The sequence below is a fragment of the Anomaloglossus baeobatrachus genome, chromosome 2 (assembly GCF_048569485.1).
Source record: "Anomaloglossus baeobatrachus isolate aAnoBae1 chromosome 2, aAnoBae1.hap1, whole genome shotgun sequence".
In the NCBI taxonomy this organism is placed as follows: Eukaryota; Metazoa; Chordata; class Amphibia; order Anura; family Aromobatidae; genus Anomaloglossus; species Anomaloglossus baeobatrachus.
This window is the reverse complement of record NC_134354.1, coordinates 697,311,428-697,455,606: the sequence shown is the minus strand read 5'-3', so window position 1 is coordinate 697,455,606 and position 144,179 is coordinate 697,311,428. Positions and strand designations below refer to the sequence as shown.

General features: G+C 46.6%; 1 protein-coding gene across 1 annotated transcript; it reads left to right on the top strand.

The window, feature by feature from the left end:
• The first annotated feature begins 72,259 nt into the window (after positions 1-72,259).
• RACGAP1 (Rac GTPase activating protein 1) lies at positions 72,260-141,141 on the top strand. The gene is made up of 17 exons (XM_075334551.1): positions 72,260-72,428; positions 94,143-94,231; positions 96,968-97,170; positions 97,265-97,404; positions 98,015-98,084; positions 100,512-100,565; positions 100,644-100,721; positions 101,978-102,092; positions 102,181-102,299; positions 102,373-102,537; positions 115,095-115,190; positions 121,569-121,767; positions 121,907-122,012; positions 122,395-122,527; positions 123,882-124,011; positions 127,347-127,455; positions 139,845-141,141. The coding sequence occupies exons 2-17, from the start codon at positions 94,147-94,149 to the stop codon at positions 139,918-139,920; spliced, it is 1,878 nt and encodes a 625-aa protein (XP_075190666.1). The 5' UTR covers positions 72,260-72,428; positions 94,143-94,146; the 3' UTR covers positions 139,921-141,141.
• Positions 141,142-144,179: the final 3,038 nt, after the last annotated feature.

The following is a 144,179-nucleotide window of genomic DNA, read 5'->3' as shown; positions in this document are numbered from 1 at the left end:
CATCCACCATAGTGATGGGATATTGATTAAAATCATACTTTTAGGTGAGAAATCTGAGGCTTCATTGCAAAGCAATCTTTGGCCAAACTTCCCAAAAACACGTAATTAGTGCAGTGGCTTGAGCATCGGGACGTGACTTTGTGGGTCAGTTCCTTTGTAAGGCTAGGGCCCCACTTTGCGTTTTTACCTGCGTTTCCGCAGCGTTTTGAGAAGCACCTTTTTAATGCCAAATGGCCTGCGTTTTGCGTTTCCATGATATTCAATGGATAAATGTGATTTTCAGACCCCACTTTGCGTTTTAAAACGCTGCGTTTAATTTGCATATTTTGTGGCAAAAACCATGCGTTCAAAGAAGCACCTTGTCAGTTGTTTTTGCCATTTTGGGTGCGTTTGGCTAACATTGAAGTCTATGAGAAATGGTCAAAAAGTTTGGCTTGTATAGAAATATATGTTTTATTAGCATTTTGAATGCTTTTTACATGCGTTTTTAGCACTAAAAATGCAGCAAATGGAGTTTGCATTTGTTAGCAAAAATGTCATCATTTACATCACATCCGTTTCTAAATAAAAAAAGGAGGCATGTTGAATCATTCTTTTTGCCCTTGACTGCTTGAAGAACCATTTTTCCTGTGTCTGGAATTTATTTTGACACCAATGGCTTGGTATCAGCGGCTGAATAAATAAATAAATGTTCCGAAATTGATTTCCCTGGTAAGTTATTTTTGTTATATAATAAATGTTTTTTTAATGTATTTTCTTTTTTGGTTTTAAATTTATATTTATTATTTTAAATAATTTTTCCAAACAAATTTTAATAGATTTTATTAATATTAATGCCCCAAAAGGTTGAATCTATGCCATTCCTGTGGGATCCTACATGTCCTGACTATATGTTGAAGCTGAAAAGATCCGACTGTTTGGTAATCATTTGTCGGGAATTATTCCCCCAGTGGCATGAGGTTGATCAGGCAATGCAAAACAAAATTGGTATGGTTTGTTTTTTTTTTTTTTTTAAATTTAAAAAAAATTCTAATGAAATAATTATTAATTTAATTTGTTTGATTTTTTCAATCAACATATAAATGTTTATATTTTCCAAATGTAGAACAAGATGTCAGGAAAAGATAGCGTTCAGTTAAAGACCGTTTTAATAAAATTAGGTTAGGGGAAATGAAGAGTGGATCTTCGCCCAAGAAAATTAATTTCATGTATTATGAAGATCTACGTTTTCTATGTACAAGTCGGCAGTTACGTCCGTAAGTTAGTTTTGGGTTTTTGTTTTTTTTTGGGGGGGGGGTTCTGATTTTTTTTATATTGTAAAATATATTATATTTACAAAAAAATGTACATTTAAAAACATAAATTAATAATATTTTTTCTCATTTAAAATTGATAGCACCTCTGGTAATATACAACCAAGGGATGAAACACCTGAAGAAGATCAAGCTGGTGAAACCCAAGCAACTCAGGATGTTGAAGGGGAGATTGAATCCAGCATTCAACAGTCGATTGATCTTGATGATTTTTCTGCTAATACAAATATAGCTGAATCCAGTGTTTCTATTGTACAAAATATGCCTGAAAAAAATCCAACTTACACAAAACCATGAAATAAAAAAAAACATTGAAAAAAAAAATCTGGAGGATGATCCTATATCAACAAAAACTATGGAAATATTAAAATGTGCTACTGAGGATGACGAATTTGACACATTTTGCATGAGTATAGCATGTCGCCTTAGAAAAATCAAAGATTTTTAAAAAAAAACCATATGCATGACATCCATATGTGGCATGATCAGCTGTTTTGAAGAAGAGGGACCATATCCTTCTGGTGGGGAAATGGTTTCTCTCCTTGAAAAAACATTCATGGATTTAAAAAAAATCCTATAGAAATTATTGATCCACTGCCCCAACCAATAAATATTTCCAGGACAAATCCCTATCCACAATATCAAACACAATATACGCCACCATATCACCAAAAATTTTATGTTAATCAAAACAAACAAGAATTTACTCTGCAACAACAACCAAATGTTTCCAATAACCCAAATATAATTCAAAAATTAAAAGAACAAAAACAAGGATATTTCACTCAGCAATTGTAATTAATTTCTTATAAACATATAAGTATTTTTTGTTTTCCATCTATGGTTATTTTCTAAACAATTAATGAAGAAATTATTTGTTTATTTAATTTTTCCATTTAAAAATCTGTTTTGCGTTGAATTTATAAAAATATAATGTTCAAAATAACAAATAAAATTATCTTACAAACATCACATAATTGTCATGGTTTTTTAAAATAAAGTTTAACCTAAATGCTGTGTTATCACATGGATGTTATCATGTCTACAGGACATGATATCAGTACTGAATGTTTTTTTTTAATAAAAGACAGACATCTTGATTTGACAATAGTTAATCTTTATTTAGAATTGTCTTTATTTACAAAACGCAAGACACTATTTGCAGATCAAAACGCATGTGAAAAGCGCAGAAAACGCATGACAAACGCAATATAAACGCATGCGTTTTCAGCGCTAAAATTCACAAAAAGGCAATTTTGGTCAAATCGATTAAACAAAAACATGCGTTCAAAACTACAAGGAGGTGAACGCAAAGTGGGGCCCTAGCCTAATAATTCCTCCCCTGCCTTACCTCCTTTCCTTTACGTAAATTTTGTGCTGCTGCCACCATTACCGCTATTAGCGGGGCCTGTGCATTGCTATTGTGACTTTGTCCTTCAATAAAATGGTGCCGAAATCAGTGCATTCATGTACCGTAATCTCCGGCGCTATGTTATTGAACACTATATGGAGATGAATATGAGTGGCGATGGCGCATGAGCAGATTTAATTTTTTTTTTTTCATCAGAGCATGCACCGCCACCGCTCATAGCCATCTCCAGAGTGTCCGCAGTAAACTGGCACCAGAGACCGCAGCACACGCATGCACTGATTTAGGTGCCATTTTATTGAAAACAACATCACAATAGCAATGCGCCTCTAGAAAATCCCTTTAGAAAACATATCCTATTGGCTTAAATCAATACATATTACTGACCTGTCTTCATTAATAAAACCTAATCTGGTGATAAATGTGTTAGGGTGACAGCTTTTTTACCTGATGTTTTTCATTATTTCCTCCCCTTCTTGTAAGAGCCATAACTTTTATATTTTTTTTGTCAATACAGCCACATGAGGGCTTCTTTTTTTTGTGAGATGGGTTGTACTTTTGAATGACACTGTATATTCTGTCCCATATTGTTGAAGTGTGTTGAAATTTCAAAAAAATGTGCAATTCCACAATTGTTATTTGTTTGTTTTTTGTTCCATATATGGTAAAAATCGCCAGGCATTAGGATTTTCCAAGTCAATACGAGTTTGCAGATACCAAATATAAACAGTTTTACTTTTATCTAAGTGGTTAAAAAAATCAGACGTTTATTAAAAAAAAAAAAAAAAATTGTCACCATTTTCCAAGACCTGTAGCGTTCTCATTTTTCAGGATGTGGGGCTCCGTGACAGCTCATTTTTTGTGCTCAAGGCTGACATTTTTGATTACGGTATTTTTTGGAATATAAGACGCACTTTCTCTCCCAAAGATTTGGGAGGAAACTGAGGGGTGCATCTTAAAATCTGAAAGTAGTTTACCGGGAGGTGGTGAAGAGGGGTCAAAGAAGGCAGGGGTAATGCTATGCGGTGTGGTCACGCTGGTTTGTGTGGCACTGTTCGATACATCAGGCGGCACGGTGTGGCTCTGATCTGGGCAGGGCTGATGACGTGGCGCTGTCCTGTGCAGGGCTGGTGACGTGGCACTGTTCTGTGTGGGGCTGCGCTGTTATGTGCGGGGCTGCTCTGCTCTGTGCGGGGCTGCTCTGCTCTGTGCGGGGCTGCTCTGCTCAGTTCTGCTCAGCGCGCGGCTGCTCTGTGCGGCAGGTGGTCATTCTGAAGATGTCGGCAGTCAGGGTTTAATGGTGCCTAGAGTCTGCGCATGCGCAGATGGAGCTCTTAGCTCTCAAACTCCGGCCACCATTATTTGAAGCCTAACCGCCAACCACTGACATCTTCAGAATGGCCGGTAACTCACCGCCACCCAAGCAGGGTAGGGCTTAGCCGCATCACCAGGCCTCGCACAACACAGCCGCGTCACCAGGCTCTGCACAGCAGAGCCGTATCACCAGGCCCCGCACAGCAAAACTGCGTCACCAGGCCCCTCATAGCAGAGCCTCTCCACCAGCCCCGCACAGAGCAGCACTCTCAGTACGTATCTGGGCCCCCTTTGTACCAGTAGAAGCATTACAGTATTCTGTACCGCCCCCGTAGCAGCGGCCGAGCCGCTCGGATCCGGAACCGCGCTGGCTCAAGGGGTCTCCGAACCCGGGGGTTCGCGCGGACACTCAAATTAAAAGGAGTGGGGGAGTATGTACAAAGGGTTTGGAAAGTTTGTGACGCCACCCACGGTACGTGGTAATGTGAGAGACCACCGCTGCTGTTGGGGAGCCAGATGACGATGTTGAAGCAGCAGGATGTTTAACCCCTCCATGGGTTGGGGGTTTGGTGTCCCGGGGCCCGTTGGGTAGTTGGCGTTTGGGGTACCATTGGGGTTCGGAGAAGGGGTTTCAGTGTACTCACTCAGTCCAGAAATAACCACACCGACAACTTGTAAACCAGAGTTCTGAGCACCACTGCAGCTGAGAGGGAGCACGCTTGGGTCCGTGCCCTTGGTGTTGCGGTTAGTCTGTGGCCCTTTTCTTGGCACCTGTGTTTCTCTTTGGACCCTCAAGTCTGAAACTTTTCGGGTCCCGCTCACCTGTATGGCTACTTGAGTGAGCTTGCTCTCAGGGTTCACGCGTAGGATTTCTGTGGACTGTATTGGGAAAGTCCTATCCCATTGGTGCGCTAGTACCCCGATTTTGTAGCGGGTTGGGGATGACACTTGAAGTCTTCACCCCCGTCGGGTAAATTATCAGGACGCGTGAAGCTACTTCCCGGCCTAGGATCCACGTACCCCATCGTGCCCAGGCCCCTGCCCGGTGATAGCTCAAGGCCGCAGGCTGCCCTCCTCGGCAGTCCGTGCCCCTTGACACAATCCCCTGCGACCGGGGTTCCAGCTCCTACCGGGCCCAGACCAACGTCTGCCACCCAGGACTCAGGAGCCCTGCTCCTCCTGTGACCTCTCCTCACGAGAGTCATTTCACTTCCACCTCCTTCCACTACCACTTTGCTTCTCCTCTCCCTTTCTCACTCTCCCCTACCTACCCCCCCATGTGGGCATCCCTATTCCCTTCAGGCCCCCCAATGGTGTGTCTGGTGGGTAAAGTGTAAAGTGTTCCTAGGATTTCGATTGGCTCAGCTCTTAGCAACACCAAAGGACCAGGACCCGTAACCAAGGAGGAGTGGATACTGTGCTGAAGGGCAGATTGCACAATACCTTGTGACGACCTGATAAGCCAGGGCGTCACAATTCCATTACTGCCCCTGCCTCCTGTGACCCCCGCTCCACTGCTGCCCCCTCTCCCTAATAAAACACCACCAGATTATAATATGGTCCTCATATTCTTTTTCTCTACCTTTTATTTCTCCAAATTTGGGGTGTGTCTTATAATCCGGTGCGTCTTATAAAACGAAAAATACGGTATATCATTTTTGGATAGATGCAATGTTTTGACCTGTTACTGCATTTTGTTACAATGCTGCGGTGACCAAAAAAATTAAATTTTTCCATCTGGAATTTTTTTTCTTGCCACATCATTTACTGATCAGATTAACTGATTTTATATTTTTTTAATGGACTGGGCATTTCTGAAAGCAGCGATACCAAATATGTGTATTTTCCTTTATTTTTTTCTTGTTTTATGTTCAGAAAGGCATAAAGGGGGTAATTTGAACTTAGTTGTTTTTTTGGGGGTGGGGGGTTCATATTTTTACAAACTTTTTTGGCATTTTTTATTGATTTTTATTAGTTCCCTTACGGGACATGAAAGCTGCACTGTCCAATTGCTTCTGCAGATCAGAGCGATGCTGCAGCAGAAATGCTGATCTTCTGTCAATGGCAGCTCTCTGCCGGCGTTCACAGGAAGCATGTCATAACAGTGGCAAGGGTTATCAGTTGACCCCACGTTGTCATGACAAACCGATGGCGGCGGGGAGTGACTCGATCCCTGCCAGTGAGCATCAGATTTCGCTGCAGAGTTTGACAGCGCACTCTAACGGGTTAACAGGCACCCACTCGCGCCTGTTAGCTGCACTTGTCGGCTGATGAGATAAGCCGACGTGCAGGGAATAATGCGGGTTGGCACATGAGCCCACATAAAAGGGCCATACATGACCAATGATATACAGTCATATGAAAAAGTTTGGGCACCCCTATTAATGTTAATCTTTTTTCTTTATAACAATTTGGGTTTTTGCAACAGCTATTTCAGTTTCATATATCTAATAACTGATGGACTGAGTAATATTTCTGGATTGAAATGAGGTTTATTGTACTAACAGAAAATGTGCAAGCCGCATTTAAACAAAATTTGACCGGTGAAAAAGTATGGGCACCTCAACAAAAAAAGGGACATTAATATTTTGTAGATCCTCCTTTTGCAAAAATAACAGCCTCTAGTCACTTCCTGTAGCTTTTAATGAGTTCCTGGATCCTGGATGAAGGTATATTTGACCTTTCCTGTTTACAAAACAATTCCAGTTCAGTTAAGTTTGATGGTCGCCGAGCATGGACAGCACGCTTCAAATCATCCCACAGATTTTCAATGATATTCAGGTCTGGGGATTGGGATGGCCATTCCAGAACATTGTAATTGTTCCTCTGCATGAATACCTGAGTAGATTTGGAGCAGTGTTTTGGATCATTGTCTTGCTAAATTATCCATCCCCTGCGTAACTTCAACTTCGTCACTGATTCTTGCACATTATTGTCAAGAATCTGCTGATACTGAGTTGAATCCATACGACCCTCAACTTTAACAAGATTCCCAGTGCCAGCATTGGCCACACAACCCCAAAGCATGATGGAACCTCTACCAAATTTTACTGTGGGTAGCAAGTGCTTTTCTTGGAATGCCGTCTTTTTTTTTTTTTGCCTCCATGCATAACGCCTTTTTGTATGACCAAACAACTCAATCTTTTTTTCATCAGTCCACAGGACCTTGTTCCAAAAAGTAACTGGCTTGTCCAAATATGCTTTTGCATACCTCAGGCGACTCTGTTTGTGGCGTGCTTGCAGAAACGGCTTCTTTCGCATCACTCTCCCATACAGCTTCTCCTTGTGCAACGTGCGCTGCATTGTTGACCGATGCACATTGACACCATCTGCAGCAAGATGAAGCTGCAGGTCTTTGGAGGTGGTCTGTGGATTGTCCTTGACTGTTCTCACCATTCTTCTTCTCTGCCTTTCTGATATTTTTCTTGGCCTGCCACTTCTGGCCTTAACAAGAACTGTACCTGTGTTCTTCCATTTCCTTACTATGTTCCTCACAGTGGAAACTGACAGTTTAAATCTCTGAGACAACTTTTTGTATCCTATCCCTGAACAACTATGTTGAATAATCTTTGTTTTCAGATCATTTGAGAGTTGTTTTGAGGAGCCCATGATGCCACTCTTCATAGGAGATTCAAATAGGAGAACAACTTGCAAGTGGCCACCTTAAATACCTTTTCTCATGATTGGATACACCTGCCTATGAAGTTCAACGCTCAATGAGGTTACAAAACCAATTTAGTGCTTTAGTAAGTCAGTAAAAAGTAGTTAGGAGTGTTCAAATCAAGAAATTGATAAGGGTGCCGATACTTTTGCACTGGTCAAATTTTGTTGAAATGCGGATTTCACATTTTCTGTTAGTACAATAAACCTCATTTCAATCCAAAAATATAACTGAGTCCATCAGTTATTAGATATATGAAACTGAAATAGCTGTTGCAAAAACCCAAATTGTTATAAAGAAAAAAGGTTAACATTAATAGGGGTGCCCAAACTTTTTCATATGACTGTATATATGTACGTTATTGGTCATTAGGGGTCAAAGGTACCTCATCACGGAGAACATGGAGGAATCGCACGCAAACACAGGGAGAGCATACCATATAAAATCTCCTTGTAGAGTTACAAGTGTTAACCACTGAGCCGATGGGTGACCTTTCATTTTAGTTTAGAATTTCTTCATTTAACCCTGGTTGCGTTCTGTACCCAGGAGTCCAGTGGGTGGATCTACTCTGTGACTGACAGCTATCCTGTATCTACACTCATACTGGGAAGGCTCTCAATCATTTCGTAAACCCTCCCACTGGACCCCTAACAAAACTAATCAAGGTTTAAGTTTGGAAAGTCATTTTTATACTTAGACATTGCCCATAAATATGCCCATCAGTCTGCTCAGCTCCTCCTGCCCTATAACATAAGTGTTAATTGCAGATAATCCAATACGGTATCTTTCTCTCAGTACAACATGGCTGCTCTTGATCTTCCACTTCATTTTCTATTGCTGTTGTGAATTAATTAACAGATAGGAAGAATGTTTTCAAACACCAGGTAATTAGTTCAGCATAAGTAACTGCAAAATGAACAGATTTAGGATTAAAGATTTTTCCACAAGGTTTAGAGGCAATAATGACACATCAGAAAATGAACAACTGTGTCAACCAAATTTTTATGTTAGATGTATTTTTTTAAATATTTTGTAATTTTTTTTACTTGTTCACAATCTTTTTTACCTGTTCTTGCAATCGCGCCTGTGATAATAATGAGACCTATGAAAAGTTTGCCAACACACCAGGGCAATGGAAAGAGCCGAGTACCTCTCCAGAATTGGCGTATCTGATGGATGCACCACTTCTGGGGTGCCTGCGTGCTGCTATTGTTAGGCTGGGAATGACCAAATAACCATAGCCCTTGCCATCCTAATAATATCAGTCCCCAATTGTCGGCTATCCCTTGGCTGGTTTTGGAAACTGTACTAAAAAAATAGAAATCTTGCATTTTTCACAGTGACCAGCACTTATGTTATTCTAGAATCATACTTTCAGAAAATTCACATGTACATTAACAGCAACAGACTGAGCCAGGCCCAACATTTTCTATTAAAGCATCTAATGAGACTGTGGAAAAGTCATTGTGAAGGGAGGGAGAGAAGGGAAGGTGTGACATCACCTACTGTGATTGGTGGACCCTGTGTTATCATCTGTATATTGAGTTGTTACCTTTTATTTTAATACTGCCTGTGGTGATAATGAGACTTCTGAAAAGACTTCTGTAAAGAACAGGAAGTTTGAGCCTAAATCACTTTTTAAAGATACAGTTAGGTCCAGAAATATTTCCACAGCGACACAAATGTTGGCATTTTATCTATTTACCAAAACATATTCAATATACAGTTATGTAATTGATATACATTTTAAGAGCATATTCTCAGCTTTAATTTGAGGGTATTCATATCCTAATTGGGGTAAGGGTTTAGGAATTACAGCTCTTTAACATGTAGCTGCCTCTTTTTCAGGGGACCAAAAGTAATTGAACATTTATCTCAAAAAGCTCTTTAATGGGCTGTACAGGCTATTCCCTCATTAATCCATCATAAATTAAGCAGTTAAAAGGTCTGGAGCTGATTCCAGGTGTGGCATTTGCATTTTGAAGCTGTTGTTTTCATTGGGCTGAAAAGAAAAAGAAAAAAATCCATTAGAGAGATAGCAGTAATGTCAGGGGTGACCAAATCAACAGTTTGGTATATTCTGGAAAAATAATGAGCACACTGGAGAGCATGGGAACTCAAAGAGGCCTGGATGTCCAAGGAAGACAATAGTGGTGGATGATCACAGAATCCTTTCCTTAGTAAAGGGAAAACTCTTTTACAACATCCACCCAAGTGAAGACCACTCTTCATGAAGTATCTAAGTCTACCATAAAGAGAAGACTTTCTGAGTGCAAATATAAAGGGTTCATCACAAGGTGCAAACCATTAACCAACCTTAAAAAAAATACAGGACAGATTAGACTTTGTCAAAAAGCATCTAAAGAAGCCAGACCAGTTCTGGAAAAGCATTCTTTGGACAGATCAAGCTAAGCTCAGCCTGTACCAAAATGACGGGAAGAAGAAAGTATGGTAGGAGGCTTGGAATGGCTCATGATCTAAAGCACACCACATCAATTGTAAAACATGGTGGATGCAGTGTGATGGCCGGTCATGCATGGCTTCCAATGAGACTGGGTCACTAGTGTTTATTGATGATGTGACTGAAGGCAAAAGCAGTTGGATGAATTCTGAAGTGTACAGGGCGATACTTTCTGCTTAGATTCCACAAAATGCAGAAAGGTTGCACAGCGCTTCACAGTACAGATGGACAATGACCCAAAACATACTGAAAAAGCAACCCAGGAGTTTGCAAGGCAAAGAAGTGGAATATTTTGCAATGGCAGAGTCAATCACCAGATCTCAACCCCATCAAGCTGTATTTCACATGAATAACAATAAAAGAGGGGGAGCCAGCACTGCTTGAGAATGGCATGCAACAAATAAAAAGTATAAATTCACAAATTATTCCAACTGTACTATAATACAAAATGAGATTTTTAGCAAACGATTGGTCAATTTTTTGAGCCACCCCTGCCACGTCACGGCAAATCTCAATAGGGGGGTCCTACTCTATATTTTATATTTTCATTGTGCCATGCGGCCTCCTGATTACATTAAAAACAGAACCATATTGAAGCAACACATATAACTAACATTTCACAACCGCTTCCATTTTGTAAAGACAGGCAGCTGCGAATAAAGGCAGTCCAGGTCCCAGCATGTGCTGCAGACGCCACACACACCAGGACAATGTCAGAAATGGCCCTCACAATGCCTGATCAGCAGCCATGAATGAAGGCGGAGCAGGCCCAAGTAAATGGTGCTTAATTAACAATGCCTGTGGAAAAGGGTGAGGTGGCTGAACGTGAACAGCCACCAAAATTAATTTTGATAGAAACAGAAGGAATATGCAAACCAAAACCAAGTGTGCGCCGCATGGTGGGGGTCACCCACCGACCAATGCGTAACAATAAAAGAGGGAGAGCCAGCACTCCTTGAGAATGGCATGCAACAAATAAAAAGAGTGAAAAATGGAAAGGGGTCTGAATACTTTCCGGACCCACTGTATGAAGAGTTAAAAATGAACATTTTATTTATGGTAAGGTAAATTTGGCAAATTACTTTTGCGCCCGTGAAATGAGGAGACTTTGTAGAAAAATTGTTGTAATTCCTAATAACGTTTCATAGGATATTGTTCTTTAAACCCATTAATTTAAGCAGTCTATATTTCAATTGCATCTCAGTTGTTTCATTTTAATAAAAAATAGCGGCATACAGAACCCAAATCACGAAGATTTGGTCCCTATCCAAATATTTCTGGACCTGACTGTACATTCTCTTTAAGGTGTCGTGTAAGAGTGTCTATATTGTCCAGAAATCATCACGTGTGTATTGGATTGCTTTACGAGCTGCTGGATATCAAACTGTTATTATACAAATACTATGTATACTGCCATGAGTTTACTTCGCAGAAGCATTCTTATTATAAAGTACTGTGATAATGGCACATTTATTAGGTCACAATTTCAACCAGTCTGAATCAAACTTCTGATATCACAAAATTATTACAGCACCATATAGCGGTATTAACGTAGTGTGTGTGGCAATATTTGCTGCTTTACTTATGTGTATGGTTATTACTAACTGGTACTGCCGTTTGTACATTGTATACCCAACACAGAGTCATCAACTGAAGACACCGCACATGACACCAATTAATAATTGTTCATCCGGGTCATGTGTGGCAAGATAGATAGACTGATATGACTAATATTTCTATAAACTTCACGCTCAGGGACTTAAATAGGTACAGTATACCCATCCTCAAGATGCTATCCCAATACGTTGTAGGTGTAATAATAATAATCTTAGCAAATACCTCCAATTAGAAATGTAGTATAGTTCTCCTGATTCACTATGTAGCTTACTTCATCTTCAGGGCACTGCAGGACTTTAGGTATCCATGTGTCGTGCTGTACAAAGGCTAGTAAGATGTAGTACAGCATAATCACCACTAGGTGCCAGCAGCATAGTGAAGGAGAGACAAAAAACACTGTAATGAAAAGGAGGCTGAAGTACAGCAGAGTAACTTCAGCAGGCAGTAAACAGGCAAACCACCAGGGGGCAATAGAGTAGTCAAACAGTCAGGGTCTAGCCAGGAAAGTCGAGTCACTGCAGAGGGAGGATCAATATCAAAGTCAGAAAACAGAACCGAGTCGGAAGCCGGGAGATCAGGTATGCAGAGGGAAACACAAACAACAGACAGCAGCGGGAAGTCAGGGGCTGGGACAGGCAGAAGAACAGGGAAGGGTCAAATTCAGGACACAGTAGCAGGGAGGCAGAATAGATCAGGAACACTCACCAGAACCAGTATACACACTGCAAGGCAGAAATATCACTGGCGCTGAACCATAAGTAGAGAGGCAAGATATAGCATCCTGGGATCCAGAACAAGGCAAGGGAAGTTAACCCCTGACATGACCAGGCCAGAGCTGGGTGTAACCACAGCAGGGAAAAGCTGGCCTGGATCATGACACCATAGTTATGACAACGAGCAACTAACTAATTAACTAAATGTGACTCTTTAAAATATATATTAGTATACAGTATATGGGTTGGGTTTTTTTACAATTTTCATTAATTAATTAATTTAGCATGTAACTGAGATGGGTGGTTCAGCCACAAATGAAGTAGCTACTAGTTGTATAAATTGGTGTGCATTCAGTTTGGTGATTAAATGTGTTTTGAAAATGGCTAACTCTAGCCGAAACGTGCTACTTTACGCTTATAATGTGATTTATATAGAAAAAAGCCTATTAGTTTTCAAGAATTTGGCGTGCCGATCCTTTTGTTTTACATGATATTGAGGACACCTTCCCTGGACTCGTGCACCGGAATCAGAGTGCCACATGGAAACTTCCCTTTGTGTTGTAAATGTGACTATATGCGTGGTCGTAACCATGGATACCTAAGGTCCTGCAATGCCCTGCACATGAGGTAAGAAACATAGTGAATCAGAAGAACTATACTACATTTCTAATTGTAGGTATTTGCTAATATTACTATTACACCTACTACATATTAGGATAGGATCTTTGAGATGAAACCCTTTAATTATGATATTTTTTTCAAAAGGCTAAGTTAGTTTTCGCTTTATTATTCAATTACAGGTCAATTTCTCATCATTTTGTTCTAAAACTAATCATGAGCGTGACGGGCATCCTGGCTGTCTGTAAAACATATGTCACTTTTGTGCGCTTGGAAGTTTTTATTACATCGGTCAAAAATGTGTCTTGAGATCAAATTTATTAGCATTGGCCCGAAGCAGCCCAAGCTGTAAATACATCTCTAGTCATGGTCATACTTCCAGTCACAATACTATAGTTCCTGCACTACCAAAGGCTAAGTAATGATGATCTACATAATAAATCATTTCTATAAAATTGCTGACTCACACCAGCATTGATCAGGCCTGCCATCGAGCTCCTCACTTCCAGGCAAGGGAATTAAATCTTCCAGCATCTTACAGCTTCTCTAGTTCCTGCCAAAATATAGTTCTTCTGAAAAATAGCAAAGGTGCATGAGAGAGACATAAGGAACATAGAAATTCTAGGACAATGCATAATGTTCCATCATGTATCCTCTGTGGAAAATGTCACCTTATTTACTGCCAGACTCGTCAGTCTCATAGGCGCATGTGAACATGGCAGCTATCACCCGACATGCAGCCAAAGAAATAATCGCTGTCAGCAGCATCTTTCTCCTTTGTATACAGGTGATAAGCTTCCTTCAAAACACAAACTTTAAGGAGATAAATGAATATACACTGGAGATCAAAATTAGAGGACAATGTATGATCACTACTGATGAGCGAGTATGCTTGTCACTACTCGGTACTCGCACGAGTATCACTGTACTCGGGCTACTCGGCGGGTACTGAGTAATCTCGCGATACTCGTGCTGTACTCGTGGTCTTCATCCCTGCATGTTGGCGCTCTTTTGAGAGCCAGCCCTCATGCAGGGATTGGCTGGCAGACCACTGCAATGCCACAGCCCTGTTAGTTGTGGAATTGCAGTGATTGGCTGGCCCGCACAGCGTAACCGAGCCTTTATACCGGCCGGCGCGCTGTGCTCTGCTCACAGCCATCCAGACAGTCAGTGCAGGGAGAGTGTTGCTGCTTCAGGGAAAGGTTTGCGGCCCTTTATAGTTATTTCCGTAGCAGGGCTGCAAACAGTGTGACCAGAAGTCCTTCTCAAGACTATTGTAGCTGTATACAGGCAGGCAGAGTATAGCCAGGTCGGAGTACAGGAGAAGAGTCCTTCTCAGGACTATTGTTGCTGTATTCAGGCAGGGCAGGCAGGATATAGCCAGGTCGGAATACAGGCTAGTGACCAGAAGAGTCCTTCTCAGGACTATTGTAGCTGTATACAGGCAGGCAGGCAGGGTATATAGCCATTCCTAGTGGTGACCGTATACCAGCCTTCATCACCATATCTGGGGCTGGTGTACACAGTCGAAAACAGTCCTGATAGTGTCAGACTTCTCAGTAATTGTCGCTCCTAAAAACCTGTTAGGTTCTTAGTGCGTCCGTGCTTGCATTTAAAAACCGCACGTGTGTGCCTGTCGGTGGCAGCGTACAGGTGCACTTGTGTGCGTTTTGCACAAATTAGGATATAACACACAAGTCTAGTGAATACATGTCAGCACAGCATTGCAAAATGCGCAAGGGCGTTGGCAACGAAGAAGGAAGTGGACGTCATGGTGGTGCAGGCAGAGGCCGAGGTCGTGTGCAAGCTGTAATTTCGCCACAACAAAGGGCCACATCTACTCGCTCGCACGTCCTGTCCCAAATTCTTGGGGACCGCAGCAATACACCGCTCTTGAACCAAGACCAGTGTCAACAGGTTGTTAGTTGGATAGCGGATAATGCTTCCAGTCAGATTGGCACCACCACAAACACTCTGTCTTCCACACGGTCAAGTGTCAGTAGCCGTGATACTGCACCGCACATTTCAGAACCTGATCCTCCTTCCTCCTACCAGGCCGAGTACACGTCCACGGACATTACTGATCCCACACTTGGACACTCGGAAGAGCTGTTCACGTTTCCATTCGCACATTCTGGCCTCTCGCCAGCTCCTGTTGAAGTGGGTCATGACGAGATCGTATGTACAGATGCCCAAATATTTGAGCAGCCACGTTCTCACGAAGTTGGCAACGTGTCTCAACAAGAGGTGGACGATGATGAGACACAATTGTCAGGAAGTCAGGAGGAGGAGCAGGGTGCGGAAGAGGAAGACGACGTGGTGGATGATCCAGTAACTGACCCAAGCTGGCAGGAGAATATGCAGAGCGAGGACAGCAGTGCACAGGGGGAGGGAGGCGTAGCATCCCAACAGGCAGTAAGAAGCATGGTGGTGGCCCCAGGCAGAAGTCAGGCAACCGTTCCCCGGAACAATAACACGACACAAGGTGCCTGTACAAATGTTAGGTCTTCCCGAGTCTGGCAGGTTTTTAAGTTGGATCCAGATGATTCTAAAAAGGCCATTTGCAACACCTGCCATGCCAGCATCAGCAGGGGTACCAAAACTAGCAGCCTGACCACCACCAGCATGATCAGGCAAATGTCAGCCAAGCACCCGACTTTGTGTGATGTACAACTGAGTCGAGGAGCAGTGCTTGCTGATGTCACTGCTACGTCTTCGCTTGTTGTGCATGCGAGCCAATCCCCTGTCCATGCTGCCTGCGAACAAGCCTCCTCCGGCCCTGCACCTGCAGTTGCCCAAGCAGAAATAACACCATCATCAAGCACGTCCTTGTCCCAGCGCAGCGTTCAGTTATCCATTCAGCAAACCTTTGAACGCAGGCGCAAATACACTGCCAACGCCCCACATGCCACAGTTCTAAATGCTAACATTTCGCGACTGCTTGCGCTGGAAATGTTGCCTTTTAGGCTGGTGGAGACAGAAGCATTCCGCGACCTGATGGAGGCAGCTGTCCCACGTTACTCGGTTCCCAGCCGCATTGCATAACCACGTGTCACAAAACATCACACGTGCCCTGAACAACGCTGTTTCAGCCAAAGTCCACCTAACCACAGACACGTGGACAAGTGCTTGTGGGCAAGGCCGCTACATCTCGTTGACGGCACACTGGGTTAATATTGTGGAAGCTGGGACCCAGTCTGAGCGAGGGATGGAACACGTCCTTCCCACACCAAGGATTGCAGGCCCTACCTCAGTCAGGGTTTCACCCACACTCTACAGCTCCGGAATGTCATGCTCCTCAGCCTCCTCCTCCTCCTGCGCATCCTCATCCACTTTACCCTCCACACCAGTCCCAAGCTGGAAGCACTGCAGCACTACCTCGGCGAAGCGGCAACAGGCTGTGCTGAAGCTAATCTGCATAGGTGACAAACCCCACAATGCAGAAGAGGTGTGGACAGCTCTGAAACAGCAGGCAGATCACTGGCTCACACCTCTGAACCGAAAGCCAGGAAAGGTCGTGTTTGACAATGGCCGGAACCTGGTGGCGGCTTTGAGGCGAGGCCAGCTGACACATGTTCCATGCGTGGCCCATGTGCTCAACCTCGTGGTTCAGCGGTTTCTAAAGTCATACCCAGAGCTGTCTGATCTGCTGGTAAAAGTTCGCCGCCTGTCTGCACATTTTCGAAAGTCACCTACTGCTTCAGCCGGCCTTGCCGGCTTTCAGCGCCATTTGCATCTTCCGGCTCACAGACTGGTGTGTGATGTCCCCACACGTTGGAATTCAACTCTGCACATGATGGTCAGGATATGTGAGCAGAAGAGGGCAGTTGTTGAGTACCTGCATCACCTAAGCCGTCGGGAAATTGGTCAAACTCCACACATAACACCTGAGGAGTGGAGATGGATGTCCGACCTATGTACCATCCTCCAAAACTTTGAGGACTCCACCAAGATGGTGAGCGGCGATGGCGCCATTATTAGCGTCACCATACCGCTTCTCTGCCTTCTAAAACGGTCTCTGCTCAAAAACAAACATGATGCATTGCAGGCGGAGCGCGATGAGTTGGAGCAAGAAACTGTAGTACGTGTGGGTGATAACACATAGCCCAGCCTCGTCTCATCACAACATGCAGTGGAGGACTATGACGAGGAGGAGGATGAAGACATGGAGCAACTCTCCGGCCAAATTGAGGATATGACATGCACACCAGTCATATCCTCGGTTCAGCGTGGCTGGCCAGAGGACAGGGTAGATGAGGAGGAGGAGGAAGAGGAGGAGGACAGCATGTTCAGTCATCGTGTTGGTCAGGATACTGAAGTGATGGCTGTTAAGAGTCTGGCGCACATGGCTGAATTTATGGTAAGCTGCCTGTCTCGTGACCCTCGCGTTAAGAACATCTTGGCCGACAATCATTACTGGTTGATAACACTGTTAGACCCATGCTACAAGGAGAACTTTATGTCTCTTATTCCCGAGGCGGAGAGGTCAGCCAAAATGCAGCAGTTCCAGAAGGCCATAGTCACAGAAGTAGGCAAAGCATTCCCATCACAAAATGCTAGCGGCATAGGTGAAGAATCAGTTGACAACCAAGGCATACAGCCGAGACGGGCACAAGTCCAATCCGCCAGAGGTAGGGGAACAGTCTTTAAGATGTGGGACAGTTTTCTCAGCCCCTCACGTACCACAGCCCCTGAGGTGCGGGGTAGTGCCACAAGAAATGCTAAGTTTGCCCAGATGCTCAAGGAGTACCTTGCAGATCGAACAACTGTACTCCGACATTCCTCTGTGCCTTACAATTATTGGGTATCCAAGCTGGACACGTGGCATGAATTGGCTCTCTACGCCTTGGAAGTCCGGGCCTGCCCTGCCGCTAGCGTTTTGTCAGAGTGTGTTTTTAGTGCCGCAGGTGGAATCATTACAGATAAACACACCCGCCTGTCAACTGAAAATGCTGACAGGCTGACTCTGATCAAGATGAACAAGGGTTGGATTGGGCCAGACTTCACCACACCACCAGCAAATGAGAGCGGAATTTAAATTTTGTAACGGGAATTTGCCATGTACCTCAACTCACCCATGGGTACACACTTCTGGACTTTGGCTAATCGCTGGACTGCTCCTCCTTCTCCTCATGCGCCACCATGATGACCGTTACAATAGTTAGGCCGTTGTTTCAGGTATACCCCCAGTGGTAAATTTTTTCGCCCATTCTTTCAGAATGGGCATTACAACGACAGGAGACCCGCTCCTTTGCAATGGGAACAATGTTTTGAGGCCCTCATGCACATCTCTATCCAGGGACAATGTGGAGCCTCCCAATTTTTGGCTGCCCTGCTAAAGGGCTATACTACAATAGACCCACTTCGTTACAATGGGCACTTCAGGTTTACAGGCCCTCATGCACGTCTCTATCCAGGGACAATGTGGAGCTTCCCGATTTTTGGCTGCCCTGCCAAAGGGCTATACTACAATAGACCCACTTCCTTACAATGGGCACTTCAGGTTTACAGGCCATCATGCACGTCTGTATGCAGGGGCATTGGTGAACCTCACAATTTTGGACTGCCCTGCCAAAGGAAAATACTACAAAGACTCACTTCCTCAAAATGGGCACATTAGACTCAAGAGGCCTTCATGTACGTCTCTTCTCAGGGACATCGGAGTGCCACACAATGTTTTCACGTAAAATCTTTCATGTAATCTCAAAAAGTAACATACACCAGCTCTATCTCACTATTGGGTATGTGCCCTTAATATTTCCGCCATGAAAATTCATTTTGGTGTCATTTTGGAAGGTTTTCTGGTGAGTAAGTAAAAATGGCGTAAAACTCGGACAAAATTGTTCACAGCTGTGACTTTTGAGTGATAAATGCTTCAAGGGGTCTTCCCCATGCTGTTGCCATGTCATTTGAGCACTCTTCTGGGACTTGTGTGACATTTTTAGGGTTTCCACATGCTGCCGGGGGGTCATTTCATAAAAATACTCGGGTCTCCCATAGGATAACATTGGGCTCGGTGCTCGGGCCGAGTACACGAGTATCTTGGGATGCTCGGCCCGAGCCTCGAGCACCCGAGCTTTTTGGTACTCGCTCATCACTAATGATCACTTGCTTTTTTCCGATAAAATGTAATCTACATTGAAGGTTTTTTGTATGGGCTACACCATGCCAGTAGAACAGTGTTTTACAAAAGATCCAAAGTTTATCAACATAAATCCTATATTTTACCCAAAACGTGATGATCATAATTAGAGAACAACAATGATTGTAGCACTGAGAAAGATTATAGCTACATTTTCTGAAGGTAACAACAGTCACCAGTCAGTAGGAGGTGTACAGGCCATTGCTTTGAATGACTTCAACACATCTGTGGCCACAGGACATCACTAGTCTCTCACACTGCTCTGGTGAGATTTTTGGCCACTCTTCTTCCAGTCTCTTTCACAGATGTTTGACTGTTGTGAGCTTCTTGGCCATAACTTTGTCCCCAAGGATTTTCTAGAGGTTTTCTATTGGGTTTAGATCAGGACTCTGGGCTGTCGTTTTCATTGTTTCAATGTTTTCTGTTTCAAGGAACTGTTTTACCTGTTTTGCTGTGTGACAGGGGGTATTAACATGCAGGAAAATTGCTGTCTGATTGAGTGATGAATGCTAGTAAGGAACCACTTGCCAGTTCAGCATTGAACAGAATAAGTATATGTCTCATCATACAATGTCACGACGTTTAAAAGCATTTGGACTGAAAACCTCTCATTAGCATAAAAAAATCAAAAGGCTACCTTTGGTGAAGAGCAGGTTGTGTGGACAGAGGAAAAGCGGTCCACAGTTGATTTTAGTGATGAAAGCAAGTTTAATTTATTTGGGTCAGATGGGAAACATTATGTTCGTCAACAAACTTGGCAAAGACTGAACCCAAAGTGTGTTAAGAAGTCAGTGAAAGGTGGTGGAGGAAGTGTCATGATTTGGGGGAATGTTTTCTGCAACAGTAGTTGGGCCTCTCATACAGCTACATGGCAAAGTGAATGCAAATGTGTATCAGAACCTTCTTCAAGAACACGTGGTTCCTTACTTGCGTTCGTCACTCAATCAGCCAGCAATTTTTATGCAGGTAAAGCAGTTCATTAAAACAGAAAACATTGAAACAATGAAATGGCCAGCCCAGAGTCCTGATCTAAACCCAATAGAAAACCTCTGGAAAATCCTTGGTGACAAAGTTATGGCCAAGAAACCGAAAATGGGCAAAGAATTGTGGGAGAGATTGGAAGAAGAGTGGACCAAAATCACATGAGAGCAGTGTGAGAGACTAGTGATATCCTGTGGCCACAGATGTGCTGAAGTCATTCAAAGCAAAGGCCTGTACACATCCTACTGATTGGTGACTGTTGTTACCTTCAGAAAATTTAGTTATAATCTTTGTCTGTGCTACAGTCATTGCTGTTCTCTAATTATGATCATCACGTTTTGGGTAAAATAAAAGTTTTATGTTGATAAACTTTGGATGCTTTGTAAAACACTGCTCTGTGCCTGGCCCTTACAAAAAACCTTCAAATGTTCATCAATGTAGATTATATTATTTCTGGAAAAAAGCAAATGACCATACATTGTTCTCTAATTGTTATCTTCAGTGTAGTTTACATTGGCTCATGTAAAAAAGACCTATAAAAGAACACCTTCTTATATTGTTCTGGGCAGAAATCAATCCTGATTTCCCAATTAAAGAAGCACGGCAAAGAGCAGCTGGGTTAGGGGTCGGAGAGGGGAGAGTCATACAGAGAAAAGTGACTTCCTTTTTCTACAGGAAGGTTGAGTGTATTACTTATTGTTTTCTCTTATTGTTTTTCTTTTTGTTATCACTCCTTGGCTAGGTCCTTCCCGGAGGGATATCTGGCTATTTTCTCTGTTGAGACTCCCAACAGAGGCTCCACGGACCTTTTTGATTTGCATTCTTCCCAGGGGGCAATGCACCTAGGATTTCACTGTGTTAAGCGCCTTTGCTGGCTGCCGGCAGAGTTTTCTAAGGCTGGTCTCCCCGAGATCAGTGATTGTTTTGTTTTATTGTTTTCTTTGAAACAGTTGAACCTGCTGATTCCAGCTCTTTCTGTAGCTCTCCACAGGCCGTCCTGGGAAAACTCTTCGGACAACACTATGTAACAATTTTACATATATTTTTTGTTCCCAGCTATTTAAAAAGTGTTTTCCTAATTCTTTGTACCTACAATGAACAGAAAAAGGTTATTATTTCCCATAAAGTTTGCTTTTGTGGTCAGCACAATGATATTTTGAAATGCATCCATTTTAAAAATATTCGAGAAATATTCAGTGCTGAGTGTAGACTTTGAGCATCTTCTGGAATTGTGAGAACTTTCAAGAAGTTTCTAGAACTGTCCAGAAATAAAGTTATCCTAAACTATTTAATTTGCTGTTCTGAGTGGACTTGTGTACACAGCTACAATTAATTTAGAGGTTGCATACATCCGGCCAATGTATTTTTCTACGTCTGTGTCCTGTCCAATTTATAAAGACAAGAGCAAAAAAGTACTCCGTGAAAGCATCTGCTATGACATGTGAGGCCTACAAAGCATACTTTGCTGTGAATGTTGTGGATTGAGACAAACCTTGAGCATCTCATTTCAATTGTGAACACAGCAAGAAAATTCTTGCAGGTAGGGTATTGTTCCACTTCCGATTTTCATGTGCGAGTGTGATCTGTTAAAACATCGGATTGCTCTCACTCTAGTGCAAAACTATGGGGCAGGGTCCATCTGCGATTGATTTCTCATGCCGTAGCGGCGTGCGGAATGAATCGCAGCATGCTGCATTTGGCAGTGACTCTTGGCTCATGCACCCCCATACAAGTCTATGGGAGAGTGTGAAACATTGCACTGCATTCGCATGTAAACCGAGTGCAGTGCAATATATGCAGAGACAGACAGCAGAGGAGATGGGGAGAAAGTGCTCCCTCCCTCTTCTCCGCACCTGTGATGCGATCGCAAGATCACATCACAGTCGCATGACCCTCAGCTGATGCTCAGAGCAGAGGGTCATTAGCATATCGCTTCCAATACTCTCGCATTGGAAGCTGTACGCAAGTGGAAAAGTACCCGTAAGTAGAGGAATGCCGCTCGCTTAGTTGGCAGATTTATTTTTTTGCAAAATCTTCAGAACTATTAAACGAGTTGTAATTAAGACCTTTTTCACAAATTTCAATGTTCTAGCAAAACATACAATCCAATGTACACTGACAAGCAAAAGGGTAACAATGTTTTGAACTTTTGACTTTCCAGCTCTATATCTCACCATTCACTACAGCTTTCAGTGTCAGACTACCTTCATTTTATAGACAATCATCTTCGATATCTCACACATAAATTTGACTTGCAGCTATTTAGCATAGGATGAGTTACGGAGATTCTGGTCATGTCACCGTATTGTTACTGTTTTGCTCCTAAAAATCTAAATTATTTTTTTTTATTTTTTTGTTAAAATTTTGTAAATCCACCACTGTTCTCGATCAGATTAAAGCGTGTCTCAACAGAAATTTGATCCCTGTACTCTTCTACACGTTTTCAATGTTGGTGCATTCTGGTCGACTCGCTTGGGTATGTATACAGCTTTTTCAACTCTACCCATAAGTGTTCCATTGGGCTGAGGTCTGGGAACTGTTGGAGCCAATCCACCTCTACTTCATTGTCATTGAACCATTTCTTCACCAATATTGAGGTATGCTTCAGGTCATTGTCCTTGCAGGTCATTGTATGCTTTTCCAGCCAAAAAAATGGGGTTAATCATAAGTAAAACAGAGAAGTAAATACAGTGTCTTATCTTATCTTGGTTAATCGGAATCTGTCAGCAGGTCTTTGCTATTTAATCTGAGAGCAGCATAAAGGCCCCGTCACACTAAGCAACATCGCTAGCAACATCGCTGTTAACGAACAACTTTTGTGACGTAGCAGCGATGTTGCTGTGTGTGACATCCAGCAACAACCTGGCCCCTGCTGTGAGGTCGTTGGTTGTTGCTGAATGTCCTGGGCCATTTTTTAGTTGTTGCTGTCCCGCTGTGAAGCACAGATCGCTGTGTGTGACAGCAAGACAGCAACAACTAAATGTGCAGGCAGCAGGAGCCGGCTTCTGCGGAGGCTGGTAACTACAGTAAACATCGGGTAACCAAGAAGCCCTGTCCTTGGTTACCCGATATTTACCTTTGTTACCAGCCTCCGCCGCTCTCACTGTCAGTGCCGGCTCCTGCTCTGTGCACATGTAGCTGCAGGACACATCGGGTTAATTAACCCGATGTGTGCTGTAGCTAGGAGAGCAGGGAGCCAGTGCTAAGCAGTGTGCGCTGCTCCCTGCTCTGTGCACATGTAGCTGCAGCACACATCGGGTAATTAACCCCATGTGTGCTGTAGCTAGGAGAGCAGGGAGCCAGCGCTCAGTGTGCGCTGCTCCCTGCTCTCTGCACGTGTAGCTGCGTGAGCTGGTAACCAAGGTAAATATCGGGTTGGTTACCCGATATTTACCTTAGTTACCAAGCGCAGCATCTTCCACGCGGCGCTGGAGGCTGGTCACTGGTTGCTGGTGAGCTCACCAGCAACTCGTGTAGCGACGCTCCAGCGATCCTTGCCAGGTCAGGTTGCTGGTGGGATCGCTGGCGCGTCGCAGTGTGACATCTCACAAGCAACCTCCTAGCAACTTACCAGCGATCCCTATCGTTGTTGGGATCGCTGGTAAGTTGCTTAGTGTGACTGGACCTTTATGTAGCCACTGAGAAACCTGATTCCATAGATGTCAACAAACAAAAAAGAGTTCAGCACAACGATCCTTTAAGGTACCGTCACACTAAGCGACGCACCAGTGATCCCACCAGCAACCTGACCTGGCAGGGATCACTGGAGCGTCACAACACGGGTTGATGGTGAGCTGTCAAACAGGCAGATCTCACCAGCAACCAGTGACCAGCCACCAGCCAACAGCGACGCGTGGAAGCGATGCTGCGCCTGGTAACTAAGGTAAATATCGGGTAACCAACCCGATATTTAACTTGGTTACCAGCGCACACCGCTTAGCGCTGGCTCCCTGCACTCCTAGCCAGAGTACACATCGGGTTAATTACCCGATGTGTAGTCTGGCTATGTGTGCAGGGAGCAGGCACTGACAGCGTGAGAGCGGCGGACGCTGGTAACGAAGGTAAATATCGGGTAACCAAGGAAAGGGCTTCTTGGTTACCCAATATTTACCTTTGTTACCAGCGTCCGCAGAAGCCGGCTCCCTGCTCACTGCACATTCAGTTGTTGCTGTCTCGCTGTCACACACAGCGATCTGTGCTTCACAGCGGGAGAGCAATAACTAAAAAATGGTCCAGGACATTCAGCAGCAACCAGTGACCTCACAGCAGGGGCCAGGTTGTTGATGGATGTCACACACAGCAACATCGCTATCAACATCGCTGTTGCGTCACAAAAGTCGTGCCTCAGCAGCAATGTTGCTAAGTGAGACGTGGCCTTTACTTTCCCTTGGGTAATCAAGAAAAGCAGCCTGGGTGGAAATAAGATGGTGCCCACTCTAACAAACAGTCCATACTTGTAATGTCCTAAAAAAGGTAGGAAAAAGAGTGGGTCTTTTTAAAAAAACACGCTTTATTTCATATTATTAAAAGTGGCTCAGCGGTCGGGTGTAAGCTATACAAGAACGACGGCCGTTTTGTCCCTGGTGGCGCTTCCACAAGTCCTGGCTTCATATTTATACTGGCTGTGTGCTTCCTCCTGTGCCAGTTATAGCTTGTCTTAGCTATTATGGTGTGGTGTCTCGGACTTACTGGTGCTTGTAGTTCTTGTTTTGTACAGTTGTGGCATTTATCCCAGTTGTCATTTGTAGTTTCCTTCCGGCGTGTGTGCAGTGTGTCAGAGTTTGGTTTTCCTTTGTCTGTCTTCATCTCTGTTTAACATCCCGCTCCTGCCCTGTCCTTCCTTGGTTTAAGGGGGTGGGGGAGTCAGCCAGACTTTAGATAAAACTCACTTTCGGACCTGGACCTCCGATGGAAGTCACTAATTGGGAAGTTCGGGTCTTCGTCCACATGCAGCTAGCCATAAACAGATCACTTTCATTTTTTTTTGTTTTGTTTGGTGCACACTACATATGATCACACTGTTGTTACCCCCAGTTCAAGTCGATCAAACACTGCAAGCAGCTTGCACTCGGCTGAGCGCCCTCCTTTTCTGATTGAATGCTGTGTATAAACACTTTCTACCACAGGCTTATCAGAAAGTCAGTTTAAGAAGAGCTGATTTCTATTACAGCAAGGGCAGAAGGTATAAAAAGTAGACAGCTAAACCATCTGCGAGAAAAAGATTTTATCAGATGACTAATACACATACACAGACAAATAAATACCAGTAAGTGCTGTAAGCCACCTAGTATTACTTTTGTTGTTGTTTTTTAAGCAGTAGTTGATGAGTTCCCCGGTGAAGCCTTTAAGACCCGTCAGACGGACTTACCTTCCCTGCGACATTACTCTGGCCGGCAAACCGCCTCCCTTGTAAGGGGGCGGTTTGTGCGGCGTCACAGCGACGTCACACGGCAGCTGTCCAATAGCAGAGGAGGGGCGGAGATGAGCGGCCGGAACATGCCGCCCACCTCCTTCCTTCCTCATTGCCGGTGGACGCAGGTAAGGAGATGTTCGTCGTTTCTGCGGTGTCACACATAGTGATGTGTGCTGCCACAGGAACGATGAACAACATCGTACCTGCAGCAGCAACAATATTTGGGAAAGGAGCGACGTGTCAACGAGCAAGGATTTTTCACGTTTTTGCGCTCGTTGATCGTTGCTCCTTGGTGTCACACGCTGCGATGTCGCTAACGGCGCTGGATGTGCGTCACTAACGACGTGACCCCGACGTTATAAAGTTAGCAATGTCGCAGCGTGTAAAGCACCCTTTGTTCCCGTCTGAAAACTCGGCCCTCTTGTTTCTATTAGGAATGAGTCCAGACTACCACAAAATTAAAGCCGGTAAGCCAAATTATCTTCTACTGAGAACATCTTTTAGAGAAAAAAAATTTCAACAAATTTCAAGTACAAATCATTTAAAAGTAATCAGATAATGTGTGTCTGTCTCCAGCGCAGTAACATTAAGTTGTGTCCATTGCTTATTGTTATTGGCCTTTTGATGTATCTGTCTGTGCTCTGCGTTCCACTTCAAATCCGTCTGAGTCAGATCTCTGCAGACATAAGAGCCATTATTACGTGACACCGGATTATAAATGGTATTAATAAAAATCACAAACAGTAGTGGCCCAAAACTAGTAGAAGGCCTTAGGATGGAAGAAACTTACAAAATGTCAAATTACATCAAAAGTTAATTTCTTAAAATGAAATTTTCACAGGCAGAAATTACAGAGTTTCTCTAACACTACAACACAAATCTTCACTTTGAGATTGTGCTTTTAAGTTTTGTACTTGTCCTTCGCAGTTTAGTATTTTTTACTGTGTTGAACTTTAGTCAGAACAGCAAAATAGTCATTGGGTAAAACAACCAAAAAACAAAACTACTGCTGCATCCTCACCAGTTCTGTATCAATATTGGGAAATTCCAAATGAGAACACTTCTTTTGTTCAAAGACTGGAAGCTAAAGTCTACAAAATTAGAATACATGTAGATCAAAAAAACCTTTAAAATGGAAACAAATGCAGGTTCAAAATAAAGAAAATGGTGTCCATTTCATGATAAAATATTAATTTTATTTAAATTATTAAAAATTACATACATTGCATATTCGTAAATAATATAAGACAGGATCAAAAACCCAATACTACTTAGCAGCGGTTTTTCAGTTAATGAAAGTGCCTAGTGCAATGACCAATAATGTGTAAATATCCGTTGATTATACATAACATATAAATAATAAAGTGCCAAGTGCAACACTATATGTAGTTCTATATAATACTAGATAAAAGGTATAATTGATGTGATTTTATTGCTATAAAGTGCTTGTGAAGTGCAAGATTAGTTAGAGATTTAATATACCTTTAAATTGGTCAGAGGTGTCCTGCATGCTACTATGCCCTAACGCGCGTTTCAAGCGTTCTTTTCCTCAAGGGGTGCTTGAAATGGATATTTACACATTATTGGTCATTGCACTAGGCACTTTCTTTACCTGACAAACCGCTGCTAAGTAGTATTGGGTTTTTGATCCTGTCTTATATTATTTATGAATATGCAATACAGTCATATGAAAAAGTTTGGGCACCCCTATTAATGTTAACCTTTTTTCTTTATAACAATTTGGGTTTTTGCAACAGCTATTTCAGTTTCATATATCTAATAACTGATGGACTGAGTAATATTTCTGGACTGAAATGAGATTTATTGTACTAACAGAAAATGTGCAATCCGCATTTAAACAAAATTTGACCAGTGCAAAAGTATGGCCACCTCAACATAAAAGTGACATTAATATTTTCTAGATCCTCCTTTTGCAAAAATAACAGCCTCTAGTCGCTTCCTGTAGCTTTTAATGAGTTCCTGGATCCTGGATGAAGGTATATTTGACCATTCCTGTTTAGAAAACAATTCCAGTTCAGTTAAGTTTGATGGTCACCGAGCATGGACAGCACGCTTCAAATCATCCCACAGATTTTCAATGATATTCAGGTCTGGGGACTGGGATGGCCATTCCAGAACATTGTAATTGTTCCTCTGCATGAATGCTTGAGTAGATTTGGAGCAGTGTTTTGGATCATTGTCTTGCTGAAATATCCATCCCCTGCGTAACTTCAACTTCATCACTGATTATTGCACATTATTGTCAAGAATCTGCTGATACTGAGTGGAATCCATGCGACCCTCAACTTTAACAAGATTCCCGGTGCCGGCATTGGCCACACAGCCCCAAAGCATGATGGAACCTCCACCAAATTTTACTGTGAGTAGCAAGTGATTTTCTTGGAATGCCGTGTTTTTTTGCCTCCATGCATAACGCCTTTTTGTATGACGAAACAACTCAATCTTTGTTTCATCAGTCCACAGGACCTTCTTCCAAAATGTAACTGGCTTGTCCAAATGTGCTTTTGCATACCTCAGGTGACTCTGATTGGGGCGTGCTTGCAGAAACGGCTTCTTTCGCATCACTCTCCCATACAGCTTCTCCTTGTGCAACGTGCGCTGTATTGTTGACCGATGCACATTGACACCATCTGCAGCAAGATGAAGCTGCAGGTCTTTGGAGGTGGTCTATAGATTGTCCTTGACTGTTCTAACCATTCTTCTCTGCCTTTCTGATATTTTTCTTGGCCTGCCACTTCTGGGCTTAACAAGAACTGTACCTGTGTTCTTCCATTTCCTTACTACGTTCCTCGCAGTGGAAACTGACAGTTTAAATCTCTGAGACAACTTTTTGTATCCTTCCCCTGAACAACTATGTTGAATAATCTTTGTTTTCAGATCATTTGAGAGTTGTTTTGAGGAGCCCATGATGCAACTCTTCATAGGAGATTCAAATAGGAGAACAACTTGCAAGTGGCCAGCTTAAATACCTTTTCTCATGATTGGATACACCTGCCCATGATGTTCAAAGCTCAATGAGGTTACAAAACCAATTTATTGCTTTAGTAAGTCAGTAAAAAGTAGTTAGGAGTGTTCAAATCAAGAAATTGATAAGGGTGCCCATACTTTTGCACCAGTCAAATTTTGTTTAAATGCGGATTGCACATTTTCTGTTAGTACAATAAACCTCATTTCAATCCAGAAATATTACTCAGTCCATCAGTTATTAGATATATGAAACTGAAATAGCTGTTGCAAAAACCCAAATTGTTATAAAGAAAAAAGGTTAACATTAATAGGGGTGCCCAAACGTTTTCATATGACTGTATATGTCATTTTTAATAAGTTAAATAAAATTAATATTTTATCATGAAATGGACACCATTTCCTTTATTTTGAACCTGCACTGGTTTCCATTTTAAAAGTTTGTTTGATATTCATTACTTTCTATTGATGATCTTATACAGAATATTTTGATTACTTAAAATTAGAGTACAGTATAATAAAATACACTGGCGAGCAAAAGGGTAACAATGTTTTGAACTTTTGACTTACAGGCTCTAACTCAACATCCACTACAGCTTTGAGTGCGAGACTACCTTCATTTTATGGACAATCATCTTGGCTATATCGTAGATATTTTTTACTGGCAACAATATAGCATATGATTAGTTATGTAGATTCTTGTAAAGTCACTGCATTGTTACTATTTTGCTCCTAAAAATCTAAATTTTAATTTTTATTATTTTGTTAATATTTTGTAAATCCACCTCTGGCTTGGAACACTGCCTGAATCCCAACTCTCTTCAGGTCGGTGACCAGGTCCTCCCGTGTAGTTCTGGGCTGATTTCAGACCTTTCTCAGAATCATTCTTACCCCACTAGGTGACATCTTGCATGAAGCCCCAGACCGAGTAAGATTGACAGTCATCTTGTGTTTCTTCCATTTTGCTAATAATTGCACCAAGAGTTGTTGCCTTGTCACCAAACTATTGTCCTGTAGCCCATCCCAGCCTTGTGTAGGTCTACAATTTTGTACCTGGTGTCCTTAGAAAGCTCTTTAGTCTTGGCCACAGTGGAGAGGTTGGAGTGTTGTGGATAGGTGTCTTTTATTAAGATAACAAGTTCAAACAGGTGCAATAAATACAGGTAATGAGTGCAGAGTAGGAGGACTTCTTAAAACAAAAATAAGAAGTCTGTGAGAGCCAGAATTCTTGTTGGTTGGTAGGTGATCAAATACATTTTTCATGCAATAAAATGGCAATTAATTATTTAAAAATCATACAATGTGATTTTCTGGATTTTTTGGGGATACTGTCTGTCACAGCTAAAGTGTACCTGTACCTATGATAAAAAATATCAGACCTCACAAAATCTTGCAAAATCATCAGTGCATCAAATACTTAATTTCCCTACTGTATCATTAGTGCAAGCTGTGCAACCGCACAATGGCCAAAGAGGTTATGGGGCCCATTTCTACCCCCAAAGTCAGCGGAATTGTGCATTTTGAGGAGTTATTGGACTGAAAAGGGCTCATTTACAGTTTTTGCACAGGGGACCTTTTCCATCTGTATTCGTCAGTGGATTAGGCCTCATGTATCCACTGTCAAGTTCACTTTAGCAAATGTGGGCCAAAATTTTCTGAACAGTGTCTTTACAGTTTGTCTTCATAAGGGCTCGCTCACACCACTGTATAAATTGGACGAGTGCTATCTGATTTCTTATCGGACCAATGATATGTAATGTGGCAGTGCTGATCAACGTTGTTTTTCTCATACCAATTTGGCATGAGAGAAGAAAATCAGACAGGACTGGCCCTTGCTAGTCTATGGGTGTGTAATATATGGGTGTGGAGTCTATGGGTGTGGAGCGTGGAGAATTTTGGACTGTTTTTGGATTATATCTGAGTGCAGTCTGATTTCTGTGAACTCACAGAATGGAGAAGATAGTGAAATTTTATTTTCCATCTTCCCTCATAGATCTCGCATCTGAGAGAATCAGATCACATTAAGCTGATGTGAAGCCCCACAGGTGTTGTGTAGCATTACCTTCAGGGACTCCACGTGGGATGGTCTGGTCACAGGTAAGTTATCTTCTTTGGATTTTCATGACGCCACTCTCGGTATTGTGGTCAGGGGACCGCCGCTGCAGGTTAGGGGACGCCTGGGGCTGGTGTTGTGTGCAGCTGGGTGTCGTGGCCTCCCGAGAGTGAGGCAGGCCCCAGGGTCCGGTTGGAGTGTGTGTGGAACCACAAGTAGCAGAATGACTCAGGCACAGTCCAGACAGTCTTTCAGGGTTTTTACTCACAATTGATGGCAGGGTGAGTACCCGGGCATAGCTGGGATGAACCAGAGGAAACCAGGCACTCCATCAGGCTGATTTGTAAGGGTGACTACCGACTCTCCTTCCTAGCCCTGGCATTTTTTGGGTGACCCCGACTTGTAGCCCTGCTGGGGTCACCCAGGGAAGTTGCTGTTGCCTATTCTTCCCTCGTTTCAGCCCATTTGCTTGTAGCCTGGACCAGGTCACTCCGGCTGCTTGCCTCCTGTGAACTATGGGCCCTCTCTTTGCTACGTGGCTCCGGACTCTGGTGTGATGGTGACGGCATGAAGTACCCCCACCTGCAGATTGAGCAGGCCAAGTGAATGGGCCCCTGCTCTGGGAACCTGCAACCCGTGCTGGCCTGGTACCTCCTTGGCAGTCCCCGTACTCAGCCACCCCTCTGCTCTTTCTAGCCTTGGGTGGATTTCGGGCAGCACTACCAGGTGACCGATCTCCCCCGTCGGTAGCCACTGCACGTGCGTTGTCAGATTGTGCCAGGCTCCAGGGTCTGCTTCCTGCATCTGCTCTCCCTGAGCTTCACTCACTAACTGGCTGGTTCACTACTCCCTCCCCACTGTGCCTGCCTACGCAACTTAGCAACCAGGCTCTCTACCACACCCCTTGAATGGACATGGAGGCCACGGCCCTTCCTGGATTCCCCAGGGGTCCCTATCAAAGGTAGATGTGGGAAACCTGATTACTATGCGCCTGTGTAATGACACCTTCGTCAGCCTTCTGGATTACCTGTGTTGTACTGCCCCCAGCATGGGTGCAGTACTCAGTGGTGCCTGACCAGGTCAGGTGCGCCACACTGACACTAGATTCAAACTCTATGTAAGGCCCCCTTCACACGTCCGTGAAAAAACACGCACGTGTGTTACGTCTGTTTTTCGGGTCCGTTTTCCGTTTTTGTGTCCTTTTTTTGTGTCCGTGTGCCATCTGTGTGAATGCCGTATGCTAGCCGTGTGTGCGTGTTGATTGTTCGTTTATGCGTGAGAGAAATAACTGACATGTGTATGTGTTGTCCGTGTGAATTTATGCGTGTTTGTGATGCACAATGTAGATACATACCCACTGACAGCAGATAGAGTCGCGCGTAGAGAATGAACTGGGGTGAACTTCACCCGACTTCATTGTCATACCGCGGCTCTGTCTGTGTCGCGTCCTGATTAGCGGTCACCCGTGAAGGACTCACCGGTGACTACTAATTACCAGAGTGACTGAATGGAGTACCCCTCTCTCATACTCACCGTTCCCCGATCTCCTGCGTGGCGCTGCACGGCTGTTCTTTAAACTCCGGCGGCTTTTCCTCTTTTGAAAAAGCCGGCCGCTCATTAATCAATCTCGTATTCCCAGCTTTTCCCGCCCACCGGCAAATATGATTGGTTGCAGTGAGAAACACCCACACGCTGAGTGACAGCTGTCTAACTGCAACCAATCACAGCCGTCGGTGGGCGTGTCACTATGGAGCAGAGAAATAAATAAATAAATAATTTTAAAAAATGGCGTGCGGTCCCCCTCCCTATTTTAATACCAGCCAGATAAAGCCATACGGCTGCAGGCTGGTATTCTCAGGATGGGGAGCCCCACGTTATGGGGAGCCCCCCAGCCTAACAATATCGGCCAGCAGACGCCCAGAATTGCCGCATACATTAGATGCGACAGTTCTGGGACTGTACCTGGCTCTTCCCGATTTACCCTGGTGCGTTGGCAATCGGGGTAATAAGGAGTTAATGGCAGCCCATAGCTGACACTAAATCCTAGATTAATCATGTCAGGCGTCTCCCCGAGATACCTTCCATGATTAATCTGTAAGTGACAGTAAATAAACACACACACCCGAACAATCCTTTATTAGAAATAAAAAACACTAACACATACCCTCATTCACCACTTTATTCAGCCCGAAAAAGCCCTCCATGTCCGGCGTAATCCACGACCTCCAGCGTCGCATCCAGCTCTGCTGCATGAAGGTGACAGGAGCAGCAGAATACACCGCCGCTCCTGTCAGCTCCACGCGGCAAATGAGGTGAGTAGTGCGACCTGGTCTAAATATTTGAAACTACAAGCTAGTATTGACCTTTTCAGTTCAGAGTATGTTTGCCCATCCAGTAGCCACACAAGAACCGTTTATGATATATATGAATACATTTTGTAAATAAAAATTAGGATTTGTGGGTCTTCCAATTAAAAACTGAGATTTAGTTGTTTACATAGATAGATGCCCAATTACCCCAGAATAGTAGTACATTTCTCCCATTGATGCAAAGTGTTTGATTGGAAAGGGGTTAACCTCCAAAATGTCTCTGATCATCAGAACGAAGGATAGACATAAATGTGTTAGTCCTAGAAAACTGATTAAAATTACAATCTCCAGGTAACTTTGTGGATGGGACATTATGCTGTAGCAGCCACGACGGACTACTAAAGTAACTGCTATGCACTGAACAAGACAGACTGCTGCTCTGGGCTATGGAACAAATAATAAAAATGTTAGTGTTCAGATGACTGATCACATTTCATTGTAGTTTCAATATGTAGTGCTAAGTGGAACTGCATCTTTTTATTCTACTGGATGATTTCAAGACTATTTGACATTTGTGAAAGAAAAAAATAACAATATACGGATCTGTGTCTAGGAACGGAAAATCAAACTTCCACTGAGTCAGCTGTCAGGCGATTATATACAGTGGATTTCTTGCCCTAGAGGGAAGTCTTGCTGTTGTTGACTACCTGAAGTTTCGCTAAGATTATTAGCTCAGCTTATATTTCTTTGACATAGTCCACTCAAGGGGAAGACTTTCTACCCATTTGTTATTATTGTATGTTTCCTGATTCGGGAACACATTTGAAGAGATTGCTTCCTTCACTATAAATAAACTCCCGACTGGTTCTATCTCATAAAAGGAAAGAGACAGAAAGCTGACACAGAGGAAGAAGAGTCAAGTAGTTTATACTAGGAGGCACTTATATTTCTTTATGTGTCATGTGCCTCCCATTTGGCTTTATTTGGGGGAAATAACTATTTTAGTTTTGAAAGCACTGTTCACACCCAAGTAAACATTTAGAACTGTATTACCAGATGATATCAATGAAAGGACCATGTATAAAATAGAGGACTGCACAACCAAGAAAATAGAAGAATATCTATAAACACTAGAGAAAACAAGACAGAACAGATCCACAAACTGATGTGTAAAGGGACCAGTACATGTCCCAAGTGGTGAACAGAAAGGCTTAGGAAAAAAAATACAAGGAGAAAGTAGACTCGATAAGTCCCAAAAGATTCTTATATTGATGTATCAGAACCAATATAGCATGCAAAAGAAAATTGTCCTACCAACAATATATTCAGTAGACTACAAACAAACAATAAAGCCTTTTAAGTAGAAGGTGCACATAATAAAAGGAGACAATAATAATGCATCTATAACCTAAAACAGAGTGACTATTATGTGACCACCGGAGTCTTCTCCAGCGTCTTCTGCTCCGATCGCCAGGCGACGCCGTGTTCCTGCCGTGGATGGTGCTGATGATGGGAGAGGAGTCGATGCCAGAGGCATGGGCTGGGTTATCTTGGGATCTGCAGTACCACTGGCTGACTGTGGGTGGCGTGTGTCTTCCAGCTGAAGTTGCCAGTGTTCAGCTACAGCCTATGGGAAGACACCACACCCTTCTTATTCCCCCTCCTGTCTGCTGACCTCTACCAGAGATAGTTCTGATTTCCTCGCTCCTGATCCGCCCTATTCTGTTTAGTGATTCCTGTGTGCTGACTTCTGCGTCTTTTGTGACTACCCTCCTGCCTGCTGTTTTTGTACCTCGCTGCCCGATCCGGATTTGACCTCTGCTACGTTTTCTAATTACGTCCTTGCCTGCCGATTCTGTCCCTGTTCTGCTATTCCTGGTTTGACCCTGCCTGATGACTACTCTCTCGGACTGCAGCCTTCCACAGGTAGTGATCTCCGGGGCCCTGTGTAATTCCAAATCCCTGTATAGGGGTTAAAGGGTTTCAGGGTTCTGGGGGTCCTGCTTGGTGAGTGGCTTCCCTCTAGCCTGTCCATTACATCCCATCTGAGTCTGTTGATCCAGGCAGGCATTACTGTGACATAAAAAAAAGTCAAGGAAGGTATGGGGAGAGATAGATTATCAATGTGTATTGCCATCTTAAAGCGGTAGTTGACCCCTTTTCAACAATGTTTCTCTCAAATACCTTGTGTTATCAATAATGTCTGTGAGCGGCGCTATTTCGGTCCATTCTTCCCCATCGCCTGACCCCCGGGCTTCGTGACCTCTGGGATCTGGTTATGTCACGACAACTGAGGCGGGCCCCAGTCTCCATGAGTGACTGGCTGTGGGGGGAGTTTCACAGCTCAGCACCTCCCTGCTCCCTCCTCCTTCACTACAGAGCATGCAAGCAGGACCCATGCTGGGCTGTGATGAGTGGTGAAACTCCGCCCACAGCCCAGTGACTCAGGGAGACTGCGGCCGGCTTCAGTGATGTCAGGTGATCAGGAAGTTGACGTGACATCACCGGAACCCACAGATCACGGAACCCGAGGGTCAGGCAATGGGGAAGAGCGGACCGCAATAGCAACGCTCACAGGCACTATTGGCAACACAAGGTATTTGAGAGAATCATTGTTTCTCAACATAATATAAATGTGGCCAATAATAATTATGGGTGAACCACTTCTTTAATGTGGCTTCATCAGGTGGTAATAAAGTAATGATTTGGGCTTCCTTAAAATTTGAATATAACAGGTATATCACATAATTGGTAAATGGTAATACTGTTTTGCATGTATGACTAGCCTCCAATCTATTGAACTATGTATTGCTTTATTTTGTTTTTATTGTCTGTACATGGCCATGATTAATTGTAAAGTGTTAATATGTTGGTGCTTTACAAATAAAAAATATTATTATTATTATTATTAATAATAATAATAATAATAATGAGTTTGGGACTCTAAGTAGGAATGTGCAATTGTGAGGTACGGAGACATGGCAGCACATTCATTTCTATGGGAATGCTGAAAATTCCTGAGGCCACAGAATGACTTCCTTAAAGGTGGAGCTCTCACTTCTGGTACCCTTATCTTTAGGGAAATTGGTGGTCTGCTGACTCCGTTTCCTGATGTATATCTGCAACACTCACCCTATGGATCCGTGAAGAGAAATTTCAAGCATTTACTTAACCATAGACTACTTTCTTGTATAGCTTAAATGTGCAGGTTTTTTGGGGGTCCATAACATCTTTAGACACACAGTGGGTATGAGTTTTCATCAATTTTGCTTGAAAGGAAAAATGCTGTGTTTAACAGTTGAAGAAAATCACAATAGCAAGTGTGGACTCACTGCGCCAAGAACTGTGTTTCCCATGAAGAGGCTTGACATTTAGGTTTTCACCACTGCATCTGATGGTGAGGATGGGCTGGGCTGCCGGTATAGATTAGGTACCTGTCACATCTCCACCAGGGCCTGCTTCGGTGACGTCAGCCCCGGTCACCAGGCACTGCTCTATTGTCACGTCTCCACCAGGGCCTGCTCCGGTGATATCTGCCCCGGTCACCAGGCGCTGCTCTACTGTCACGTCTCCACCAGGGCCTGCTCAGGTGACGTCTGCCCCGGTCACCAGGCGCTGCTCTGCTCCCACTGCAAGCAGTGCTGTTGATGGGGGAGAGGTCAGTTCCAGCAGCTCTGGTGGGCGGAGTCGCCACACATTCACCAGGCTTGGTCGGGCTGGAACTTGCAGTACTGCTTACTGACTGTAGGGGTGTGTGCCTTCCAGCTAGTATAAGCTCCTACTATAGCCTATAGGAAGGCACCACACCCTTTTTATAACCTTCAGTGCTCTTGGATCTTTGCCAGATATAGTCTTGTGTTGCTGTGAGACACATCCTTCCTGGTACTGTGCACCTTGCTTTACTTGCTTTATGTCTTGCATGAACTTGGCTTTGTTTATTGACGTCCCTTCTGCCTGCTGTTTTGTACCTCGCCTGATATCCTGGATTTGAGCTCGCCCTGTTTTTCTGGACATTTTCCCTGCCTTCTTATTTTGTACCTTGCTGACGTTCTGGTTTACACCTTGCCTGGTGGCTATCCCCGTCTCTGGACTGCAGCCTACCTTAGGCAGTGAACCCCCTGGACCCTGCAGTAATTCCATATCCCTGTATAGGGGTGAATAGGTTTCGAGGTACCTTGGGGTCCTGCTTAGTGCGTGGCTTGCCGTTACAGTACCACTCCAGAGCAGTCCCTGTTACTGAAGCAGCTGATCCAAAGATCAGGTAACCAGGTACGGAGGGCAAGCTGGACAGAACAGATTCAGGAGACAGACTGTACGTACAGGTTCAGGTACAGGAGGTAATCTATCAGGTAATCAGGCTATATCTAATATGTTTAGACAACTCTACATAAAGCAGGAGCAAATGTACTAATAATGGAGATTCCTTTTATGCGAAACTGATTTCTTTGCATATTTCTTGCACCATAGTAGAAGACAGCTTACACTAGTGACATAACAGGCACCAACGTTTTAACTTCTATAGGATTTAAGGATTTAGCACTCCGAAGTGATTGGCTTTCCATATGAAGAGATATTATTCTCCAGTGACAGATTTTCCTTTGAACAATCTTTTATACATCTTGAAATAAACACAAAGGTTGTGTTGAGAATTGAAAATGAAGATATCCATATACAGTATTTTATTGTGGGACTTCAATCTTTACATAGAAAGACATATTAATAATATATTTTTAAGAGTCTACAAAGTCGTAAGTGTCTGGGAATCATCTACGGAGTCTGCTGAAAAGACATGAAACAGCAAAACACTAGAAAAGGTGAAAAATAAATATGAAAAAAAAAAAGAAATATTACTTTGTTACAGTCTGCGTAGATTTTTATGTTTCAGATATTGATGCCCGGTTTAGTCTTAGAACTTTTTTTTATACTTTTGATATCATATCATTCTTTTATCAGGTTTGACATCACTTTTTTTCTGACAGTCAAGGCCTGTTTTCAGAAAGCGGTAGACAAAGCATTATTCTTACTGAAAATAAAGAACGAGTGGGCAATGGCGCAGTGATTAACACAATGATTCAGCAGTTGCCATGAGGACAATTGTACGGCAGATATCAAACAAGGCCGTCAACCTAGATGAATATGAGAATCTTTGGGAATAAAAAAGTTTGAGGCACCTAAATGTGTAATATGGGCATATTATTGGGGGAGGCTGTGGGACTTATATGGGCACACTGTTTGGCGGGCTTTGCACGTTGCGACATCGCAAGCCGATGCTGCGATGTCGCACGCGATAGTCCCCGCCCCTGTCGCAGGTACGATATCTTGTGATAGCTGGCGTAGTGATAATTATCGCTACGCCAGCTTCACATGCATTCACCTGCCCTGCGACCGTCGCTCTGGCCGGCGACCCGCCTCCTTCCTAAGGGGGCGGGTCGTGCGGCGTCACAGCGACGTCACACGGCAGGTGGCCAATGGCGACAGAGGGGCAGAGATGAGCAGGATGTAAACATCCCTCCCACCTCCTTCCTTCCGTATAGCCGCTGGCGGCAGGTAAGGAGATGTTCCTCGTTCCTGTGGATTCACACACAGCGATGTGTGCTGCCGCAGGAACGAGGAACTACATCGTACCTGTCGCGGCACCGGCATTATGGAAATGTCGGAGCCTGCACCGATGATACGATAATGACGCTTTTGCGCTCGTTCATCGTATCATCTAGGATTTACACACTACGCATCGCAAGTGACGCCGGATGTGCGTCACTTTCGATTTTACCCCACCGACATCACACCTGCGATGTCGTAGTGTGCAAAGCCGCCCTTAGAGTTGCCCATATTTTGGCCTTGATTCATCAAAGTACAGTATTTACTCAAGAAATCTGGTTTAAAACACTTTCAGGAGCCCAAAAAAAATTTGGCGGCTTTTGTCATTTAAATGATAGTTTTGTGCAGACCCTTAAAGTTAGAAGTTAAGGTCCAGTCACACTAAGCAACTTACCAGCGATCCCAACAACGATAGGGATCGCTGGTAAGTTGCTAGGAGGTTGCTGGTGAGCTGTCACACTGCGACGCTCCAGCGATCCCACCAGCAACCTGACCTGGCAGGGATCGCTGGAGCGTGGCTACACGAGTTGCTGGTGAGCTCACCAGCAACCAGTGACCAGCCCCCAGTCTCCTAGTTACAGCACACATCAGGTTAATTAACCCGATGTGTGCTGCAGCTAAATGTGCACAGAGCAGGGAGCAGCGCACACTGAGCGCTGGCTCCTTGCTCTCCTAGTTACAGCACACATCGGGTTAATTGCCTGATGTGTGCTGCAGCTAAATGTGCACAGAGCAGGGAGCAGCGCACAATGCTTAGCGCTGGCTCCCTGCTCTCCTAGTTACAGCACACATCGGGTTAATTACCTGATGTGTGCTGCAGCTACATGTGCACAGAGCTGGAGCCGGCACTGGCAGCGAGAGTGGAGGAGGCTGGTATCAAAGGTAAATATCGGGTAACCAAGGACAGGGCTTCTTGGTTACCCGATGTTTACATTAGTTACCAGCCTCAGCAGAAGCCGGCTCCTGCTGCCTGCACATTAGTTGTTGCTGTCTCGCTGTCACACACAGCGATCTGTGCTTCACAGCGGGACAGCAACAACTAAAAAATGGCCCAGGACATTCAGCAACAACCAACGACCTCACAGCAGGGGCCAGGTTGTTGCTGGATGTCACACACAGCAACATCGCTAGCAACGTCACAAAAGTTGTTCGTTACCAGCGATGTTGCTAGCGATGTTGCTTAGTGTGACGGGGCCTTTAGTGTAGCTGGGGAGAAGTTGGGGCACAATGGGGTGTGCCTACTGTCGCCCATCAACTTCATCATTAGAGGCTTTTCATAAACCAGAAATGCTAGAAAATGCACATCACTGATAAAATGTGTCCTTAAGTGGTGGGTGCCCCTCAATGAATTTGGCGCATCTAATTCCTGCTTGTCTCTCATTAAAAAAGTTGGACACTACTTTACAATTCCCTCCCATGTAACTTAACTACCATATATAAGCTCTTCATTGCAAGCTTTTTTTTCTTACACCCTTCTATAACCTGTGCTGTTTTCCTGGTCACGACTGGCTGAGAACCTCCTGTTTCCTGTGATGTCACGTCAAATTCTCCCTGAGTTCCTGTCTTGGGAAACTGATGGGTGGGAATGGCTTGTTGTGTGTAAAGCGAGGAGCCCTATCCTGGCTGAGGGTCACTTGCTCCCCTGCTTCATTCAATGTATATGTCCTTGTGATGCTCCCAATGAGGCGTGCGGCACTTACAAAAACATCCAGTGCTACCCCCATCTTCACTATTTGGTCCTCATCGTAGATGGGGAGGGCGACACAATGCACACACAAGTCTCTTGTAAAACAATCAAGAACCAGTTTATTGGAGATCCCCACTTCTTCCTTGCTTCTGACACACAAGGCCACTCGAGCTGTGCTACTCTTCTAGGAGAGGGGAGTTTATGGGCTTGCTGGCGCTCGCCCTGTGAACTATCCGCCAGCAGCCAATGCATGTTTCCTCCCCCTGTAACCTTGTAACCTTTCCCTATGGCTGCCGTGCCTTACTCGGGACCTCGGGCCCTTGGATGACTTAACAGCTCCCGACCAGTTCACGGTCCCACTGGCGGTCCCTATACCCCGACATCCTACATATCTTAGGACACTCTACAGCTTGTCTGCAGGGTGAGGTCTTGACACATGGGAGGATTCCTCCCATCCTGGACAAGCCCTCGCTTCTGGCCCTGTCCGCACACTTGAAGTTCTGCCGCTTGACTCCCTTCTCACTTCCCTGTGTTTCTGATCCTATTCTTCTCACTCCTCTCTCCTTGTCTCCTTCTTCCTGGTTAACAACCGGCTGTTTGTAACTGTTCCTGCCCTATCCTACCAAACTCACTACCTGCCACTGACACCCCACTCCTGCACACTTGGTCCCTAGTTACACTACAATAATACATCCTATATTATTAATACTATATCTATCCTATCTTTATCCCTTTATCTACAGTACTCCTGGCTCTCTGAACTATGTCTTTCACTTGACATAGCACGAGGAGCCAGAATCTTATATTACACGTTATTTACAGTATTTCTAAAACATGCATATCATCAAATACATTACTTGCTAAAGAACATATGACACCTGTGGTTGCTAGAGGGCACCGAACGCCGCACCCGTCCAGCTCTGCTACATCTTACATTAAATACAATACACTTTTATATACATTACATTTATAATACAAAAGCACTTCTATGTAGGAGTGGGTGTAGTTCATCCACCTCCTACATGTAGGTGAATGGGGCTCGATTGAGCAGAGCTCACACCGCTCCTGTGTATGCTGATGTAGATATATGCAGGGTATGCCAGCTCACTGTACATTCTTGCTCAGTAGAAAATGGTAATTAATGTAATGTGGAATTATCTTCAGCACTCAGAAGGTTAGTATATACAGTGCTGGCTAAAAGTATTGGCACCCCTGTAATTCTGTCAGATAATACTCAGTTTCTTCTTGAAAATGATTGCAATCACAAATTCTTTGGTATTATTATCTTCATTTATTTTGCTTGCAATGAAAAAACACAAAAGAGAATGAAACAAAAATCAAATCATTGATCATTTCACACAAAACTCCAAAAATGGGCCAGACAAAAGTATTGGCACCCTTAGCCTAATACTTGGTTGCACAACATTTAGCCAAAATAACTGCAAACAACCGCTTTCGGTAACCATCAATGAGTTTCTTACAATGCTCTGCTGGAATTTTAGACCATTCTTCTTTGGCAAACTGCTCCAGGTCCCTGAGATTTGAAGGGGGCCTTCTCCAAACTGCCATTTTGAGACCTCTCCACAGGTGTTCTATGGGATTCAGGTCTGGACTCATTGCTGACCACTTTAGTAGTCTCCAGTGCTTTCTATCAAACCATTTTCTAGTGCTTTTTGAAGTGTGTTTTGGGTCATTGCCCTGCTGGAAGACCCATGACCTCTGAGGAAAACCCAGCTTTCTCACACTGGGCCCTACATTATGCTGCAAAATTTGTTGTTAGTCTTCAGACTTCATAATGCCATGCACACGGTCAAGCAGTCCAGTGCCAGAGGCAGCAAAGAAACCCCAAAACATCAGGGAACCTCCGTCATGTTTGACTTTAGGGACTGTGTTCTTTTCTTTGAATGCCTGTTTTTTTTTTTTCCCTGTAAACGCTATGTTGATGGCTTTTCCCAAAAAGCTCTACTTTTGTCTCATCTGACCAGAGAACATTCTTCCAAAACATTTTAGGCTTTTTCAGGTAAGTTTTGGCAAACTCCAGCCTGGCTTTTTTATGTCTCGGGGTAAGAAGTGGGGTCTTCCTGGGTATCCTACCATACAGTCCCTTTTCATTCAGACGCCGACGGATAGTATAGGTTGACACTGTTGTACCCTCAGACTGCAGGGCAGCTTGAACTTGTTTGGATGTTAGTCGAGGTTCTTTATCCACCATCCGCACAATCTTGCGTTGAAATGTCTCGTCAATTTTTCTTTTCCTTCCACATCTAGGGAGGTTACCCACAGTGCCATGGACTTTAAACTTTTTGATGACACTGCGCACCGAAGACACAGGAACTTTCAGGTCTTTGGAGATGGACTTGTAGCCTTGAGATTGCTCATGCTTCCTCACAATTTGGATTTTCAGGTCCTCAGACAGTTCTTTGGTCTTCTTTCTTTTCTCCATGCTCAATGTGGTACACACAAGGACACAGGACAGAGGTTGAGTAAACTTTTATCCATGTCAACTGGCTGCAAGTGTGATTTAGTTATTGAAAACACCTGTTAGGTGCCACAGGTAAGTAACAGGTGCTGTTAATTACACAAATTAGAGAAGCATCACATGATTTTTCAAACAGTGGCAATACTTTTGTCCACCCCCTTTTTTATGTTTGGTGTGGAATTATATCCAATTTGGCTTTATAACAATTTTTTTTTTTTTCATTGAAGAAAAATTAAATGAAGATAATAATACCAAAGAATTTGTGATTGCAATCATTTTCAAGAAGAAACTGAGTATTCTCTGACAGAATTGCAGGGGTGCCAATACTTTTGGCCAGCACTGTATGTTTTACAAGTAATATGTGAATAAAAACATAGCCCAGGCCTGTAATGATACTTCAAAGTGATTTATTAATATTTTCTTTTTCTTTTCTTATAATAGAAAGGAATACTTCTTGCAGATTTTCTCTTGAAAAATAAAGAAATGGACACCGTTTCGGCCTATATCAAACAAATTTCAAGCGGTAGAGGAATATTGCCCCAAAGAGCAGACAACCCCTTTAAATTCCCTACTGGTGTCCCAGCTGCAAATAGATCCCTTTATTTTGTCCAGTTAGATACTCTTTAATAAATATGACTCCATAATTTTCTCACCAGATTTCACAATACAGACTCAATAGATTATTAAATAGGATTCAGCATCCTAGTGCCAATATTACACTGCCTTTATGAGAGGATGCTCATAAATCTTTAGCTTTACCCAGAAAGAAACGAGATAGGCTGATGAAACTTTACATTTATTCCACATACTCTCAACTGATGTCAACACACTTCTTACATCGGTATTCCAAGTTTTGTAAGCCTAGCAAAAAGAAGGATTTTGGTTGTGCCTCAAACCAGGTATCCTTAGCAGCCATGGCAAAAGAATGTTGTGAATTTTGGTATCATTGAGGTGTTTCTGCAGGTTTGCAAACAAATGATAGTCGGAGGGAGCTAGATCTGGTGAATAAGGTGGGTGGTCAACCAGCTGGAAGCCCAGCTGTGCCAGTTTTGCCGTGGTCACTTGTGCAGTGCGAACGGAGGCAGTAGCTTGCAGGAACAAGATTCCTTTGGACAGATTTCCACGCCTTTTGCACTTCAGAGCTGCCTTCAATTGGCCAAAAGGGCAATGTAATACCTTGCATTGATGGTGGAATCCTTTTGAAGGTAGTCCACTAGCAGCACACCCTCTTTATCCCAGAACACAGACGCCATCACCTTAGTGACTGATTTTTGCACCCTGAACATCTTTGGATGAGGAGAACCACTGTGCCTCTATGTTTTGACTAGTCCTTATTTTCAGAGTCATACAAATAAATCCAGGTCTCATCCATTGTGACCAGTCGATCGAGGAAGTTCCTATCAGTCTGGAAACGCTGACAAATGGACCAGGGAGTTTTCACTCGCATGCTTCACTAATCTGTTGTCAAACATTTGGGGACCCACTTTGCAGATAGCTTCCACATGTCCAAATGTTCATGGATAATGACACAAGCACATTCACAGGAAATCCCCATGATGTCTGCTATTGCTTTAGCTGAATTCCTCGATTCTTCAGTATGAGGATGTGCACAGCATCGACGATCTACGGAACAACAACCGCTCTTGGTCGTCCAGGACGTTCCTCATCATTGGTGCTGAAGTGGCCCGTTTTAAATTTGGCAACCCAGTTCTTAACTGTGGAATATGAAGGGCATTAATCCCCCAATGTCTGCGACATATCACCATGAATATCCTCGCGGACTTTCCTTGCAGAAACAAGAATTTTATCACTTCTCTGCTCTCAGTTACTGTAAATATAGCATTAGACTTTGCCATTTTGTTTTCCCGCGTGCGTAGAACACTGTTGCCATAAGCAACAAACAACATTTTGAAAACATATATTAGACACATAAGGCTTTCATGTGATGTAACATTTGTTACCATAGAAACAAAAAAAGATCACAAAGCCAAAGACTTATCAGCAGCCACTTGTACTTTATATGTGAAAATCCTGCTGGTTGGTTCCCTTTAATACTGGTTTTTGGGCATGTGGCTGGATTATGACACAACTTGTTTGATGCGTCTCTATATACAGTGGTGTTCATAAGTCCTGCATAGGCATAAAGAAAACTATATATTTCATACTTCTGCATCTCTACAGTGAAACTGGTGGAGCATATATGTTTTGTAATCCCTCATTGTATGCCATACTCATTTTTGAATGTCTCAAGTGTAAAAATTGTTATGGTATGTGCATTTTTGATATTTTTTTTACAGCATAACTATACCTACACCAGTACAGTGTGTAGAATGGTGAACAGGTTTCTAAGTTCATTAACGTCCAATGCAAGTTCACACAGACTTAAATTTTACTTTTTAAGGTTTATTATTTATTTAATTGAGTCCTGAAAAGGGCCATTCGAGTGCTTTAGCTTCTAATACTTTATTGGCCGGCCTTTGCTCTTGAGCACCAACTTGCATCTCTGTGGCATTGAGTGAACAAGCTTCTGCAGATGTTCACGAGTGATGATCTGGTTCCAGGCCTGTATCGGAGCCTCAATCAACTCTCTCTTGGTCCTTGGCTGTTTTTTAGATATCTCTATTGATACCTTGTGCCACAAATTTTCAATTGGATTGAGGTCCGGGGACTGGGCTGGCCAGTCAGTAGTAGCCACCTTGTTCTTTTTTTCCCATTCCGTTACTGTCTTAGCTCTGTGACAAGGAGCATTATCATCCTGGAAGATATAGTCCCCTGAAAACAGGTGTTGAGCAGAAGGCAGCATTTTCTTATTAAGGATGTCTATGTATTTTTTTGCATTAACCATACCCTCCACAATATGAAGCCTTACAACACCATTGGCGGCCATACAGCCCCAGACCATTACTTTCATCGGATGTTTCACAGAGAAGCTCAAACACTCTGGCTTGTGCTCTTCATGTGGAAACCTTCTCACATAAGACTTGCCATCATTTCCTAAAATGCAAAAAGTGCTTCCATCACTAAAGAGCACTTTTTCCAACTCCTTCTTCTTCCATTTTGAATATTTCAATGCCCACAGTTTTCGCCTTCGTCTTTGTATGGCTGTCATCAATGGCTTCTTTCGGGCCTTGCACCCTCTCAATCCTGCTTCCAAACATCTCTTCCTAACAGTTGATGTTGCTACCTCAATATTGCACTTTTCTTGCCATTGTCGCAGAAGCTGAGGAGAGGTGAGCTTTCCATTGGCAAGGAATGTTCTTATCAGTACTCTATCCTCCCTTTTAGTTGACTTTCTGGGCCGACCAGATCTGGGCCTGTCCTGGGTAATTCCAAGGTGCTTATGTTTCTGCAAAATTCTTACAACTGTCCTCTGATTACAGCCGACCTTCCTTGCGATCTGGGGGCCAGTATAACCCTCTTCATGTAGCACCACAACTCGCACACGATCCTCCGCTGACAAAAATCTGAAGGCTCCCATCATAAAGCTCTACAGTATGATTCACTAGATATACCTACAGATAAAACAAGCAAACTAAGCAGCAGATATGATGCAATGTAATGGAATGTGATTGGCTGCCATATCCAGGTTATGATTGGTCACTAGAACCTCATCTGTGATTGGCTAATTTTGGATCTGAAGCTGTACAATATTTAGTTGTGCTTTCAATTCCCATATTGTTGCAATAATTTCAGGCAAAACTGCTTCAAAAGCTAAAAATATTACAGGGAGAGAATGCAAAATTGTTTTCTGAATAAAACCATATATAATATGTCATATTAGCATCGAAGATATTCAACAGAAAATGTTTAAAACTTGAAAAATCAATTTATCCTATGCAGGACTTATGAACACCACTTGTAGGTTGCTTTATGGATGTGATTCACATCAAATTAATTAAACACATAGGGGAATGGTTACTAATAGTAGCATTACGGTACTTACTCAGAGTAAATAATATAGCATAAAATTTTACATGGTGCATTTGCATTAATATATGTACCCCTTGCAATAATTTGCATCATCTGATGCTCGAACTGTAAGACAGTTTTTGTATTTTTCATGTTTATCACTTAGTCACAATCCTTCTTTTTATTGCTAATGTGGTGTACAATATCCATCAACATCAAAAAAATGTTCAGCAGAAATAGAAAAAGAATTTCCACATGTATCCCTCAGAACTTCACCTTGTGTCACTTATTTGCATTTCAGCAAGTACTTGTTGACTTTTCCAGCAATTTGTGGTATTTGTCAAAGAAGCCAGTTACAAGGAGTGCCAGACAGACCCACACACTCTTGTGCAAAGTCTTTATTTTCATAGTTTTCCATCATTTGGCACATTTATTTTGTCTCTGGTGTTTATTTCCTAAAGTAGCATGCTGTAAGTGTGGCTTTTTTATGTTGTTTTCTCATAAATTTTGTTGTAACTACAAAAAAATCATTAAAACTTTGTATATACAGTGTGTCTACCCATATCCTGTCCACCGCCATTAACTTGAGAACGGCGGTAGCTATAGGCATAGAAGTGGTGTCTAGGTATAGTGAAGTAGGCATGTGCTACGCAATGAAACCACCTATAGCGCCACCTGGTGGAAAACAACAGAGTTAGCATTTTTATCTTGAAAGCGGAACGAGATAGAGAAAAAAAGTGAATTAAAAAATTGTAGGGCATCATCAATTCAATACGAATCGACACCTTGCATACAGAAATGCTATGATATAAAACCCATGATCCCCCCAAAACATTGAATGCTGGTCACGCATATGGTACTCATTTAACTTTGATGCTCAAAGTGGCACCCGTCAGCTGCAATGCACATCTGGACTCTGGACAGCATACTGTATCTTGCTGCACATTGTGCAATATGGTAGGTGACACGTTTGCACAAGCATCTATGATACGTCGTCGTAGGTCCTGCAATGTTGGTGGAGGGGTCGCATTCAGCTGCTGTTTGATGTGACCTCACAGAAAGAAGTCCAATGGGGTCAGGTCAGGTGAGCGTGGAGGCCACTCCACGCAGCCACCATACCGAATGACTTGTAGGAAGGTCTCCATGAGGTATCGCTTCACTTCCGCAGCCTTGTGAGTTTTATACAGTTAGGTCCAGAAATATTTGGACAGTGACACAAGTTTTGTTATTTTAGCTGTTTACAAAAACATGTTCAGAAATACAATTATATATATAATATGGGCTGAAAGTGCACACTCCCAGCTGCAATATGAGAGTTTTCACATCCAAATCGGAGAAAGGGTTTAGGAATCATAGCTCTGTAATGCAAAGCCTCCTCTTTTTAAAGGGACCAAAAGTAATTGGACAAGGGACTCTAAGGGTTGCAATTAACTCTGAAGGCGTCTCCCTCGTTAACCTATAATCAATGAAGTAGTTAAAAGGTCTGGGGTTGATTACAGGTGTGTGGTTCTGCATTTGGAAGCTGTTGCTGTGACCAGACAACATGCGGTCTAAGGAACTCTCAATTGAGGTGAAGCAGAACATCCTGAGGCTGAAAAAAAAGAAAAAATCCATCAGAGAGATAGCAGACATGCTTGGAGTAGCAAAATCAACAGTCGGGTACATTCTGAGAAAAAAGGAATTGACTGGTGAGCTTGGGAACTCAAAAAGGCCTGGGTGTCCACGGATGACAACAGTGGTGGATGATCGCCGCATACTTTCTTTGGTGAAGAAGAACCCGTTCACAACATCAACTGAAGTCCAGAACACTCTCAGTGAAGTAGGTGTATCTGTCTCTAAGTCAACAGTAAAGAGAAGACTCCATGAAAGTAAATACAAAGGGTTCACATCTAGATGCAAACCATTCATCAATTCCAAAAATAGACAGGCCAGATTTAAATTTGCTGAAAAACACCTCATGAAGCCAGCTCAGTTCTGGAAAAGTATTCTATGGACAGATGAGACAAAGATCAACCTGTACCAGAATGATGGGAAGAAAAAAGTTTGTAGAAGAAAGGGAACGGCACATGATCCAAGGCACACCACATCCTCTGTAAAACATGGTGGAGGCAACGTGATGGCATGGGCATGCATGGCTTTCAATGGCACTGGGTCACTTGTGTTTATTGATGACATAACAGCAGACAAGAGTAGCCGGATGAATTCTGAAGTGTACCGGGATATACTTTCAGCCCAGATTCAGCCAAATGCCGCAAAGTTGATCGGACGGCGCTTCATAGTACAGATGGACAATGACCCCAAGCATACAGCCAAAGCTACCCAGGAGTTCATGAGTGCAAAAAAGTGGAACATTCTACAATGGCCAAGTCAATCACCAGATCTTAACCCAATTGAGCATGCATTTCACTTGCTCAAATCCAGACTTAAGACGGAAAGACCCACAAACAAGCAAGACCTGAAGGCTGCGGCTGTAAAGGCCTGGCAAAGCATTAAGGAGGAAACCCAGCGTTTGGTGATGTCCATGGGTTCCAGACTTAAGGCAGTGATTGCCTCCAAAGGATTCGCAACAAAATATTGAAAATAAAAATATTTTGTTTGGGTTTGGTTTATTTGTCCAATTACTTTTGACCTCCTAAAATGTGGAGTGTTTGTAAAGAAATGTGTACAATTCCTACAATTTCTATCAGATATTTTTGTTCAAACCTTCAAATTAAACGTTACAATCTGCACTTGAATTCTGTTGTAGAGGTTTCATTTCAAATCCAATGTGGTGGCATGCAGAGGCCAACTCGCGAAAATTGTGTCACTGTCCAAATATTTCTGGACCTAACTGTACGTTCTAATCATAGCATTTCTGTATGCAAGGTGTCGATTCATATTGAATTGATGATGCCCTACAATTTTGTAATTCACTTTTTTTTCTCTATCTCGTTCCATTTTCGAGATAAAATTGCTAACTCCGTTGTTTTCCACCAAGTGGCGCAATTGGTGGTTTCATTGCTTAGCGCATGGCTACTTTACTATACCTAGACACCACTTCTATTCATATAGCTGCCATTCTCAAGTTAATGGTGGTGGACAGGATATGGCTGTACACACTGTATAAATAAGTCACAAGAACATTCAGATGTCTAAAGGCCCTGTCACACACAGAGATAAATCTGCGGCAGATCTGTGGTTGCAGTGAAATTGTGGACAATCAGTGCCAGGTTTGTGGCTGTGTACAAATGGAACAATATGTCCATGATTTCACTGCAACCACAGATCTGCCAAAGATTTATCTCTGTGTGTGACGGGGCCTTAAGTCTCTTCCCTATATCCATACTTCAGATTCATGCAGATGTCAGCACTTTTAAGAAGTTGTTCTCAAGTTAGAAAGTTATCACCACCAATCTACACAAATTAAAGGACTTAGAACATATAAACAAGTCTCCAAAAGTTTATCTAAGGTGAAAATATAGAATATTTGGGAAGGTAAAAAATGTGTAAAACAACTAAGCTTGTCAGTTATACCAGTCCAATGTGATGGTGAAGAAGTGTCTTCAAAAAAATCTGGCACATGATACATAAAGACCAGTGGGCAACAAAGTATAGCGCATGATCGGCTAAGCAGATTACTTACTATACAGTGGAATGCAAAAGTGTGGGCACCACTTGTCAAAATTACTGCTATTGTGAACATTTAAATAAGTTGAAGATGAAATGATATGTTAAAGGCATAAAGTTATAGATGACACATTTCCTTTCTCTTTTAGGCTTTTTTTTTAATCTTTTAAATTAACAAAAAATGAAAATGGTCCAATGCAAAAGTTTTGGCACTCTGCATGGTTAGTACCCAGTAGCACCGCCTTTGGCAAGTATCACAGCTTGTAAACGCTTTTTGTAGCCATCCAAGTGTCTTTCAATTATTGTTTGAGCGATTTTGATCCATTCTTCCTTGGAAAAGTCTTCCAGTTCTGTGAGATTCCTGGCTCGTCTTGCATACACTGCTCTTTGGAGGTCTAGCCACAGATTTTCAATGATGTTCAGATCAGGGGACTGTGAGTAAAATCTTCAGTTTGCGCCTTTTGAAGTAGTCTGTTGTGGATTTTGACGTGTGTTTAGGATCACTATCTATTTGTAGAAGCCATCCCCTTTTCAACTTCAGCTTTTTTACAGATGGTGTTATGTTTGCATCAAGAATTTGTTGAAATTTCATTGAATCCATTCTTCCCTCTACCTGTGAAATGTTCCCCGTGCCATTGGCTGCAACACAACCGCAAAGCATGATTTATCCACCCCCATGCTTAATGGTTGGCGAGGTAATTTTTCCTGAAATTCATTGCCCTTTTTTTTCCACATATACCTTTGAACCTTTGTTCATTGGGGTCAAAGAGTTCTAATTTAACCTCATCGGTCCACAGGACTTTTTTCCAAAATGCATTGGGCTTGTTTAGATTTTCTTTTGCATACTTATGACCTAGATTTTTATGGTGAGGACGCAGGAGAGGTTTTCTTTTGATGACACTTCCATGATGGTCAAATTTGTGCAGGTGTCTCTGAACAGGAGAACAATGTACCACAACTCCAGAGTCTTCTAAACCTTCCTGAACATCTTTTTCAGTCAGGCAGGTGTTCTCATTTTCCTCTCTAGTAATCTAGCAGCTCTTTCAGAAATGTTGCTTGGTCTTCCAGACCTTATCTTGACCTCCACTGTTCCTGGTAACTGCCATTTCTAAATTACATTTCTATCTTAGGAAAGGGCAACTTGAAAATGTTTTGCTATCTTCATATAGTCTTCTCCGGCTTTTTTTGAGCCATTTTCACTTTCAGAGTGCTAGGCAGCTGCTTAGAAGAATCCATAGCTGCTGTGTTTTTGGCACAAGGTTAGAGGAGGCTGGGTTTTTATGAAGCTGTGAAATTTTCATCACCTGACCTTTCCTAACGATAATAGTGAACAACACACAACCTTAACAGGCTAATTAAGATCTGAAACCTTGTCAAAGTTATCTGAGCACACAAAATTCCAAGGGTGTCCAAAGTTTTGCATTAGCTCATTTTTCATTTTTGCAATTTTTAAAATGTGAAAGATCAAAATAAATATTATATCTATATATATTTGTCTGCCTAGAATACAAAGGTAATGTGTCAAGTTTAACTTTATGCCTTTTAGAGATCATTTCATCTTCAACTTGCTTAACTGATCACAATAACAGAAATTTTGACCAAGAGTGCCCATACGTTTCGATGCCACTGTATATTAGGTGGTCCTATTTAGTGACAGCTTTTCATGTATGACTTCACATACAGAGAAAAAGTAGCTATCAATAACAAAGTTAGACCCCCTAATAGACACCTAAGCCTAAAGAAAAGCAGAATTTAAACAGTTTCTGTAAAAAAAAAATTGAAAGTGACTTCCAAACCCCTGCTTTTCACAAGTCTATTTGCCTGCTTTTAGTTGCTTTGACATTTGTACTTATTTCGGAGTACAGTTGATGGCAGTTAAAGGGTCAACTCAACACCTGTGTCTCACTGACTCTAGGGATCAAGTGCTGCAGGAGATTTTCCTGGAAAGCACAACACTCATAGGAGGGAAAAAATGCTGACCCATTCACTGCCATCATCTGTACTCTAAATGAGACCGTTCTGATATCAGGAGGTGAGCAAATAGACTGGGGAAGAGCAGGGTTTGGAAGCCACTTACATGCATTTTTTTTTTATTTTACAGGACTGAAGACAAAGCGATTTGCAAAGTTTCATAACTTTCCATGCTGGTCATAATAATTAAAATAACCCCCCCCCCCCCTCCCGTATGTTTAGTTAATCATTAACTGACTGAAATTCAAGAATCATTTTCAATAAACTATACATCAATCTGCTCAGTTTTTATCGTGTTATACTATTTCACTTGCAGATCAGACACCAAGCAGCAGCTGAGTGATTAGATAGGATATAAACCTGTGCTGAAAAATAAAATGGCCCTACATCGTGTTAGGAAAAGATTGGGGAAGATATGCCGCTACAAAGTACCTAGATTACATCTGTAAATGTGCAGATGGTATTAAACAGGCGGTCACCATCTCCGAGATGGGTTTGGGGGACAGAATTTTAGTTCAGTGACTTATATTACTCACAAAAAGTTAGAAATATTTGGCTTCTGGGTAAAATTTATGTAAAAAAGGTCACTCTACAGTATTTTATCATGAAATAATGGCATATAAGTAGAAGCATGCAATGGGGGTTTACTCATCTCAAACAATTTATTGAAACCAAAGCCAACAGCAGGGGTGGTTATCACCCCAACAATATCAATGCCTCAATAACTTGTCATGTGGCCTTGAGCATCAGTTACAGCTGACAACGACATCTGAGGCTGTTTACAAGTGGAGTTATTGTCTGCGGAGACATGGCATCCTACTCTTCTCGAAGGGCGTCCCTCGGGTTATTGAAGTTCTAGGGTACAAAGTTATGGCATCTGCACGGCACCTCAGCTGATCCAATAGGTTTTCTATGGGACTCACATCTGAAAAATGAGCAGTCCGCTTCATTTGAAGTACCCCAGTCTCCAGCAGCCGTTCCCTAATGATGCCACCTAATCTGAGAAGCAATCTGCAAGAGATTTTTTTCTGTTGTGTATGAGTTCTAGCCATGGTTTTGATCGGTAGAACACAAACCCATTATAGGCAAAGGAATTTTTCACAGGTTCATTTTTTTTTGGACAGTGTCCGCAGTGTCCTGACGAAGGCTTTTCCTGCCGAAACGGCCGTCTGGTGGACTCCGACACCAGGTTGTTTCCCAGATCCCCCTCTTCCCAGGTATGTTCACACCATGGCAATTGAGCCCTTAATGGTTTTTGGCTCTATAGGCTTTATATCTGCAGTCATGACTTAGATATTTACATCCAGTGAGTCACATTATACCAAATATGACATTTTAGTCACTATTTATGTATTTTCTTTGATATACGTGATTCACTGGTCCTTTGATTGTGCTATAGAATCAGCCACTATATTCATATGCCTGACATCTATTGGTGTTTAGCCTCTATACTATGTACAGTACAGACCAAAAGTTTGGACACACCTTCTCATCTTTAGAACAACTATTAAGAGGAGACTTTGTGCAGCAAGCCTTCATGGTAAAATAGCTGCTAGGAAACCACTGCTAAGGACAGGCAGCAAGCAGAAGAGACTTGTTTGGGCTAAAGAACACAAGGAATGGACATTAGACCAGTGGAAATCTGTGCTTTGGTCTGATGAATCCAAATTTGATATTTTTGGATCCAACCACCGTGTCTTTGTAGAAAAGGTGAGCGGATGTATTCTACATGGCTGGTTCCCACCGTGAAGCATGGAGTAGGAAGTGTGACGGTGTGCGGGTGCTTTGCTGGTGACACTGTTGGGGATTTATTCAAAATTGAAGGCATACTAAACCAGCATTCCTACCACAGCATCTTGCAGCGGCATGCTATTCCATCCGGTTTGCGTTTAGTTGGACCATCATTTATTTTTCAACAGCACAATGACCCCAAACACACCTCCAGGCTGTGTAAGGGCTATTTGACTAATAAGGAGAGTGATGGGATACTACGCCAGATGAGCTGGCCTCCACAGTCACCAGACCTGAACCCAATCGAGATGGTTTGGGGTGAGCTGGACCGCAGAGTGAAGGCAAAAGGGCCAACAAGTGCTAAGCATCTCTGGGAACTCCTTCAAGACTGTTGAAAAACCATTTCCGGTGACTAGCTCTTGAAGCTCATCAAGAGAATGCCAAGAGTGTGCAAAGCAGTAATCGAAGCAAAAGGTGGCTACTTTGAAGAACCTAGAATATAAGACATATTTTCAGTTGTTTCACACTTTTTTAAGTGTTTCATTCCACATGTTTTCATTCATAGTTTTGATGTCTTCAATGTGAATCTACAATTTTTAGAGTCATGAAAATAAAGAAAACTCTTTGAATGAGAAGGTGTGTCCAAACTTTTGGTCTGTCCTGTATATGGTTTTTCCATTCATTACTTCTATACTGTGTATATGGCTATTTATGTCCTTTTGTAATTTGTTAGTGATTGAATTATCTTTCACTCAGCCGTGATCCTCCTGGTGTTTGTGTTCTTCTTGTACTTGTGCCGCTCATCACCTACCCTGTCAATAAAGTTTCACCTTTTCAGCATTTGGGCTTTTTGGTCGTTTTTCCCTGTCTGTTGTAGTGCTAAGATATGTGGAACAATGAATATGAAAATATAGATATATGCAATACTGCTATGAAAAACATGTAAACATTGAGATACTTAGCACACAAAAATGACCAGTTTTATGTGAGCCCAACAGCCAACTTCAAGGCGACCTCTTTTTTTAGGATCCCTATTATACTAATGCCTCACTTTAGGTTAAAAAATCTACAATTTATGGGCGGACAGGAACCTGCAATTGGAGAATTAAAATAGCCTAACTTTTTATATGAATTGAGGATCAAAATGGGTACAATGGGTCCTTGAAAAGTATAGACAGCACAGAGGTGCCATCGGTGTTCAGCCTGTGGGCTGTCTTTTTTCAACATTGTAAAGGGTAGAAGCTTTGCCATTTTTTTGGGGGGTGGGGGTGGGGGGAGTAAATCATTGATGGTAAAAAAAGGGCAGACTGACCAAACACTGATGAAAACCTTATACAGCACACTTTTATGTGAAACAGTCAGTTTCACATATGAGAAAAGCATGTACATCTGAACGAGGCCTTACTATGGCCTCCCTAGTGATGAGCACAATGACAGGTTACAGCGCTCCTGAGAACACCGTGTCCCCACCCGAATTCACACATACACAAACACGAGTCTCCATACCTTGAACTCTTTGAAGAGAAAACACGATATTAAAACAATCTCCTTTGTAACTATTCTTCCTACAATTATCTTAATGATCAAATCTCAAGTCGGATCCACGCAGAATATTCTTCTGACATCGGATGACTTATGAACACAATAACCCAGATGACCATTCTTTAAAAAAATATAAAAAGCCTTTATAAACCTTGAGATGACATTTTAAATTATACTAATTAGCTCATGAGGTCAAGAAGAACAAGACTCATTCTTGACACCTTACCACACTTAGAAGTATCATAGATGTCAGATCATCACTTCTAACCCCGATGATGTGCTCATTATACGTGTGATTGACGGTAACATTACCTCATCACACAAAGAACATTTATGTCCAATATTACAAACTTGTCTATTTTCAAATTAAATAAATGTCTGTAAAATTTCGCTGATGGCAGATTATTTCCCATAGGGAATGAACTCCGCTAATGATGCTCTTGGGTTTCTCAAAAACAGAAGACGTTACCGTAGGTGAATTTTTTTTTATTCTTATTAATATGCTGTAGTTGCCTCTTTACCTTACATGTCGTGGCTCGAAAAATGGTGTGACAACTGATTACTTTTGCTCCATTAATATAACATGTACATTCAGCAGAGAACAGAGTGCAATTTGCATTTTACTGGAGACCTCAAGGTCTCTTGTGCATGTCTGCTTTATTGTCGACCATATGAAGGAAATAATGTGCCTTGCAAAAGTACCCATGTATTCATACCCTGTGAACTTTTCCACATTATACTCAGAAACTTAAATGTATTTTATTCGGATTTTACGTGATATACCAAAACAAAGCATCAAGTATTTGTGAAGTGAAAAGGAAATTATACAAGGAAACTTAAACATGTTAAAAATATAAATCTGAAAATTGGGACCTGCATTTGTATTTAGCCACCGGGTCAATACTTTGTAGGACCACCTTTTGCTGCAGTTACTGCTGCAAGTCATTGTAAGGTTGCTAGCAGGACCCTCAATCCTCCTGGTTTCTGTTGAGTTGTATTATTCTGTAATGTCTGATATTGTCTGTATATGTCCCCTTCGAATTGGAAAATGCCAAGGAATATGTTGGCGCTATAGAAACAAAAATTATTATTACTCTTATAAATCTTTTAGAGTATTTATCTATCAGTTTTGCACATCTACAGGCTGACATTTTTTGCCCATCCTTCTTTGCAAAATGGCTCCGGGGCAGTGTGATTGGATGGAGACATCTGTGAACAGCAATTTTCAACTCTTTTAACAGATTCAGAATGGGAGTTTAGTGTCACGGCCGTCTCTCTGCATCTAGAGACTTGTGACAGGATCTGGGTCAGAGACTCTCTTTGCCATCTGAGACGCCTCACATTAAACATAATTCACTTTGCTTTGGTGCTGAAAGTGTTAATCTTAATTTTACATTCCAGCAGCCTGTGACTCCTGGCCTCAGGTGCTTCCGGTTGGTGACCACTCCCTTCCCTTGTATATGGTCACATCTCCCAGTAGAGGGCCTTGAGGTGGAAGAAGCTGTTGCAGTGAAGGATGGTGGCTGACTGCAGGAGTAAAGTTGGGCTTCGCGACAGCTATGGAACCTGTATAGGGACTGGCTAGGAGAGCAGGTGCAGCTGCAGGACTGTCCCATCATCTCTCTCCCTAGCACCAGGGCACACCATTGTCCCCAGTGTACACCTTGTTTGTTATGGTGAAACCCCTGTTAGTTTTGTGTCTCGACATGTGCCGGACCTTCCCCAAGTCCGTGCACGACAATAGATCTGGTCTGTGTGTGAGCAATTTACACACATGAATGTGCTTTGATCTAAACCATCCATTGTGCCGGTCCCAGTACATTTAAGGTCGTTGACCTGGTGGAAGGTGAACTTATAACACAGTCTCAAATTTCTTGCATACTCTACAAGTTTTTTTTATCCAGGATTGATTGCCCTGTATTCAGCTCCATCCATCTGCCTATCAACTCTGACCAGCTTCCCTGTCCCTGCTGAAGAAAAGTACCCCCGCAGCATGAATCTGCCACCACCATTTTTCAGTGGGATGGTGTTTTCAGGGTGATTTGCAGTATTAGTTTTCTGCTACTCAGTGTTTTGCATTAACCCCAAACAGTTAAACTTTGGACTCAGCTGAACAATAAACCTTAAACAGCATGCTAGCTGTGTCCCCTACACGGCATTTTACAAATATGACTTTTTATGACTTACAAAAATGACTTTCTTCTTTACACTCTATCATAAAGGCCAGATTTGTGTTAGTATATGACTAATAATCACTGGCCCACAAAAATGTTACTTTTTTGTATTAAATGCATGAAATAGGCAATTTCTTATGGTAATTTATCATCTGATTACAAATCTGCTTTCAGAAATTTTCAAATTAGGTGGGTATTTTGAGTAGTACACATTTACATTTTTTTATTTTTAACTTAAATTACTTAATACAAATTATTTTTTTAATTATTTAAAAAAAAAAGTTACATTTTCTTGCAGGTGTGTCCCTTTTTTGTCCCCAACAGTAGTCTGCGTGTCATGATCTCCGGTCATGATGACCGGTATTCCCTGCACCAGAGTTTCCCAGACACGGCCTGTTCATGTCAGGGGTTAACTCCCATCATCCTCGTTCAGGTTTCAGGAGACACTATATGTGTGCGCTGCACCAGCATTCCAGTGCTGGTTATAGTTTTGCTCTGCAGCCTGTGACTGATTCTGGTGAGATTCCGGTTTGATCTGACTCGTTACCGTGCCCTGACCTGTAACCTCCCCCGTTCGTCCGTCTGTCCCAGTCCCTGACTTCCCGCTCCTGTCAGTTGTTTATCCATCCTGGTTCATTCTCCTTCCCGTGTTTGTGTCTCCTCACCCTTTGGTCTTGTCTTCTATTCCCTGTGCCCTTTGTGTTTCCCTCTGCATACCTGATCTCCCACCATCCAACTTCGGTTCTGTTTTCTGACCTGATTTTGCAGTGCCTTGACTTTCCTAGCTAGACCCTGACTGCTCGACTACTCTATTGCCCATTGGTGGTTCGCCTGAGAACTGCCTGCTGATGTTACTCTGCTGTACTTCAGCCATTCTGTTACAGTGTTACTTTGACTCTTCTTCACTACTCTGCTGCCACTTAGTGGGGAATATGCTGTACTACTTCTTACCAGCCCTTTGTACAGCATGACACTGCAAGCATTTTGCAATCTATTTCCCTTTTTTAACAACCTTCAAGTAGCAAGATGTCCTGATAAAAGCGTTCTCTGTGCATATCACTGACATATAAAGGTTATCGGGGGAAAAATTTTAAATGGGAGTCCAGGAAATGTATCTTGAGAGACATATTTCATCCTAATTCTTTGTAGCATTGTAATAACTTAGTCACAAGATCTCCATAATTTGGTGATTTATGTTTGCCAAGGAAATTCACCACTACATTTTTGAACAACTCCCCTACCGATACTTCAGTCTTTCTTAGTTTTGTGTCAAAATAAGCGTCTTTCATAATTTCTCTTATTTGTGGCCCCATGAAAATTCCTTCCTTGTATTAATGAGCAAACCTTTGAAAGTTTGGTTTGACGGGTACAGCCGGACTTTAGAAAAAGTTTGGTTTGGGACTTGGGCTTGACCTGAACTTCATTTGAAGTCACTGATTGCAGTTCTGATTTCCGTCCACATGCAGCCAGCCATGGGGTTTGGCCTTTGTGTTTTCCGCACTGCCCCAAGGATATGGAAGAGGGGGAGTAAGTTTAGGGCTCGGACAGGAGTTCGGGTGACGCTGGGAACTCGGACCTGGCTACCATCAAATCTATCTCTGAGATAAGGGACAGCACAGGGACTCTTGTCTGAGGGCGAGCCTAGGGTCACCTGTCCCGTCATTACATACCCCGTGACACTAATGAGGAAGCAGAGTTACTCTGGACTCCGTTTGCCTTTGTTCCGTGGGGTCTGTCTTCTCAAAGGTACACAAAACTGTTGTTGACTACAGTTTAGTGCATGCCTAAAAAGACGCATTTAAAGATGGACACCGCTGGACCACAGGCCAGACGGGAGTTTAAAGTCACTCCCTCTGCCTCATTACTAAATTTTATGTTGGGAACTTTATCTGAATCGCAATTTTCAGACATTTACATGTAATTCCCGGCATAATCGTTCAACGAAGAGAGCAAATAATGTGAGCTGAGTCGTACTGCGATCTTTGTGAGGCAGAATGAACAAGTTAACAGCAGTTGAAGAATTGGCTTTATTTATTTTTTTTTACAAAATAAAGGAGTTTTTCATCACCAAATTTTGAAGGCTATAGATAGTTTGTTTTGCTGACAGAGCCATGTGAGGGCTTGTTTTTTGTGGGATGAGTTTACATTATTATTAGTATCATTTTCAGCCGCATATTTTTTGATCGCTTTTTGTTCCTTTTTTTGTGAGGCAAATTCAAAATGAAACTGCAATTCATAATTTTTTTTTTTTACGCTGTTCACTGTGCCATAACAGTGATAAGACAGATTTATTTTTCAAGTCAGTATGATTACAGCAATTCCACATTCATTTTTTTTAATGTTTTGCCGCTTTTATACCATAATATTTTTACAGAAAAACATAGCTTTTGCATTGCTATGTACTGATAGCTTTAGTTTTACTCTTTCTCTGACAGAGCTGTATGGCAGCTTATTTTTCACAGGCCAAGATCACATTTTCAGAGGTAGCATTTTAATTTATATATGACTTTTTGATTGTATTCTATTCCACTTTTTTGTCAGCTGTATGATGAAAAGAAGTAGCTTTTGCTTTTTTTTATGTTGTTCACTGAAGGGGTTTAGTTATACAAATAGCGTAATAGTTTTATTAATCAGGTTGGATGTACGGGATACATCCAGTGTAGGGAAGGCATTAAAGTTGAGAGTCTGCGATTTAATTGAATATATACCTGTATCTTGAATATGTTTTGGTAAACAGCAGCTACAATTATCGCTCATTATTTAGTGAGAGTGCTATTATTACTCCTCTGCAGTTTTGATTGATAGTCTGCTCTGCACACATATGCTGCACACGCAAGGCTATCATTTAATGTGCCGGTGAGTGATTACAGCTGCAGTCATTGTATAGCGAGTTGTGACTGTAAGGCTATGTGCCCACGCTGCGGATTTTGCGCGGATTTTGCCGCGGATTTGCCGCGGATTTCCCGAAAATCTGCAGCAGCAGCACTTCCAAGCCATTTCAATGGCATTTTGGAAATGCTGTGTCCATGCTGCGGATTTTTCCGCTGCGGATTTGCCGCGGATTTTGATCCGGAAAAATCTGCAGCATGTCAATTGTTTGGTGCAGATTTGGTCCGAATTTTTGGTTTTGAATGGGGGAAAAAAAAAAAAATGAAATCCGCATCAAAATCCGCGGTAAATTCGCGGCAAATCCGCGGGTGCGGATTTGCCGTTGAAAATCGCGGATTTTCAGGCAGAAAAATCCGCAGGGACATTCTAGCGTGGACACATAGCCTAACAGCTCCCTTTACCATCCTGTTGACTGGAAGCGAGCAGCAACAGGGAGAAAACTTAATTTAATCCCTGTAGCCTGCAAGACATGATAAACAAAATATATGCAGATAAATAGCATTTTTGGAGATGGCACGTTTCCTTTAAAGGGAACCTGTCACCAGATTTGGTGACTACTATATAAGCTGCGGCCACCACTACTAAACTCTTATATACGGCATTCTAACATGCTGTATAAAAGAGCCCAGGACACTGTGAGAACATAAAAAAACACTTTATAATACTCACCTATGGGGCAGTCCAGTCCGATGGGTGTCACTGCTCTTCGGTCTGGCGTCTCCTCTCTGCGGCAATCGCCGTCCTTCTTCTTCTGAGGCCCGTGTGCATGATGCGTCCTTCATTCCTCCACACAGGACTGCATTGAGTTCCTACGCAGGCGCACTTTGAAATGCCCTGCTGAGGGCAGATCAAAGTATTATAGTGGGCATGCATGGTCGGTCTTTAATCTTTTCTTGCTCCTGCGCATTACAGTACTTTGATCTGCCCTCAGCAGGGCAGGTCAATGTGCACCTACGCAGGACCGCAATGTTGGCCAGTGTGGATGATGTAGACGTATCATCCATACTGGGCTGGGAAGAAGGAGGACAACCATTGTAGCATAGAGGAGGCTCCAAACCGGAGAGCAGTGACACCCATAGGACTGGACCGCTCCCTAGGTGAGTATAATAAAGTTGTTTTTTACATTCTACAGAGCGGCCTTATATACAGTATTCTGGAATGCTGTATATAAGAGCTCAGTGGTGGTGGTCGCAGCTTATAGTCGCCAAATTTGGTGATAGGTTCCCATTAGAGGGATGAACTGAATGAACATCAAGAGGAATTCAGAGCTGCAGTTGGATGATCATTCCCATTGATGTTTGATACATCCGAAGGCAGGGAGAATGAAGATGGCAGTAACTGGGCACATTGATCGAGTGGTGTAACAATGTGACGTGCTCCCTGGGAGAGTGAGAGCCAACATCACTGGGACAGTGCATGCACCGGAGGGGAGCATGAGTGTTGTTTTTTAACATGGGTAAACATGGTGATTGAGAAGGGGTTGTCCAAGTAGTGGACAGCCCCTTTAAGTGCATTGCAGTATTATGGCAAATCTGTAAGGATGGTTCATCCAAAAATTCACCTCTCCTGTCAGCTACTGTGTTTTCTTTCTTAGGAAGGAGATTCTTTTTCTGACCAATACCCATTAAGATGGCCATACACATTATATAAATGTTTCAGAATCAGATGATTTTGAGGGGCCAACTAAAGTGTATAGGGATATTGAACTTTCCCCTAATCGCAGCTGCTAAAGCAAACAAGATTTTAGGGTGTATAAAAAGTGATTAGATCCCGTGATCCCAACGTCTTGTTACCCCTCTATAAATCACTTGTAAGGCCACATCTGGAATATGGGATCCAGTTTTGGGCTCCACATTTTAAAAAGGACATTCAGAAGTTAGTCAGCTGAAAGGCGGCAACCAGACTACTACAAGGAATGGAGGCCTACTGTATGATGACAGGTTAGAAAAGTTGGATTTGTTTAGCTTAGGTTAGGTTCACATTTCAGTTGTTTTGCATCAGTCACATGCGTTGCTTGACGCTTGTGACTGATGCGTTGTACAACGGATGACAAGAATAAGAATTCATTTTCGGATTCCGTTGTAAAGCGTGAGAGACAGAATGATCAGCTGATCGCTCACAGCACCTGGCCGCCGGTAGATCATATGTTCGCTCTCAAAAGCTGGCGGCCGGCTATTGTGAACGATCAGCTGGTCGCTCACAGAAGCCGGCCGTCGGGTGATCAGCTGATCTCTCACAGCAGCCGGCCGCCGGGTGATCAGCTGATCGCTCACAGAAGCCGGCGGATCAGCTGATCGTTCTCAGCAGCCGGCCGCCGGGTGAACAGCTGATCGTTCGGCCACCGAGAGAGAGCATGCGCAACGAAATCCTAAGGATTCCGCTGCTCAAAAAACGTTACACTCTGCGTTCCTGCCGCCCGACGGTCACTGATCAGTCGGACGGAGCATGCAACGCAAGGGCATCAGTCACAATCCGACGCTTATATAAGTCTATGGGAAACAACGGAATCCGCCAAACAGATTGCGTTGTTTATCAGAGCGGCGGATTGTGACTGACGCAAAACAACGGAAATGTGAACCTAGCCTAAGAAAAAAGACATCTCAGAGGAGATCTAATTTATATTTATAAATACATGTGTAATCAATATAAAGGACTAACACATGACTTATTTCTTCCAAGATAATACAAAGGACCAGGGGGCATACACTGCGAGTGGAAGAAATGCGATTCCGACAGCTAAATAGGAAAGGGTTCTTTACAGTTAGAGCAGTCAGACTGTGGAATGCCCTACCACAAGAGGTAGTAATGGCCGATACTATAACAGCTTTTAAATAAAGGGCTGGATGATTTCCTCAGTACACACAACATTATCGGTTATAAATGACAAAATGTATAATTGGTGGAGGAAGGTTGAACTAGATGGACCTAGATATTTTTTTCAATCTATGTAACTGCTATAGTTAAACTCTTATAGGAAAAAGCTGAGGAGCAAAAAGCGCAATAGGTGTTATATGATGATTAAAGACAATAAGGTGCAGGGAATTGCTCACCTTGTAAAGTTGGGTATCACAAGGATCAAGCTTATAATTTTCAGCTGCTGCTGTCCAAGGGGTAAAAAACCATTGATATGCCAGAAGAGAAACAGTAGGTGGGTTGTCTGCGCTGCTCATGGAGATCCGAAAGAAAGGTCAAGGATACAAAGTAGACTTGATGCGGTTTATAGCTACGCGTTTCAAAGTCTTCAGACATTATATCCTGATGATGAAGTTTGAAGACTTCAAAATGCGTACATAATAAAACCGAATCAAGTCTGCTTTGTATGCTGGACCTTTCTTTCGGCTCTCCATCAGCAGCGCAGACGACCCACCTACTGTTTCTGTGACACCCTGGAAAAACCAGGGTGTCACAGAGCCTGCAGAAATCCAGCAAAGTGCAGGCCATTCTCCTCCTTGGTAACCTGATCCCACACCAGTGCAGCAGGACAGACACACCCCCTCCCCCAGTGTAAGAGCTAAACAGAGCAGTGGGGGAGGGGCTGGAGCAGAGTGAGTGAGGGGAGTGAAGAGAGCAGACCAGGGGAGGATAGCTCCTGGCTGCTGTAAGGAAGGGAAGTGTGAGGAAGAGGCCTGAGGTGACCGGGGCAGGGTAGCGGCCCGCCGGCATCAAGGGAAGACCCGGATCACTGCAGGGGAGTGGGCTCCCCGTTCCCGACTGAGGAGAGAGAGTGGAGAACAAGGCAGGAGAAAGAGGCATCTGGCTGCAGGGCAAGAACAGGGGTCTGCTGTACCGTGTGTGGGATCCCAAATACACCCTCCGTACCGAAGGCTGCGGACACCGGCAGTTCCTAGTTTACCAGTAACTCTGTGTGGTTTAATCGTGAGTACAACAGTGCCATCCGGCACCGCGCTGCACCGCAACCCTGCGAACCTCATCCTACGGGAACCCAACCTCCTACCGGGCCCCGGGACCAACCGCCCCTACCCACGGAGGGGTCAACACCTAGCTGCTCCCCGCCATCGCTCCCGGGAACCCCGTCACCAGCAGCGGTTGTGCCCACCATCACTACAACCCGTGGATGGCGGCACCGGATCCAAGCGCGATCTCCCCGAGCAGCCCCCGCGACGGGGAAGCTGGCCCCCGCCCCCGACAACTTGGCGTCACGAACAGGATTGAACCAGTCTACTTACCGGTAGAAGTGCACCTTGTAATCCCCGTCAGCGGCGTCCCGCTGAAAAATCTGAAGATCCGCCATATGGGGCGTGAAGATTTCCCGCTCGAGTTGTCTTCCCGAGCAGTGAAGGCGCGAAAAGTGAAGCCCCGCCCCCGAAAAGGTGAAGTGCTGTAGAAATACCAAGGGGTGGGGCTGGTGAACCAGCGGCTGCTGATGTCCGCGGGAAGAGAAAAGGAGAATGTCAGCGTCCAGGGAGGCGAGCGGAACGGCACCTGTCACCGGAGTGGCGGGGCCTGAAGGTAAATCAGCTAGCCAGCCCGCGGCTCCCGCTTCGGTCGCAGGAGCGGAGGTCCCGGGGATGCCAGCAAGCCCAGCGGCACTCTCCGAAGGACCCGCCGGTGGTGACGACCCTGCGACAGTAACGGAGCAGGCACCGGTAGGCCGCCTGGCTGCACCTGAGAGGCCGGAATCGGAGAGCAGTGACCCCGATAGCAGCATCCCAGTGGCTACGTGTATCCCGCGGGATGGCGGGAACGGCTACACGATGGCTTAGTTGCCCAGAGTGTGCCCCAACGGTGCCAAACCTTAAAACTGCAAGTTAACCCCTGAAGTTCCAGTTTTAAAGTTTTGATTGTTTATTCCCCGAGGCCGGTTCACCGTACCGAAGGCTGCGGACACCAGCAGTTCCTAGTTTACCAGTGACTCTGTGTGGTTTAATCGTGAGTACAACAGTGCCATCCTGCACCGCAACCCTGCACCCGACCAAAACCCATCCTGCAGAATCCTCCTCCCTCCTATCGGGCCCCGGGACCACCAGCCCCTACCCACGGAGGGGTCAACACCTAGCTGCTCCCCGCCATCGCTCCCGGGAACCCCGTCACCAGCAGCGGTGGTGCCCACCATCACCACAACCCGTGGGTGGCGTCACAAACTCTCCACATCCTGAAAGAAACCCAATTCCCCCTTTCACTCGAGGGCGAGGAGCACTGCTGGAGCCCCGGGTCCGGCCTGCTCGAGCCACCGAAGAGGAGGCACCAGATCCGAGCGTAATCTACCTGAGCAGGCCCCCTCGACGGGGAAGCTGGCCCCCGCCCCCGACATTTCTCTTCTGGCAAAGTTAAACTATTCACATATTTCATTGATCCTGCCTAATAAATAAAATCCACTTAATTTGCCGTTATATGATCCAGTCTAATAAATGTTAGAAACATAGAACATTTCACGGGCACGGATTTCACATCTACGACTCCGGTATTCTGAATCACAGATCAGATTTAGACGCCAACAAAAGAAATGGAATATAAAGGCTGTCTTCAGTGCGCGGCTTCACCGAGGCCGGTGACACTTTTGCTGCTAAATATAAACGCTGCGAGCTAAAAAATTCTAATTCTTGACAGATGAGTAAAATAGGATTTTTAAAAAGGAAAAATCAAACTCTGCGGTGTCAAATCGGAAGGCCGGGCCCCGTCCACTCAGGTCTTATTATTAATGCTCGCTTCTGAGAACGGCAGCGCAATTTCTAGAAGAAAAAAACCCTTTACAATTTAGTAACGGAATGAAAACGCTAAAAGATTTAGGATTTTCTGCTATTAAAATACCCCATTTATTTTCTTCACTGTAGGACACCCAGTAGTAATTCCTACAGCTAGCCTTACCTTATACAGTATATCACAAAAGTCAGTACACCCCTCACATTTTTGTACATATTTTATTATATCTTTTCATGAGACAACACTGAAGATCTGACACTTTCATACAATGTAAAAAAGTCAGTGTACGGCTTGTATAAGGCTACTTTCACACTTGCGTTGTGCGGCATCCGTTACAATGCGCTGTGTGACGGATGCCTTGCAAATAGTGTGATAATAAAGGCCACGGATTCCTGTGAAATAACGCGTTGAGTTAAGTTTTCTAGCCGCGACAGAGAGAGACCCCATCATCATCACCGCACACGCAGGCACTACCGCCCCCATCATCATCACACACCTCGGCACTACCGCCCCCATCATCATCACACACACCGCGGAACTACCGCCCCCATCATCATCACCGCACACGCAGGCACTACCGCCCCCATCATCATCACACACACCCCGGAACTACCGCCCCCATCATCATCACACACCCCCCGGCACTACCGCCCCCATCATCATCATCACACACCCCCCGGCACTACCGCCCCCATCATCATCATCACACACCCCCCGGCACTACCGCCCCCATCATCATCATCACACACCCCCCGGCACTACCGCCCCCATCATCATCATCACACACCCCCCGGCACTACCGCCCCCATCATCATCATCACACACCCCCCGGAACTACCGCCCCCATCATCATCACACACACCCCAGCACTACCGCCCCCATCATCATCACACACATCCCGGCACTACCGCCCCCATCATCATCACCGCACACGCAGGCACTACTGCCCCCATCATCATCACACACCTCGGCACTACCGCCCCCATCATCATCACACACACCGCGGAACTACTGCCCCCATCATCATCACACACACCCCGGAACTACCGCCCCCATCATCATCACACACACCCCGGCACTACCGCCCCCATCATCATCACACACACCCCGGCACTACCGCCCCCATCATCATCACACACACCCCGGCACTACCGCCCCCATCATCATCACACACACCTCGGCACTACTGCCCCCATCATCATCACACACACACCCCGGCACTACCGCCCCCATCATCATCACAGCACACCCCGGCACTACCGCCCCCATCATCACCGCACACACCCCGGCACTACCGCCCCCATCATCACCGCACACACCCCGGCACTACCGCCCCCATCATCACCGCACACACCACGGCACTACCGCACTCATCATCATCACACACATCCCGGCATTACCGCCCCCATCATCATCATCATCATCATCACCGCACACGCAGGCACTACTGCCCCCATCATCACCGCACACGCAGACACTACCGCACTCATCATCATCACACACATCCCGGCACTACCGCCCCCATCATCACCGCACACGCAGGCATCACCACACTCATCATTACCGCACACACAGGTACTACCGCACCCATCATCACCGCACACACACAGGCATTACCTCAGTGACGTCCCCGCTGACAGCGCGAATCACTTCAGTTGCTGCCTGGAGCTAACAGAGCGGCGGTGTTCTACGTGCGCTCCTGTCAGCTTCATGTAGCAGAGCTGGATGCGTTGCGGGACCTCGTGTGGATTACGCTGGACCTGGAGGGGTATTTGGGTATTTTAATAAAGTGGTGAAAGAGGGTGTGTTTTTGTCTTTTATTCCAAATAAAGGATTTTTTCGGGTGTATGTGATTATTTATATTCACTAACAGGTTAATCATGGGGGGTGTCTCAGGGAGACCCCTGCCATGATTAACCTAGGATTTAGTGGCAGCTATGGGCTGCTGCCATTAACTCCTTATTACCTCGATTGCCACTGCACCAGGGCAATTCGGGATGAGCCGGGTAAAGTCCCGGGACTGTCGCATCTAATGGATGCAGCAATTCCGGGCGGCTGCTGACTGATATTTTTTGGCTGGGGGGCTCCCCATAACGTGGGGCTCCCCATCCTGAAAATACCAGCTTTCAGCCGTGTGGCTTTACCTTGGCTGGTATCAAAATTGGGGGGCGAACTGCACGCCGTTTTTTTAAATTATTTATTGTACTGCACGATATAGACCCACCCACCGTAGGCTGTGATTGGTTGCAGTCAGACACGCCCCCACGCTGAGTGACAGCTGTCTCACTGCAACCAATCATATGCAAAACAAGAATGCCGCGGAGACACCATCACATGTTTCTCAACGCTGGCAGAAAACTAGCCAGGTCTTTCACCAGGAAGGAACAACCACGGGAAGTGCAGTCTCCAGTCAAGGAAACCGCCTATACCAAAACATGGTATCCATCCACAGACAGCTGTTTCGGGGTTTTGCCCCTCATCAGTGTGGAGAAGGAAACTGGCTAGTGGGAGCAATGCCTAGTAGAAGACTACATAGCTTGCCAGCGTTGAGAAACACGTGATGGTGTCTCCGCAGTGTTGGATGTTGATCTCCCCAAGGTCAATCATCCTTACCTATGCAACCAATCATAGGCGCCGGTGGGCGGGGGAAGCAGTGAATACTAGATAGAATAATGAGCGGCCGGCATTTTCAAAAGCAGAAGCCGCCAGAGGAGTGTGACAGCTGTGCAGTGCCGCGCCAGTGATCGGTGAGTATGAGAGGGGGGGGGGGGACCAGGAGTGATTTTAAACGATGTACATCGTTCTGCTGGACATGCTGAGCATGCTCAGTAGAACGTGACGGGATCCGCCCCCATAGACAATCATTAGACACCTTGGCGGATTCTAACGGAATCCATCAAAGTGCATTATTTTGACGAACCAAAAAAACGTTACATGCTGCGTTCCCTCCGCCCGACGCTGAGTCAAAATAACGACTCAGCGTCGTGCAGCGGATGCAACGCTGACACTTACGTTACAGTGCGTCGTCAATACAAGTCTATGGAGAATAGCGCAGCGCGGTAACGGACTGCACTAGTCTCCATAGCGGCAGATTGCGCTGAACGCAAGTGTGAAAGCGGCAACTGTAAATTTGGTGCCCTCTAATAACCCTGCACGGTACCGCCCCCCCCCCCCTCCGCATACAGCCCAAACCCTGCACAGTTCCGTCCCCCCCACACGTACAGCCCGCGCCCTGCACCAGTTCCCCCCCCCGCACGTACAGCCCTCGCCCTGCACCAGTTCCGCCCCCCCCCGCACGTACAGCCCTCGCCCTGCACAGTTCCGTCCCCCCCGCACGTACAGCCAGCGCCCTGCACAGTTCCGTCCCCCCCCCCGCACGTACAGCCCGCGCCCTGCACGGTTCCGCCCCCCCCCCCGCACGTACAGCCCGCGCCCTGCACGGTTCCGTCCCCCCCGCACGTACAGCCCGCGCCCTGCACGGTTCCGTCCCCCCCGCACGTACAGCCCGCGCCCTGCACGGTTCCGTCCCCCCCGCACGTACAGCCCGCGCCCTGCACGGTTCCGTCCCCCCCGCACGTACAGCCCGCGCCCTGCACGGTTCCGTCCCCCCCGCACGTACAGCCCGCGCCCTGCACGGTTCCGTCCCCCCCGCACGTACAGCCCGCGCCCTGCACGGTTCCGTCCCCCCCGCACGTACAGCCCGCGCCCTGCACGGTTCTGTCCCCCCGCACGTACAGCCCGCGCCCTGCACGGTTCCGTCTCCCCGCATACAGCTCGCACCCTGCACGGTTCCGTCTCCCCGCATACAGCTCGCACCCTGCACGGTTCCGTCTCCCCGCATACAGCTCGCACCCTGCACGGTTCCGTCCCCCCGCATACAGCCCGCACCCTGCACGGTTCCGTCCCCCCGCATACAGCCCGCACCCTGCACGGTTCCGTCCCCCCGCATACAGCCCGCACCCTGCACGGTTCCGTCCCCCCGCATACAGCCCGCACCCTGCACGGTTCCGTCCCCCCGCATACAGCCCGCACCCTGCACGGTTCCGTCCCCCCGCATACAGCCCGCACCCTGCACGGTTCCGTCCCCCCGCATACAGCCCGCACCCTGCACGGTTCCGTCCCCCCGCATACAGCCCGCACCCTGCACGGTTCCGTCCCCCCGCATAGAGCCCGCACCCTGAACGGTTCCGTCCCCCCGCATAGAGCCCGCACCCTGAACGGTTCCATCCCCCTGCACGTACAGCCCGCACAGTTCCGTCCCCCTGCACGGTTCCGTCCCCACGCATACAGTCCGCACCCTGCACAGTTCCGTCCCCTCGCATCCTGCACAGTTACGTCCCCCCGCATACAGCCCGCACCCTGCACAGTTCCGTCCCCCCGCATACAGCCCGCACCCTGCACGGTTCCGTCCCCACGCATACAGTCCGCACCCTGCACAGTTCCGTCCCCCCGCATACAGTCCGCACCCTGCACAGTTCCGTCCCCCCGCATACAGCCCGCACCCTGCACGGTTCCGTCCCCCCGCATACAGTCCGCACCCTGCACAGTTCCGTCCCCCCGCATACAGCCCGCACCCTGCACGGTTCCGTCCCCCCGCATAGAGCCCGCACCCTGAACGGTTCCATCCCCCTGCACGTACAGCCCGCACAGTTCCGTCCCCCTGCACGGTTCCGTCCCCACGCATACAGTCCGCACCCTGCACAGTTCCGTCCCCCCGCATCCTGCACAGTTCCGTCCCCCCGCATACAGTCCGCACCCTGCACAGTTCCGTCCCCCCGCATACAGCCCGCACCCTGCACCGTTCCGTCCCCCCGCATACAGCCCGCACCCTGCACCGTTCCGTCCCCCCGCATACAGCCCGCGCCCTGCACAGTTCCGTCCCCACGCATACAGTCCGCACCCTGCACAGTTCCGTCCCCCCGCATACAGCCCGCACCCTGCACCGTTCCGTCCCCCCGCATACAGCCCGCACCCTGCACCGTTCCGTCCCCCCGCATACAGCCCGCACCCTGCACAGTTCCGTCCCCACGCATACAGTCCGCACCCTGCACAGTTCCGTCCCCCCGCATCCTGCACAGTTCCGTCCCCCCGCATACAGTCCGCACCCTGCACAGTTCCGTCCCCCCGCATACAGCCCGCACCCTGCACCGTTCCGTCCCCCCGCATACAGCCCGCACCCTGCACCGTTCCGTCCCCCCGCATACAGTCCGCACCCTGCACAGTTCCGTCCCCCCGCATACAGCCCGCACCCTGCACCGTTCCGTCCCCCCGCATACAGTCCGCACCCTGCACCGTTCCGTCCCCCCGCATACAGCCCGCACCCTGCAGTTCCGTCCCCCCGCATACAGTCCGCACCCTGCACAGTTCCGTCCCCCCGCATACAGCCCGCACCCTGCACCGTTCCGTCCCCCCGCATACAGCCCGCACCCTGCACAGTTCCGTCCCCCCGCATACAGTCCGCACCCTGCACAGTTCCGTCCCCCCGCATACAGTCCGCACCCTGCACAGTTCCGTCCCCCCGCATACAGCCCGCACCCTGCACCGTTCCGTCCCCCCGCATACAGCCCGCACCCTGCACCGTTCCGTCCCCCCGCATACAGCCCGCACCCTGCACAGTTCCGTCCCCACGCATACAGTCCGCACCCTGCACAGTTCCGTCCCCCCGCATCCTGCACAGTTCCGTCCCCCCGCATACAGTCCGCACCCTGCACAGTTCCGTCCCCCCGCATACAGCCCGCACCCTGCACCGTTCCGTCCCCCCGCATACAGCCCGCACCCTGCACCGTTCCGTCCCCCCGCATACAGTCCGCACCCTGCACCGTTCCGTCCCCCCGCATACAGCCCGCACCCTGCACAGTTCCGTCCCCCCGCATACAGTCCGCACCCTGCACAGTTCCGTCCCCCCGCATACAGCCCGCACCCTGCACCGTTCCGTCCCCCCGTCTCCCGTATCTACGGGGACTTCCTCCTCAAATCTGCACTGCTGACTTCGGTGAGGCTCCGCCCACTGACCCCTCCCATCAATCCTGTTATACACAAGTGCTCTCCGCCCCTCTGCCGGCTGCAAACGTGACGTCATAGCATTCCCATGGCAACAGGGGGCGGAGCTGGAAAATTCAAACTTGAGCGGGAACGTTAGTGTGGACTGTGGAGCGCGGTGACCGGGAGCGGCGGACACTGAGGGCTTCGGTACATGCGCCCTTCGCCGATATAACTGGGGAGGAGTCGGCCGGTAAGTGAACACGGAGGCGAGGAGAACCGGGTATAGCGAGCAGGCCCAGCGGACATTACACCGGGAGGCTGTGACGGTGCAGAGTCCGGTGTAATGTCCGGCCGGGCAGCGGTGTGTGCTGTGTGTTATCCGGTGTACCGTGCGGCCTCCGTACTGTTGTGGTTGATGCTTTATGAGGGGGAGCCGCAGCGGCCCGGGCAGTGTGCTCACACCGGGGCTTGTGCTGTGCCCAGGGCATGTGACCCCCTCACACTTCCGTGCCGGGGATAGACCGGATCAGGCTGAGATCTCCTGCCGTGTCCTCTGTGAGAGCGGATCCTGCAGAGATCTGTTGGGGGAAAGGACATTTCTGTACTTCTGTGTCCGCTGTTACCTGATTTCTGGATGTTCTTGTATTTTTTTGTAACATTGGCGTCTATGGAGGCTGATTCTTTATTATTATTTTGATGGCCTATCCTTAGTACAGGTCACATGGGGAAAATGCTATTACACTGCAGATGTGATAGAGGGTTAATCTGCAGGTTACTAGCATTCTGATACAAGGAGGAAATTAACTTTAAAGGGAACCTGTCATCAGAAATTTTGCACTAAACCTAAAAGCTTCCCCCTCTGCAGCTCCTGGGCTGCATTCTAGCAATGTTCCTGTTATGTGCCCCCTTTCTAACCAAAATAAAGACTCTGTAAAGTGGTACCTTTTTGTATTCAGATCTTGATAATGGTACACATGGGGCGGGCTCTCTGGTGTCCGTTAGTCTGCCTCCTGTCGCTTTAGGCCGTCCCCTATCGCGCAATTTCAAAGAGGTGACGTGAGGTAAGCTGGCCAGCGCTTGCACAGAACGGTGGAGATGGCGGTGAAAGCGCGACCACGAGATTATGGACGGGTACTTGCTGAAGAAAGTCTCAGCTCCACCCATAATTTCTGATGACAGGTTCCCTGTTCCCTGTGTGCATGTGTTTTTCTGGTGCAGTGTTGGTTACCAAACTGCATGCATTTCCGCTATAAGACTTTATTTTTGCTTTGCGCACATTGCAACTTTTTTGGCTGCATCTCTGGTGACCACAAAGATGCAGCATGTCTCTGCGTTTCAGAGGGCTGGCAGATCAATTTTCCTGACTCAGGGTAGGCGGGGGATTGATCCCTGGTGTCTGGCCAGATGCTGGGCCCCATATAAAGGCTAAGGGGACCAGAATCCAGTACAAAGGGGTAGGAGCAAGCGCTTCATACTTACCGAGTCACTTGGCAGCTGTCACCCTGCTCCCACTGTCTCTCATTCTTCTCTGGCTTCTCATTAGACTCATACATATTTTCTGCTTCCCCGGCCCACCGGCATCTATGATTAGTTGCAGTTAGACGAGCGCCCACGCTGAGTGACAGCTGTCTTCTCACTGCAACCAATCACAGCTGCTGGTGGGCAGGTCTATATCGTGCAGTACAAATAAATAATTTAAAAAAAAAAAAACATGCGGGAAAAAAAGTGCGGTCGTCTTCTTCCGTTCGATATCCCTCCATTTTTGATACCCAGCCAAGATAAAGCCACACAGCTGAGGGCTGGTATTCTCAGACTGGGGAACCCCACGTTATGGGAAGCCCCTCAGTTTAAAAATATCAGATAGCAGCTGCCTGGAATTGCCGCATCCATTAGATGCGACAGTCCCGGGACTGTACCCGGCTCATCCCGAATGTCCTGGTGTGGTGGCAATCGGGGTAATAAGGAGTTAATGGCAGCCCATAGCTGCCACGAAGTACAAGCTTAGTGATGGCATGCGTCAATGAGATTCTCCCCCCCCATCACTAAACTGTAAGTGAAAGTAAATAAACACAAACACCAAAAAAAAATCTTTATTTGAAATTAATCCCAACACAACCTTCCAGGTCCGGCGTAATCCACACGAGGTTCCACAACGCTTCTAGCACTGCTACATCTGGCACTCACAGCGAGCGGTCATAGAGCATGACCGCTCGCTGTGAGCTCTACGCAGCAAATTAAGTGAGTCGCGCTATCAGCAGTGATATCACTCAGGTACCTGTGGCCACAGCTGGAGTCTACCACCTGTGACAGCAAATCACCCAAGTGACTGAAGTGAGCAACGGTCCACTCACTCAGGTGATTTGCGGTCACAGGTGAGTCCTTCACCTGTGATTGGAAATCAGGCCGCAACACAAAGCCGCGCGATTACAATGAACTCGGGTGAACCTCTGACGTCACAGCTACGGGCCCGCACTACTGCCTGTGTCGTGGCACTTACATCAGAGATTCAGCAGAGTTCATTCTCATCGCGCGGCCCTGTCAGCGGCCAGTCATGCTCTATGGTGCTGCTGTGACAGAACAGGGATGTAGCAGAGCTGAATTGCCGTCGGACTGTACTTTAAAAAATGCATCCAAAACACATTGCAGAGGGTGCATTTTTTTTTTTTTTTTGTCAAATCAAGAACACAGGTTCGGAATGGTATTAACCTGCAGATTAACTCCATATCTGCAGGTTAATAGCATTTTTTCACGTGACAAGTTCCATGTTAAAGTAGTGCATAACTTCTTTAACCTAAAAGGTTTTTTCCATTTTCATAATTTTTTTTTTTCCGCCCTCAGTTGCAGTTTGTTTTTAAAACAAATAAATCAGGTTTACTCCACCTCCCCGCGTCCAGCACTTAGTTTCCACCGCTGCTCCTGGTGTCTTATTGTTTGCAGTGCTGACGTCACGTCAACAGTATTGCAGCAAATCAGTGAGTGCTGCAGCTCTTCCTGAGGTGACGTCATGAGCAGCTCAAAACTGTTCAGCTTACTGATTGTCTGCAGCGTTCTTGACAATAACAGGCATCAGGAGCAGAGGTGGAGGCTTATTCGCTGGACTCTGGAAGGGTGAGTAAAGTGGAACTTGTAAGGCCTCGCTCTGCGCAGTACGCGGGCCTCGCTCTGCGCAGTACGCGGGCCTCGCTCTGCGCAGTACGCGGGCCTCGCTCTGCGCAGTACGCGGGCCTCGCTCTGCGCAGTACGCGGGCCTCGCTCTGCGCAGTACGCGGGCCTCGCTCTGCCCGCTGTGCCGCAAATGTATCAACTGTAGTAAAGCCCTGCTGGTGCCGGCCCCCTGCATAGTAACGCGTTCGTCACGGGGTCTGCGGGCACTCGGGCCGCAACAAGGAGCCTTAGAGGCCGCATGCGGGCTGTGTGTTTGAGACCTCTGCCTTGGAGGAAACCTGCTCTGAAAAGTCTGCCAGGGATTGTGCATCTTAAATGACTTGTCCAAGGTGGATCCCTGCGATTTCTCCCCACCCCAATCCCCTAGACTGACAGGCCTCGTGTATGTGGGCGTGCATGATCGCTGTCTTTTCAATGTGGATTTTCTCTGAAACATCGCAGTGTTTAAGTTAAAGCATACAAGGCTGCAATAACGCAGGTGTGCTGCCCCGGCGCAGACCGGGGTGCTCGGATCCGGGGTGGTCGTGGCTCGAGGGGTCCGGGCTCGGCTAACACTCCGTCCAGGTGTCCGCTCCCACCGGTGTCACTTGGTAATCCGGACCCTGCCTCTGTGCACAATTTTAGTTGTTTGTTGTGGCCCCTTGGCTTGAAGCTGTTAGGGCCCCGTTACCTATGTGTAGTGTAGCTGTGCTCTTGATGGCTGGCATTTGGGATTTCAGTGGGTTGCTTTATATGGAGAACCCTATTCTCCGCGGTGTGCTGATGCCTTCAATCTCTGAGCTCCTAGGGAAGTTCATGAAGATACTCTCCCTCCCAGGTTAATTATCAGGACATTGAATCTGTTCCTGACCAAGGGTCCTGTACCGTGTCGTGCTCGGTACCGGTCCGCTTAGTGGGCTTGCTGATGCCAACAGTACTCCAAGACTATGTCCGTCGCATCTTTTTCCAATGTCACTGCTACCGGTCCCTGACTCCTGTGTGTCTGTGACCCAACCTTGGTCTCGCTCCCTGGAAGCTACTACTCCAGCTCCTCATTCTTTGAGGGCTCTCACTACTCTTCTCTTCCTTCCTCCCACCAGTCTGCCTGACCCCTAGGTGGGTGGCCCTACTCCAGCTTGACCATCCCACTGGTGTGTGACCGGTTGGATGTGAGGTGTGGTTGGGATTTGTGGTGCTGATGGAGGTGACACCGGTTATTGGGAACCTGGAACCATGGGGGTTGGGTCCTGCACCCTGGGGGACAGGATGCAGTTACCTGTAGCACCCTGATATAGTCAGGAGCGCTACACAGGCAGTGTTGGAATCATGCCGCCCGTGGATTGTCCAGCATGGATCTGATGAGCTGTTCCCTTTAAGGCAGACCTGCTTAGTCTAGTAATAGAGCATAATCTCCTAACTGTTCTGGCTGCTTGTCCTCCATCAGTGTCCAGCTCCCAGCCAGTCCCCTTGCTGCTTCTTCTGGCAAGGAAGGACATTTGATTGCTGCAGCCAATCACTGACTGTCGTGGTCATATGACAAGAACAGGAAGGAAATTGACCATATAACCTGCACTGGGACTATAGATGAGTGAAAGGGGTGGTTCACCCATATTCATTATTGGCCGCAACAATATGTTGAGAAATAATGTTTCTCTCAAATCCTTGTGTTGCCAATAGTGCCTGTGAGTGGCGCTATTGTGGACCGCTCTTCCCCATCGCATGACCCCCCTGGCCTCCGAGACCTTGGGGATTTGGTGATGTCACATCAACTTCCTGCTCACCTGACATCACTGTGGCTGGCTGCAGTCTCAGTGAGTGACTGAGCTGTGAGCGGAGTTTCCCCGCTCAGCACAGCCCAGCGTCACAGCGCAGCACTCACTGCTCCCTCCTCCTTCGATGCAGAGCGCGCAAGCGGGAGCAACGCGGGGCTGTGATGAGCGGTGAAACGCCGCCCTCAGCCCAGTCACTCAATGAGACTGGGGCTAGCCACGGTGGTTGACGTGACATCACCGGATCCCTGAGGTCACGGAGCCCAGGGGTCAGGCGAGGGGAAGAGCGGACCACAATAGCGCCGCTCACAGGCACTATTGGCAACACAAGGTATTTGAGAGAAACATTTTCTCAACATACTATCGTTGTGGCCAATAATAAATATGGGGGAACCACTTGTTGAACCTTTTGGAAGTCTGGCTCGACAGGTATAGTCACACCTTAAAGTTCGGTTTGTGACCCCCCAGCTTGATCCGAACCTCAATGGAAGTCTGTAATTGGGCAGTTCGTGTCTCCGCCCACATGCTGCCAGCTATGAGAACACATCCAGGGGAGGGTGGGTGGTTTCCATTTTTTTTTTTTTTTTTTTTTTTTTTTTTGTGCGCACTACATCTGATCACACTGACTTTACCCCCAGTGCAAGTTGTTAAAATGCTGCACAGGGCTGAGCACCAACTATACCCGAGCACAGCGCTGCTCGCTTGAGTGGTCTGTACTCGTAACTCACTCTAACTTTCAACCCGACTTTTGTTTTTTTTTTTGCGTAGGCGGTTTCCAAATCCAAACATCGAACCTCAGGTTCTCTCATCTCAAAGTGTTACTACCTGGATCACACGTGGGAAACAATCATTGCTTCAACACCAAGTTTTGCCATAAAGTTGTAAATTATGACATGGACGGCACGGTGGCTCAGTGGTTAGCACTGTTGCTTTGCAGCGCTGGGGGTCCAGGGTTCAAATCCCACCAAGGACAACATTTGCAAGGAGTTTGTATGTTCTCCCTGGGTTTGGAGTATGAGAGGAAATCCACGTAAAGACCTGCTGATAAGCAATTTAGATTGATTTTCTGATGTATGTAATGCGCTATGGAATTAATGGCGCAATATAGACATAATGTGCAAATTTGTTTTTATTAAAGGGAACCTGCTGCCAGATTTTGGCCTTTTAAAGTAAAACTAGCACCTTAAGCAGTGTTAGCCCGTGACACCCAACACCCCCCTCACACCCCCTGTAGACCCCACAATAGCCTTATAAATCTAAATCTCCCTCCATGTATGTAAACTTGTAAATTGTCCGATCCGATGGGCGTCCTAATCTGCGCCTCCTGTCCCTGCTTTCGCCGTCCTCTTATGCTGATTGACGTAGATGACGCTTTGGGTGCCATCCACATCGCCAGGCAAAATCTCGTGGCTCTGGTTGTTTATAGATTTAGCCATGTAGCAGAGTTCAGAGCATCCCCGCCCACACCCAGGCTCTTTATAGAAAGTGTACATTGACAGTGAGGTGTCAATCACAGGAAGGGGCGTGCCGGACTGCCATGCCTATGACTTTGTAGTCTGAGCAATGATAAGGGTTCTGCTTAAACAAACATAGCAAACAGATTGACAGGCAACCGTGAATTTTCTTTGTTAATGTGCCGCCCCGACGTAGACCGGGGTGCTCGGATCCGGGGTGGTCGTGGCTCGAGGGGTCCGGGCTGCCATTTACACTGGTGATCATGAATGAGTGTTTTTAGGAAGATTAAGTTCCTGATTGTGCAGTATGAACAGGACACTGATCGACAGATGAATGGTAAAAACGCTTGTTCCTCAAGTAAAATGGTTTTTAGGCTTACTTCAAAATACCGTATTTTTTTGGATAAGACGCATTTTTCCTCCCAAAACTTTGGGAGGAAAATGAGGGTTGCGTCTTAAAATCCGAATGTAGCTTACCGGGGGGTTGTGTGGAGGGGTCAAAGGAGGCATGGGTAATACTATGTGGTGTGCTGCCGACGCTGTTCTGTGCATCGGGAGGCGGCGTTTTGCTCGGCTCTCCTCTGTGTGGGGCTGCTCTGCTCCGTTCTGCTCGGCGGGATGCTTGCAGTGGGCGGTCATTCTAAAGATGTCGGCGGTCAGGGTTTCAAATAATGGTGCCTAGGGTCAGATGGAGCTCTCAGCTCAAGCTCTCATCTGTGCACACGCCGACTCCGGCCGCCAGTATTTGAAGCGCTCACTGCCAACATCTTCAGAATGGCTGGTGATTCACCGGCCCCGCACAGAGTAAAGCGGCGTCACCGACCTCTGGTAAGACACCACCAGATTATAATACAAACCCCATATATTTTTATTTATTTTTTTACCTTTTTATTTTTCCTTCCAAATTTGGGGTGCGTCTTATAATCTGGAGCGATATATGGTACGGAAAAATACGGTAAATGTGTATTTCAAAAACCTGTAAATATAATAATTTCCTGTGAGAAATAATTCATTTTCTGGGACAATTTCAAGGGTGCCAACACTTTCAGCCCTGACTGTAACTCTATATGTAGCGCCCCTGAGCCACTCAGGGCACTACAAGGAACTGCATCCTCTTGGGGATGCGGGACCTGGGACCTGAAGTACCAGTGCTGATACCACCAAAGCACAAACAAAATCCTAGTTCTCCACTCCACACCAGGCATAGAGGGGTAACCATGTAAGGGGATGGTCGCCATGGGAATGAGTTCTGGGTTTAGCCAGCCTGGTGGGATGGGTCAGCAGTCAGTCTACTAGAGACGTGTGGCATACAGAGGTGTGCTGACGTGCCTGAGCTGGGTCCGTGTAACGGTGACCCGGGGGCACAGGAGAGAGGCCGTCAGGTTGGGTACAAGAGATACCGCTGGTACTTGAGCATGCCAGGGCACAGGGCCCTAGATCAGGCGTCAGTTCTACACGGTTTGATAAATACCTGCCCGGTGAGGACACCTTCATGGACTTCACAGAACCAAATAATCCGAGGGCATCAGCAGTAAAGCTAGGATCGGGGTTCGGACACTTGCCTCCCCACAGGGTCCCCACTGCCCGCCGTACGGAGGAGGAGACTGTACCCCAAAAGGGACCGTGAGGCCCCAAACGCTCCATGATAAGGGGACAGAGCAACCTGGGTCACTACAGTGGCACTGATACTCCAAGGGACCTGAACCAGCAACCCTGGGTCTGAGTGAGTAGAGACTGTTAAAGACAACCTTGTGTGGTCTCCCAGGCACGGCCCTACCTGCGGAGAGCTTATCACCATTGCTGCAATCACCACCAGCTCTGGGAGTACCCACATTCTTTTCTCACCTTTTCATTGGGGGACACAGACAGTGGGTATTATGGTGTCTCCAGGGAGGCTTGACACTAAGGCTATGTGCGCACGTTGCGTAAATTCATGCAGTTACGCTGCGCTTTGCAGCGCAGCGTAACTGCATGCGTCCTGCGTCCCCTGCACAGTCTATGGAGATTGTGCAGGGGCCGTGCGCACGTGGCGTCTCAGAGCGCAGCGCTTCGGCTACTGCCGAAGCGCTGCGCAAAAAGAAGTGACATGTCACTTCTTTCCTGCGCTTTGCCGGCAGCTCCTGCTCTGTCTATGGGAGGAGCTGCAGGCAGAGCGCATGGAATCGGCGCTCACTACGGACATTTCTGCAGCGATCTAAAGCGCACATGTGCTCTTCAGATCGCTGCAGAAATTTCTGCAGGGCTAGTACGCAACGTGCGCACATAGCCTAAATTTGCAAAAGTGTTAGCTCCTCCCCCCACAGCATATACCCCAGCTAGGCAGGAAACTAGCTGTTTTTCCTAGTGTCAGCAGGGAGGCTGACATGTCTGGACTGAGCTCCACCAGAGGTGCCTCAGCCCAGCTTATTTTTACTTTTTATTTTGTTTTTCTTTTCTTATTCATTCTATTTTTGATAGGGGCAATACCAGGGTGCCTTGCCACCCCCGTTCCCCCAATGTACGGGCAGAGGAAACCTGGCGTGCACAAGCCGTCAGTCTGCCCTCGCGCCCAAGTGGTTGGGTCTGCGTACCCCTCCAGGCTCCCTGGAAGCACCTCACAAAGGTAGCTCGAGAGGGATAGGCAGAGCCGAGAGCTTGCTAGCCTTGAGCCGAAGATGCGTCCCCGAGATCTCCGCATCCCAGGACCGACGCGTCTTCAGACGGAGCAAGAGCAGGTAGGGAGACGACGTGTACCCGTCCCCTGCATCCAAACCGCCGCCTGAGGAGGCGCCGGTGAGGCGATGCAGGCCGTGATCCCGGGGAAGCAGCATTAATTTAGCTCCCGGCGTCGGCCTGCATGTTTAGCAACGCCCCCTCCACTGCTCTAGAAGCTGCTCCCTCTAGTGGGCCGTCTCTCCCCTCCATGCTGCCAGAGAATACTGGACGCCATTACACGTGGGGAGCTGACTTGGGTGAGATCGCCTCCTTGGCTCTGCAACTCTGCAGCACTATATACCGCTCTGTTCAGTGGTATATCGCTGTCTTCCTAGCGGTGTGTGCCTCCTGGCTGGCGGTGTATATCAGATTTCAGCGGTATATACTAGCTGTGCTTGCAGGTATATACTGACTGTTTGGCAGTGTGTGCCACTTTACTATTGGTATATACCAGCTCTGTATAGCAGTCCCTTTCTAATACTGCTACTAGCTCCTCACCCACAGTAGTGTAATACTGCTAAAGGCTCACAGTATAATTGTACGTTTGTTGCTGACATGTGTAAAAACCGCAAGGGTGATAAAGCTTCCCAGGCATCCTCTATGGACCTGTACTATGTTTGTACCACCTGTGGAAGCTCGTTTCCCAATGGTCGAAGCTATCCACTCTGCCGAGGCTGCGATGCCCCTACTACAATGTCACAACAGGCGTTGCCGGACCAGGGGGTCGTGCAATCTGTGGGTTCGGCCCCGGCTGCCATTCAGGCAGCACCCCCGTCTGATGAGGCTATCCGTGCATGGGCTCTTCTGATGTCTAAAAGGTTAGATGACCTGGCCGCTCAGATATCTCAGCCTTCCACAGGCTCCCACAGCCTCCTCCCGGCTCAGCTCCCTCAGAGGAGCCCGCCTTCGTCTGGTGTATCATCCCCAGTACGTAAAAAGGCTGTCTCCAAAAGGCGCCATTGCGACCGCTCCGCCTCTTCTGACTCACACGATGGTCAGTCTGACTCAGGCTCCGTGACCTTTAGTAGTCACGATTCCCGAGACTCTGACTCTGATTCAGATGTCCCTTCTGAGTCTAGGCATATGGAAGACACTGATAGCGGCTGTCAATCACTGTCGATTTCTGATCAGCCCTCGGACCCGACTTCTCAGTCGGCAGTCAAGCGAGCCAAGAAGCCTCCTAAGTCCTTTGCCCAGGATCCGATTTTTCATCAAATCGTATCTAAACGGTGGGATCACCCTGATAGGAGGTTTAATAAAAAATCCTCCTCTTCATTCGCTTATCCCTTTCCCCCGGAAATGGTTAAGCCCTGGTCGGTACCCCCCCGTTGTGGATCCGCCAGTATCCAGACTGGCTAAACACACGGTTATGTCTGTTTCAGACAACGCGTCTCTTAAGGACTCATCCGACCGCGCAGTTGATGCTGCGGTCAAATCTATTTTTCAGGCTTCGGGCTCCTCTCTGCGCCCCCTGTTTGCCATGACATGGGTGGCAAGAGCTATGAGCGTGTGGAGTAGGAATTTGCGCAAGTTGCTTTGCTCTTGCAAATATCCTCCGGAGGCTCTTGAGATTCTTGATTTATTCTCTCTCGCCTCTAATTATCGTCTTCACGGCTCTCTAGATGCAGCCAGCTGGTCAGCTCTAACGGCAGCCAATGCTGTCTTCGCCCGCAGGGTTCTGTGGCTAAAGATCTGGAATGTGGACAGTGCCTCCAAGAAGTCCCTGTCCACACTTCCCTTCCAGGGTCTTCGTCTATTTCGTGAATCCCTGGACAAGCTCATATCTGAGGCGACGGGTGGTAAAGTACCATTCTACCACAAAAGCGTCCTGTAGCCAGAAATTTCAAAAAATCTTCTTGGCGCAGGCAGTCCTTTCGGCCTGCCCCCCAAAAGCCAGCGGCCCAAGGACCGTCCCAACGCTCAGATCGAGGATCCGGTCCCTCAAGAGGCTCGTCTTGGCGTTCCCACTCCAAGCAGCCTAATTCCAAAGGACCTCGCTCTGTACAGGCCCCCTCAGCATGATGCCAGATATCCCGCAGATCCGACTCCTGTGGGAGGGCGGCTTCTGCTTTTTCGGGATATCTGGCTGGACCACAATCGCGATTCCTGGGTTCGAGAAATCGTCACCTCAGGTTACAAGATCGATTTCCATTCCCTGCCGGCCAACAGGTTTCTGCGTTCTCGTCTCCCAAGGTCCGAAACGCAAAACCGGGCCTTATTTCAGGCCATAGCTTCTTTACAAAAAGCAAACGTTATCATTCCAGTGCCCCTGGAACAGCGCGGCAAAAGTTTCTACTCAAACCTTTTTGTTGTTCCCAAAAAAGATGGCTCTGTTCGCCCTATCTTGGACCTCAAATGGCTGAACAAATTCGTACGGATTCGAACTTTCCGAATGGAATCATTGAGAGCTGTACTAGCCGCCATGGAACCTGGAGAATTCCTAGCTTCCATAGACGTTCAAGATGCTTACTTACACATTCCCATATGTGTCTCTCATCAACGGTTCCTTCGCTTTGCCGTAGGACACCATCATTTCCAATTCAGGGCCCTCCCCTTTGGGCTGGCCACTGCGCCTCGGGTCTTCACAAAGGTCATGGCGGCCGTCATGTCCATTTTACAACCCAGAGGAATTCTGGTCGTTCCCTATTTGGACGACCTTCTTGTCAAAGGGAGCTCTCCTCACGTTTGCTCAGAAAGCATGCAGATTTGCCTAGACACGCTGTCAAGGCTAGGGTGGCTTGTCAATTTCAACAAGTCATCCCTCATTCCTCATCAGCGCATCACCTTTTTAGGTATGCTGATAGACACGGCTCAGTCCCGGGTTTTCCTTCCAGAGGACAAGAGGTCTTCCCTGATCCGGGCTGCCCACTCCCTCCGCTCTCGCCGTCACACATCCCTTCGGAACGGAATGAGTGTTAGGCAAGATGGTGGCGGTCATAGAAGCCGTGTCCTTTGCCCAATTCCATTTGCGCCCTCTACAACTGGATCTTCTATCCTCCTGGGACAAGAATCCAGCCTCCCTGGACCGGTCAGTCCGCCTGTCTCGGTCTGCGCTCAGCTCCCTCGTCTGGTGGCAGGGCTGTGGAGTCGGAGTCGGAGCTCATTTTGGTGGAGTCTGAGTCGGTATAAAATGCACCGACTCCGACTCCTAAAATATATAATAAATTGGGGACAGGAGTGCAATGCAGAATGTGCTGAATATTTTACTAAATAATATTTAGTATAATGCTTATATTTAAGTGAAAAATTTATTGTAGTACAATGTGAACATCAGACATTTAATAATTTTTATGATACAATAATCAAGATATTTGGATAGAACATAAAATATATTTATTGGAATACAACTTTAGAACACAAAAAACTGTAATAAATTGTAAATATGTAATACACTATGTAATATACAGTAGATTACATATATATCGTGTGTATATACACTGTATATTATATATATATATATATATATATATATATAATATACAGTGTATATACACACGATATATATGTAATCTACTGTATATTACATAGTGTATTACAGATTTACAATTTATTACAGTTTTTTGTGTTCTAAAGTTGTATTCCAATAAATATATTTTATGTTCTATCCAAATATCTTGATTATTGTATCATAAAAATTATTAAATGTCTGATGTTCACATACACATATTCATGTACTACAATAAATTTTTCACCTAACTATAAGCAATATATGTAGGAGTCTGGAGTCTGGGCAAGAGAATTTGAGGAGTCTGGGCAAGAGAATTTGAGGAGTCGGAGTCGAAGGTTTGGCTTACGACTCCACAGCCCTGTCTAGTGGACTCAAGTCTCATCCCTATCTCAAGGGAAGTCCTTACGCCCGGTCCACTGGCAGGTAGTCACGACGGATGCCAGCTTGATAGGCTGGGGGGCGGTGTTTCTCCACCACACTGTTCAGGGACGCTGGTCTCCTTCCGAGCGCTCTGCACATCATTTCAGCTGTCCATATCCCAGGGGTAGACAACTGGGCCGCAGACTTTCTCAGCAGGCAGGGTTTAGCGGCAGGAGAATTGTCTCTCCACGACGAAGTGTTCCATCAGATCACTCTACGTTGGGGACTCCCGGATGTGGACCTCATGGTGTCTCGAATGAATGCCAAGATACGTCCCTTCATATCTCGGTCAAGAGACCCGCTAGCGCTCGGCTCCGACGCTCTAGTCTTTCCATGGTCGCAGTTCCGCCTACCCTACATCTTCCCTCAGTTTCCTCTCATTCTGAGAGTAATCAAGAAAATCAAAGCGTAGGGAATTCCGGTGATCCTCGTGGCCCCGGACTGACCCAGGAGAGCCTGGTACCCAGAGCTCCTCCAACTTCTCAGCGACACTCCCTGGCGTCTTCCCGACCGCCCAGATCTTCTGTCGCAAGGGCCAATATTCCATCAGAATACAGCATAGCTGCATTTGACAGCGTGGCACTTGAATCCCTGATTCTAGCCAGATCGGGTTTTTCTTCCAGGGTAGTTCATACCATGCTTAATGCTCGGAAGCCTTCCTCCGCCAGCATTTACCACAGGACCTGGAAGACTTATCTTTCCTGGTGTGACCGTCATCAGGCGAGTGTCCGAACTGGCAGCTCTTTCCTGTCGTTCACCTTACTTGATATTCCATCATAAGGTGGTCCTTCGGCCTTCCCCCACCTTCCTTCCGAAGGTCGAATCCTCTTTCCACCTGAACGAGGACATTGTGTTACCGTCGTTCTGCCCGGCCCCGGTCCACTCCTTTTGAGAAAGCCCTTCACAATCTCGATCTTGTCAGGGCTCTGCGGATCTACATCTCCAGAACAACGCTGTTGCGCAAGTCCGATGCCCTTTTCGTCCTCCCAGTAGGACACAAGAAGGGCGACCCGGCGTCTAAATTCATGATTTCTCGATGGATCAGGACCGCCATCTGTGAGGCATACAAAGCACGAGGTGCCGTTCCCCCCTCAATCTGTACGGGCCCACTCTACACGAGCAGTGGGTGCCTCCTAGGCTATCAGCCATCAGGCCTCGACGGCCCAACTTTGCAAGGCCGCTACCTGGTCCAGTGTGCACACGTTTACAAAATGCTACAGAGTGCATACGCATGCCTCCGCGGATGCTGCTCTTGGAAGACAAGTCCTTCAGGCGGCAGTGGCCCATTTATAAGTGGCCACTGCTCGGTTTTTTTACAGTGTTTTCATGAGTTCACTGCAGTTGCAGTTGTTAGTGTATAACATCAGACTAAGAGCTGACTATTAGTTCAGTTCCCACGGTCTGTGTCCCCCAATGAAAAGGCGAGAAAGGAAATGACATTTTTGTGTACTCACCGTAAAATGTCTTCCTTGGAGCCTTTCATTGGGTGACACAGCTCCCGCCCCTGTGGTTTTGGTTGTCCTTCTCCTACTGCTTTTACACCAAACTGAGCTAGTTTCCTGCCTAGCTGGGGTATATGCTGTGGGGGGGAGGAGTTAACACGTTTTCAAATCTAGTCACGCCTCCCCTGGAGACACCATATAACCCACTGTCTGTGTCCCCCAATGAAAGGCTCCAAGGAAGACATTTTACGGTGAGTACACAAAAATGTCATTTTTGCAGTGGAGGTTCTACGTCCTTAGCCGCAGGTGGCGTCACATGAACATTAACTCTTATCTCCCCTGTGAAAAAACCCTTTTACAAGAGAAGCCCCAGGGCACGGGAAAGGGCAAAGGCCACCAGAGTGACACATTTTTACCGCCCGGGACCGAGGACCCCCTTCCCTGGGCGTGACATATACATTTCAAAAACTCTTAAAAATGGGTTCATTTTAATCAACAGATCTTGGAATACTAATAATTTCCACAACTGGATATGTATAAAAATAAAATGTTCCTGTGCTAAGATAATCCTATATACACTGGGCACGGAAAGTATTCAGACCCCTTCACATTTTTCACTGATTCATTGCAGCCATTTGGTAAATTCAAAAACGTTCATTTTTTTTTTTTCTCATTAATGTACACTCTGCACCCCATCTTGACAAAAAAAAAACAAATGTAGAAATTTTTGCAAATTTATTAAACAAGAAAAACTGAAATATCACATGGTCCTAAGTATTCAGACCCTTTGCTCAGTATTGAGTAGAAGCACCCTTTTGAGCTAGTACAGCCACGAGTCTTCTTGGGAATGATGCAGCAATTTTTTTCACACCTGGATTTGGGGATCTTCTGCCATTCTTCCTCGCAGATCCTCTCCAGTTCCGTCAAGATGGATGGTGAATGTTGGTAGACAGACATTTTCAGGTCTCTCCAGAGATGCTCAATTGGGTTTAGGTCAGGGCTCTGGCTGGGCCAGCCAAGAATGGTCACATGCTTGTTCTGAAGCCACTACTTAGTTATTTTAGCTGTGTGCTTAGGATTATGGTCTTGCTAGAAGGTGAACCTTCGGCCAAGTCTGAGCTCCAGAGCACTTTGAAGTGGTTTTCCTCCAGGATATCTCTGTACTTTGCCACATTCATCTTTCCTTCAATTGCAACCAGTCGTCCTGTCCCTGCAGCTGAAATACAACCCCATAGCATGATGCTGCCACCACCATGTTTCACTGTTGGGATTGTATTTGGCAGGTGATGAGCATTGCCTGGTTTTCTGCACATTTACCACTTAGAATTATCACCAAAAAGTTCTATCTTCGTCTCATCAGAGCAAAGAACCTTATTTCTCATAGTCTGGGAGTGCTTCATGTGTTTTTTTGCAAACTCTATGCGGGCTTTCATATGTCTTGTACTGAGGAGAAGCGTCCGTCGGGCTACTCTGCCATGAAGGCCTGACTGGTGGAAGGCTGCAGTGATAGTTGACTTTGTGGAACTTTCCTTTCTCCCTTCTCTCTACCGCATCTCTGGAACTCAGCCACAGTGATCTTGAGGTTCTTATTTACCTTTCTCCAAGGCTCTTCTCCCATGATTGCTCAGTTTGGCTGGACGGCCAGGTCTAGGAAGCGTTCTGGTGGTCCCAAACGTCTTCCATTTAAGGATTATGGATTTCACTGTGCTCTTAGGAACCTTGAGTACTGTAGAAATTCTTTTGTAACCTTGCCACAATTCTGTCTGAGCTCCTTGGGCAGTTCCTTTGACCTCATGATTCTCATTTGATCTGACATGCACTGTGAGCTGTGAGGTCTTATATAGACAGGTGTGTGTCTTTCCAAATCAAGTCCTATCAGTTTAATTAAACACAGTGCTACTCCTTCTTCAAGTCCAGCTATCTCAAGGAGGAACACAAGGAAATAGACAGCAAGTGACTTAAATATGAGTGTCTGAGCAAAGGGTCTGAATACCTATTACCATTTGATATTTCAGTTTTTCTTGTTTAATATGTCGCGGGCGGAGGAGGGGACGCTGCGCTCACCCACTGCTCGGGTCCGGCTGCTGCTGCGGCTGCTCGGTGGCTCGAACGGTGGGCCGGATCCCGGGGACTCGAGCGGCGCTCCTCGCCCGTGAGTGAAAGGGGGGGGGTTTGTTTGGTTTAGGGATATTGTCCGTGACGCCACCCACGGTTGTGGTGAGAGGTTGTGACACCACCGCAGCTCTGGACGGGGATCCCGTGAGTGATGACGGGGAGCAGCTTGGATGTAGTTCTTCCCCTCCGTGGGTAGGGGGATTGGTTGTCCCGGGGCCCGGTGAGGGAGGGATGGCAGGCGGGTTACGGGGCCTGCTGAGGTGCAGGGTCTCGGGGGTAGCGCGGTGCCGCACGGCACGGTGGTACTCACTCAGCCAATGATGAATACAAGGTCTCCGGTAAAACAAACGGCTGGATGGACGGGTCCCACAGACTGCTGCAGTGTTTTTCCCCTGACCCCAGGTTGGTAGTGTAAGTTCTTTCCTTCACCTTCGTGTACGCTCCTCCTGCGCTCCGGTTTCCAGCTGGCTCCCCGGTTCGGTACCGGACGGGCCACTACCCTGGCCCGGCTACCTACGGTTCCACCAAGACTGTCTTCCCGGCTCCTGCAGACGGCCACTACAGTCTGCATCACTGGCTACACAAGGGACCTGGGCTCCAACCTAGGCCCCAGTTTGCGTCTGCCTCTCTGCAGACCTCCTCTCTCTTCCTCTGCCTGGACTTGTCTCTGTTGTTTCCTGCCTCAGACCAGCTAGACTCCTTGGTGGGCGTGTCCATCTGCCTGACTCCGCCCACCTGGTGTTTGTCTGAACCTGAGGGAGGAAATCAGGTTTCACTGGAGATGACTGCTGTGACCTGCTGGGGGTGTGTGTGTGTTGTTACCTGTGGCCCCTGGCTAGTCCAGGGCGCCACAAATACATCTGCAAAAATTTCTACATTTAATGAGAAAAAGATGAACTTTTTTGAATGTACCAAATGGCTGCAACGAAACAAAGGTGAGAAATGTAAAGAGGTCCGAATACTTTCCCTACGCACTGTATGTGTCCCTGCTATGTACTGTGTAATGGCCGTATCTGACCGTACAGACACATGGTCTGATACCACCGCTCCTGGGCAGGGGAGGAACTTTTTTTTTCTTCTTTTTTAAATTAAGAAAGGATTGCAACACAGGATTAATAAATGCTTTCTTTGGAGGTAAAACATTTCAAAGATAGGCAGGGAAATGTTTTACCTCACAGAAAGCCGCAGCTGCGATTCCGTGCTGTCCTCTCTGTATACTCTTTTGCATCCTCCTCTACCATCACAGAGTACAGTATTTTTCGCTTTATAAGACTCGCCTGATTATAAGACTGACGCACCCCCAAATTTGGTGAAGGAAAAGATTTTTTTTTTAATGTTAAATGGGGTCCGTCTTATAATGCCAGTGTCTGTCTAACAAATCATATAGGGTATATGTCCCTCATAGCCCCCCATCCTAAAATTAGCTCCCTTAATCTGGATATGGCCCCCTTATATTGAATATAGCTCCCTTGTGCTGGCACACGTCCCCCAGTGATGCAACATGTCCCCCATTGATGGCACACATCCCCCTATAGATGGCACAGGGCTCCTATGGATGGCACACGTCCCCCTGTGCTGCCCATGGCCCCCTATGGATGGCACACATCCCCCTGTGTTTGATATTGCACCCATGCTGCTGCCCATAGTAAAATAAAAAACTCTTTACTTACCTTCTCCAGCGTTCTCCTCCCGATCGTCTCTCTCCGTGCTGCTGAGTTCCTGCACTTCCTGGTTCTCAGTGCCGGTCATGTGATTGGCACAGCAGAGTGACATGATCTCTGTGTGTCTGATCACAGCGGCAGCAGAGAGACCAGGGAGACACGCTGGAGAAGGGAAAAATACGGTAAGTAAAGTTTTTTTTTTTTTTTGTTTTTTGTTTTTTTTTTTTATTTTATGGGCAGCAGTTTGGGGGCCATATCTAACACAGGGGGGAGCATGTGCCATCAAAGGGGGGCGCAGGGACATATAATATGCGGCGCTCCCTCAGCCCATCACCGCGGTGCGGTTTCAGCACCACGGTGATGGACAGTGGTCGTGAATATTATATGAGCGGGAGCAGGAGATCTCCCGCTGCCTCCTGCAGCCTTCACCAGCCTGCCTCAGCCTCCAGCAACGCTCCAGAGCTGCCCCAACCTCCCCTGGGCCCTGCAGTATATAATCTGTATATTTGGATTATAAGACGCACCCCTTACTTTCCCCCAAGATTTGGGGGAACAAAAGTGCGTCTTACAAAACGAAAAATACGGTATTTCCTTTTGAATGTATTGGAACAACATAAAAAAAAAAGTTAAGAGGGGGAGGCAGATTGGACATAATTTGACCCAAGAATGGGCCAGACAAAATTGTTGGAACATTTGAGAACGTGATGTCGGGTGCGGAGGTTGGAAAATCACACCTGAAACCAGATAAGGGGAGAAGTTGACTTTGCTTTGCGTGTCTGCGTGTGCCACTCTAAGGCTACTTTCACACATCCGGTTTGAGCCCTGCGGCTCAATCCGGCTGTGAAACCTATGCAACGGATGCGGCAAAAACACCGCATCCTTTGCATAAGTTTTTACATGCGGCCGGTCCGTTTTTTTCCGGTTGCGGCATGCTACTGAGCATGCGCAGTGGAAAAAATCGCATGCGGCGGCCGGATGCGTTTTTTTTTCCGCATCGCGCCGCATCCGGCGTCCATAGGCATGCATTGAAAATGCACCGCAGCGGCCGGATGCGTTTTTTTTTTTTGCCGGAGCAAAAAACGTTGCAGGGAACGTTCTATCCGGCCGCGGCATCGGCTAGACTTTAATTAGTGCCGCATTGTGCCGCATGGCCTAGCGTTCCGTCCGGTTTTTGCCGCATGCGGCAGATTTAGCCGATGCGGCGGCCGGATGGAACGTTGCCTGGCACGGTTTTTCGTGCGGCAAAAAAAAACCGCATCGCACCGCATTCGGCCGATGCGGCGCATTTTTCAATGCATGCCTATGGCGGCCGGATGCGGCGCGATGCGGCAATAACCGCATCCGGCAGCGCATGCGGTTTTTGCCACTGCGCATGCTCAGTAGCATGCCGCAAGCGACAAAAACCGGACTGGCTGCAAAGGAAAAACTTATGCAAAGGATGCGGTCCGTTGCATAGCTTGCACAGCCGGATTGAGCCGCAGAGCTCAAGCCGGATGTGTGAAAGTAGCCTTAAGGCTATGTGCGCACGTTGCGTAAATTCATGCAGTTACGCTGCGCTTTGCAGCGCAGCGTAACTGCATGCGTCCTGCGTCCCCTGCACAGTCTATGGAGATTGTGCAGGGGCCGTGCGCATGTGGCGTCTCAGAGCGCAGCGCTTCGGCTACTGCCGAAGCGCTGCGCAAAAAGAAGTGACATGTCACTTCTTTCCTGCGCTTTGCCGGCAGCTCCTGCTCTGTCTATGGCAGGAGCTGCAGGCAGAGCGCATGGAATCGGCGCTCACTACGGACATTTCTGCAGCGATCTAAAGCGCACATGTGCTCTTCAGATCGCTGCAGAAATATCTGCAGGGCTAGTACGCAACGTGCGCACATAGCCTAAGCCTAGAGAACAGAAAGAGAAGGGAACTGTCTGAAGACTTGGGAACCACAATTGTTGAAAATATTTACAATCTCAAGGTTACAAGTCCATCTTCAGAGATCTTTATGTTCTTTTGTCCATGGTGTACAACATGATTATAGCTAATCTCCCTGCAGGTGAACAGTAGAGAAAAATTGATTTAAAGGTTTTAACCCAGGGTAGTCCAAATGGCGGATAACAGCCCCACTGATGCTTCAAAGACATTCAAGCTGTCTTGCAGTGTAGTAAAAAGAGGGGAACGAAATGGGACGGGGGGGGGGGTGGAGAAATGGTAAAATGGATGCAGACTTGCCCCACAAGAAATCCCTCACACGGCTATGTTAACGTAAAAATACAAGTTATGCGTCATGTGGTAACGGGAAGGCAAAATGTGTAAAAACTATAAATGACGGCTCAGGCGGGTGGGTAAGCTGCTCCAATGCTTCTACTGCGGATCAATGATGGGACACAATCCAGAAAATAGTAATCCAGACAAACGACCAACTATACAGGCAATGACACCAAGCAGAGCTCAATAACACTGGGGTTTCCCCCTCCCACCTCTGAAAGTGTAGGTGTGCTCAGACGGGCACAGAATTGTAGCAGACCAAGTTTCAGTGCCCGACTGAACAAATAGAGATGTTCAGAGAGGGGAATCCAACAACGTTCATTTGTGCTCTGAACGACTTGTCATTGCAGTCTATGGCCCTATTGGTGGTTCCTTTGAATCCTATTTTTAGAATTAGGGGGATTCTGGTGGCATCCCCAGATGCATTGCAGAAAACCAGTGTGACCAGGGCCTAAGGCCTCATTCACACCAGTATATTTGCATCAGTGGATACCAAAGCCAGGAGAGGAACTAAACTATAATTGAAAGGTTCACCTGCTCTGTGTGAGTGATCAGTGACCAGGCAGCAGTAGATATAGAGTACAGCAGGGTCAGGAACCTTTTTTGGCTGAGAGCCATGAACGCCACATATTTCAAAATGTAATAATCATTGATACAGCACTATTAATTCCACAGCGCTTTATATACATTGGCAACACTGTCCTCATTGGGATTCGTAATCTAAATCCCCTAGCTGTATGTCTTTGGAGTGTGGGCGGAAACCGAAGTATGCGGAGGAAACCCACGCAAACACGGGGAGAACATACAAATTGCTTGCAGATGTTGTCCTTGGTGAGATTAGAACCTAGGACCCCAGCGCTGCAAGACTGCAGTGCTAACCACTGAGCCACCGCTCTGTGAGAGCCATACTTGCCAGTGGGGAGCGGCGGTGGTAGAGCAGCTCAGAATGTCCCAGGAGGCAGGGCAGGCGATACTGCGGGCACGAAGCAGGGGGTCTCGCGGTTCAAGAGGGTCAGTGTGCGCAGGGTCGGCGATACTGCTGCAGGCTCCTTGGGTGTCACAGCAGTGAGCCCGCAGTAACAAGCGGACTGTAGGTTGCTTTGAATCTCCTGCAGTTGACTAGATCAATTAAAAAAAATGGCCGCAGCGCGTGCGCAGATCGACACGATGGACAGAAAATTGCCGCGGACTCTGCACACACGTCGCCTCCGCGGCTATTTGCTTCAAGTCGATTTCTTCAACTGCATAAGTTTCAAAGCAGCCTGCAATCCGCCGACTACTGTGGGCTCACCGCCACGACACCTCAGGAGCCCGCAGTATCGCCAACCCTGCACCACCACTGCCACCCTGGTACACCATATGCGGCTTGTGAGGCACACCTCCATTTTTTTGGGGGGGGGGGGGAGGAGTGCGCCTAACAAACCAGAATTGCGAGTTCCGACCCCTGGAGTACAGCATGCGAAATGTTACTTTAATCTGACACGTGTGAAATGTCTGTAGCCTTGAGTGACGTGTAGCAGTATGGCCGCCTTTCCCCATGAAATCATGCTAAATATCTGTTTTCCACTACAGGAACATGGCGACTACAATGCTGACCGTGCGCAATCTTTTTGAGCAGTTAATTCGGCAGGTGGAATGTCTGAACGAGGGCATCGAGCCGCGTAAGTACTCGGCACCTTCTAGAAGCATTGGCTGCATGATGTGCCTCCCATACAGCCTGTGAAGCTTTCTGACAACTGTCAAAAAATGTCTTCTTGGAAGTGTTCATTGTGAATGCTAAATATGCTCCAGGGGCATGTTCCAGCAAATTGGTATTTTACTTTTAAATCAATATATACATTTACAGTGGGGCTGGCACCGCACATCTCCAACATGAACCTGGATTTAATTGGAAAGGCCGGTGCTGTGGAGTCAGAATCGCCTTCCTGCAGCATAATTGATTGGAAAGACACTCTCACTTTGTTGGGAGAAATTTTAATATATTCTACTTTCCTTTTTATATAAAATATTTTTTTTATTTATTTTTTTTAATTTTCAGTATGGCCGCTGTTAGAAATAACAATTCCTATCCATCTGAATGAATCCCATCATAAAGGGAGAGTTGCTAACCAAACCGGGCCGGCTCTGGCTTAGGCTGGTTTCACACTACGTTTATTTAACATGCGTCAGGAACGTTTTTTTGCTGCAAAAGCGGATCCTGCTTTTACAGCAAAAAACGCATGCAAACGCATCTGTTATTTTGCAGGATCCTGTCACTGGATGTTTAGGGGCGGGCATTGGAGTCATGTGATCGGGAGTGAGGGGAACTAGACTGGGAGCCGGCTTCTGACAGCTGCAGACGCTGGTAACCAAGGTAAACATCGGGCTTGGATACCCGATATTTATCTTGGTTACGAGTGTCTGCAGCTGCTAGGAGCAGGGCTGTCTGCACACGTAACCAACGTAAACATCGGGTAACTAAGAGAAGTGGTTACCCGATATTTACCTTGGTTACGAGTGTCCGCAGCTCTCAGGTGGGAGAGAGAGGGAGGGGAGGAAGGGGGAAAGACAGAGATAGAGAGAGGGTGAGAGAGGGAGGAGGAGAGAGAGACAGATCACGCGAGACTGGTTCTGTGCATGCTCAGTAGAGCAAGCAGGATCCTGTCTATCAGCACGCCAGCGTTCACCTGCGTTTGCGTGCTGTTTAGTCAGGATCCGGTGACATGCAGTATTTGGACGCAGCTCAAAAACGCTACAAGTAGCGTTTTTGAAAGATGTTAAAAAACTGCAAGTCGCTGGATCCTGACTATAACGCACGCAAACGCAGGTGAACGCATGTTAACGCGAGTCCATTGCAAATGCATTGAAGTGAAAACGCATTTGCACTGGATCCGTTTTTCCGCTAAAAAAACGTTATGGACGGATGTTAAATAAACGTAGTGTGAAACCAGCCTTATGTGCCAGAAAACTGTACACCAAATTTACTCAGTTCCCCATCACAGACCAGTCTCTGCGTTGGAGCCCTCTTCTGTATGTGACACACCACTCCAAACTACTTTGGCACTACTTAGAAAGCGCACTCCTGTACCCCGACTACTAGTATTTGTGGGGGTCCCTATTATGTAAGATTCGTGTTCTTTATGGAAAAACTCCATCAGTGTAATGATTACTTCTGCCCAGTGAAGATTAGATTCATACAAGTACAGCAGAACCTCGGTTACGAGTAACTTGGTGTGCGAGTATTTCGCTATGTGAGCAAAGCTTGCTGTAAATTTGTAACTGTTTAATAGCAAGCTTTACTGTACGAGCAAATAGTCACCGCACACACTTCTGGTTCCGTACTTTCAATGCGCTCTGACCCGCTCTTGCAGTCTGCACAAACACACATATGCTCACCTTACCCTCCGTTCCTTTGGCGGCCTCCTGGATCTTGTATCCGCAGGTATGTGTATCCGGTAACCATCGCGACTATGATGGCGCTAACGCGGTCAGCGCTTGGTCAGTGCGCTGCCTTTGAGAATCAGAGGCAAGCGGCTCCTGCGTATGACGTCTGTTGCTGAAGCGCTGACAGCGAAAGCTCTGGCATCGGTTGCAGTGGTTACCGGATACACATACCTGCGGACTACAAGAACCAGGAGGCCGCAGAGGGAATGGAGGGTAGGCGAGCATATGTGTTTGTGTGTGGAATAGCACAATAGGGGACCAAGATGGGACATTGCACAAGTTGTGAAATTGTCTGAGTTTCCATTATTTGCTATGGGAAATTTTGCTTTGCTAGACGAGTATCTTAAGCCTGCTTTACACAGGACGACCGATTGTGCAATTTCACAATCGATCGTATCCGCCCCCGTTGTTTGTGCGTCACGGGCAAATCGCTGCCCGTGTCGCACAAAGTCGTGAAACCCCCGTCACACGTACTTACGGGCTGAGCGACCTCGCTGTGGGTGGCGAACGTCCACTTCCTGAATGGCCAATTGAAGCGGAGGGGCAGAGATGAGCGGGATGTAAACATCCCGCCCACCTCCTTCCTTCCGCATAGCCGGCGGGAGCCGTGGGACGCAGGTAAGCAGAGTTCATCACTCCTGTGGTGTCACACGGAGCGAAGTGTGCTGCCACGGGAACGATGAACAACTGGCACAAGTAAAAATAAACGATATTATGAAACTGAGTGATGAGTACACGACTCTCGATTTGTGAGCAATACTGCGTCGCTCAGAGGTTTCACACGAGACGACGTCGTGTATGATGCCGGATGTGCGTCACAAAAAACGTGACCCCCCCGACGATGCATCGCACGATCCGTCGTCTCGTGTAAAGCACACTTTAGTTTCAGAGCACACTCCCAGAATGGATTGTTCTCGTAAACCAAGGTTCCACTGTATCTCGGATTCATAACTGTAAGTTACTTTTTACTCTAGAATTCATTCTGCTGGCGAGAAACTTTGAGGATTTCCGAAGAAAATGGCAAAAAAATGAGCATGAACTGATAAGAAGCCGAGAGCTGCTGATGAAGACGGAGACCGAGCGCAGCGCACTTGAAGTAAAGCTGAAGCATGCTCGCAATCAGGTGGATGTGGAGATTAAGAGGCGGCAGAGGGCTGAGGCCGAATGCGAGAAACTAGTGAGGACTTCATAAAGCTTCTGTCTTTCTCCCTGACATGTCACATGGGCTGTAATCTCAAACTTATGTATAATTTTTTTTATTTTTGCGTTAGGAGCGTCAGATTCAGCTGATAAGAGAGTTGCTGATGTGCGATCCATCGGGCAGTATACAGCTCAGTGACCAGCAGAGGAGCGCACTGGCCTTTCTCAATAACAGAACACAATTGTCTGCAGATGGCAATGGGACAAGAAGGTGGGACAAAACGGTTTCTCTTCATAACTTTCCAGGCAATGGCTGGAGAAAAATGTCACTTATAGTAATAAAGCTTTTTGTAGATAGTTTATTACTCATGTATATGGGTTCCCTCTATTAGAGCAAAATCTCAGTACTCATGTACACGACGGGGACCATGTTACATAGGTTGAAAAAAGGTCCATCTAGTTCAATCTTCCTCCACCAATTCTACATTTTGTCCCTAAGTCACTTATAACCAACAATGTTGTGTGTACTGAGGAAATCATCCAGCCCTTTTTTTATAAGCCGTTATAGTATCTGCCATTACTACCTCTTGTGGTAGGGTATTCCACAGTCTGACTGCTCTAACTGTAAAGAACCCTTTCCTATTTAGCTGCCGGAATCTCTTTTCTTCCACTCGCAGTGAGTGCCCCCTGGTCCTTAGTATTGTCTTTGGAAGGAATAAGTCATGTGCCAGTCCTTTATATTGACCACACATGTATTTATACATTGAAATGAGATCTCCTGCACAGTAACAAAGGTGGCTCCTAATTGAGCTTTTCATCTTTCTCCTCTTCCCATCATTGTTCCTGATTTATGTAATCTTTCCTTTTTTTTTCGCCCTTAGATTGTCCACGATTGATGAATCTGGATCCATCCTCTCAGACATCAGTTTTGACAAAACTGAGGACTCTCTGGTAATTTAGCAGAAATCTCTGAAAAGTCTTCTGGGTTTTTTTTTTTTTTTTTCTTTTTCAGATTACTAGTGGCTTAACCGCTTCCCACCAATTGAACATATCGGTACGTCCCCACAAACTGACATACTGGTACATCCTGGCTATTGTGCAGGCACAGGAGCATCAGTAGCTCGGCTTAAAGGGAACCAACCACCAGGATTTTCATATATAAAGTTAAGCCAGTGGTCTATTGGCTTTATCATGCTGATGGACAGGTGCAGGAATATGTGGGCAGGGTCTTGCTTATCTATTCCCACCCCTGTCTGCCTGCCTCCACCTGTCACCGTCATAGACATTCATTCCGGTGCAGACAGACAGGAGTAGGAATAGATAGTAAGACCCGACCCACATATTCCCGCCCCTGTTGCACCTGTCAGTCAAATTGCCGTGCATTGCTGGAACTTTACTTGCAAATATTTCTGAAATAAAACATCCAATATCCGAACAAAAGCTATGTTTACATTCAGTGTCCTAGCCCCAGTATAGCACTGGCTTTGCTTTATATATGAAAATCCTGCTGGCTGGTTCTCTTTAAATGTGACAATGAATAGCAATAGCAGTATTTAGAAGCTTGAGAAAAGGGGTGCACTCCCTCTCCCAATAAATCGGGACCCCCATGACGCGATCACAGGGGAATGATGGTTGCCTTGACAGCAGTAGGTCAAATGATGATCTCATGATCTGTCGAGTACGATGGCCTGTTAGACCATGCTAGGAGCATTGTCTACAATTACTGCACAGATTCCCCCTATTGAAGTCAATAGGGTGCCGATGTGTAGTACCCGACCACGGCCATAATGCGGAATAACTGTTGAGTTAGCTGTGCTGCTCCGCAACTGAGCACTTCCGCCAGGCATCGGAAACAGCTGATCGGCAGAGGTGACCGGTGTCGCACCCCCACCAATTAAATATTGATGACCTATTCTAAGGATTTGCCATCCATGTAAAAGTCCAGGACAATCCCTTTTAACTTTGAATTTGCAAATCATTTGTCCCACCGGTATCCCTCTGGACACTCAGTTTATGAAATTCCTGGCGGATCTTGTGGTGCTTCAGTCACCTAACTTCAGCCCTATACAAAATCTGTGGTTGGTTTGTAAAAACACAGTTGAAGCCCGCAGACACAAGACTATTAGTGAACAGGGGGCTACTGACCATGGGTAATGGGCTAACATGCCTCACAAAAATTGGCAGAGCATGGCATTTTCTTTTATATTCAGATAAAATGTTATATTACATGTGCTGAGCTATTTAAATTGATTTATTGGAAACAGTCAAAGGTTTGTACATTTTCGCATTTTATTTACAATGGAAATCTTTTAGCTACAAATCCCATAATGGGAATTTTATAGCCCACTGTCAGATGTACACATTGAAAGACTCTCCTGACGTATACCTCTAATGTATTCTCATAAAAGGAATCTAAGTGGGTTTTTGCCACCTCATCTGAGAGCAACATAATGTAGGAAACGAGACCTGGAATCCAGTGATGTGTCACTTAGCTTATATGTGCAGAGGTTGTGACAGAGTTCTTTAAATGTAGCAAAGCTCAGAAAGCTGCCTATACCTCAGCTCTGTGTGTACAGTCTATTGATGGTGAGCTGCTTATCAGAGGAGGGAGCGTGGCCGGACAACTGCTCATGTGCTGGTGTAGTCTGAGCAATGATAATCTCCTGGTGATAAAACCTTCAATGTAAGAAAACACAACTTAATAAATTACACATAGTTTCATCCTCTATAACCTGCGGTGTTAAGATTACATAGCAAAAACCTGCTGACAGATTCCCTATAACATGATGTGAATGGATCACGTGATAAATACTGCTCAAACCCTATGGATATGAGAACGTTTTCTGAACACTCAATGTATGTTTATACAGAAAGGATGGGGCATACTGGCTTAACGTTTTTGACACTGGTTGCTTGTTTCCCCCCCCCCCCCCCCCCTCTCTACTATTGTTAGAATTTGTTGCCAAACCACCAAATATTCAGTTCCAATATTTAAGCAGAAGATGAGTAATTGCCAGACGCCCCACGTTGTGCCTCATTCTTGGTGGAGCAGTCTGCAGGGTATGACAGTGGTCACAGCGGTGCTCTCAAGACGAGCCCTGTTTAGACCCCTCATCTATAGGGTCTGCCGCACCCTTCACCAGTCAGGATGTCTTTCTATGACCCAAAACGCTGCTAACTGCATTTCTGGTGGACTTGGCCCATGAATGTATTACTGTATATAGATGATCGCTTCATTTTACCTGCATCTGCCCAGTAATACATAATGTGATGGATGGCTGCTACCCATCGCCAGATGTGATATAATATTCACTGCTGCTCATATTTGGAAGACTTGTGCACAATAGATTTTTTTTATATGTCGAATCTTTTCACTAGGATTGGGATTCTTCTATTGTCAGAAATGTGAAACTAAAGAAAAGAGAAAAGCGAGTAAGTTGGGTTGAAAAAATAAATTAATTGAAAAGTCTTTGCTGCTTTTGACGAATTTTGTTTTTTTGTTCTTATTAGCGCTCCTCAAGACAGCAAACAGAAGGGCCTCCCGTCCCAACAAAGAGGACCCGTTCATTTGGGCTGGCCGTGGATCCGGTAAGCAACTACTTTCCACCGAATTTTCAATCGTATTTTTATCTTTTGTAGCTGTATCAGGAGTGATTGATATTGCTTTGTTTGTAGTGCTACTCAGGCTTAATGCCTTCTCGACAGAGGACGTACCGGTACGTCCTAAATCATTGAAGGGGTGATCACCGCCGGCTGTTGTGGGGAGCCAGTGGTGATTCCCGCACATGTCTGCTGTTTTGTACAGCAGACGTGTGCCTCACAGGTAGATCCGTGATCCACCTGCGCCTGTTAACCGCACTTAGATCGCACTGTCAAAATGTGACAGCGTAATTTAAAGCACTGTTGCAGGTAAGACGCACTTACTCGCTGCCATTGGAAGCCCCGTGACTTGATCTTAATCTCTCCTTTACTTCCTACATCTGATCACTTTCTTGCTCATGTCAATAACATCTCAAGAATTTGAGATTTTCTTACCATTGACTCTGCAAAAACTCTCACTGTCGCTCTTATTCTTGCCTGGACTATTGCAACTCTCAGCTAATCGACCTTCCTTTTACTAAACTCTCCAATCCATCCTGAATGTGGCAGCGAGAATCCTATTCCATCCCACCCATTACCCCGATGCCTCTGCTCTGTGCCAGTCATTGCACTGGTTGCCTATCCACTACAGTACATTGTAAATATATCAATCTTGCCTACAAAGCTCTCCACAGTAATACACCAACCTACATTTCCTTCTCTTGTCTATCACCCTACCTATGCCCTTCTTTTTGCTAATGATCTAAAACTGCCATCCTCTATAATCTGATCCTGCCGTCTCCAAGACTTCTCATGTGCTGCGCCAATTCTCTGGAACGCACTACCCAGGATCACTTGGTTCACAATAGCTACAGTCTTAAGCGTGCCCTAAAAAGTAATTTCTTTACACTGGCCTATCGCCTCACTTATGTAACGATTCACATTGCCCTTACAATATTTTCTTCTAAATCTGGTGCTCTTTTTCTTTACACGCCGTCTATGCACTTAATAGCACTGTACTGGTACACCTACTGGCTGGTGACCTGTTCATACAGCATTATACGAGCACTTTTTACCATTTATCCTCTGGCTCGCCCCTATTTTCTCATAGATTGTAAGCTTGTGAGCAGGAACCTCACACCTCTTGGTGAAACCCGGTTGGGAAAAAAAAATTATCCCAAAGGTTGAGCCCTTTTTAAGTTATGTTGCTAATAAAACTAATGTGAATCCATACAAACCAATTATTTTTTGCTTCCTTCGTCTAGGCCAATGAATCCATAGTGACAAAGACAATGGTAACTGTTCCAAAAAATGGCGGTGTTATTGAAGCGGTTTCAACTATAGAGACTGTGCCGTACTACACGCGAAGCCGTAGGACTGGTAAGTTTTATATTACATTATACTTAAAGTTGCTATATCTCTTATGCTCTTGCAATATACATTGCTGATTTTGTTTCTTTGCTCTTAGCCCAGTTACAGCCGTGGAGTAGCGACTCTAGTCTAATGAGCCGGCAGTTTGACGAGACCGACAACTGCAGGACTCCCCAGAATCAGGGACTGAGACTTCATGAATTTATTTCAAAAACAGTAAGTTTATTACAAATGAGGGTAATATCCTTCATCTTTGCCTTTTTATTAAATTCATTGTTTTATTTTACAGGTTATTAAACCAGAGTCCTGTGTTCCTTGTGGAAAAAGGATCAAATTTGGAAAATTATCTTTGAAATGTCGGGACTGCCGTGTTGTGGCTCACCCAGAATGCCGCGATCGCTGCCCTCTTCCATGTATCCCCACTTCCGGAAACACTCCTGTCCGTATTGGAGAGGTATTTTCTCAGAAGGATTTATTTATTTTTTTTGAATTGCATAATGTTACTCAGTTATTATATTGGGTGTAAAAGGATTAAAGGGAACCTGTCATGTGTAATATACATCCAGAACCACTAGCAGTTCCGAGCGAGTGCATATTGCTAATCCCTGAAAGGTAAAGAAGACACCTGGGGACTAGTATCAGGCTGGGAGAACCCATTGTTAATTGGCCCTTCTCAGCCTAAGAAAAGCAGCCCACAACCGCCTCAGAAGTGGAGCATCCGTTAGATATGTGAGGGTTGCCTGAGGCAATAGCTGGTTTCGAGGCTTGGTCTTCAGACGCTCCATTCATGTTCACAGGGTGTGGGATATAACTTGTGGTAGTATTGGGGACCTGGTTGGGTGCGAGGGTTTGTGCAGTTCAAGTCGTACCTTTTGAGCAGCTACATATTGCCGATATCTCAGGAAAACTAGGTCCTTCCCACGGTGGAGACAAACATGGAGGCTTACAGTTCCACGAACAGTTCTGGGTGCATATTGCTAATCCCTCCCTAGCAGTGCCAGCCTATAGTAGCATAGATAAATTGATCTTTAGAAAAAGTATTTCTGAAGATCCCTTTATTATATACTAATGAGGCCAGCGACTACTCGCAAGGTCGTTACTTTCCTTGGCTAGTCATCCCCCTTAGCATTTAAGCACGCCTTTGTGGGCGTGCTAACATGCAGCATCAGAGGATGGTCACGCTTACCTCCACTGCCATTGCGCCCAAGGCTGGCTTTTGGCTCAGTGCGTGTGATACCAGACTTCCGGTCATGCGCACTATGAAGCCGTGTGTATGCGTCCTGGCTTCAAATTCGTGTAGTTGTAGTGTGCATGACCGAAAGTCCGGGATCATGCGCACTGAGCCGAAGTCCAGCGATGGCAGCAGAGGTTAGCACGATCATCCTCTGGCACTGGTGGCTGAGCTCCATGGAAACAAGCTGTACACTATGAAAGATAAACTTACATTGGCAAAGGCTGCGCTCATCTTCTCAGATTCTTGGATATGGAGTATTCGTATTCTCATGACCACTGTTCCTGGCTCTGACAGAAGAATCCTCAGCAACACAGTACGTGCACTATGAGGATTCACAAGTCTGCTGTCACATAGCTTAAAACTTGGCTGTCATCTTTAAAATTTTGTACATTTTATGGCAATTTTATTAGTCTTTAAAGGGAGTCTGTCAGGTGATTTTTGTAGTTCAGTGCTAATGTTATCTTTAAATAGGGCTTAGTGAGACCTTTCAGGATCAGTAGGTTTCTTTGGCAGTTGCGGTCTTTACTCCCTCGTTTGTGCGGTGACCAGTAGTCTCTGTGAGTGTGAGGTTCTTCCTCGATCAGGCGGCTTCTCTGCTATTATAATTCTTCTTATCTCTTACAGTGTTATCATCTGTGTCACTTTGCTGATTAGTACATGTTTAGAGAGAGCCTAATGTCTGTCTTTTTGGATGGTGGATTTCAAGCTTTTTGGTGTGTAGCAGCAGCCCCTGTAGTAGACACGTATGCTTTGATGATCTGAATGTGGCCGGTTATCATCGGTTTAAAAAATGGCCTGCTAGGGCAGACTAGGGTTGCTCATGGTCAGACTGAGAGCTTTGTTATCTATGAACACTGGATCGCAGAGACGCTCTTATTGAGTTTTGCTCTTGGTAATGCGATAGCTCTGCATAATTGCCTGCATTTTGCTGGATCCTGTTTTGGGTGAAGGGGCAGCATTGTGAGGTCAAATCTAAATCGATGCTGAGCTACTTGCAGTAAATGACCATAGCTGACAACTTTCTCTTTACTATCAAAATGACATAACCATGCTCCATAAATTAGCTTTGTTTTACAATGAGTCCTTTGCTGTGCCCTCCAGAAATCTTTCAAGCTTCTGGCTTTGAAACACGGGCAAAGTTGCGTGACAGTGAAGCAATAAATGTCAGCAAATAATGTGACAATTCAATGTCCATGGCAGATTACAGGCACACGATGCCCGGTAATGCATCGCTTTATCAGTAATGTAAAGCAATGGAAAATCGCCAGGCATGTGCAGGGGGCTGTGATTCCCAGTTGAGGCACTTTACAGGGTGAGGGGAAGGGGCTATTGGAGCTCCCCTGAAGCCATCAGGGAACTACAAGGTAAAACATCCTCACCAGGATGCAGGGCCTACCCCCAGAGACCCAGAAGACCAGAGCCGGTAACAACAAAAACATTCTGGTTAATCCTTGTTCCTTTCTCGCCTTTTCATTGGGGGACACAGACAGTGGGTATTATGGTGTCTCCAGGGAGGCTTGACACTAGATTTGCAAAAGTGTTAGCTCCTCCCCCCACAGCATATACCCCAGCTAGGCAGGAAACTAGCTCAGTTTTTTCCTAGTGTCAGCAGGGAGGCTGACATGTCTGGACTGAGCTCCACCAGAGGTGCCTCAGGCCAGCTTATTTTTACTTTTTTATTTTGTTTTTCTTCATTCTATTTTTGATAGGGGCAATACCAGGGTGCCTTGCCACCCCCGTTCCCCCCCCGTGTACGGGCAGAGGAAACCTGGCGTGCACAAGCCGTCAGTCTTCCCTCGCGCCCAAGTGGTCGGGTCTGCGTACCCCTCCAGGCTCCCTGGAAGCACCTCACAAAGGTAGCTCCAGAGGGCTAGCAGAGCAGAGGACCTGCTTCAGCCTTGAGCCGAAGATGCGTCCCCGAGATCCCCGCATCCCAGGACCGACGCGTCTTCAGACGGAGCCAGGAGCAGGTAGGGAGACGACGAGTCATCTGTCCCCTGCATCCAAACCGCCGCCTGAAAAGGCACCAGTGGGGCGATGCAGGCCGTGATCCCGGGGAAGCATCATTAATTTAGCTCCTGGCGTCGGCCTGCATTCTAGCAACGCCCCTCTCACTGCTCTAGAAGCCGCTCCCTCTAGTGGGTTGTCTCTCCCCTCCATGCTGCCAGAGAACACTGGACGCCATTACATGTGGGGAGCAGACACGGGTGAGATCGCCTCCTTGGCTCTGCGATTCTGCAGCACTATATACCGCTCTGCTCAGTGGTATATCGCTGTCTTTCTAGCTGTGTGTGTCTGCTGGCTGGCGGTGTATATCAGCTTTTAGCAGTATATACGAACTGTGCCTGTAGGTAGATACCGACTGTTTGACAGGGTGTGCTACTTTATTCGGTATTCACCGGCTCTGCATAGCAGTCATTTATAATACTGCTAGGAGCTCCTCACCCACAGCAGTCCCTTTTATAATACTGCTAGAGGCTCACTGTACTTATTGTGGAACTGTTGCTGACATGCGTAACCGCAAGGGTGATAAAGCTTCCCAGGCGTCCTCTACGGACCTGTACCATGCTTGTACCACCTGTGGACGCTCGTTTTTGTAATGGCCGAAGCTATCCACTATGCCGGGGCAGCGATGCCCCTACTACTGTGTCACAACAGCCTCCGCTGCCTGAACAGGAGGTCGTGCAGTCTGTGGATTTGGCTGCGGCCACTATCCAGGCAGTACCCCAGTCTGATGACGTTATTCCTGCCTGGGCTCTTCTAATGTCTAAGAGGTTAGATGACCTGGCCGCTCAGATATCCCAGCCTTCCACAGGCTCTCACAGCCTCCCCCCGGCTCAGCTCCCCCAGTGGAGCCCGCCTTCGTCTGGTGTCTCGTTCCCAGTACGTATAAAGGCTGTCTCCAAAAGGCGCCATTGCGACCGTTACGTCTCGTCCGACTCGGACGAGGATCAGTCTGACTCAGGCTCCGTGACCTTTAGTAGTCACGATTCCCAAGACTCTGACTCTGGTTCAGATGTCTTCTGAGTCTAGACATATGGAAGACACATTAATTTCGGCTGTCAATCACTGTCGATTTTCTGATCAGCCTTCGGACCTGACTTCTCAATCGGCAATCAAGCGGGCCAAGAAGCCTCCTAAGTCCTTTGCCCAGGATCTGATTTTTCATCAAATCATATCTAAACTGTGGAATCACCCTGATAGGAGGTTTAATAAAAAATCCTCCTCTTCATTCGCTTAACCCTTTCCATCGGAACTGGTTAAGCTCTGGTCAGTACCCCCTGTTGTGGATCCGCCAGTATCCAGGCTGGCTAAACACACAGTTATGTCTGTCTCAGACACCGCATCTCTCAAGGACTCGTCCGACCGCACAGTTGATGCTGTGGTCAAATCTATTTTCCAGGCTTCAGGCTCCTCTCTGCGCCCCCTGTTTGCCTTGACATGGGTGGCGAGAGCTATGAGTGTGTGGAGTAGGAACTTGCGCAAGTTGCTTCGCTCTTGCAATATTCCTTCAGAGGCTCTCGAGATCCTTAATTTGTTCTGTCTAGCCTCTAATTAGTTGCTAAACGGCTTCTTTAGATGCAGCTAGTTTGTCAGCCCTAACGGCAGCCAACGCTGTTTTTGCCCACAGAGTCCTGTGGCTAAAGATATGGAACGCGGACAGTGCCTCCAAGAAATCCCTGTCCACACTCCCCTTCCAGGGTCTTCGTCTGTTTGGAGAATCCCTGGACAAGCTTATATCTGAGATGACGGGTGGTAAAAGTACCATTCTACCACAAAAGCGGCCTGTATCCAAAAATTTTAAAAAGTCTTCTAGGCTCAGGCAGTCCTTTCGGCCCGCCCCCCCCAAAAACCATCACAGGGGTCGTCGCAACGCTCAGATCGGGGATCCGGTCCCTCAAGGGACTTTTCCTGGCGTTCCCACTCCAGGCAATCTAAACCCAAGGGACCTCGCCCCGCGAAGGCCCCTTCAGCATGACGCCGGGTACCCCTCAGAGCCGACTCCTGTTGGAGGGCGGCTTCTGCTTTTTCGGAATATCTGGCTAGACCATACTCACGATGCTTGGGTTCGAGAAATCGTCACCTCAGGTTACAAGATCGATTTCCATTCCCTACCGGCCAACAGGTTTCTGCGTTCTCGGCTTCCAAAGTCCACAACGCAAAGCCAGGCCTTATGCCAGGCCATAGCCTCTGTGCAAAAAGCAAACGTTATCATTCCAGTGCCCCTGGAACAGCGCGGCAAAGGTTTCTATTCAAACCTCTTTGTCTTCCCCAAAAAAGATGGCTCTGTCAGTCCTATCCTGGACCTCAAAAGGCTAAACAGGTCCGTACGGATTCGGACCTTCCGAATGGAGTCATTGAGAGCAGTACTAGCTGCTTTGGAACCGGGAGAATTCCTAGCTTCCATAGACATTCAAGATGCTTATTTACACATTCCCATATGTGTATCGCATCAACTGTTCCTTCGTTTTGCCGTAGGACACCGTCATTTCCAATTCAGGGCCCTTCCCTTTTGGACTGGCTACTGCGCCTCGGGTCTTCACAAAGGTCATGGCAGCCGTCATGTCCATTTTACAACCCAGAGGCATCCTGGTCGTTTCCTATTTGGACGACCTACTTATCAAAGGGAGCTCTCTTCAAGTTTGCTCAGAAAGCGTGCAAATTTGCCCAGACACGCTCTCAAGGCTAGGGTGGCTTCTCAACTTCAACAAGTCATCCCTCATTCCTCATCAGCGCATCACCTTTTTAGGTATGCTGATAGACATGGTTCAGGCCCGGGGTTTTTCTTCCAGAAGACAAGAGGTCTTCCCTGATCCGGGCCGCCCAATCCCTCCACTCCCGCCGTTACACATCCCTCCGGAGTGGGATGAGAGTGTTAGGCAAGATGGTAGCAGTCATGGAAGCCGTGTCGTTTGCCCAATTCCATTTGCGCCCTCTACAACTGGATCTTCTGTCCTCTTGGGACAAGAATCCACCCTCTCTAGACCGGTCAGTCCGCTTATCTCGGACTGCCCTCAGCTCCCTCGTCTGATGGACTCAGGTCTCATCCCTATCTCAGGGGAAGTCCTTCCGCCCTGTCCACTGGCACGTAGTCACGACAGATGCCAGCCTGTTAGGCTGGGGGGCGGTGTTTCTCCATGACACTGCTCACGGACGCTGGTCTCACCCCGAGCGATTCTTTCATATCAACGTTCTGGAGATCAGGGCCATATTTCTGGCTTTTCAGACCTTTCAACCCTTGCTTCTGGGCCTCCCGGTTCGGATCCAGTCAGACAATGCCACGGCTGTGGCTTATGTCAACCGTCAGGAAGGAACTCGTAGCAGGGCAGCGATGAAAGAAGTCTCCAGGATTCTTCTTTGGGCAGAGATGCACATTCCCATTTCAGCTGTCCATATTCCGATAGACAACTGGGCCGCAGACTTTCTCAGCAGGCAAGGTCTAGTGGCAGGGGAATGGTCCCTCCACGACGAGGTGTTCCATCAGATCACTCTTCGTTGGGGGCTTCCAGATGTGGACCTCATGGCGTCTCGGCTAAGCGCCAAAGTACATCCCTTCGTATCCCGGTCGAGAGACCCGCTAGCGCTCGGCTCCGATGCTCTAGTCCTCCCGTGGTCGCAGTTTCGCCTGCCATATGTTTTACTTCCGTTCCCTCTCATTCCGAGAGTAATCAAGAAAATCAAAGCTGAGGGAATCCCGGTGATCCTCGTGGCCCCGGACTGGCCCAGAAGAGCCTGGTTTCCAGAGCTCCTCCACCTTCTCAGCGACACTCCCTGGCGTCTTCCCGACCGCCCGGATCTTCTGTCGCAAGGTCCAATATTCCACAGAATACAGCACAGCTGCATTTGACGGCGTGGCGCTTGAATCCTTGATTCTAGCCAAATCGCGTCTTTCTTCCAGGGTAGTTCATACCATGCTTAATGCTCACAAGCCTTCCTCCGCCAGCATTTATCACAGGACCTGGAAGACCTATCTGTCCTGGTGTGACCGTCATAATCGGTCGCCCCTTACCTTTTCAATCCCTAATGTTCTTGCCTTTTTGCAAGATGGTATGGACTCTGGTCTTGCTCTCAATACCCTTAAAGGACAAGTTTCTGCCTTGTCAATTTTTTTTCAGAAGCAGCTGGCTTCTCGCCCTCAGGTCCGTACCTTTCTTCAAGGGGTGGCACATTTGGGCACCCCTTATCCCTGGGATCTGAATTTGGTTCTCGGAGCTCTTCAGCTTCCTCCTTTCGAACCCTTGAGAGAAATCTCTCTTCAACGGCTGTCTTGATTAAATGAGAAACTGTGGAAAGAAAGCGCAATAGGGTCTTACCCCAAAAAGGGAGGAAGCTATGTAATAAAAACACACTCACCTATAATGGTTGTGCCAGTCACAACCACTATACAGGCATATATAAGATCCAGGTCCAGGCAGCAGTCCCAAAGTTGGCTGATAACAGAGAGTGATAGAAGAAGGGTCTTAATTCCGCGCCAAGGACTCAAAGGATCCAGGAAGAGATTAATGTTTCTTTAATAACATGCACAAGTCTACGCGTTTCTGGAGACACAGCTCCCTTCATCAGGACTTGGCAAGAGAACATCAAATCTCAATAAAGAAACATTAATCTCTTCCTGGATCCTTTGAGTCCTTGCCGCGGAATTAAGACCCTTCTTCCATCAACGGCTGTCTTGGAAAGTTGCCTTTTTAGTCGCTATTACCTCTATCAGGCGAGTGTCCGAACTGGCAGCTCTGTCCTGTCGCTCACCTTACCTGATATTCCATCATGATAAGGTGGTCCTTCGGCCTTCCCCCGCCTTCCTTCCGAAGGTCGTATCCTCTTTTTCCACCTGAACGAGGACATTGTGTTGCCGTCATTCTGCCCAGCCCCGGTCCACTCCTTTTGAGAAAGCCCTTCACACTTTCGATCTTGTCAGGGCTCTGCGGATCTACATCTCCAGAACAGCGCAGTTGCGCAAGTCCGATGCCCTTTTCGTCCTCTCAGAAGGACACAAAAAGGGCAACCGGGCTTCCAAATCCACGATTTCTCGATGGATCAAGACTGCCATCTGTGAAACTTACAAAGCACGAGGTGTCGTTCCCCCTCAATCTGTACAGGCCCACTCTACACGAGCAGTGGGTGCCTCCTGGGCTAGCCGCCATCAGGCTTCGGCAGCCCAACTTTGCAAGGCCGCTACCTGGTCCAGTGTGCACACGTTTACAAAATTCTACAGAGTGCATACGCATGCCTCCGCGGTTCCTGTTCTTGGAAGAAAAGTCCTTCAGGCGGCAGTGGCCCATTTATAAGTGGCCACTGCTCGATTTGTTGACAGTGTTTGATATATGTTCACTGCTCAGTTCCCACCCAGGGACTGCTTTGGGACGTCCCACTGTCTGTGTCCCCCAATGAAAAGGCGAGAAAGGAAATGACATTTTTGTGTACTCACCGTAAAATGTCTTCCTTGGAGCCTTTCATTGGGGGACACAGCTCCCGCCCTTGTGGTTTTGGTTGTCCTTCTCCTACTGCTTTTACACCAAACTGAGCTAGTTTCCTGCCTAGCTGGGGTATATGCTGTGGGGGGAGGAGCTAACACTTTTGCAAATCTAGTGTCAAGCCTCCCTGGAGACACCATATAACCCACTGTCTTTGTCCCCCAATGAAAGGCTCCAAGGAAGACATTTTACGGTGAGTACACAAAAATGTCATTTTTCCACAAATTTCCTCATAGAATTGTACGAGACTAGGGTCGGACCTAATGGATGGCCGCCTAGAGGTGGAGCCGATCCAGTCCACTAAACGACCAGGTGGGAGGGGCAGACGGTGGACAGTCAGTCTGAGAAGTCAGTGACAGAGAGGAAGTGAGTGGACGCACTGACAGGAGTGTAAGTGACCTGAGGGCCCAGGCGGTTAGTTGCCGGTGGAGTACTCCTGGAACCATAGCACCGACTGGGTACAGAATCCTAGGTCAGGCAAACGCTCCAGGCAGACCTGATAAAATCTGCACAGTGAGGGGACCATCAAGGACCTCACTGACCTTGAAGTTCGGGACTTGGTAGCAACAGGAGAACCGGGGACAAGCCCAAAGACTCCAACCCCACAGGGTTCACGCTACTGTCATACGGACTACCATTTTAGAGACTACCAAGAGGGGGCTCCAAGCCACAGGGACCCACCAACCAAAGACAGGTGCAGGGGAAAAAAGCAAACCGGTCATTAAACAGACACTGGGACTAAGGGGACCTGCGGTTAGCACCAATTTTTCCTCGGGTGACAAGTTTCCATTTGACTGAGTAAAGGAACCAGTTACACTGCAACCCCTTGTGTGGCCTAACTTCTTTCTGCACCCATCCACATCCTCTATCCTCTGGGTCCTGACCCTGGTTGCAAAGGGCCCAACATCCAGGCTGCCACCAACACCAGCACCAGTAGTGGACATTGTGCAGTGGTGGCTCCATCTACATAGCTACAACTCTCAAGTGGTGTCACGTATAAACTTTCATTTAATCTCCCCTGTAAATATACCTCTTTTAAAAAGCGTCCCCAAGACACTGAACTGGGCAACGGCGACCAAGTGACATCTCCCCAGTTATACACCACCCTGGGCGACACACTATATAATTTGCACATGTGGTACTGTGTGCATAAAGGGGCTATGATTCGCACGTGTGGTGCTGTGTGGGTTGGGGGGGGCATGATTCGCACGTGTGGGTTGGGGGGGGGCATGAGTCGCACGTGTGGGTTGGGGGGGGGGCTATGATTCGCACGTGTGGCGCTGTATACGTGAAGGAGCCATGATTCGAAGATGTGGTGCTGTACAGGGGGCAGGGCTGTGGAGTCGGTAAGCCAAACCTCCGACTCCTCAAATTCTCTTGCACCGACTCCGGCTCCGACTCCGGCTCCGACTCCTACATATATTGCTTATAGTTAGGTGAAAATTTATTGTAGTACATGAATATGTGATTGTGAACATCAGACATTTAATAATTTTTATGATACAATAATCAAGATATTTGGATAGAACATAAAATATATTGGAATACAACTTTAGAACACAAAAAACTGTAATAAATTGTAAATATGTAATACACTATGTAGTATACAGTAGATTACATATATATCTTGTGTGTATATATACACTGTGTGTGTAATTAATATATATATATATATATATATATATATATATATATATATATATATATATATATATATATATATATATATATATATATTAATTACACACACAGTGTATATATACACACAAGATATATATGTAATCTACTGTATACTACATAGTGTATTACATATTTACAATTTATTACAGTTTTTTGTGTTCTAAAGTTGTATTCCAATAAATATTTTGTGTTCTTTCCTAATATCTTGATTATTGTATCATAAAAACAATTAAATGTCTGATGTTCACATTGTACTACAATAAATTTTTCACTTAAATATAAGCATTATACTAAATGTTATTATTTAGTAAAATATTCAGCACATTCTGCATTGCACTCCTGTCCCCAATTTATTATATATTTTAGGAGTCGGAGTCGGTGCATTTTATTCCGACTCCACAGCCCTGACAGGGGGAAGAGGCCATGATTTGCACATGTGACACTGTATGGTGGGGGGGAGGAACCATGATTTGCAGGTGTAGCACTGTACAGGGGGAACGGGTCATGAGTAGTACGTGTGGCGCTGTATGTGGGAAGTTGCCTTGCTTTGCATTTGTGACATTGCAAATAGGAAGGAGCTGCTCTTCACAGGTGTGGTGTTGTGGGTTGTTTTATTCACCTAGGCAGATTAACGATGCAACAGTTTGTGGTTTTTTTTTTTTTTTTTTTGTTCTTCCGTACGTCTGATACCTTGACCATAGTGCATGTATCCAGCTCAAGCCAGCAACAACAGACCTTAGGATAGTTCCTTAGATCCAGACTACTGTTAATACAACTGTAGCATGTGCATCCAGCACCAATCTCTATACTCAATCTATGGGCCACTAGGATCTGGCCACAACAGATCCATGTCACAGAAACAACTCCCTTACCAAACAGGTTGCTTATTCCTCTCCCTCTCCTGGGATCAACACCCCCCCCCCCCCCTCTCCTGGATGGTCAGAAGTGCTTACACCTGTGACGCCCTGGCAAAATCAGGTAGTCACAGATAGGCCCCGCGCAACACCCTTCCCTCACTTAGGAAACACAGCCGACCTGAAACCCTAGTAACCCACCCCCCCTTGGGGAAAGATAGGCACACCAGTGGGCGGGACCAGGCGACTGGAAATGCCCACCCAGGGGTCTAGACAGCCCAGGGCGGGAGAACAAGCAGTCGAAGTGAGATTAAGTTTGGAGTTCAAGTTGAAAGGAGTGTGGGCTGGAGCTAGGTGTAGCTCCAGCAGAGGAGGTTCAAGTTGAACGGTGCCAGGGTAGGAGCCCTGGTGCCTCTGGCTAGGTGGCAGACGGTGGTCTCCGTCAGCAGGAGACGGGAAGACTGCTCGGCAGAACCGAGGTGGACCAGGACAGGGTTGTAGCCCGCCGGTACAGACACGGGCAACCGAAACCGGAGCACAAAGGGGGGGTACTCGGACCCTGAAGCCAGGACCGGAAACCAGCGGCCTGGTTAATTAACTGATTGATGCCAGGACTAGAGGTCCTGTCCCACTCAAAGTTTCTCATAGTAGACAACAGCCTACCGATAGGGATAGGAGGTCACCGCCAGGGCCCATAGATCCCACGGGCCAGTGTCTGCGGGCACGGCTCCTTAGGCCACATCCAGCTGGGAGCGGACTCCTGAGTTCCAGACCAGGCAGTCCACCATACACAGTCAGTGCAGAGGAAATGGACAGAGATCACCAGCCTGAGTGGGGGACCCTGAATGCAACCGGCCGCGGCGGCCGGCCACCAGCACCTTGGTTTACCAAAGACTCGGGTGTGTCTTAACCAAAACGTTCCCCTGTTGTTGCTATACCCTGCACAAGGACACTGGGCCCCGGGGCAACTATCCCTACCCACCGAGGGGTTAACATCCAGCTGCCGCTACACCTCCCCTGGGTGCCCCATAACCGCAGCGGTGGTGTCCCACCTCACCACACACCGTGGGTGGTGTCACGAACTTAATACGGCCTAGCCCGTACATCTACGTCCCCCTTTTTATTCTGCGTGCCCGTGAGACCCCCGGGTCCGGAGACTCTCGAGCCACCCCCCTTAGGAGGTCCGGATCCAAGCAGCGGCGGCTGCTGGCACAGGGCGGCACACACCCACCCCCCATGAACATCTGAATAGTTTAAGCTACATGTGGAAGAAGGTTCCAGAAGCCCAGTCTGAAAAGTAGTGTATTGGAGAATCCCTCTGCAGAGATGACAAGCACAACCTCCCACCAGATGCAGGACAATGACTCCTACTGTAGGCCTGATGATGTTGGAGTAAATGGAGACAGGCTGGAGTTGACACTCTGTTGCAGGGAGGACAATGGATTAATGGAGAGCCCTGAGACTCCATAGCATCTGAAACTGAGCGCAAGCAAATCTTTAATCAAACACAACAATAAGATCAATGCAAATAGTCCACTCTACATCCGATAGTTAGGGGCCATGATTTGCACTGTAGGGGGAGAAAGCAGAAGCGGACATGCTTTTTAATTTATGACAATCCCTTTTAACTGTGTTTTGCTTATTTCACCAACAGTTTAGACATCTGCTGCCAACATCAATCACAAACATCAGAGATGATTGAGGTTTCCAGCAGAAATTCTTTCAAGTACACTAAAAGTCACACTAAACTGTCCGATTCCCTCTCTTATAGGGCACACTCGCAGATTTTGTTCCACTTACGTCTCCAATGATTCCTCCTTTAGTGGTTCACTGTGTCAGTGAAATTGAACAGCGAGGGCTTCACGAGGTAAGATGGTTTTCGTGGTTAATTTGCAAATGAAATCTGTTCCAAAATGTGACTGAAGTGACTTTTACTTCTGCATCCTTTACTCTGTTTACCAGAATGACTCCACAATATGGCTGTGAAGCCAAACAGTTTTCTCACATTAACCTGAATGATCAAGCAGGCTCCACACTGAAATGCTCATCGCAGCAAACAATATGGGCACTGACCTTTCTTCAGCGCTCTATTGGGAGACCCAGACGATTGGGGTATAGCTACTGCCCTCTGGAGGCCACACAAAGCACTACATTAAAAGTGCAAGGCCCCTCCCCCTCTGGCTATACCCCCCCCGTGGTATCACGGGTTCTCCAGTTTTAGCTTTGTGTGCGAAGGAGGTCAGACATTCCATGCATAGCTCCACAGATTTTAGTCAGCAGTAGCTGCTGACTATTTCGGATGGAAGAAAAGAGGACACATATAGTGTCCCCAGCATGCTCCCTTCTCACCCCTGGATGGTGTTGTAAGGTTGAGGTACCTATTGCTGGTACAGGGCTGGAGCCTGACATGCTGTTTTCCTTCCACATCCCCTGGTAGGGCTCTGTGGAAGTGGGATCCTGCCGGCCTCTCAGCTCTGACGCCGGGCTCCATCCACAGACCCATTAGAACCTGATGGAGACGGAGCAGGAGTACGATCAGGGACAGGCCCTGCATCATACAGGTACTCTGTGTCCCCGGCAGGCACAGACACACTCCGGGCTGGCTGGGTGTTGTAGTGCGCCGGGGACCGCAACGTTGGAGTTAGTGTCCCTACAGATTACTGGGGGATTTTTTGTGTATGGGAACGCAGCGCCGACCCCCTCTGGACCGGGCGGCGCTGCTGTGACTTGTGGTGCGCCGGGGATCCGCCGTCCGCGCTTTTACGGCGGCGGCGGTTATAAATTGAGTCCCCGGCTTTTTGGGCCTAGGACGCTGGCAGCTCCGATTCGTTCCCGCCCCCACCCTGTCATTCAGGGTAGGGGAGAGACGCTGTTCGCTAGCAGCGACGAGGGCTGGAGCCTGATTTACATGCTCCAGCCCTCACACTAGGCACAGAGGGAAGCAGGCTTCCCGCTCTTAGCCAGGAACGCCCAGGGCCCGCCCCCCTTCTCTCTCAGGACGCCGGCAGCCATTACATGCAGTCTGGCTGGAGGAAGGACGCAAGGCTCTGGGAGACCTGGACTAGGGGCTATCTGGCGACCACACACCCGCTTTTTAAGCGGGCGGTAAGCGATTTTTCTGTGCTGGTCCCTCTAGTGCCTCACGGTGTATCGGTGTACTGTGTAGGATATAGAGATATTGTATTTCTTGCACTGTGAGGTCGCTTCTGGCTGCATCTCCCAGATCCCTCTGTGGAAGCAACAACATGCCATCCTCAAAACGCAAGGCTGCCAAGGCTAGGGCTGTGTATACTGCGTGTGCTGCATGTGGGGCTAATCTACCAGCAGGCTCCGATGACCCCCATTGTGTGCAATGCTCCGACCCGGTGCTGCTTCGCCAGCCGGAGTCAGGAGAGGTAGTGACCCAGGCTGAGACGCTTGTAAGTTCTGCCCCGGTGACAGGGACAGACTTTGCAGTTTTTGCTGATAATATGTCTGTGTCTATGGCAAAAATCCTTGAAACCTTGCAATCTATGCATGGGGCTCAGTCTTTGGGCACGGCGAGGCCTCTGTCCTCAGGTCCCCCTCACTTGGAATTAATCCAGCCCACAGGGGGGTCCCCGGCTTCACAGGCCGAGGATTATGACTCAGATGATAGCCCCAGCCACCCTAAGCGAGCTCGCTGGGAAAGACCCTCGACGTCATCACACTGCTCAGGGTCTCAGCGCAATCAGTCTCCCTGTGATGTGTCTGATGAGAGTGATCAGGAATCCATTCCTGGAACCCCTCTCAACCTGGATACCCCTGATGGGGATGCCATGGTAAACGACCTTATCTCAGCCATCAATAGGCTGTTGGATATTTCTCCCCCAGCCCCTTCAGCAGAAGAGGCGGCTGCGGAGCAGGAGAAGTTTCGTTTCCTTTATCCCAAGCGTAAATTGAGTGCTTTGTTGGATCACGCTGACTTCAGAGAATCAATCCAGAAGCACGACGCTCACCCAGAAAGGCGTTTCTCTAAACGATCTAAAGATACGCGTTTCCCTTTCCCCCCTGAGGTGGTCAAGCGCTGGACACAGTGTCCAAAGGTAGACCCCCCGATTTCCAAACTCGCAGCTAGGTCCATAGTTGCAGTGGAGGATGGCGCTTCACTTAAAGATGCCAATGACAGACAGATGGACCTTTGGTTAAAATCTGTCTATGAAGCTATCGGCGCGTCGTTTGCTCCGGCATTCGCAGCCGTATGGGCACTCCAGGCTATTTCAGCTGGCTTAGCAAAAGTGGATGCTATCATACATCCAGCAGTGCCGCAAGTGGCGCACCTTACCACGCAGATGTCGGCGTTTGCGTCTTACGCTATCAATGCGGTCCTAGAATCTACCAGTCGCACCTCAATGGCGTCCGCCAATTCGGTAGTTTTGCGCAGAGCCTTGTGGTTAAAGGACTGGAAAGCAGATGCTGGTTCCAAAAAATGTTTAACCAGTTTGCCTTTATCTAGAGATAGACTGTTTGGCGAGCCATTGGCTGATATCATTAAGCAGTCCAAGGGTAAAGACTCCTCTTTACCACAACCCAGAACAACCAAACCTCAGCAGAAAAAGTGGCAGCAGAGGTTTCAGTCCTTTCGAGGTTCGGGCAAGACACCATTTACCTCGTCCAAAGGGACTCAGAGGACGCAAAGAAACTCAGATTCGTGGCGGGCTCACACGCGCCCCAAGAAAGCAAATGGAGGTACCGCTTCCAAAGCGGCTACCTCATGACTTCCAGCCCCCTCCCTCCGCATCGCCGGTCGGGGGCAGGCTCTCCCGCTTTTCCGGCATTTGGATGTCACAGGTCAAAGACCGGTGGGTGACGGACATTTTGTCTCGCGGGTACAGAATCGAGTTCAATTCTCGTCCTCCAGCTCGGTTCTTCAGAACCTCCCCACATCCAGACCGAGCAGATGCTCTGCTGCAGGCGGTGGACTCCCCAAGAGCGGAAGGAGTGGTGATCCCAGTCCCTCCTCAGGAACAAGGGCAAGGGTTTTACTCCAATCTCTTTGTGGTTCCAAAAAAGGACGGCTCGTTCCGTCCTGTTCTGGACCTAAAACGGCTCAACAAACATGTGCACGCCAGGAAGTTCCGGATGGAAACCCTGCGTTCTGTCATTGCCTCAATGTCCAGAGGAGACTTCCTTGCCTCAATAGACATCAAAGATGCTTATCTCCACGTGCCAATTGCTACAGAACATCAACGTTTTCTACGTTTTGTGATAGGAGACGACCATTTTCAGTTCGTAGCTCTGCCATTTGGTCTGGCGACAGCCCCACGGGTCTTCACCAAGGTCATGGCGGCGGTGGTAGCAGTCTTGCACTCTCAGGGACACTCGGTGATCCCTTACCTAGACGATTTATTGGTCAAAGCTCCCTCTCAAGAGGCATGTCAGCACAGCCTGAATGCTACGCTGGAGACCCTACAGTCTTTCGGATGGATCATCAACTTTCCAAAGTCGATCCTATCACCGACTCAATCACTAACGTATCTTGGCATGGAGTTTCATACTCTAGCAGCGATAGTGAAGCTTCCGCTGAACAAGCAGCGGTCACTACAGACAGGGGTGCAATCTCTTCTGCAGGGCCAGTTGCATCCCTTGCGGCGCCTCATGCATTTCCTAGGGAAGATGGTGGCAGCCATGGAAGCAGTTCCCTTTGCGCAGTTTCATCTGTGCCCACTTCAATGGGACATTCTCCGCCAATGGGACGGGAAGTCAACGTCCCTGGACAGGAAAGTCTCGCTTTCCCAGACGGCCAAGGACTCCCTACAATGGTGGCTCCTTCCCACCTCATTGTCTCAGGGAAGATCCTTCCTGCCCCCATCCTGGGCAGTAGTCACGACAGATGCGAGTCTGTCAGGGTGGGGAGCAGTATTTCTCCACCACAGGGCTCAGGGGACGTGGACTCCGCAGGAGTCCACCCTTCAGATCAATGTTCTGGAGATCAGAGCAGTGTATCTTGCTCTACTGGCCTTCCAACAGTGGCTGGAAGGAAAGCAGATCCGAATCCAATCGGACAACTCCACAGCGGTGGCATACATCAACCACCAAGGAGGGACGCGCAGTCGGCAAGCCTTCCAAGAAGTCCGGCGCATTCTAATGTGGGTGGAGGACAGAGCATCCACCATATCCGCGGTTCACATCCCAGGCGTAGAAAACTGGGAAGCAGACTTCCTCAGTCGCCAGGGCATGGACGCAGGGGAATGGTCCCTTCACCCGGACGTGTTTCAGGAAATCTGTCGCCGCTGGGGAGTGCCGGACGTCGACCTAATGGCATCCCGGCACAACAACAAGGTCCCGGCATTCATGGCGAGGTCGCGCGATCAAAGAGCTCTGGCGGCAGACGCCTTGGTTCAAGATTGGTCGCAGTTTCAGCTCCCATACGTGTTTCCGCCTCTGGCGCTCTTGCCCAGAGTGCTACGCAAGATCAGATCCGAGTGCAGCCGCATCATACTCGTCGCTCCAGACTGGCCGAGGAGGTCGTGGTATCCGGATCTGTGGCATCTCACGATCGGTCGACCGTGGTCACTGCCAGACCGACCAGACTTACTGTCCCAAGGGCCGTTTTTCCATCAGAATTCTGCGGCCCTGAACCTGACTGTGTGGCCATTGAGTCCTGGATCCTAGCATCTGCAGGATTATCTCAAGGAGTCGTTGCCACAATGAGACAAGCTAGAAAGTCGAATTCGGCTTAGATCTACCACAGAACGTGGAAGATTTTCTTATCCTGGTGCTCTGCTCAGGGAGTGTCTCCCTGGCCATTTGCATTGCCCAAGTTTCTTTCCTTCCTGCAATCGGGGTTAGAAAAGGGCTTGTCGCTCAGCTCCCTTAAAGGGCAAGTTTCGGCACTATCCGTGTTTTTTCAGAAGCGTCTAGCACGTCTTTCTAAGGTGCGCACGTTCCTGCAGGGGGTCTGTCATATTGTGCCCCCGTACAAGCGGCCGTTAGATCCATGGGATCTGAACAGGGTACTAGTTGCTCTCCAGAAGCCGCCCTTCGAGCCTCTGAAGGAAGTTTCCTTTTCTCGGCTGTCACAGAAAGTGGCGTTTCTTGTTGCGATCACATCGCTTCGGCGAGTGTCTGAGCTGGCAGCTCTGTCATCCAAGGCTCCCTTCCTGGTGTTCCACCAGGACAAGGTAGTGCTGCGCCCTATTCCGGAGTTTCTCCCTAAGGTCGTATCCTCTTTTCATCTTAATCAGGATATATCCTTGCCTTCTTTTTGTCCTCATCCGGTTCACCGGTATGAAAAGGACTTACGTTTGCTAGATCTGGTGAGAGCACTCAGAATCTACATTTCCCGCACGGCGCCCATGCGCCGTGCCGATGCACTTTTTGTCCTTGTCGCTGGTCCGCGCAAGGGGTTGCAGGCTTCTAAAGCCACCCTGGCTCGATGGATCAAAGAACCAATTCTAGAGGCCTACCGTTCTGCGGGGCTTCCGGTTCCTTCAGGGCTAAAAGCCCACTCAACCAGAGCCGTGGGTGCGTCCTGGGCATTACGTCACCAGGCTTCGGCTCAACAGGTGTGCCAGGCAGCTACCTGGTCCAGTCTGCACACTTTCACCAAGCATTATCAGGTGCATACCTATGCTTCGGCGGATGCCAGCTTAGGTAGAAGAGTCCTGCAGGCGGCAGTGACACCCCCGTAGGGGAGGGCTGTTTTGCAGCTCTAACATGAGGTACTTCTTTACCCACCCAGGGACAGCTTTTGGACGTCCCAATCGTCTGGGTCTCCCAATAGAGCGCTGAAGAAGGGAATTTTGTTACTTACCGTAAATTCCTTTTCTTCTAGCTCTTATTGGGAGACCCAGCACCCGCCCTGTTGTCCTTCGGGATGTTTTTTTGTTGTTTGCGGGTACACATGTTGTTCATGTTGAACGGTTTTTCAGTTCTCCGATGTTATTCGGAGTTAATTTGTTTAAACCAGTTATTGGCTTCCTCCTTCTTGCTTTGGCACTAAAACTGGAGAACCCGTGATACCACGGGGCGGGGGGGTATAGCCAGAGGGGGAGGGGCCTTGCACTTTTAATGTAGTGCTTTGTGTGGCCTCCAGAGGGCAGTAGCTATACCCCAATCGTCTGGGTCTCCCAATAAGAGCTAGAAGAAAAGGAATTTACGGTAAGTAACAAAATTCCCTTCTTTTTAGTACATTTGTTCCGGTCCAAGGCACAAGTTCTGCACCCTTATGTGACTTAAACCAGGATATGTAAGAATGCTAAATGCCGTGATCTTTCTTTTTTAGACTGGTCTGTACAGAATTTCGGGCTGTGACCGTACCATTAAAGACCTAAAGGAAAAGTTTTTGAGAGGCAAAAGCGTGCCCTTATTAAGTAAAGTGGATGACATTCATGCCGTCTGTGGATTCCTCAAGGATTTTTTGCGTAACCTGAAGGAGCCACTTCTTACCTTCCGCCTCAATAAAGCTTTCATGACAGCAGCCGGTAAGGACTTCTAGTTTATTTTTATTTTTTTTCCTACTACACATCTAACCAATTAAAATTGTAAAGGATCGGATTTACTTTTTATCCTGTGAACTTCACAAAGTTTGGTATTTCTTAAACTTTACTTCTTATTTGCCAGAAATAGTGGATGACGATAACAGCATTGCAGCCATATATCAAGCAGTCGATGAGCTTCCAGCAGCCAACAGAGACACACTTGCTTTCTTAATGATCCACCTACAAAGGTTGGTGTTCATTCTTTAGTCCCTGCCTTGCCCCTTTTTTTTTTTTTTTCCTTCGTCCCTTGCCCCTTTTTTTTCCTTCGTCCCTTGCCCCTTTTTTTTTTCCTTCGTCCCTTGCCCCTTTTTTTTCCTTCGTCCCTTGCCCCTTTTTTTTTCCTTCGTCCCTTGCCCCTTTTTTTTTCCTTCGTCCCTTGCCCCTTTTTTTTCCTTCGTCCCTTGCCCCTTTTTTTTCCTTCGTCCCTTGCCCCTTTTTTTTCCTTCGTCCCTTGCTCCTTTTTTTTCCTTCGTCCCTTGCCCCTTTTTTTCCTTCGTCCCCTGCCTTGCCCCTCTTTTTCCCTCTGTCTCGCCCCTTTCTGTAACCAATGTCTTGTGCTCTATTCAACAGAGTGGCTGAGAGTCCAGACTGTAAGATGGATGTCGGCAACCTGTCTAAAGTGTTTGGTCCAACTTTAGTGGGACATTCAGTCCCTGATCCTGATCCCATGACCATTCTACAAGATACAAAGCGACAGCCTAAGGTTTGTGTCTCCCCTCAATTATTCGCTGTTGACATACTGCTTGATTTAAATATTGTCCCGCTATTTATATAGTGCCAACATCATCTAAAGCGTTGTACTCCAATTGTTACATAGTTACATAGTAGTTACTAAGGTTGAAAAAAAGACCTAGGTCCATCTAGTTCAACCTTCCTCCACCAGTTCTACATTTGGTCACAGTCATTTATAACCAACTCTGTTCTGTGTACTGAGGAAATCATCCAGCCCTTTTTTGAAAGCTGTTATAGTATCTGCCATTACTACCTCTTGTGGTAGGGTATTCCACAGTCTGACTGCTCGAACTGTAAAGAACCCTTTCCTATTTAGCTGTCGGAATCGCTTTTCTTCCACTCGCAGTGAATGCCCCCTGGTCCTTAGTATTGTCTTCGGAAGAAATAAGTCATGTGCCAGTGCTTTATATTGACCACACATGTATTTATACATATAAATGAGATCTCCTCTGAGACGTCTTTTTTTCTAAGCTAAACATATCTAACTTTTTCAACCTGTCATCATATGGGAGGCCTCCATTCCTTGTAGTAGTCTAGTTGCCTGCCTTTGAACTGACTCTAACTTCTGAATGTCCTTTTTAAAATGTGGAGCCCAAAACTGGATCCCATATTCCAGATGTGGCCTTACAAGTGATTTATAGAGGGGTAACAATACATTGGGATCACGGGATCTAATCTCTCTTTTTATACACCCTAGAATCTTGTTTGCTTTTTGCAGCTGCTGCCTGACATTGAGTGCTGCTGCTCAGCTTATTTGTAATGAGAATACCAAAGTCCTTCTCCTGTTCTGTAGTCCCGAGTTTACTTCCATTTAATGTATACGCAGTTATAGGATTCCTCCGTCCTAGGTGCATTACTTTACATTTATCAACATTAAATCTCATTTGCCAAGTATTTGCCCTTTCTGACATCTTATCCAGATCTTTTTGTAATCTTGTACTATCAAGGTCAGTTTTTAATATCCTACATAGTTTGGTGTCATCAGCAAAGACTGACACTTTACTATCAATCCCATCCACAAGGTCATTAATAAGGAGATTAAAAAGAATTGGTCCTAGCACAGATCCCTGCGGCACCCCACTGCTGACTATAGCCCATTTAGAGAATGTACCATTTATGACTACTCTTTGTTTCCTATCTTTTAGCCAATTCCTTACCCAGTTGCATATAGTTTCCCCTAGTCCTTGCTTCTGGAGCTTTAGTATAAGGCTATTATGTGGTACAGTATATCAAATGCCTTTGGTCACAATTTTTACGGTCCCCATTTGAGGCCTAGACAGGTGTGTACAAATCTGGTTAACAAGTTATATTTTCTGTAAAATTAGGTTGTAGAACGATTAATGGCACTACCAGCAGATTTCTGGAATCAGTTCATGATGGTAGAAAATATGGACCCGTCTCATATCATTGAAAATTCTAATGTGTTCAACACTCCCCAGACTCCGGATGCAAAAAGTAAGTTTCAAGTCTGTGACCCTCATCTTACTGTTCCCATAACAATGACGACATAACTGTGTATCTGCACATATAGTATAACTTACCGTTTGCTGAGGGCTTTGTATTATTCCTGTGTTATGGTGGATCCTATGGGAACATCAAACCTTTAGAAGGTTTTAGATGCAATTTTTTTTAAAGCACAATTTTGGGCAGTGAGGACAGCGCTGAGAACATGGTTATATTGTGAATCGATAAGGGAGAAGACTGCCAAAATATCATAAATGACCACACGGGAATTAAGCACCAAGGAAAAATCAACTTCCTTTAAGGAGTTTTCTCAACATGAAGTTTCAGAGTGCATGAACTTCAGGAGCACAGTGCCCCCATCTTCCTGTGTTACCGGGAGCACTGTGCTCCAGAAGGTTGCCAGTTTAGATCTGCGGTATGCTGTTCCACCATGTGTTGTCTCCCCTGCAGCATTGGAGCAGCAGCTGATCGGATGCCGGCAGCTTCAGAGCGGTACGAGCTGTGAGGTACAGAGCCTGCCCGCACCATGCACTCATGGCCACATGGAGAGTGGTGGATACACAAGGCAGCGAGCTGTGCACGAGAACATTAAATATCTCTCCATTCTTCATAAAAGAGGATTCGCAATGAGGGCTCAAATTGCAAAGTTGTTAGTTTTTACCATGACTGTAATTTTACTCATTTCTGAATTCCAGACAACCTCTTTTTAAACAATCCATTGTGCATCATTAGTTAATGAGCCGTGTGTAGAGAAAAACACGACTGCCCAGAGCTTTTCTAAATATTACATTTTCACTCTAGATAAAGTAAACCGCCTTAGGACACACTTCTTACCCACGCTTTGCAGTATGTTTCCCAATAGAGAGGCATTCCATTACAAATGCTATGTTACTCCGGCCTGGCCAGCACCCGCACCTCTCCCTCGCCTCCTGACACCAGGATTAGACAACCTCTAAGATGCAGGGTGGAGAGCGGAAAGGTGCAGTGACACTAATCACTAACCCCTTCACCACCCAACAATTTTATTTATTTTTTTTTATTTTTCTTCCTCCCCATTTCAAAAGCCATAACTTTTTATTTTTGCATCAACACAGCCATATGAGGGCTTGTTTTTTGTGGGACGAGTTGTACTTTTGAATAAAACCATTAATTTTACCATATAGTGTACTAGAAAACAAGTTCAAGTGCAGTGAAATTCCAAAAAAGTGCAATTCCACGTTTTATTTATTTTCTTAAACAAGGTGCATTATATGTTAAAAGTGACCTGACAGTTTAACTCTCCTAGATCAGGAGGAGTATGTAGATGCCATACATGTATAGGGTTTTTGTGGTTTTCTTAATTGATGGAAAAAATATTCAGAAGACCCAAAAAAGTAATTATGGCAATTAGATTTTTTTTTTTTTTTTTTATATATTTTGATTGGCCACTTTTGAGATATAGATAGATAGATAGATAGATAGATAGATATATTTTTCTCACTTTTTATGTATTCGTCCCTCGGGGGACTTAAAGGGAACCAATCACCAGGATTTTTTGAATATAAGCTAAGGCCAGTGCTATACTGGCACTATCAGGCTGATTCTATACATACCTGTAGTGGTCAGCTCAGATGTTTAGGTTCTGAAATCCAAGAAAGTGACGTTTGTAAAATGAGCAGCTTCTTGAGTGACAGTTGCACTGGAGCAGATCATATATTCATAGTTATCCCCTCCCCCTGTTTGTATAATGCTTATGCTAATTCTAACGACTCACTTTGTCTATGGTAGGACCTGTGGTGAGGTCACACCCATGTAACCTGGTATGCAGATTTGGTGGCTGAGTCCCCGCCCCTTCTGGTCACATGGGTATGACCTCATCACTCGTCCTGCTAGACAAAGTGAGTCGTTTGTATAGTGCTTATGCTAATTCTAACAGAGGGAGGAGATAATATATTCATAGTTATCTGCTCCAGTGCAACTGTCACTAAAGAAGCTGCTCATTTTACAAGCTTCACTTTCTTGGATTTCAGAACCTAAACATCTGAGCTGACCACTACAGGTATGTAGAGAATCCGCCTGATAGTGCCAGTATAGCACTGACTTTAGCTTATATACAAAAATCCTGGTGATTAGTTCCATTTTAAAGCGGTGATCATCTAATCGCTTGTGCTGTACAGAGCAATGCTTCAGCACCGCTCTATACAGCAGAAATAATTACTTTCTTTGAATGTCGACTCTCGGCCGGCACTCACAGGAAGTTCATCATTATACACAGACCCCCGGGCTGCCATGATAACCCACACTGCACTAGATGAGACTCGACGACATCTGAAGTTGCGGGTCATGCTGTATTGTGCGTGACTCGATGACTCTAGACTAGATAGATGATAGACCAAGCACATTCTTCTCACTTATGTAGAAGCCATTTCCTTCATGGTTTTCAGGAGAGCAGTAAGTGTTCGGCACCTTCTTATTTATTTCTCCCAATCACATTTTGCTTTCATGTGACTCAAAGGTCATGGCAGGATCTTCAAGCTTTCCTGAGATTGTACGGTGGAGAAAGGAAGCTTTCATCTCCTTGTGCCATTATTCAATTCAGCAGCCTGCCCCGCCTAACAGCGGAGTCCTTCCCCTGCTGCCTCCCACTGTGTGCTGCACGGGGCGGGTCTGCCAGAGACTGTCCGTGGCATCAGGGCTGGTTCTGGTAGATATGGGGTGTGGCTTCAAGGGGCAGGTCTGCCAGACTCGTGGCTTCAGGGGTCGGGTCTGACAGAAACTGGGCGTGGCTTCACTTGTGACGTTGCGATCAGTGTCTGCCAGATATGAAAACTCCAGTTGGGGTGTGAGCAGCTCCTACAGATTCAGGACAGAAAGGGTCACATGATTGTGGTAGCTAGGCAACAGCGCAGAATGCGGACAGTATATTAGAAATTATTCTGCAGCCTACGTACACAAAATTCATAGAGAGCCCAGACAACCCCTTTTAAAGTTAGGCTAATCTTTGACCCCTAAATAGCTCCCCGCCAATGCCCGGGCCCACTTCACTCCATGGAGACCATGCTGCCCTACATGCACATTCCTGTCATGGCGCTGCAGCCATGGAGCATCTTGGGATGTTGTTTACCAGGGCCTTGTGAGCAGCTGCTCTATGTAGCTACCTGCCTGTCTACACAGCAATCCATAAAACTCACACAGTCATAATATCTGCTATTTGCTTTAATGTGCAGATGGCTCTTGATATTGTCAGTGACGGCGTATAGCTTTATCTACTCTGCACAGATCGGACTGTCGTTACCTTGCTCATTTATTCCTCGATTGTAACCAGCGTATATTCTTTCTTATTTCAGTTAGCATGCTGGGACCTCTGACAACCCCTGAGCAACAAATTACCAAAACTCCTTCCACAAGTTCCCTGTCCCAGAAAGTCCGATCCACTATTGGCAAAAATACACCAAAGTAAGTATTCGCCACCTTGGGAAATAAAATCACTTGTTACAATTGTGCATTAACTGCTTAAGTCCCAGACACTTTTTTTTTTTTTTTTTTTTTTTTATACTGTATTTGTTAGTTTCCTTAGGGGACTTGAACCTGCATTCATCCGATCTCTTGTACTATACATACACATACTCCATATGATGTATTGTGAGAATCATGGTCTCCTCTGAACGCCAGTTAAATGTTGGCTTTCGCAGAACAGTCATGGCAATTATCGGGGTCTTCAGCAGACTCCCGGCTGTCATGGTAACCCACTGGCTCCCCGCGATTATGTAATGGTGCACAGATGGCTGCATGAAATGATGTTCCCTCCTGCTGATGCACATTAAATGCCGCTGTCAGGGGTTGACAGCAGCATTTGATTAACAGCTGCAAGCCGAGCTCTGCCTCACCTTCAGCTGTTAGAGGCAGATGATGGCTGGATAATTCAGCCGTCATCTGCTGGGAAAGATGCAAGCCCAGATAAGTCAGGGAGCCAACATCTGATGTTTGTCAAATGTCATGATGGGGTTAACAGACTTCAGCCTGAGGTTTGATCATATACATTATATATTGGACTTTTGCAGGCCTCGGCTGCTTTTTGAACCCATCACCAGCTTGTGATTGCATCACGACTGTGCCAATGGGATTTGGACAGCGATCACTACAATTAAATTCAGAGACACAAGCATCTTAAGGGTTAAGCAGCACTGACTGGTGACTCCTTCAGTCGCTAGTATGACAGATGCCGGCTGTGTACTGGGCTCAGCTTCTTAACCCCCTTACACACTTTTGTGTTTGTTTATGCTAAGGGGGGGAGGGGGTTAAAGAAAAATGCTTCAAAAATTTGCTGAACGGGAATGCGTCCATAAAAAAACATTAAAATTTCTTTGTCGCTCCATTGGGAGACCCAGACAATTGGGTGTATAGCTTCTGCCTCCGGAGGCCACACAAAGTATTACACTTAAAAGTGTAAACCCCTCCCCTCTGCCTATACACCCCCCCCCCCCCCGTGCATCACTGGCTCCTCAGTTTTTATGCTTTGTGTTGAAGGAGGCACACATGCACGCAAGCTCCACATTTTAGTCAGCAGCAGCTGCTGACTATATCGGATGGAAGAAAAGAGGGCCCATAACAGGGCCCCCGGCATGCTCCCTTCTCACCCCACTCTGGTCGGCGGTGCTGTTAAGGTTGAGGTACCCATTGCGGGTGCAAAGGCTGGAGCCACATGCTGTTTTCCTTCCCCATCCCTTAGGGGCTCTGGGTGAAGTGGGATCCTAACCGGTCACCAGGCACTGGGACCGTGCTCCCTCCGCAGCCCCTTGGGGAATCTGCTGGACAGGAGACCGGGTATCGTTCAGGGACAGGCCCTGCTCCTCTGAGGTACTCTGTGTCCCCTTTGGGACGGCGCATAGAGCGCCTGTGTACCGGACGCTGCAACACCTGCCGGGTGTTTTGCGTCGCCGGGACTACCGCGCCGACCGCGCTTGTTTGCCGGCCACACTAATAAATTTAGTCCCCGGCTTTTGCGGCCTAGTACCGCAAACTCCCGCCCCCGGGCCTGCCAGTCAGGGGTGAGGGCGGGACGCTAGACTACATGTCAGCGGTGAGGGCTGGAGCATACTGAGGTATCCTCCTCCCCCCTCACTGAGCACTGCGGGGCACCTGATTCCCGCACTTTCTGAGGCACGCCCACGGCTCCCTCCTCCTCTCAGAACGCTGGCAGCCATTCCTATCAGCACTTCTGACGCTGGAGAACTTCAGAGGGGAGACAACACCGAGCTCCACAGCTCTGGGAGGCCCAGGCAGGGAATCTGGTGGTCACACAACCGCTGAGAGCGGTCGGTAAGCAGCACCTGTTACTAGGTGCTGGCCCCCTGGGTGCCGAAGTGTATATTTATATGCTTATATTGTATACATTTACTCTGTACGGCTGCACGATTTGCTTTTGACTATATACCCTCACTGGTTGCTCTAAGAGGAGACAACAGCATGTCGTCCGCAAAAAGCAAGGGTGCCAAGGCACAGGCTTATTTTGCAACCTGTACCTCATGTGCGGCTATGCTACCTGCAGGTTCCACCTACCCTCATTGTGTGCAATGCTCGGCCCCTGTGACACTCACTCAGCCGGAGCCTCAGCCACTGGTGGGACCCTCGGCCCAGGTGGAACCACCTGCTGCCACTGTCCAGGTGACAGGGACAGAGTTTGCAGTTTTGGCTGACAAACTTTCTGAGTCTATTTCCCAATCCATGGCTCAGTCTATGGATAGATGGTCTGCTAAGATACTAGAAGCTTTGCAGTCCAGACCGGTAACACAGGCCCCGGGCACTGTTGAATCATTGCCCTCAGACCCCCCCTCGGTCGGCGCAGCAAAGTGCTCCTGGGGCGACTCATAGGTCCCACGGTGAGGACTCCGACACGGACCGCAGTCCCAGACCGGCTAAGCGGGCTCGCTGGGAGCTTCCCTCGACTTCATCACACTGCTCAGGGTCTCAGCATGAGGACTCTGGAGGATGAAGTGGAGGCGGCAGATCAGGGCTCTGATCCTGACGCCGCTCTCAACCTTGATACACCTGAAGGGGACGCTATAGTAAACGACCTTATAGCGTCCATCAATCAGATAGAAAATTATTACCAAAGATAAATAGGTATACAGCAAAAGGTAATAAAGCTAAAATTTAACTTTTAATTCTAAATATTAAAACGACTCAAAGTCTAAAAATTCACCCGTGATGTGATCACACAGATAGACAGACAAAATTTGAGTATTCAATTCCAGCAGGCAAAAAATAACCTTACTAGAAAGATATAAATCAGATATCAATTGCCCTCATGGTACCTTATTAATAAGTGTTCTTTAACCAAAGGGTACTGCAATTTGCACAAAATATCTGCTTTTTATATTTCACCTCAAATTACTTATTTGGCATCTGACAGAAGCAGGATATCATGTTTCACCCATCCTCTCTGACAGAAAAAAAATCAAGATATTACCTTAACCCCTTCACCCCCGGCCACTAAAACACCCTAATGACCGGGCCATTTTTTGCAATTCTGACCAGTGTCACTTTGACAGGTTATAACTCTGGGACGCTTCAACGGATCCTGGCGATTCTGAGATTGTTTTTTCGTGACATATTGTACTTCATGTCAGTGGTAAATTTAGGCCGATATTTTTTGCGTTTATTTGTGAAAATTTAGGAAATTTGGCGAAAATTTTGAAAATTTCGCAATTTTCAAACTTTGAAAATTTATGCCCATAAATCTGAGAAATATGTCACACAAAATAGTTACTAAATAACATTTCCCACTTGTCTACTTTACATCAGCGCAATTTTCGAAACAAATTTTTTTTTCGTTAGGAAGTTAGAAGGGGTCAAAGTTCATCAGCAATTTCTCATTTTTCCAACAAAATTTAGAAAATAATTTTTTTTAGGGACCACATCACATTTGAGGTGACTTTGAGAGACCGAGGTGACAGAAAATACCCAAAAGTGACCCCATTCTAAAAACTGCACCCCTCACTCTGCTCAAAACCACATCCAAAAAGTTTATTAACCCTTTAGGTGCTTCACAGGAACCAAAGCAATGTGGAAGGAAAAAATGAAAATTTTACTTTTTAACACAAAAATGTTACTTTAGCCATACAATTTTCATTTTCACAAGGGAGAAAAGAGAAAGTGCACCCTACAATTTATTGTGCATTTTCTCCTGAGTACGCCGATACCCCATATGTGGTAAAAATCAATTGTTTGGGTGCACAGCGGAGCTCGGAAGGGAAGGAGCGCCATTTGAATTTTTGAACGCAAAATTAGCTGCACTCATTAGCGGACGCCATGTCGGGTTTGAAGACCCCCTGAGGTGCCTAAACAATGGAGCTCCCCCACAAGTGACCCCATTTTGGAAACTAGAGCCCTCAAATATTTTTTCTAGATGTTTGATGAGCACTTTGAACACCTGGGGGCTTCACAGAAGTTTATAACGTTGAGCCGTGAAAAGAAAATTTTTTTTTTTTACCACAAAACTGTTGCTTCAACTAGGTAGCTTTTTTTTTCACAAGGGTATTGGGAAAAAATGCAACATAAAATATATTGTCCATTTTCTCCTGAGTACGCAGATACCTCATATGTGGTGGAAATCAAATGTTTGGACACACAGCAGTGCTCGGAATGCAAGGAGCGCCATTTGAATTTTTGAACGAAAAATTAGCTGCACTAATTAGCGGACGCCATGTCGGGTTTGAAGACCCCCTGAGGTGCCTAAACAATGGAGCTCCCCCACAAGTGACCCTATTTTGGAAACTAGCGCCCTCAAATATTTTTTCTAGATGTTTGATGAGCACTTTGAACACCTGGGGGCTTCACAGAAGTTTATAACGTTGAGCCGTGAAAAGAAATTTTTTTTTTTTTTACCACAAAACTGTTGCTTCAACTAGGTAGCTTTTTTTTTCACAAGGGTATTGGGAAAAAATGCAACATAAAATGTATTGTCCATTTTCTCCTGAGTACGCAGATACCTCATATGTGGTGGACATCAAATGTTTGGACACACGGCAGTGCTCGGAAGGCAAGGAGCGCCATTTAAATGCAAAATTAGCTGCACTCATTAGCGGACGCCATGTCAGGTTTGAAGACCCCCTGAGGTGCCTAAACAATGGAGCTCCCCCACAAGTGACCCCATTTTGGAAACTAGAGCCCTCAAATAATTTTTCTAGATGTTTGGTGAGCACTTTGAACACCTGGGGGCTTCACAGAAGTTTATAGCGTTGAGCCGTGAAAAGAAAAAAAAAATTTTTACCACAAAACGGTTGCTTCAATTAGGTAGCTTTTTTTTTCACAAGGGTAACAGGAAAAAATGCACCATAAAATGTATTGTGCATTTTCTCCTGAGTACGCAGATACATCATATGTGGTGGAAAGTAATTGTTTGGGCGCATGGCGGGGCTCAGAAGAGAAGGAGCGCCATTTGACAGCAAAATTGGTTGGAATCATTAGCGGACGCCATGTCACGTTTGGAGACCCCCTATGGTGCCTAAACAGTGGAGCTCCCCCACAAGTGACACCATTTTGGAAACTAGAGCCCTCAAATAATTTTTCTAGATGTTTGGTGAGCACTTTGAACACCTGGGGGCTTCACAGAAGTTTATAGCGTTGAGCCGTGAAAAGAAAAATTTTTTTTTTACCACAAAACGGTTGCTTCAACTAGGTAGCTTTTTTTTTCACAAGGCTATCAGGAAAAAATGCACCATAAAACGTATTGTGCATTTTCTCCTGAGTACGCAGATACCTCATATGTGGTGGAAAGTAATTGTTTGGGCGCATGGCGGGGCTCAGAAGAGAAGGAGCGCCATTTGACTTTTCAAACGCACAGACGCAGTGCACTGATCGGTCGCTGCAGGACGCACGGTCGGATGCGATAAAAAAAGCGTCTGGGATACGTAAAAAAAAAGTCACGCCAAAAATTGACCATGGATGCAGATATGTTATGTGCATCCCTGATCAGCGCTCGGCGGGACGCACAGACGGATGCCATACAAAAATTGTCGCGAATACGGAAAAAAGTCACGCCAAAAATTGAGCAGGGATGCCGATCCGTTATCTGCATCCCTGATCAGCGCTCGGCGGGACGCACGGACGGATGCGATACAAAAAGCGTCGCGAATACGGAAAAAAGTCACGCCAAAAATTGAGCAGGGATGCCGATCCGTTATCTGCATCCCTGATCAGCGCTCGGCGGGACGCACGGTCGGACGCGATACAAAAAGCGGCGCGAATACGGAAAAAAGTCACGCCAAAAATTGAGCAGGGATGCCGATCCGTTATCTGCATCCCTGATCAGCGCTCGGCGGGACGCACGGACGGACGCGATACAAAAAGCGTCGCGAATACGGAAAAAAGTCATGCCAAAAACTGACCACGGATGCAGATCCGTTATCTGCATCCCTGATCAGCGCTTGGCGGGACGCACGGACAGATGAAGTGTAAAAATGGACAGGATACAAGAAAAAAAAAAAAAAAAAAAAGTTATACTCACAGTACCAAGAGGATCACTGACCAGAAGAGTTGCAGAGGAACAAGAAGGCAGTGAGATAGACAGCTTTACACCAGCAGCAGGCAGGACGTTGGACAGATCAGCAGAAGGACCCAGCGATGGAGGCAGATGTGATCGGGCCAGTGAAGACCTCGGACGACCCGTGAAGGCAGGTAAGAGGACGTCGGGGGGGGGCAGGGGGGGATGGGGAGAGGGGGGGGCAGATGGGGGGGGTTAGAGGGAGAGCAGAGGGGGCGGAGAAGCAAAGGCAGAAGGAAGGAACCTTGGAAGCAGAATAGAGATGACAGAGGAGGCAGGCAGATCGCGTGGGGAGCAGATCGGGATGCCGGGGGGCAGATCGGGGCGTAGGGGGGCAGATCGGGGCGTAGGGGGGCAGATCTGGGGGGGCACGGGCAGGGGCCTTCACGGGAGCGCGCAGGGGCCTTCACGGGAGCGCGCAGGGGCCATCGCCGGAGCGCAATACTTACCTTTGGAGCTGGCGCGGTGACAGCAGAGGCGGCGTCTGCGGCGGCAGCAGCGGTGGCGTGGTACCAAAAGTACCAGCCACTCCACGCTGCAGCCATGTTGGGGGAGGGTCCCCAGAGCAGTACAGGCCTGGGGAGGGCGGCCACCGGCAGATCAGACCGCCCCACTGCACACTGATTGGAGCGATTGCGCGTCATAGCACGATCGCTCCAATCAGTGCTGCAGGGGCTGGGGGCGGCATGTTTGAGGTCCACCTATGATATGCTGCAGCAGCTGCGGCATGTCATAGCTGGATCTCACAGGATCGCACTAATTCGGGCATTATTTTTGCCGAAATTAGTGCGATCGATGTGGTTGGCGGTTCAGATTTGAACAGCCAATCACATCGATCGTCGATAGGGGGTGGCGATGCCACCCCCCCTGGGGTCAAGCAAAGGTCCCCTGCTGTAAGAAACAGCAGGGGACATCATTTGAAAGCCGTTGCTATGGCCACGGCAATCAAATGAAGTTTAGGCAGTAAAATTACGTCCCTGGTCGTTAAGTCACGTTAAAATAGGACGTAATTTTACTGCCCGCGGTCGTGAAGGGGTTAATAGGGCATGGTATACATTGTCTATTCAGCCCAAAGATAATACTTAGAATATGCTCATAGCCCTCCTTGTTTTCTTCTTCTTCTGTTTCTGGGAAGAAAACAAGGAGGGCTATGAGCATATTCTAAGTATTATCTTTGGGCTGAATAGACAATGTATACCATGCCCTATTAAGGTAATATCTTGATTTTTTTTCTGTCAGAGAGGATGGGTGAAACATGATATCCTGCTTCTGTCAGATGCCAAATAAGTAATTTGAGGTGAAATATAAAAAGCAGATATTTTGTGCAAATTGCAGTACCCTTTGGTTAAAGAACACTTATTAATAAGGTACCATGAGGGCAATTGATATCTGATTTATATCTTTCTAGTAAGGTTATTTTTTGCCTGCTGGAATTGAATACTCAAATTTTGTCTGTCTATCTGTGTGATCACATCACGGGTGAATTTTTAGACTTTGAGTCGTTTTAATATTTAGAATTAAAAGTTAAATTTTAGCTTTATTACCTTTTGCTGTATACCCGTCCATCAATCAGGTGTTAGAACTTTCTCCTCCAACTCCTCAGATTGAGGAGTCAGCTTCTCAGCAGGAGAAATTCCAATTTAGGTTTCCCAAACGTACACGGAGTGCGTTTCTTGATCACTCCAACTTCAGAGATACAGTCCAGAAACACCGAGCTTTCCCGGACAAGCGCTTTTCTAAGCGCCTAAATGACACACGTTACCCCTTCCCCCCTGACGTAGTTAAGGGTTGGGCTCAGTGTCCCAAGGTGGATCCTCCAGTCTCTAGACTGGCGGCTAGATCCATAGTTGCAGTGGCAGATGGTTCATCGCTCAAGGATGCCACTGACAGGCAGATAGAGCTCCTGATCAAATCCATCTATGAAGCTATAGGCGCGTCTTTTGCTCCGGCATTCGCAGCCGTATGGGCACTCCAAGCTATCTCAGCTTGTCAGTCTGAGATTAATGCAGTCACACGTGCCTCTACTCCGCAGGTTGTGTCTTTAACCTCTCAGGCGTCGGCTTTTGCGTCCTACGCCATGAATGCTGTCCTGGACTCTGCTAGCCGTACGGCGGTAGCATCCGCCAATTCAGTGGCAGTTCGCAGGGCCATGTGGCTACGTGAATGGAAGGCAGACTCTGCTTCCAAGAAGTTCTTAACCGGTTTGCCATTTTCTGGCGACCGCCTGTTTGGCGAGCAATTGGATGAAATCATTAAACAATCCAAGGGAAAGGACTCGTCCTTACCCCAGTCCAAACCAAACAGACCTCAACAACGGAAGGTACAATCGAGGTTTCGGTCCTTTCGGCCCTCAGCCAGGTCTCAATTCTCCTCGTCCAACAGGCCACAGAAGGGCCAGAGGAACTCTGATTCATGGCGGTCTAAGTCACGTCCTAAAAAGACCGCCGGAGGAACTGCTCCCAAAGCGGCCTCCTCATGACTTTCGGCCTCCCAAAACCACATCCTCGGTCGGTGGCAGGCTCTCCCGCTTTTGCGATGCCTGGTTGCCACATGTCCAAGACCGATGGGTGAGAGACATTCTGTCTCACGGTTACAGGATAGAGTTCAGCTCTCGTCCTCCGACTCGTTTCTTCAGAACATCTCCGCCCCCCGAGCGAGCCGAAGCTCTTCTTCAGGCGGTGAGCACTCTGAAGGCAGAAGGAGTGGTGATCCCTGTTCCCCTTCAGGAATGGGGTCACGGTTTTTACTCCAACTTGTTTGTGGTGTCAAAAAAGGACGGATCTTTCCGTCCCGTTCTGGACCTCAAACTGCTCAACAGACACGTGAAAACCAGGCGGTTCCGGATGGAATCTCTCCGCTCCGTCATCGCCTCGATGTCCCAAGGAGACTTCCTAGCATCAATCGACATCAGGGATGCTTATCTCCACGTGCCGATTGCACCAGAGCATCAGCGCTTCCTGCGTTTCGCCATCGGGGACGAACACCTTCAGTTTGTGGCACTGCCTTTCGGCCTGGCGACAGCCCCACGGGTCTTCACCAAGGTCATGGCAACAGTGGTAGCAGTCCTACACTCTCAGGGACACTCGGTGATCCCTTACTTAGACGATCTTCTTGTCAAGGCCCCCTCTCGGGTGGCATGCCAACACAGCCTGAACATTGCTCTGGAGACTCTCCAGAGATTCGGGTGGATCATCAATTTCCCAAAGTCAAAACTGACACCGACCCCAATCGCTGACATATCTCGGGATGGAGTTTCATACTCTCTCAGCGATAGTGAAACTTCCGCTGGACAAACAGCGTTCACTACAGACAGGGGTGCAATCTCTCCTTCGAGCCCAGTCGCACCCCTTGAGGCGCCTCATGCACTTCCTAGGGAAGATGGTGGCAGCAATGGAGGCAGTTCCATTTGCGCAGTTTCATCTGCGTCCACTTCAATGGGACATTCTCCGCAAATGGGACAGGAGGTCGACGTCCCTCGACAGGAACGTCTCCCTTTCTCGGGCAGCCAAGGCCTCCCTTCAGTGGTGGCTTCTTCCCACTTCTCTGTCGAAGGGGAAATCCTTCCTGTCCCCATCCTGGGCTGTGGTCACGACGGACGCGAGTCTGTCAGGGTGGGGAGCGGTCTTCCTCCACCACAGGGCTCAGGGTACCTGGACTCAGCCAGAGTCCTCCCTTCAGATCAATGTTCTGGAGATAAGGGCAGTGAATCTAGCCCTAAAGGCGTTCCAGCCGTGGCTGGAAGGCAGGCAGATCCGAATTCAGTCGGACAACGCCACGGCGGTGGCATACATCAACCACCAAGGCGGCACACGCAGTCGTCAAGCCTTCCAGGAAGTTCGGCAGATTCTGCTGTGGGTGGAAGCCACAGCATCCACCATCTCCGCAGTTCACATCCCGGGCGTAGAAAACTGGGAAGCAGACTTTCTCAGTCGCCAGGGCATGGACGCAGGGGAATGGTCTCTTCACTCGGACGTGTTTCAAGAGATCTGTTGCCGCTGGGGAACGCCGGACGTCGATCTAATGGCGTCCCGGCACAACAACAAGGTTCCGGCATTCATGGCACGGTCTCAAGATCACAGAGCTCTGGCGGCAGACGCATTAGTTCAGGATTGGTCGCAGTTTCGACTGCCTTATGTATTTCCTCCTCTGGCACTACTGCCCAGAGTGTTACGCAAGATCAGGTCCGACTGCCGCCGCGCCATCCTCATCGCCCCAGACTGGCCGAGGAGGTCGTGGTACCCGGATCTGTGGCATCTCACGGTGGGCCAACCGTGGGCACTACCAGACCGACCAGACTTGCTGTCTCAAGGGCCATTTTTCCATCTGAATTCTGCGGCCCTCAACCTGACTGTGTGGCCATTGAGTCCTGGATCCTAGCGTCTTCAGGGTTATCTCAAGAGGTCATTGCCACTATGAGACAGGCCAGGAAACCAACGTCCACCAAGATCTACCACAGGACATGGAGGATCTTCTTATCCTGGTGCTCTGATCAGGGTTTTACTCCCTGGCCATTTGCCTTGCCCACTTTTCTGTCCTTCCTTCAATCCGGAATGGAAAAGGGTTTGTCTCTCGGCTCTCTTAAGGGACAAGTCTCGGCGCTCTGTTTTTTCAGAAGCGTCTAGCCAGGCTTCCGCAGGTACGCACGTTCCTGCAGGGGGTTAGCCACATAGTCCCTAGAACCCTGGGATCTGAACAGGGTGCTAACGGCTCTTCAGAAACCACCTTTCGAGCCAATGAGGGATATTTCTCTTTCACAGAAGGTGGTCTTCCTAGTGGCAGTCACATCACTTCGGAGAGTGTCTGAGCTAGCTGCACTGTCATGCAAAGCCCCCTTCCTGGTGTTTCACCAGGATAAGGTGGTTCTGCGTCCGGTTCCGGAATTTCTCCCTAAGGTGGTATCCCCTTTTCATCTCAATCAGGATATCTCCTTACCTTCTTTTTGCCCTCATCCAGTTCACCAATGTGAAAAGGACTTGCACTTGTTAGATCTTGTGAGAGCACTCAGACTCTACATTTCTCGTACGGCGCCCCTGCGCCGCTCGGATGCGCTCTTTGTCCTTGTCGCTGGCCAGCGTAAAGGGTCGCAGGCTTCCAAGTCAACCTTGGCTCGGTGGATCAAGGAACCAATTCTTGAAGCCTACCGTTCTTCTGGGCTTCCGGTTCCTTCAGGGCTGAAAGCCCATTCTACCAGAGCCGTGGGGGCGTCCTGGGCATTGCGGCACCAGGCTACGGCTCAGCAGGTGTGTCAGGCGGCTACCTGGTCGAGTCTGCACACTTTCACGAAACACTATCAGGTGCATACCTACGCTTCGGCAGATGCCAGCCTAGGTAGGCGAGTCCTTCAGGCGGCGGTTGCCCACCTGTAGGAAGGGGCTGTTTTACGGCTCTTTTACCGAGGTATTCTTTTACCCACCCAGGGACTGCTTTTGGACGTCCCAATTGTCTGGGTCTCCCAATGGAGCGACAAAGAAGAAGGGAATTTTGTTTACTTACCGTAAATTCCTTTTCTTCTAGCTCCTATTGGGAGACCCAGCACCCGCCCTGTTCCCTTCGGGCTGTTGTTCTTTTGTGTACACATGTTGTTCATGTTGAATTGTTCTTGGTTCATGGTTTTCAGTTCTCCGTACATCCTTCGGATTGAATTTACCTTAGACCAATTTATAAGTTTCCTCCTTCCTGCTTTTGCACCAAAACTGAGGAGCCCGTGATGCACGGGGGGTGTATAGGCAGAGGGCAGGGGTTTACACTTTTAAGTGTAATACTTTGTGTGGCCTCCGGAGGCAGAAGCTATACACCCAATTGTCTGGGTCTCCCAATAGGAGCTAGAAGAAAAGAAATTTACGGTAAGTAAACAAAATTCCCTTCATTGACAAACTGCCTTAAATATCAAATACAAATTTTTAAAAAAAAATCCTGAAATATTTCAGTTTCCACTTTGGCCTCTGAGCAATAATACTGTACAGATCATTGTGTCAGATGACTTCTGAAAAATGTCCACCAGTCACAATAGGTGACGCTCACAACCTCCCCTTCCCTGCGCAAGGGACATCTGCACAGGTCACAGTGCAATTCTAGAAAACTCCCAGAGAAGTTAATGAACATCTCCAGACTGCAGGTTCCTATCTGTAAATGCTATTTAAAGGCTGCTCGGGCAAGATGGCTACCACATAAATGTACAGGAATGAAACAATATCTAGGACAAAAGTTCCAATTAAATGTAATAATGTAGAGATTACAAGAAAAGTCATCTGTTTGTGGAATAACTATAAGGGATATCACCTGTTTTTGTCTTTCTTTTTAGGTTCGGAAGTAAAAGTAAATCTGTTACCAGCATCGCTCGACAGGGCAACTTCTTTGCCTCTCCGCTCCTGAAATAGGCGCCAACATGCAACCGATACAGATGATATTGCACATTTTATAAGAATGTGGGGTTTAGTAGTGAGCATGCAAGAGCCCTACAATACTGTACCCTGCAACAGACAATACTGCACAACTAATGTTTTTACGTATAAATATGCTTTATTACTACATACAGAATGCAGAGTTTTAAGAGTATTAGTGACCTTTTTTTTTTAAATTTTTTTATTTTTTTTCTGTTTACACCAACTTACTTTGGATACTAAAGATCAGGGGTCTCAAACTCAGCTGGGTATATGGGCCGCAGAGAGAAAAAAATGTTTGGGTGGGAGGGCGCAATCTTTGTAAGGCTTACATTTTTAGTGATTCTAGGTTTTTGTTTTTTTCCCATCGCCTTTTGGATCACTTTTTTTTTTTTTTTTTTTTAATTATTGTGTCCTGTAGAAATGTGCCCCATCCTTTAGTAATGTCCTCATCCTGGTCCCATATTATGCCGCTTTTCACATATCCAAAAAAAAAAAAAATTCTTCTCACCTTTCCTCTGTTCCCTTGGTGTCCTCTTACCTGATTCTTGGGGCTTGCAGGCCCGTAGATCCCGTGACGATCGCAGCCCTTTGCAGGGGTCGGCGCCGTCAAAGATTTACGTCCCTTGATTCATTTGCGGTGCCGCGCAGATGAGCTTTCTGCATTCTACCAATGGCAGCCACCGGCAAATCAGAGGCAAGCATATGACATCCTACACAATCGTCACCTGCTTCCCACAGATTGGCTGGCGGCTGCCACTGGGAGAGTGCACAGAGCTCTAATGTGCGGCACCGCAAATTATTCATGGGACGTAAATCTCTGATAGCACTGGCCCCTTGCATAGGGCTGTGATCGTCACGGGGATTATAGGCTGCAAGAAGCAGCCTCAGGGGGCTGCATGCGGGCCACATGTTTTGAGACCCCTGCTATAGATCTTGTGTAAGCCTTTTCTACCTAAAATACTCTTTATGATTTTGAACAGCTTCTACTGTTAGGTTAAACCTTGTACTTTTAGTTGTTAAGCTCGCATGTTTATTTTATACGGTATCATACATGATTTCTGTAAATACGGCACGGATAAATTATCTTTTTAACCCAATTTTTGCGTTTAGAGTATTTCTTCTATGAATTTGTCAAAGTAGTAATAAGGTGGAAGGTTGGCACCAACATCAGCGAGATGATTATCCTAAACGGGTGTTATTGTTTGTTACATTCCTACAGGATTCCCATCAAATAAGTTCAATGGATACTTTGATTTTTATCCAATCTTGTAATAAAAGTCACAAAAGTGAAGAAACCACTAATGCCAGTGTGTATATATGTCTAAATCAAACCCTAATCTGCAGCAGGCGTAAATATATTGCCAAGTAGTGCTCAAGTATTATAGCAGCGTGAAGAAACTGCTAATTGTAGGCTTTGTATCATGGTGGGGAGGAGAATAAACTGGACAGATTTTAAAGATTCTCAGACTTTACGTCTGAAACTTGTCTGATTCTAAAAAATATTATGGGTAACCTCCAAAGTTTTTACTGTTTTGCTGAACCAAACGTAATTCTATGAAAAACATCCAAATCCACAGGTTTCACGGTCTATTGACCATTTGATTTGTATGGAGGGCTTCCTGACTCTCCCCAACATTTGTCAGAAGAAAGGACAAAGGAAATTGGTATTGTCTAGGTGCTGCAGAAAGCAGACACGCTGGTAAGCCAAGTCCAGGTGAAAAACTAAATACTGGAAATCCCAATAGGGTTGTCATGAACAGGGGGTTGGGGGGGGTCACACCAGAATCCCACCCGCTGTTCAGATTTGTCAAGAACACGACTACTCTCTAGCACCCCCTTATTGTAAGGTCCATTTCAGAACTGCCAGACAATAAGTACATGAGGCTGCTGAGCTAATAATGCCAAATATTGGAGGTCTCACGGCCAGGGGTAAATGTATATTTCACAGATTCCCGCTAATGGAAAAAATATATAAATCACACACCTCGGTACCCTTAATGATGGCACCCCAATAATTCTACACAACAATAATTCCGCTGCCACCACCGGACGTTCCACAGGTAGTCCAGACACGCGTTTCAGATAGCAGAAGACCCTTTGGGTTTTGGATTCATATATAGAGCATGAGGAAAGAAACTATTACATTTTATATATTTAATCTGAATATAGGCAGGGTTTATAAAATAAACAAGATATTACAAAAGGGAACAATACAAATACAGTATACAGTTACATAAAAGGAAAAATGAAAGCGCTTACTACATGGATTATGGCTCAGATATAGGGGCGAGGCACCCCAGGAAATGGACCATCCTATACATAGAATGTATATCCTCTAGGTATTAACACAAAGGGTAATGAGACATTGGCTCATATTAACCTCTGTCCCACCCGCAGCCCCCACCCCTGCTGACATGTAAGGGACGGGGTTTTCCCTCTTCCAGAATTATGGAATCCTTACGGTCCTCTTATCTCATACCCCCTCCCTCCAACGGAAACCATTACAGCTGCCCTAGTCTTTTCATCAAATCAGTAGTATTCCTGCAGGAAACTTGTACTCCGCCCCTGTGTATAAATATATTGTAGTTGGAATCGTTCAGCGGATTCCTGCAAAATAACGTGTCCATTTTGCGACGACTGCGTCGTGATCTATTTTTTTTTTTTTTCCTGGACAGCCCAATGGGACTGCCAGACATTTGACATAAGTGTGATCACACTGGCCAGTTCTGACCAGTTGTAGAGAAGGGAGGACAATGGATGTCGTTACAGGGAAAATTGTACAGGCGTACATAGAGTATTCGTACCAAGAAAATCTTTTGGCTTACACAGTTGCTGAAAATGAGCGGCAACGTCGTCTGCATCGCCTTCGTCGTTTTTGGGTACATCCCATTAACAATGTCCGTATTTCCCGGGGTGTTTTCACAACACTGTATGTCGAATTGAAGAGACACCTGGACAATTTTTTTTTTTCTTACATCCGTATGTCAGAAGAAATGTTTGACCATTTGGTTCAGCGTGTGGAGCCTCTGATCAGACGCAGCAACACCTTTTGCCGGCTGGAAATTACTCCAGCAGAGCGGCTCATGATTACTCTGAGATAAGCTGATTGTATAGTATGCTATGTATAGATTGTATTGTATGTACTGTATATATGCTATGTATATGAAAGATGAATTTATACCTCAACTAACGACACCACAATGGATTGCCACTGCAGCCAAGTTCCAGGACATATGCAACTTCCCAAATTGCTGTGGGGCCGTGGACGGCAAACACGTTAGAATTGTCAAGCTGCCACGCACAGGATCAGAGTAATTTATCTATAAAAAATACTTTTCTGTGGTCCTCATGGGGATTGCAGATGCACAGTATAAATTCTTGGCGGTGGATATTGGAGCATATGGAAGAGCGAACGACTCCCAGGTATTGAAAACCTCTGCCATGGGCCGCAATCTCTATGGAGATGGTTTCCAGTTTCCACCATCTAGACCACTTCCACAAACTGACGGTCCACCCCTGTCCTTCGTTTCCGTTGGCGATGAGGCTTTTCGAATGGACAATCATATAATAAAACAATATTCGAGACGTGGATTAACACATCAGAAAAAAAAATTTAATTACAGATTAAGTCGCGCACGGCGCATGGTAGAGTGCGCTTTTGGAATCCTCACTGCTAAATGGAGAATCTTGTCAACAGCCCTCAATCTTAAAGTGGAAACTGTGGACGAAGGTATTAAAGCCTGTGTGGTGTTACACAACTACCTTTTGATAAATGGTGTAATTCCTGTTGATGATGAACTTACCAACAACCATGATACACAAACGTAAGCTGCCGCAGCAGTAGAGGAGTGATGGCAATTCGTGACCATTTTGCGGATTATTTTGTCTCTCCAAATGGTAGATTGGAGTGGCACGACCAAATGATCTGATTTTCTCCCTTCATTAGGTTATTTTCTGTTAATTCTTTAATGTTTATAATCTATCTAGATTTTTTTAAAAATTTGGCTACCGTATTTACAAGATTTTTTTTTATGTGATTCTTGCCTTGTGCGTAATGTGATTTTCTTCGGCGCTCCATTGGGAGACCCAGACGATTGGGTGTATAGCACTGCCTCCGGAGGCCACACAAAGCATTACACTAAAAAGTGTAAGGCCCCTCCCCTTCTGGCTATACACCCCCAGTGGGATCACTGGCTCACCAGTTTTCTGCTTTGTGCGAAGGAGGTCAGACATCCACGCATAGCTCCACTGTT

Coding starts and splice junctions, on each gene's coding strand:
- RACGAP1 (XM_075334551.1), top strand. CDS start 94,147: ATGGCGACTACAATGCTGACCGTGCGCAATCTTTTTGAGCAGTTAATT. Junction 94,232..96,967: donor GAACGAGGGCATCGAGCCGC/GTAAGTACTCGG, acceptor TTTTTACTCTAG/AATTCATTCTGCTGGCGAGA. Junction 102,538..115,094: donor CTCCTGTCCGTATTGGAGAG/GTATTTTCTCAG, acceptor CCTCTCTTATAG/GGCACACTCGCAGATTTTGT.